Raw genomic sequence first — 118,625 nt, forward strand, 5'->3', positions numbered from 1 at the left:
TGCCTGTGAATTCCAAATCAATCTGTGTTGTGGTGTCATGGTGGAGGTAATTTGAAGGCACTCATGCAAGGCCAGGGAAAGCTGGGACTGCCAGGGTGTGAAAAAAGGAGGAAGGAAACAAAGCTCATTCTTTCTGCTGGTCATCCCATGTTCCTCTGTGCTGCCCTAGGGCTGAAATCTGGCTGCAGTGGAAGCAGCAAATGGAGGCTTTGGGGATTAGGAAACCATGCATGTTTTCCCTGGAGAAAGGGGAGAAGAAGGTATATTGCTAGACTGCTAGGTGGAAGATGCTGGCTCTTACACGTAGCTTTTACTGCAGCTTTCTGATGCCATTTGATGTAATTTACTCCTCTTTTTTGGTTTTTAAGGTGCCTGGGGGAGGCTGGGAGAGGGTATCCAGGCAGGAATCCCTGGTTGCTTATAGGGTGAGCCCATTATTATTGCACTATAAAGACTTAGATGAGGCATTGCTGGGGTGGGCTCCAGCTCCATCCTGCCCGAATTCAGCCCCAGGCAGTGGCCAGTGGGACAGATGTTATTTACTTGAGCTGTGGCTGAGTCTGGATTAAACCAACAACTCAGCCAGCAGCCTTTATTATAATTTAGGAAGTGTGAGGATACATAGAGGAGGATACTTACAGCATTAAAAAACACAGGAGAAATATGTGGGTGTTTTTGAGCTGTTGGGAGCTGTGTGCTCCATCTCCTGGGTGACGAGAGACACAACTGATGGGGAGGGTGACCCTTAGGGATGCAAATAGCCATGCAAATGCCCCACGAGCAGGGCCAGTGGGTCGGTGTGTGCTGGAGGAGCGGAGGCTGCCCTTTGCCCGTAGCCCATGTGGCAGTGGACTTTGGCAGCAGTGCATGGGGAGCGGAAGGAGGGCCCCAGCGGCACCCGATCAGGTGTGTTTGGCTGCTGCCGGGGGGTGGACAGCAGTGGGAACCCCTAGCTGGAAATTAGGGGGGGGCCTCTATGGGACCAAAATGATGGGTGCCAGGATGCTTGTGCATGGGGATGTTTAGAGCAACGATTTAACCCTGCTTTCACCTGAAAGGGGTAAAAACTCAGCTGCCTCTGTTTAGACCCGAGTGTCTTCCCCAGCCCTGAAATTATCCCGAAGTACCTTAAACTTTGCATGTGATGGGGTGACAAAGTGGTCCAGATGGCCTCTGCCTGTGCTGGGGAGGTTTGTGAGCCTTTGTGGTGGGGGTGGTTTGTGTGCCAATGTTGCAAGAGGACACATGGGGAGCTTGAGGGGTGGCATGCTTCCCTGGTGGCTGGGGCTTCACCCATGTATTGCCCTGGGTTGTCATTAGGGTTTCCTCTTTTGGGTTCTCATTAGGGTTTCCTCTTTTGCATGGGACCATTACAAGTGAATCTATCATCCTCTTGAACTTTTATATTCTTGCTGGAGCTGAAAGGCAGGAGGAAACCCCTGTTTCCACCCCACCTCATAGCACACGTGAACAAAGCTCCATTTCTCCCTTCCTCTGTCCCTACTTATTTATGTGAGAATAATTCTCCCTGTCCTGTTTGTGTCTTACCAATATCTCTTTCCCTGCCACACATAATGCGGGGTTTCGCTGCCTTGTCACAGAGGTAAAGCTGATTTCTCACCTCCTTGGGGAGGCTGTGAGTGGTGGTGCTTTGCAAGGGCTGGCTGGGGATGCACGAGGGTGCTACCTCTCACTCTGGGAACAGCTGGATGCCTCTTGCTTTCAGAATGGACCATTTCATCCTGGCGTTTCAAGGGGCGCTTCAAGTTTAGGCAGATGTGGAGATGGCTTTTCCTTGCCTCTGGGAATTTTGGGAAGGATGCTGGGTTTCCAGCAGGCTCCCAGAAGCAGAGTAGGTGGTGAGCTTCATGGGGGGGCCTACAGGGGAGGTGAAACGCTGTTTATCAGCTGCGCTGTGACTTCATTGTTTGCAGGCCACTAAAGACATTTCGGACCTAACCTCTGCTTCCACCCCAAAACTGGAGAGGATCCCCCCGGCAAGATTGTGATGGACCCCCAGGCCCCTGCTCGGCTGCCCCAGCCCTGGGAGAGGCAGGCAGCCCGGGGGCCATGGGGAGAGGTGCACCATGGCCCCCCACTGCAGCCCAGGAGGGGGAGTCTCCACACAGGGCCCCGGCCTCGTCCCGGCTCCTGGGATGGGGGTCACCCCCCAGGCCACCCTCCCCGCAGGGATGCTGGCAGGCTGGCTGCCCTGGCTGAGCGCTATGAAAGCAGCTACCCCAGCAGGCCCTACTCCAGGTGAGAGCTGCACAACGCAGCGGTGCTCCTGCTGAGCCCCCTTCCTGTTCTAAACCTTCTTACAATGAGATGTGGCCATTTCACCACTGAAGCATGGGGGCTTGTGATATGGGTCCTGCCCTTGGAACTGCACAGGCAGCATAGAGAGCAGCCTTGGGGAGGCAGTGTGTGAATAGGTGATGTCCAGCTATTAAGTAGCTGGTGACTTTTATATTTAAGCCTGGATAGTAGTTGCAGCTCTGATTTCTTCCTACAGCTGTGACTTCTGAGGTTGCAGTTTTACAGGCTTCATCTCAGTCCCGAGCTGCATTTTTCTTGAAGGTTTGATTAAATAAATTTCATTTTTACGAAGCACAAGGTGAACAATAAAAATATAAATGGTATATAGGAGCTAAAGGCAGCTTGCAAGCTCAGCTGCTGAAACAGCGGAGGATGGAAGGATAAAATGTGGGTTAGATGATGCTCTCAGCGCTGAGAAATGTCTTTGAGTGCTCCAGCAAATTTGGGATGATTTGCCTGAGTTATTGCCCTCAGAGCGTTATGGTGCGGATATGCAGGGTTTTGCACTGAGGCTGTATGATACTCACGCTGGGAAGGGGGGTGTTGCATGGAGCTCACCAGATCACTGTCAGTTGTGAAAGACCTAAGGTATGTGAGAGCTGAGTGGCTTTCCTGGGCTCCAGCACAGAGGGAGTCCTGCTGGGCTGTGCAGTCCCTCTGGGCTGGTGGCTCCAGAGCTTGGCAGAGAAGGTGCTTTTGGGAGATGTCTCCTAAAATATGGGTGAGAGCTGATCTCCATGACAGGTCCACACCACTGAGCTGAAAGTGGGCATCACCTGAAGCTGCAGTGCACAGCTTTCTTATGGAGCAGGATGGGAGAGTATCTAAACCTTCTGCTGCTCCTTCCAGGAAGGATGCTTGACCAGTTTCTGCTGCTGATCAGGGTACCTGGGCAGGGTACCTTGCTGTATTTCCATCACATTTTCTGCCTCCAAAAGTCTAGTTCTAATCCTAAATGTTTTCTAGAGCCTGCAGTGGTGCCCTTTCTTTCTCAGAGTAAGTATGCTGTGTTGTGTTTCAGGCAAGGATATGAAGACCCCCACTGGCAGTACCCAGCAGCCAGCTATGGGGATGATTACACCTACCAAAGCTACCAGTGGCAGCCAGTGGCCTGGCAGGGTGACAGAGGTAGGGACTTATCCTTTGGGTCTGCAGATGGAGGCAGCTTGTTGCAGGAGAAGAGGCAATGCTTTATCCAAAATGGGTGGTTCTTCCAGGGCTTGCACCTCTCCAGGGCTTTGCTCTGCCCACGCTACTGGGTCATCGGTGCTGTTCTCCCCATGCAGCACTGCCCTCAGTTTGCATTTGGGAAATGTGAGCAGGAACTGGATGCACTCAAGGGGGTGTTTGATCTTGATCTTCATGGTTAAAACCCTGTGTCATTCCCGGTTCCATGCTGAACTCAGTGCTCATGGTGCTTTGTGATCATGGTGTCTGAGGCCTCATTTTTGCTCTTTCTGGAGTTTCTGGGCTGAAGAAAAGGGAAGGGAAGAAAGAGGAAAGGACATCCATGCTGTGTTGGCAAATGCGTACGAGGCTTTATCATACCTCCAATGTGTTGGGCTAATTTGGAAGCAAATGGGGTGTGCATGGCAAATTGCCTGACTCATCACTTTTCTTTTGCAACTTCATTATGGCTTGCAGCTCTGGATGGGCAATGCTAAATCTTGATTCCCTCCCTAGACCTGAGACAGGGGGAGCATTACAGCAAGAGTACCAACTACCAGGACCAGCACTACTACAAGGGTTACCACCCCAACCTGGCTGCAAGCTCCCCGGCGCCAGATAGGTAAGGGTGGGCAGTCTGGGCATCTCCTGGCACAACAATCTGCTGCAAAATCAGCAGGTCTGTGACTGGTCACACATCCTCTGACCTTCAGGGTGTCTCCTTTTGCCTGCCTGCAGGAAGCAGACCTGCGACCCCTATGACGACAGCTACACCTTGGCTGCCAGAAAGGAGAGGGCAGGGGGGGAAACCCACAGCGGTGATCTGGGGGAGGCTGGTGGCCAGCCCCAAGAGGTAACCTCAAGACGGGTAGGGGTGGATGGCAAAGCACTTGGGGATCTCAAAGGGATTTTTGGGAGCAATCTGTGTATCTCTCCTTCAGCTGGGAAAGAAGCTGAGGAGGAAAGGGCTGCTCTGCTATGTTGCACTCATTGCCTAACAATCTCTGGGGATTATTATCATGGATTATTGGCATTTGTGAACTCTCCATATGCTGGGCTGTTGCTCCACCAGGCATGGCATTGTACACCACTCCTGCACATGTCCAAGAGCAGGACAGAAATCCAGGCTTGGTGGGATGCTCTTCTGCATCATTCCCAGGTAGCTGCAAGCTGTGTATCATTGCTGGCTCTGTCCACCAAGTCCTGCTCCATCACACTTATGGCCTGATCACTGTTTTGCCAAGAGTAAATGAAGAGGCCAAATCAGAGCTGCTGTGGTTTTGCTCCTGGGCAATACTATGTGAGTTCCCAAGCCGCATCTGCTGGCTGTCTAGGAGTCTATGCTATGGCTAGGAAAGCTATTGGTGGCTCATGTCAGTTATTATAAAAGCCATTGGGTATGATAAAAATATGATGTGCTATGATGAAAGCGCTATGATGAACCTCAGATGCTGAAGGGTGTGACCTGCTCAGATGGGAACTGGCTGTGCCGTGCTTCCTCTGCTGGGCACTTCCATGGGGCAGCAGAGCCTGTCCCACTGCTCTGGGAGCAGAAAAGCAGCGGTGTCCCCAGTTTCTCAGCCAGGTTTGTGTTTTCTCCTTCCCTTGCAGCCATCAGACCAGCCCAGCCTGCTCCTGCAGTACCGCGAGTCAGGGCTCAGCTCCAGCGGCTATGAGCTCAGCCAGTACATCCGTGAAGGTGCTGACCACTATGACCCTGCTCTTTCAGGGACCTGGGGCCTGGCACAAGCAGGTGAGGTGTGATGGGGCCCTGGCCCCCTCTGACAATGGGGGAGCAAAGAAATAAATGGCTGGCATTAGGTAGCTTGGTCCTTTTCTGGAGGATGTTATGCAGGCACAAGTCATGACTTTAGGGCTGCAGGGCAGGTCCCTTGTCCAGTGGCACTTCTATGGTAGGTGCAGGAGCTGCCATGCATGCCTCCTGCTTTAGAGGACAGTTCTAGCATGGGGGTAGTCAGTGGAGGGTCACTTAAGTTGGGGGACTAGGTTGGGACCTGGATATGTCCTTCATAGTGGAGGTGGTGTGGGGTCAGGGTGAGGGGACTCACAGTGGCCTGTGTGTCATTGCAGGGAGGCCCTTGGTGTCCACCCCAGCCCCAGTGGTACCCCTCAAGTTCTCAGTGCCACACACGGTGGTGTGCTTTGGAGCCAGAGGCCAGCTGGTGCTGGTGTGTCCCCGCCACCCTGCCAAGGGGCAGCTAGCCCTTGTTGAGCTACACAGCCTGGAGGTATGTCACAGCCTGCCACCCCAAACTGTCCTCTGTCCCCTTGCTGGAGTGACTCCATTCATCTTGAGGGATGCAAACACTGTTCTCACCCAAACAGCCTCCTTAGCAACCTTCTCATCCCCTGCAGTCATCTTGTCTCCAGCCCACATGAAGGCCCTGCATTGTGTCAGCCTGTGCAGGAGCATTGCTTTCAGCATTTGGGTCCTGCATCCTGCTCTTTCAGTTCTGTAACCCTTGTCATCTGTGAGCTGTTCACAGTGAGGTACAGATGTGGTCCATACCTCTTTGAAGGATAATTCTACTCGTCTTTCTGAGATGCTTAAATACAGAAGCCATATCCATACCCTCAGTCTCCTATTTTGCCTCCCAAAGCAGACAGATGCCATCCAATAGGCATTTTTTTCCTGGACCTTAGCACTGGTGTCCATGTGATGGTTTAGGGTCTATGCTCTGGGGTTATCTTAGAACAGCACAGAGAGTGGGTTCACCAGCACTGTTGAATCTTGGTGCAAGCATTGACTTTCAGCTAGCCCAGCTGTGGCTGGTCAGATTGCTGAAGTCCAGCTGCTGAATTTGCTCTTGTGTTATAGGTTGTCCTTCATGGCACAAAAGAGCTGGAGGAACTACAGGCCTTCCCAGGGCCCCTGGCCAGGTATGCTGCATAGGCAAGTCCAGGAGCTGTGGCTTCCAGGCTGTGCTGGCATGGCTGGCCTGGGAGCATCTCTCCTTTGTGAGGAGACAGGAGCTCAAGTCAGGCTTTAAGGTCCCCATGATACCGAGATATCTGCAAAGGCCAAGACTAGGTTCATACTGGGAGCCCAGCCCCTTTGCTGTGGTGTAGGTTGGTTTGTATTGTGGGAGATGGGGGTAGTTTTGAATATTCAGAGTGTGGGCTCAAGTGTGGTTTGTATGTCTGACCTTATTTTGTACTCATGTCCCAGAAAACTGATTTTTGGGAGATTTCTTTGGATGTCTAAAGCGCTGGGTCAGCCTGTGATTTAGCTTTTCCTAAAGTTTTTGTCCCCCAGGACTGTTGAACACAGCAAGGGCAGACTCAGTATGCCTCTTCATCCAGTGTGAGCCTGGGGATGAATCATGGTGTGTTCCATCAGGTTTTCTCTGTACTATACTGGTCACACCAGTGTGTCTTCTGGCCACTCAACCAAAGAAGGGAGAGAAAAGGATTGTGCAGAAGGAAGAAAGCCATTTACTGAGCTAAAAAGCTGCTTATGCCCAGCAGCTGGGTACAAGACCTAGAGGCTAACGTTTGTGCCAAATGGGATTTGGGGAATCTCTATATGATATGTTGGTGTGATTGAGTCAGGATCAGCATCTCAATCCCCAGCCCGTCCACCCTGGCTGATCTCAGCCACCCTTTCTTTCCAATGGTCTGTTTATTTTATTGTAAGAGAGCGGTTCTGTCTGGCTTGCACATAGCTTAAAGGTTTCTGCTTCTGTTTCATACCCAAAGGGATTATATGGTCACAAGCGTGTCTTTCTCTCTGCACTATGCAAGTTAAATAAAAGATACTGCTTGTATGCGTGCCTGCTCCTGCAGCCTTGAGCATCCACGGCTGTAACAGCAACACAGCAAAGCAAAACTGGGGTTCTTTGTAGATGAATGGATGAAAATATCAGGAGGGCAGAGAGAGGGTTTGAGATGCACTCTGAGTCCCTGAAACAGAAGTCTACAGAGTCATAATTATTATAACATTTAAGCATTTTTGAGCTTGGTGTGGCCAATGTGTTGTGTGGTCATTGGCACTGGAGATCTCCATCTGTCACTTTGAATCTTTGGCAGCCCCATTAGTGAACCTGGGGACATGTTGAGTCTCATGTCCTAGATTGCTATGCCTTGGGTTTCTGTTGATGCCTCTCTTTGCTGCTGTAGGGAAGATCTGCACAAGGTGGATGTGATGGCATTTTGCCAGCAGAAGATAGCCACAAGCTGTGATCTCTCAACACAGAGAGGCAGAGATTCATGTCTTCTCTGGAAACTCCTGGTCCTTCTCTGCCGGCAGAATGGGGTAGGTGTCCTGTGGAAGGGGCTGACACTTTTGATCTTAGAGGTGAGACAAGTTATACCCCCAAGATACCTCTTGATCCAGTTGCTATTTTTAGGGGGGATGTACCTTAAAACCCACCCAATCCCATAGTACAGTCAATCAGTTTGATGCTGCCTGGATAGTTGGAGCAAACCCTTCTCTGTGATGATTGCTTTTCATCCTTGAGAACTACCAACGACCCAATGCTATAGTAGCTGTGAGAAGGACTGGTGCTACCTTCGTTGAGGAGCCAGTGTTTATGCTTGAAAGGGGATTATTCCCTTAACTCAATGAAATCCACCCAATCTAATTTGTGGCTTCAGAGCAAGTCTTGTGAAGGTTTTGCTAGTTGTGCTGAATCTTTTGCCCTCCAAAAGTGTGTGCTGGTGGCCAGTGCTGGTCTTGTTAGGGAAATGTCCTAGGATGAGGGTGTTGGACTGGAAGTGCCATCAGCCTTTACTTGTGGGGCAGTCTCACTCCTCCCCTTCCCTTTTGCAGTCCATGGTGGGCTCAGACACAGCTGAGCTGCTGATGGAAGACTGCAGGCGCCAGAAGTACAAGAGGCAAAACCCTGCGGCAAACCTGATAGGCCTGACAGATGACGAATGGATGTTGCATCAGACAGGGACACTGGACCTCATCACAGGGGACATCCCTCCCGTTGTGGAGACACAGGCACAGATAGTGGAGAAGTTCACCAAGCTCCTCTACTATGGCAGGAAGAAAGTAAGTGGTGAGTGGGATCCAGGACAAAAGGCTTTTATTCTTGGTCTTTTTGGCCTCATCAGACAGGTTTTAAAAGGAAGGCTGGTGAAGAGGTGCCTTGTGGCTGGGGGATCAACCCTTCAAGCTGTTTGTACAACACGGCTTATGGCAGTGATTTCCCTACCATTGGGAATCGGGATGGGGCCTTAAATGAAGACAAGATGTAGAGACTTCTACCAGCACTGTGGGTTTTGTTGCAGCTATGTGATCTCAAGGGGTATCAAAGGCCACAGAGAAAGAGGGGGGATGGATGCATCATTATCAGTAATGACACTGACAGTTAACAGGGAGCACAGACCTGGAAATCCAGTAAAGACAATACTGCTATGAAGGTCCCAGTTCTTACTGTGGTAGAAAGATAAAGGGTCTTTTGGGAACTCAGAAGAGTTTTTTGGAGGGTACTAGTTAAAGCCAGAGCAGTTATGAGAGCTCTTTTCTGAGCTGGGTGAGCAGCAGAGGAAGGCAGGGGAGCAGAGTTAGTGCAATCCCCTTTTTTGTTTCTACCTTTTCTGCAGGATGCTCTAGTCTGGGCCATGAGAAACCATCTTTGGGGACATGCCCTCTTCCTCTCCAGCAAGATGGACCCTCGAACCTACAGCTGGGTGCTCTCTGGGTAAGTTGGAGGAGCTAAAGTAAGGTGCAATGCTCTGTGACTCGCTTTGCCAAACCTGTTATCCCTCTGGGTACCTTCAGCCTCAGCACACTGAATTAAAAAAGTCACTGATTTCAGTTGACCATTTCAGAGGGGGCAAAGTGGGGACAGGGCATCCATTTTGATGGGCTTCCTAATGGATGGGAGAAACCAAGTGGGAGCTTGGTTCTGGAAAGCAGAAGGAAAGGCATTTCCTGGAGATGTAGGGTGTATTTATTCTGAGTCTTTGGCTTTGCCCTTGCTGCTCTAGTAAAAGCCATTGGGATAGGGAGAGCTGAGCCATCTTCACCATGATCCAGCCTAGTCTGAGCTGTTCGTCCCACTTGTATGAATGTTTTCTGGTGGAATTAATGTACTTAGTCTGGATTGGGTTGATCCCTTCAGGGAGAGTAAAGCAGGTATTTTATGTCTTGTGCAAACCAAATCCTTATATGGAGGTTTTATCCAGTGTTGCCCTGAGGACTTGCCTGCTCTGAAGGTAATGCAGATAATCAGCTTGGTGGGCTGTTGATCCTTTCCCCCTTCTCCAGGAAGCCTCTCAGGACACTGCTTTCCTGGGGCATTTGGGACATGCTCTTGAAGGTGAATGAGGGTTTCGGGTCCCAGCACAGCAGCCCTATCTCTGTTGTCTCCTCACAGGTTCACCAGCACACTGGTCACCAATGACCCCCTGCAGACCCTCTTCCAGCTCATGTCAGGAAGAATCCCTCAGGCAGCGCTGGTCTGTGAGCAAAAGGCTGGCCCCAGCCTGTGTACCCTGTGTACCCTATGCTGACCTGCCTGTGACATCCACCTTGTGGTGACCATCTCTGTTCACCTTCGCTTGCCTCTTGTTTCCCTCCAGTGCTGTGGAGATGGCACGTGGGGAGACTGGAGGCCCCACCTGGCTGTGCTGTTGTCCAACAAGGTTGGAGACACGGAGCTGAACCACCGAGCCATCGTCACCATGGGAGACACTTTGGGTGAGCCCAGGCTGTTGTGAGCAGTTATGTTCCTGCTGTTCCTGCTCTTTTGTGATAGTGGGTGGGCACCTGCGATGTTGCTGTGCATGTCCATGCTGGCATGGATGTGCATTGGTGCCAAGATGAAGTATGTGTGCCTGTACCTGTGCAGTAGCAGGGATGAGGTGTTGATGGATCCCACTGCCCTTTGTGCTGGCAGATAAGTCAGGTTCATGTATACCCATTAACTGCTCTTTTGGAGATGAATGACTGGAATCGCTGGATCTGGGGAGGGCATATGTAACTGCAGGGACTGAGATGTACTCCTGGTGGTGGGAGCTCTCAAGGATTTCATGCTAATAATGACACCCTACAGATTTGAAGCTGGAGCTAGTGCCTGGTCAGGCTTCCCCGGTTCTGCCACTGAAATGAAACTCCTCCTAGGTGCAGAAACCAGCAATTGGGGAATACAGATGAAAAGCAGGGAGAAGGGAGGGATCCAGGTCTGTCTGAACAGCGAGGAAAAGTGGGGTGATTGGGATTGCGTTTTCAGTGAGCTTGGGGGCCTGAAAGCAATGCTGACCACAAGGTGACCTCTTAGGACTAAGTGTTTGTCTTTTATCTCCCATCCAGCTGGCAAGGGATCAGTTGAAGCAGCTCATTTCTGCTACCTGATGGCAGATATCCCCTTTGGTTACTTCGGGGTGAAGGCAGATCGCATGGCTCTGCTGGGCAGCAGCCACCGGTGAGTGAGCCAGGAGGCAGTGCTTTCACCTGAGGGACATGTCCCACCTTCTCCTTATCCCCAGGATCTCACTTTTATGCAAAAACAATCACTGGTTTGGGGCTTACTGCTCTTAATGTGAACTTTGCTCTGGGCTTCTCCAGCTGCAGGCTGGCACAAATGGAGGAGCTGTGAATCTGTTTGTGGGGCTGCCTGGGAAGAGAGCTCTGCTCCTGCTTGTTGAACCTGTCTCTCTCCTCTGCAGGCAGGGGTTTGCCCAGTTTGCCAGAATGGAGGCCATCCAGCGGACGGAAATCTTTGAGTACTGCCAGCGGCTACGGCAGCCTGAATCCTTCCTGCTCCCCTTCCAGGTAGTGGAGATTCACAAATACATCTGGTGCAGCAGCTCAGGCCTGCCCCAAAACATGCATCCATCCCTCTGAAGCCAGGGATTCAGGCTGCTTTTCAAGGCTTGTCTCCTTGCTGATGCCCTGGCCAAGGGGTTCCTCCAGAATTTGGGTCATGATGTGTTTGATCAGTGCTTGCTCAGGTCTTGCTGCTTTCCTGCTCTCTGGGGTAATGGATAGGCTTTTCGTATTGCAAATAGGTCTGCTGCTATCTCAGGCACTGCACATATCGGGTGAGTAAATGAAGACTGTGGGCTGGTGTCTTTCCCCCACTGCTGGTTTGCTGGTTCTGGGCTGGGCTGGCCTTGTGACAGTGCTGTGGTTTGGGGAGCTGGATGAAGCTGGATGGCCCCATGGGGATGCCAAGTTGCAGATGACCTCTGGGTGATGAGAACTGTGATGCTGAGTCATGCTGGGATGATGTGCCATAGCAGAGGGTGCCCATGCCTGTGAGCATCTCCTACCCTCATATATCCGTTCTGTTTCCCTCTCGCAAGATATACAAGCTCCTCTATGCCTCTCTCTTGGTTGACTATGGACTCCCAGCCCAGGCCCTGCAATACTGTGAGCAGATTGCCACCGTGCTCCTAAGCCAGGATCCATCCAGCCATCCTGTCCTGGCCCAGCAAGTGATGAAGGTGAGTCTTGTACCCCTCTGCATTCTTGGCAGGATATGATACATATTCAGGACCTGGTGTGGTGGGAAGCATCCTTGGAGTTTCCCATGGTTGGGGGTGCTTGGCAGCTCTGAGCAGCTCCCCAGGGTTTGCTGTGTATGGAACACAGCAAGGCCAACACCTCCATGGTGTCTCTCATACCTATGGATCTGGGATAGAAACAAAGGAGTTGTGTTGACTGCCAAGTAGGAGCAGAGTTATTTGGAAGCAAAGGAAGTTTTGTATTCTGGAGAGGCTTTTTGAACTTATAAATGGCACAGACTTGAGAAGCTGAAGTGTGAGTGCTTCACATTTCCCCTCCAGCATCATCCCACAATTCCATTTACCTGCCAGGGGCTCTTTTGGGTTCACAGTGAATAGAAGCATGTCCCAGCTTGTAGCACTGAGCCCAGCTCTTCTGCTTCATGAGCAGGGTGCTGGGGCAGGGAGGGGTGAAGCAAAGTGTCCCAGCTTTCCCTGAGCAGGTTGGGCTCTTGGGAGAGCAGGTCTGCCTGCTCCATGCACATCACCAGGGCAGTGCTGAGGCTGCTTGGAGCCTTCCTCTGTCAGGAACGGGACAAAAGCCACGGTGCTGTGAGATAAGGGCAGCAAGGATGCCCTTCTGAAGCAGGTGCTGCAGAAATTGCCCAAAGCTTGCCTCACACAGCCCCCTTATCACTGAAACCTATTTACTGCCTAACAGCCTCTCGGATCTGCTGTTCTGCTGGGGATAATGCTTCTCCTGGGAGAAAACACTTTCATCTGAAAAACTAGTGCATTCGTAGATGCTCTTGTCTTTGATGTTTTAGGCTGTGTTACAAATTATGCTACACATTAGTGTTTGATTAAGACTTCCCCTCTTTTGAAGCTGGGGACGATATACAACCAGGTGCTGGTTCATTAATATTGGATCAAAGTGCACATTAGCTTTTGGATTAAACATTCCCCCCGTTTAGGAGTAATCATGCTTATAATTTCCTCTTTCCTGCAATTGATTTAGGATGAATGCATGTGTGTTTGCAAAGAGATGGGACAGTGGATTTCTAGGTAGTGCAAGCTCCGGGCTGTGCGCTGGGTTACTCTGTTTTCTGTGGCCAGTCTCTGTCTCAAGCTGGGCTCTGACTGCGTGGGTCATGTCTTGCTGTAACCTCCTGGAATTGGGAAGTGTTTTGTGCTGGTTTGGAGTTTGTTTTAAAAACTTTGGGAATAGGAACATGTGGCCGCCTTAAATCATAGAAGCATAGAAGGTAAATGAGTGTGAGGGAGCTTGATAAACACCAAAGAAGTGAGTTGATACCAGTAAGAGAAAATTCAGTAAAGGCTCAGATGAAGAGCAGTGCTTTAAGTGTCATATCCCCCCATCCAGCTGTCTTAAACTGCATCCTTATCTAAGCAATTTCTCCAGACTGGGATTTAGCTCTGCAGGGAGCCCTCCATTTCACCCTGGGCTGGTGGGATGGGTCACCCCAGAAGAGCTTCTTGCTGTGTTGACAGTAGCTGCTGGAGCCCCATGTCATTGAGTTGGCTGAAGCCACGGCAGCACGGACCCCTCTCTTGCAGGAGAAATTAGACTTGCTGCAGCAATACTGCAGAGAGGAACATGGGGGAGATAGTGGAGCATGGAAAAAATACTGAGCAGCAACATAACAGGATGCTGTTGCAAAAAAGGAAACAAACCCAATCTTATAATGTTGTTTTGGGCTATGAGAACAAGAACGGCATGTGTGAGACACCGACGTGATAACCCCCCCATGCTCAGGTCTCAGGGGTCTTGGCTGAGCACAGTGGCCCAGCTGGGATGCTGCACTGGGAGACAGGGCCAAACTGGAGCAAGTGTAGAAGAGAAGAGCAGGGGTGGTAAGAGGTTGAGGGGAAAATGACCCCTGAAGAGGCCATGAGGTTGTTTTTTCTAGGCAAGATCTGCTGGGGGAGGATGGGCAATGTGATGACAGCCCTCTGGCACGCAGGAGGCTGTTTTTCAGGGGGTGGTGCCTGAGTGTCCCCACAGCTTCCACGGGAGCAGGAATAGGAAGGCTTAATTTGCAGCAGGGAAGATTTCACGTAGATACTAAGAAGAAACACCTTTAGCTGTAAGGATGTTAAGCATCAGGACAGTCCTGGGAGGCTGTGAAATCTTCCCCTTGGAGATCTGCAAGTGCAAATCAGCCAAACACGGGCACGCGGGATTTTCTTGTGCGTTGGCAGACGGATGAGGTAACCTCAGGTGTCTCCTGTCCCTGCATTTGTGTCTCCTGTGTGGTTGCTAGTGATGGTAATGCCTGTTGCAAAGTTGGGAGAGGAAACAGGCAGGTGAGCCCTTGCTGAAACCTTACCAGCTCCCATCCATGCTCGCAGGGTGGGTAAGGGGTTGATGAGAGCCCTGGGAGCTGGTCTGTTTCCAAGGCTGATGGTGGGGATACCCTGCAAGCCTGTGTGGACTCAAGCTGGCTGTCAGGGGTCTGAAAGGTGGTCCTTTCCCTTGGAGGAGAAACGGATGGTAACAGTAACCTGCCTCTGTGATGTGATGTGAAGTGCATCTTTGGCATTCTGACATCTTTGTGGAGGTGTCTGAGGTAGCCCTGCTGGAAGGTTTATCTGCTACAGCAGCTCTCTGTAGCAATGTGGGAGAGGGAATAAATCTTGCACAAGAGGCTAGTGTTACTTTTACCCCCATATTATGAAGTGTGCCTCTGGTGCTGTTTTTCCCCGGGCCTGTGTGTTCAACCATGTGCAATTGCTGCAAGGGTCGGACTCCTCCCTGTGGAGCTGAAATGTGTGACGAGTGTTATTGCCCTCCTGGCTCTGCAGCTGGCCGAGCGGCTGAAACTCTCTGACCCTCTGCTCCTGGAGATGCCAGAGCAGGACCAGATGCTGGAGCCTGACTGGCTGGTACAGCTCCAAGGCTGCTGCCGGGAGTGGGAGGTAAGGAGGAGCGGGGATGCTGTGGGGCAGCCAGTCTGTGTTGTAGTTTGTCTGCAGGAGCATCCTCCTCCTCAGCCCTGAATCAAGGGGATGGGTGTGGAAGTTTGATATCTGTTGCTGCCCAGGTGCCTTTCTCCTTGGCTTGTGAGCTCAGAGATGTGGCCTCTGCTGTGGGACCTGCAACTTCAGCAGGACCATGGGGTTGCAGCACCTGAGGGTGTGGGCAGTGAGGGCTGCAGAGTTTTCATGGGGCAGAGCACACCTTTTCTTGGCTCAGGAATGGCAGTTGGGTTGGGCTGGTGGGTGAATGATGGGATCCTTGTAGTGAGGATTTTGCAGATGACACTGGTGGGGCACCCCCTTGCAGGTGTGTTTTCTTTGGTCTGGTTCTTGGATTAATGCTCTTAGTTCAGGTTTCTTGCTTGCTTTTGGTTTTTTGCCCTTTTCTGTCTCCAGTTTCTCTCCTGTCAGCTCTCAGCAGGGTAACAGTGCAGCCCCCTTCACTTGCTGGGAAAGATCTGTGACCATGCTGGTATGGGTCTCACCTGTAACCTGGGCTCCTGCAGCCTGGGGTGGATCATAAGCCCCAGACCCACAACCATCATGCTTTCCTTTATATTGGCTTTGTGGTTTCCTTAGTCTGACCTGCGCCATCTTTTTTTTCTGTCTGTTTTATCATGTTTTCCCTCTGACTCCTTGCAGGTGGAAGATGACCTCCCACTGGATGTGTCACTCACTCAGCCAGGGCTCTCCTGTGCTGCTGCAGTGATGGCAGGTAAAGAAAATGAAACAGCAGGTTGCAGTCACCACACTATACTTCTGTACATGTGGAGCTGTGCTGCCATGGCCTGGGAGGCAGCTCCCTGCTCCCTGGAGCACTTCTCAGCAGCTACTCCTTACATCCCCCCAGGGCTCCAAATTTTGCTCCTGCCTGGATGCATCCTTGCAGTGTGGGGCTGCCAGGGATGGGCTGCAAATAGAGGGGTTGATGCGTGTGCCCTCCCTACAAAGTCTGTGTAATTGGGGATGATTCCTGCAGCTTCAGGAGTCCCTGCTGATGCCGTGAGAGGAGAAGGGGGGCTGGAGGTGGGCAGCATTCAGCATGTGTCTGCTGGCTGAGCCCTGGGGGAGGCAGCCTTTTTCCCAGGCAGTCCTCTCAGGGTGCAAACTGGAGCTGAGCTAAGGGGATTTCACACTTGCAGAGTGAAAGATTTGGGAAGGAGCTCATCCTTCTGTGTGCTGGGCTGCAGCATGCCTGTTGGTGAAGCTGCTGCATTTCCCCTTCCATTTTCATCCCTTTGCCTTGCCTCTTGGTTGACCCCAAGAGTACACTCCAACCACAGTCCACCCAGAGGGTCAAGAGACATCAAGATCAAGGACATGAACTTCCCCTAGGTGACTATCAAGGAAAGGGCTGGAGAGCTTTCCTTTCCTAGCTGGGCAGGCAGCACATCCATGGGATTGTCCCATCAAGGAGAAGTTCAGGGGCTCGTGACCCATCAGTGTTGCTTCACAGTCATTTCTATCAGCAGGACACCCCAGCACAGCCCCACTGCTCCTCACTGCTGCTCAGATACAGCTTTCTGCTGGGAACACTGGCACCGATGGGTGAAGAAAGGCTGTTGAAGACAGGATAAAACATGACAAAAATCCCCCAAGCCATTTCTTCCTATCAGCTTTGCCTGCTGCTTCCAGATTCCCCTTCAAAGAGGTCTCCCAGGCAGTAAAAGGGATCATCAATCCTGATTGCCTTCTGCTGCTATCAAAGGCTGAGGCTATGATCATCCTCCCCTGGAAGAAAGTCACAGATAGGATGGGATGGCTTCTCTGAGGGACCAGATCTGCTCTATGTGGTCTCTGCAGCTTGCTCTCCCAATATTTTGTGCCTTTGTTCATAGAAAATGCCATCCAGAGTCACCATCTGAGGGAACTGCATGCAGAGAAAGCTGACTTGGTACTGAATTCGTCCATCTTGGAAAGACAAAGCCCAAAACAAGGTGCCAAGCTGAGATCTGTGTGGTCACAGTAACCTCCCCATCCATCATTACAGACTGGGTTGGCCTCTGGCTTTCTCTGGTTGAGCTTGCCAGGTAGTGTGCAGTTCAGAATCCATCCTCCTCCCTGTGGATCTCGAGCATCTCCAGACTGTGAGAGAGCAGCTCACGGGTGTGAAGCCAATCCTGAGCAGGCTGGAGGCAATGCTGGCAGGCAAAGCAAAGGGTTTTATAGCACCACATCCAAGAGGTGTCATTAGTCTGTCTCCAGGCTCAGACCTACGGGATCTGGGTCCTGCCTGGCCATATTCCATGGTGATAAAAAGAAACTTTGCAGTGCCCAGCAGGTTCCTGGCTGGAGGCTGAAGAGCTGGAACAAGCAGGGCACAAACCTGGGACCAACAGCAGTGTGCTGCCTGAACCGTGACTAACACCAGGCAGAGTAATGTGTTAAATAAAACAAGCCCCACTTGCTCAACCTACCTTTCAAACAAAAAAAAAACCCAACCAACCCAACTCTGAATAAATCTGCCCAAAGCAAGGAACTCATTCGTGGTTGCTCCTGTGGAGCAGGAATGAAGGCTTCCTGATGAATTTTCTTTTCTACTTGGGGTGTGCAGCAGGAGTGGACAAAAAGGCTTGGAGGCTCCTTTGAAGTTCTGGCAGATGCTGCTTGTGCTTAGTTTCTTTGCTTCCATAACATTTCACTTCTAAATTCATTTGCAACCTCAGGCATGTTCCCAGGAGGTCACAGCTCTCTGCCCCAGCCCTGTCTTTCACAGCCCCCCTTACATGAAGCCTCTGAAGGGTCCCTGCTGCTGTGTTGTGCCCTACCTCATCCCTCACCCTCTTACGGTCCCCGTGGTCCCTCCTCAGCTCCCTGACTCCCGCTGATGTGTAAAGGAAAAGGGGAGAATTCTGTGCAATGATCCAATGACATTATAAACTCTGGAGTAAACACTTTTTGCAGATGAAGAGCCTGGCCATGAGCTTCCCCAGAGTGAAGGCTACCAGCATGACCAGTATCAGCCTGTGCCACCCCAGGGATCCAGCTCCCAACAGGATGTGTCCTTCTGCTCTTTGGCACCTGTTCAGGACACAGCATCACCACTGCTCAGCATTGGGCAGGAGCTGCAGCCCCCAGTGCTAGACCCAGGGACAACCACCCCTCTGGGAGTGGATTTTGCTGAGCCCCCTCTACAGCCACTGCCACCAGCAGGTAAGTGCTCCAGCCTTATTTCTCTGCACAAATGTCTGCCCCAGTTAGCAGCAGGGGCATGGTGTGTCCCTCAGGGATGCGTGATCCCTTATGGCACGTGTGCCACTTCAGCTGCTGCTCCCTGCTAGCACTGCCTTCACCCAGCACCTCATTTCCTTCCAACCTTGTCTCAGATGGGAAGCCATGTTTGCCCCAGTGCTGTGCATGCAAACCAAGTCCAGCAGTGCTGGCCACCCTGGGCAGGTGGGCCTTCATTTTTAGGACATCTTGCCCAAAGCAGCAAGGAGGACACCTGTGGGTTGTTGGCAGTGTTGCTGCTTTTCTGCTAGATGGAAAACCAGCTTCGCATCCAGCAGCGCAAGCCAGGTTTGAGATGCACTGGTGCACCCTTGTGACTTCCTCCCTGGGGCTGACAGGGACCAGAAAGGCCTTTTTCATCTCCTGCCCAGGGGGAGCATCTTGGCCACACAGCCTTGTTCTAGGGTGGGATGATTACAGCACTGAAAATGCGTCTGATAGACATGGCAGGAGCTCTTCTGGTCAAACTGTGTCCTTCCCTCTGTTCCACAGGAGAAGCTGGGGAGCCCTGGGGTGCCCTGTTGTCCCCTGAGGGGATGCAGCCATCCCTCCCAAAAGAGCAGGTAAGTCAGAGGAATCAAGGAGACCATCCCACTGGGAACTCTGAGGGGATTTGGGACTTGCTAACTTATCCTTCCACTCACTTAACTCTCAAAACTGCCCATCATGGTGCCAGCTGTGTTGCCTGATGGATTAGGGTAGTCCTCCGCAGCCTCCTACCTCCTACCTCCTGCCTGCTGTGGGTGTTACTTCTCCCCATCTGCTGTGTAAGGGATGCGGAGGTCCCTAGGGATGCTATCTAAGTCTGGCATGGTGGAATTCTGGCAGCAATCTAATAGTGCTTTGGGGTAGCTTCTCTGGGAACACCACATGGCAGCTGCATCTCCAATGCCAGGAGGGGTTAAAGGCTCAGACTGTCTCGGAGACCTCCACTGTTTCCTTGGAAGATGACAGCCGGCCTTCCTCAGAGAGCGTGGCTGAGGATACTGCTGAAGAGCTGGCATCAGCAGAGGCACTGAAGCTGGATGAGGACAAGGTGAGCATGCCAGAGCTGATGTGAAGCCTCATGCTGTGAGCTTGTCTGCCTCTGATGCTTGGTGTCTGCCCTGCCTCTGGTAGAATAGAGCCTGCTACCGGCAGGTATCTGGGTGGCCATGGCATCCTCCCCTTCTCATGCATTTCCACTATTTTCCTTTGTGACTACCTCCATTTCCCAGAACTCTGGATTCAGGTGGTTTGGCTGGTTTCGGTCGAAGCCCACCAAGGAAACCTCTCCCAGAGATGTGTCTGAGACTTCACCAGACTCCCCCACACCGGAACTGCAGGTAGGAGACAGAAGGCTGTCCGGTCCCTAAGTAACAGGGTACAGCCATGAGGATGGGTGACAAGGCTCCACCATTACCCACTTTGTCCTTGTGCAGGTGGCTGGGCTGTGCCATCGCACTCCTCTTCATGGCCATTGCTGCTCTATGTGGGAACAGAGCAGGACCAGGAGCCCTTTTACCCTGGAAGTCAATCATTGGTTAATAACAATTGTAAATTTATTAAACCCTTTTTGATCTGGGAGGTCCTCTGAGCACTTGGCAAACTCTGTGGAGATTGCTTGCCCTCCGCTGAAGCAGAAAGCAGCAGCTGCGAGAGGCATGGCTTGGGCAGGTTTTAGGAGCTGAAGGGAAGGAAAACCTCTTTAATTGGAAGCACAGCAGAGAGGGGGAAGCAGCCATGCACGGTTATCCCAGTCCTGGCTGAGTCCTCAGGGTGACATCCCTGACTGCAGTCCCAGAGCAGAAAATTTTGTGATATTCTTCCAAAACCAGAAGGAGATGAGGAGAAGAGTATGGCCCATGGACACTGATGGCCCCTTGCACTGTACACAGGCTTGGTGTCCAGCCTCCTGCCTAATTTTCACCTCTCCAGGTGGTTTAGGTTGTGACAGGGGTTGCTTGCCCTGACCCTGTAGCCCCTCCTTAGCTTGGTTGCCTGTAGCTCTTGGGGTACCCCATCCTGCTGAGTGGTACCCTGAAAATGTGGTGTGGTATTTGGTGCAGAAGTCTTCTCAGCATGCGAGGAACTTCTGCTTTACATGGGTGGCTGTGCTTTCAGGAACAGACATCACCATTCCCATCTGACACCCCTCTTGCAGCTCGGAGAGCCCCTTCGGCTCAGCCTCCCTCCAGAAACCCTGGTAAATGCCACATGGGTCCCCTTGTCCCTGTCCCTGTCAGCTTTTTAGAAGCTGCTCTTCTTAAGTATTGTAATTGTTGCATACCCCAGCAGGCTTGCAAGGGGAAAATGCTTTTGCTATTACTCCGCTGTCCATTGAGATGAAAGGATCATGGGAGTCAGCAGGAGAGCAGGTGAGGAGAAGAAAGAGGTATTTGTGTGTGTTAGGGGGGAGGAAAAGAGGTGTCCAGGACCCCTCTGTCTGTTAATTTTCTTTCCCTTCACCCTTTCCAGACTGGGTTCCATGAACATCCACCACCAGTGGGGGCAATCCCCCTGTTCAACCCTCTCCAGGTCTCCCAGGTGAGAGCATCCTTCCAAGGTGTTGCTGGATAGGGTTGAGGGTGACTCTTGGCTTTTTGGATGGTGCAGATTGCAAGCAGCCTGCAATGGGATGGGGATGCAGCGGGGACCAGCCCTGGGTAAGAGTTTGATTTATAAGACAATGAAGCAGGGGAGGACAGTGACAGGGAGGTGTGTGATGGAGAAGGAAAAGGTGGGGGTGATGCTGGTGGCTACATCCTGAGGACAACAGCTCCACGTTTTTGGGTATACCCCTCCCTAACACCATATCTCTCTCTTCCCAGCTCATTACTGCCTCTCGACCCACCCAACCCAGGCTGCTTTCCCAGTGGCGCTACCCCAACCCTCTCTGAAGCAGAAATCAATAGCAGTGACCATTGTGAACCAAAATGGTGTTTGTGATTATTTTTGAAGCAGGTCTTAGCTGGGCACAGTGGCCCAGCTGGGATGCTGCACTGGGAGACAGGGCCAAACTGGAGCAAGTGTGGAAGAGAAGAGCAGGGGTGGTAAGAGGTTGAGGGGAAAATGACCCCTGAAGAGGCCATGAGGTTGTTTTTTCTAGGCAAGATCTGCTGGGGGAGGATGGGCAATGTGATGACAGCCCTCTGGCACGCAGGAGGCTGTTTTTCAGGGGGTGGTGCCTGAGTGTCCCCACAGCTTCCACGGGAGCAGGAATAGGAAGGCTTAATTTGCAGCAGGGAAGATTTCACGTAGATACTAAGAAGAAACACCTTTAGCTGTAAGGATGTTAAGCATCAGGACAGTCCTGGGAGGCTGTGAAATCTTCCCCTTGGAGATCTGCAAGTGCAAATCAGCCAAACACGGGCACGCGGGATTTTCTTGTGCGTTGGCAGACGGATGAGGTAACCTCAGGTGTCTCCTGTCCCTGCATTTGTGTCTCCTGTGTGGTTGCTAGTGATGGTAATGCCTGTTGCAAAGTTGGGAGAGGAAACAGGCGGGTGAGCCCTTGCTGAAACCTTACCAGCTCCCATCCATGCTCGCCGGGTGGGTAAGGGATTGATGAGAGCCCTGGGAGCTGGTCTGTTTCCAAGGCTGATGGTGGGGATACCCTGTAAACCTGCGTGGGACTCAAGCTGGCTGTCAGGGGGCTGAAATGTCGTCCTTTTCCTTGGAGAAGGATGGTAATAGCAACCTCTTTTCTGATGTGAGGAGCATTTTTGACGTTGGCACTCTAACATGTGTGTGGAGGTTTCTGAGCTATCAAGAGGCTGTGTTGCACGGCATGGGCCACCACCTCTCTGTGGCAGCGCAGGAGATGGAATAAATCCCACACAATGTCGTCTGGTTGTTTGCCCAGGCTCTGCCGCCAGTGTGTTGGGCGGGTTAAAGGGTACGTGAGGCAGAAAAGGGTGTCCGGGGGAGAGTAGTCTGAATTGGGTTGTAGGGCGATGCCCCACCTCACCCATTGGACTCAGCAATCGCCGGCCGTGAGTCTGTCTCAAAGCACCGCGGGGCCATCGAGCATCCACCGGAGGTTCCGTGGGGGGCAGGACCCGCCCCGGACCCTGCTCGGCTTCTCCTGCCCAGGCCGGCCCTCCCGGCGCCCCCCCTTTCTGGTGGCTCACCCGCCCGTCGCGGGCGGGGCTCTGCTGGAGCCGCGGGCGGCCCTTCCCTCAGACCTTCCCCGAGGCGGGGCGGGGTGACGCGCACCCAGTGCGTGGCCTCGGCGGTGAGCTTCCCCCGGACGCTCCACGTTTTTCCCGGCAGCACTATATATGCGCGGGCAGCGCCTCTGCTTCTAGCTCAGGGTGAGCACCGCGGTACCCAGCGCGCACCGCGTTGCATGTTAATGTACACCCGCCCCGTCCTCGGAGGCGGAGCCGGGGGTTGTTCCCTCACCGCTTCCCCGTGTGGGCAGAAAGCGGTGGCCTTGCGGGGGGGCGCGGCTGTCGCAGGGCTGCGGGACCGGACTCACCCGTGACAGACGATGGGGCTCGGCCCTCCTTGTGATAACGGGTGGGGCCGAGACCTGCTTGCCGCAGGCTGTGGGCCCCGGCCCCCTTGTGATGGGCTGTAGGGCTAAGACCTGCTTGTGACAATGTGAGCTTTGGGCCCACTTTTGATGGGCTTTGGGGCCAAGACCTGCTTGTGGCAGGCTGTATGGCTGGGACCTGCTGATTGTGGTGCTGTGTCCCCATCGTGACAGGCTCGGAGGCCAAGGCCCGTTTGCAGCAGACTGTAGGGCCAGAGCCCATTCCTCACGGGCTGTGGGGCCAAGACCTGCGCACAGCAGGCTGTGGGCCCAGGTCCAGGCTGCCTGGGGTGGGGAGGGGGGGTGTATGTGCTATGAGCACTGGGGCAGTGAGCAAGCATGTAGGTATCTGACTTTAAAATGCATCCAGAAGTATGAGCATCTGTAGTGCTGGGGCTGTTTGCTTTTTAACAAAGGCTGCTGAGGGCAGTGCAAACTCAGGGCTTCTGGCTGGGCAGACGCTGCAAACACACCCTGAGAGCTGCTCACCATGCTCTCCCTCCATCCAGGGCTGTTTGGCTCACAGGGATACACAGGTGGAAGTGACCGGTCAAGCCTGGGATGCTGCGCAGGGTAAGTCTGGCTGACTGCAGCACACAATTCCAGTGGGTTTCCTGGGGATGGAGCTTTTAGTCCTGGGATCGTTCTGCCTCTGGGTGTGGGTAGGAGGGCCACCCGGCTGCACTGGGGCTGTAGTGTGTCCTCACAGCTCTGTTTGCTGTAGCTCTGTGCCCATACACCCTTATGTCCCTTAGTCCCAGCCGTAGGACGATTTGGGCAGCAGTGCTTGTGGGGTGACCTTCTGTGAGGGTGAACATGTTGCCATCTTGGCTTTATGCTTTTTGCTGTCCTCTGGTCTTTTGAGTTAGTTTAAAGGGGGTGAGCTGTATGTACCTCTCACCTTGGGCATTAAACATTTATGCGATTGAACATGGTCTCTCCTGTTCCTCAGGCAACCTCTTTTTTGGAGGGAAATGATAAGCACAGATGAGTTTCTGCTGGTATAAGTTTGCAGATCTGGCAAATGCTTTTAGAAATCTTGTGATTTTGGGATCACCCTGCATATCCTTAATTACTGACTCCATTCTTGATCCCCCAGAAGTTACAAGGAAACATGAAGCAAAGTTTTTCTGAAATAGCATGCTGCAAAGCCCCTTATAGGCAGCTCAGTGTGCAGCCATGGATGTGGGGGTACAGGAGTTTCCTTGCTTGCATGTGGCCTGTTGCACTATTCAGTCTCAGTATCATGGGGTTATGGAGATCCAGAGTCATAGAAGAATGAAGAGGCTGAATCAACCTTATCTTGTGCACATATAATGTGTGTGAGTTGGATATCAGTCTTCAGTGGAGGAGCAAAAAAAAAGAGGAGAGACTATGGGTGATGGTGACTTCTCACAGCAGGGAGGGCATCTTGGTTTTGGTGAGATGTGGTCTTCTATTAGCTTATTTCTGTGGAAATGTAGAGGTGGGATGGTTGGCTGCTCAGACTGGGATGGTTGGCTGCTCAGACTGGGATGGTTGGCTGCTCGGACTAGGAAGGTTGGAGGAGCTTTTTTCTGTGTGGCTTTGGTTGTTTCAGAGGTGGTAAATATCCTGGGTAATGGGTGCCTGCGAAGTTTGTCTGAGTTTCTTGTGGCCTCCCAGTGAACTCGAAGTAAACTGGGGCTGAGGCTCTCTTTTCCTTCTGCATCCTCTCCTGAGAAAACTGGAAATGCATAAACCTGATGCTAATTGTTACTCTGACTGATAACAGCAATTAGGGTCTGTAATTCGAGATCAAGTCTCTGCTATGTGGAGTGTTGTAACTGCTGCCTGGGGGAGCTCTCTGCGAAATACTCTGAGCTGGCATGCTTCAAGGATGCTCTGGGATGCTCCTAAATGCTACCAGCTTGTAAAGGGAGGTGTGCGTGTTTCCACTGAGCTGGACTAACTGTGCCCTAACGCCATGATTTATTTCAGAATCACACACCTAATCTGCTGGTGAGATCTTTGCTCCCTCACTTCCCACTGCATGGCACAACTGGCGGCACAACGGGCTGCCCTGCCTCTCAGGAAGGGCTGCTGCAAGAAGGCACTGCCTTTCCTGGCTCTGCAGTTCAGGCATCCACTTCCCAGATGCTTTCGGTCTCACGTGGGTCCCGCTGGGCATGGCAAGGCCATGCTCATTTAGAACTGTTATTTATTAGAAGAAGTGCTGGGTGATGACCTTGTCTCTGTCCCTTCAGCTCCTGGTGATATCTGTGACGCAGCTGGTCTTGGAAGGTCACTTGTTTCACCTCGCTTAATGATAACACTGTAGAAAGCAAGCTTTCATTGCTTGCTTGAGTGTCAATGGTACATGAATATTAATGAAACCTTGGTGGTCCTGTGGTGCTGTCATGGCTGCGGAGAGCTCATTTGGAGCTGCTGGGCAGTGCGCGGAACTCCGTGATGGAGTGATAATAAAGTGTTCATGAACTCTGCTCTGAGGTGCTGCTCAGGACTTTGAGCTTGCAGGCTCCTGGTGCAGCAGTATGAGACTGGCTTTTCTGAAGCTGGCTCTGCACAACAACATGAGCATCAGCAGGGGAGGGATGTTTTGAATGCTGCAGGTATGGGGGAGTTTGTTGGTTGCAACTTCAGCTGGCACATGGTCTGGTTAATGGAACCTAATGTTCTAAGGTGCTGAGCTGGGATTGGGGCAAGGGCAGATGCAATGCAACATCAATTAAAATGGTCTCTTTGGGCTGCTGGTAGTGGGTGGGAATTGCCATAAGGAATGTGATGGTGGTTGTTATATGCACAAGAGTAGAGCATAAATTGGAGTCTGCAGGAAGCGAGCTTTTGCTGAATTAATCCAGGCAAGTCCCTCCCAGATTCTGCTACCCTGTGTGGAAAAGTCAGGATTACAACTGAGATCTTGTAAATAAAACAGTTGGGTTTGGAAAAATGAGGCTTTTTACATACTAATCCGGAATATATTAAACAGTGCATGCTGCCTTTAATCAGTATATATTTAATATCCGGGCTTGAATGGCAGCAGAGTTGTTCCTCAAAAGATTAACATGGAGAGAGGACCCCAGATCTTGCTCTGAGTCCTTATGTGGCTCCTGAAAGGAGAACCCAGGGTTAAGCTGTATGTGGTAGATAGTTGTTAGCTCTTATTTTCTTACCTCTGGAGAATAATCTGCTTCTCTCCTCGAGTAGAACAGACTTCACTTGCTCTGCTTGTGCTTAAAGCAGTATCTTCTTCCCTTCCTACCTTGGGTGTTCCCTTGCCACAGAGGTTGAAGGAAGATCCTTCTGCATGGATTTCTGTTGGATCAGGGCCATAGGAATTTGGCAGTGTCTGATTATATAATGGCCGTTAAAATACATACATCCTTCCTAAAAACCTTTGTATACCGGTGCCTGTAGGAATTGTGCCTTGACCGGGTTTTCGCATCATGCTATATTGCTGTGCAGACTTTTGCTACACAGAGGGACCATTCCAAAATCCTCTGATCAAGAGGAGCACTGCCTTTCCTGCAGGTCCTGCCAGATGTGGCACAGCTGAGCTCACTTAGATCTAAAAGAGCACACGTGTTGGCTTGTGTCCTCTCCAAGCTTATGGCCGCTGCAGTCAGCTGTGTCTTAGCAGTGTAGAAAGCCTTCAGGGCCTGAAATCTACCTGCATTCTACAAAGTTGATCACCTCCTTCATTTAACTGTTAAGGACGAAATCCAAAGGTGGGAGCCAATGGCTGTGTGTTAATTCTTATCACCATGTCTGGCAGCCTGGTCAAACTGGCTTCCTTTTACAGTAAGCAAGGTATGAACAGATCAGAAAGCTGATCCTTCCCTCCAGTTACCCAAAAACTCACAGAAGAGCATGGCTGGTGTAGGAGTATCATGTGCCCAGGGAACTGGCTAATCGGTTCTGCAATTGGTTAGCATGGCCTTGGGAGGGTTGTGGCAGAAGTAGGAGGAAAAGGCACATTCACCAGGCAGGAAGACTAGGGCTGCCTTTGGGAAAGGTGCAGAATGGTTTCACAATTCCTCATCTTTGCTCCGACACACTGGAGATCCTTAGCCCTCTGATGGGTAGGAAAGACAAACCTACAAAGTGTTCTCTGAGCCTGTGCCCATGCACCAGTGTGTCAGAGAATAATCCATGTGAGTGAAAAACAAGAGGGGCTGCTGTACCTGTGAGCCCTGAGGGACATATGCCACTGCTCTTGGAGATTTAAAGCTCTGAATATTACCTTGAGGATGTGGATTATATTTGCAGAGGGGATAAAAAGAAAAAACTCCAACTGTTAGAAGGTTTTGGCAGTGTAGAGTGATGTGTCACCTTTCTTGACATGTTTGTCTTCAGTGGAGATTGTATCTAGTGGTAGGATGAAGAGATGTTACATACTGTATGGTGTTAATTATGAAGGGAAGATCACATGAAAATCGAATGAAATTGAAACCTTCTGCATTTGATATTCCCAGAGTTGAAGTCCTCGGTACATCTCATTAGTTTAAAAACCCTGATGGAGAGAGCTCAGCTTCGAACAGGAAATTGATATGACATTGAGACCTGGGAGAGGATTAGCTGCCTGCCTCTGAACTTGTCCAAAGGAGTTGAACATGTAAATGTTCCTATAGAACAGCTCCCTGCAAGAATACATGCTGGTTAATTAAGGCCCCTGGGACCACACAGCTGCAGTGAGGGAGGGGTAAAATCAGTCCGTGAAGTCTTGCTGCTGTGTTCTCTCTGCGGTGAAAATGCTGCATGAGCTATATAGGCAAGTTCAAAGCTTTGAGTGTGCAGGCTCTACTTAGGTGCTGGTGAAAGAGATGCTTTGTTTGTTATACTTCTCTGTGAGCTTTGCCGGCACTGGATTAGGATTGAAGTAAACAGGGTATGGTGTTCTGGGGCTAATGTGTTATCCCATCTGGTGGAGGTGTCTGCAGAGGGTGCGTGGCTGGGAAGTGAACCTGGGTTTCACTCACAAGTGACGTTAGGACTGTCTTTTGTGGCAAAGTGTTGGGTTCTGTTTTGGGCCTCTGCAGAGATGCTGAGGGCCTAAAGCTCAATACCAAAACACATCTGGTTTCTGTGGCCCATCATCTTTGTTCTAATGGTATGAAAATTGTGACACCAAGACAACACCCTTGCTGTATACAGAAAGCTGCAACTGGTCTTTTTTTAGGTTTGCCAGGGAATGAAGGCCATCAGATATACCATGCCTGTCAGTTCTTACCTGTGAGCCTATCTGCTTTGGGCCCTGCTGGGTTTACCATTCTGATGAAGCGCTTTTTGTAACAGCTATATGTGGAGAGAGGATATTTCCCATTTTTTCTTGCAAACACCAGCCGGTGCTGTGTGCACTCTGAAGGTGAGGTGCTGATGATGAAGAATCCATGACTTGGCAGCACACCACGTTTTCAGCAGTATTTTGCTCCTTTTGAAAACAAAATGTGTTTGGAACAACTGTGATCTCTGTGGCGGGTGCAGTTTGCAGACTACATATTTCTTGTGTGTTCAGAGGGCACTTACTAGTTGGGACACTGCAGTCGCTGGGCAGGATTACTGGAAGGAGAGCTAGTGGGACCCTTTACTTCCAGTGGAGTGACAGAGGCTGTGGAAGCCTACTGGGATCTGTCTGTCAGCGTGATGCCTCTGCTTTGAACAGAAACCCCTGACCAAGTAGCCAGGAGGTGACAGTCTGTGCATCCCTCCAGCATGGCCCTCCTCTTGTCTCTTGTTGAGGCAGTGGCCTGTGACAGGCTGTGTGGTCATGTGGAGGCAGGGAACCTCTTCACTCATCCTCTGCCTGTGCATCTCTCAAGCCTTGCTTAAAATAAACAGACCTTCAGGTTCTCCATTGGAAGAACAGCTCCAGTGAGGAGCCCCAGAGGAGAACCCTTGTCCCAGCACAGTGCATCACTCACGCTGACGCTGCTGGAGATGATGTTGATTGGAGCAGGGAGCTGTGCTTTATGTAAATTGATGGTGTTGCAGCTTCCATCTGAGGATAGTCTAGATGGGGACTCACCAGCTTGAAAAAGACATGAATGAGGAGGACTTGAGACACACCTATAAAATCACCCAAGAAGCTGATTAGGAGGCAGTTGTTTGTTGTTTCCTGCAGGGCAAGAAGCTGGGCCTCCCCACCAAAAACAGTGGGCTGCAGGTTTAAACCAAACAGCACTACATGCTGGGAGTGGGGGGGTAGGGACTCATTCAGCCCTGTAAACTTTCCTGGGATGCTGTGGAGGCCAAAAAAATATCATGAACATTTACAACGGAATTTGGTAATTTCATGGCAGATAACTCTTGATGATGGGTTTAAACACAGCCCTGGAGTGATTTATAGCTTGAGAGTTTCTAAGTGCTGGGCTGCTAGGAGCTGGAGAAATGTCCTGGGAAAACACCTCCATGTTCCACCTTCTGTTCAGTTCTTTCCATTAGCATCAAGCTTGGTTGTTGTTGGAGACAGGAGGCTGAATTACAGGTCTCCTGGCTGGTGCTGTCATGAGTGGACAAAGGTGGGTAAATGACCCTCGCATGCATCATCTAAAGTAAGATCCTCCTTTCTGGGGGGCTGCAATCAAAAGAGCCATTTCAGGTCTAACACTGGTGACACATGTTCCTTGGTACAGGCAGATGCTCGAGTGACTTCTCCAGTGCCCAAGCCTGCCTGTGCAGAAGTTGAGGCTATGTTTAGGGAGTTGCTTGGTGACAGTTCTGTGCAGTTTTAGAGAATTAAACAGTAAGTAGGATTAATAAAAATGTATCAAAATATGTAAACATACATATCACATCTCTTTGATAATGAGGGAGCAGTTAATAAGTATTTGCAATCAGTGTTCTTACCTGAAAGATTTCTCTGAAAGCATTTCCGAGGCTGCTCAAACAACTCATTTATTTCCATCATTTTAACAACCTGTTTGCTCAAGGCAATTGAAATGACTTGCTTAAAGAGCTGTCTCTGCTCCTTCCCACTGACAGCACACTCCATTTTACTAAGCCTTTGCTTGGTTTCTGGCTTCTGACTGTGTCCTGAGCAGCTGGGATAGATCCTGGACCAAGTACTGGCTGGGTTCCTGCCCTGATGGAGATGTTGGCAGGGCAGGTGGGCAGCCTTTCGTGACAGTGACTGACTGGTTTATAATCATGCACGTGGACATCCCTACCCAAAAGCCAGCATATACAAGAGCTGCCTTGATGCACAGCCTGGGTGTATGTGTGTCACATGGAAACACGTGTACTGGTTGGAGGAGCACTGTTTTGGCAGCTTTGGGAGCAGAGCACTTCTTTGTTATTCTGCTGAAGCAGCTCTTCCCACTGATGTGTCTTGAGGGCTAGTAGGACGTTGTTTTTCTTAGTCACCCAACTGCTGTGCCTGGTGCTTTCAGTGCTTTGGTGAGCCATTGTATGCATCCTGGTTCTGCTGTGGTGTAGAGATGCAGGTCCCTACCTGCTGCTTCCAGGACATGTGGGCATCACATAGGTATGGATGACTTCTTTCTTTGGGCTGTTGGAGTAATATTTCTTCCTCTTTCTAGAAAGCCACGTGTGGGTAGCTGGCTGGTTGCCAGAGCAATGCACCTCTTGAAGACTGTATGATTAATTGAGGGTGGTGCAGGGATAGTCTAGATCTCCATGACACCAGTCCAGCAAATTTGTCTTGGTCCACCAATTTGTCTTGGTCCTAGCACAAATGAGTGTTGGGCCTGTGTCTCTTCCTGAAAGAGCTCTGGAGCTGGAGCATGAGCCTTAAAATGTTGCTGTCCTACCTCCCAGCTTGGGCACAGCCCAGGATAAAGCTTTGAAAGGTTAGTGCAAAAACTGGGGATAATCCCTGCCCACTAGCAATCACAACTTACCTATGGAAAGTTGGCTAAGGAAAGATGTCAGATGAGTCGAAGCTTCAGCTTTCAGAGTTTTTTTTCCATGTATTTCTAGCAAAGATTTCAGTGTTCAGGCTGTGCTGCTGCTTTGCCTTCCTCTGAGGCCTGGGGAGTTGGGAGGCATGTGGCTTGTGGTGTTCCCCTGTTCCCTGGGGTTATTTTCTGTCCTCTCTGAGGATGTGTTCGGGCTCTGCTTTGTGGGATAACTAATAAGGCTGTCAGACCCCTTGTCCCAACAACCTGAGAAGATGAATAGTCTAACATGTGCAGCTACCTTCACAGGTCCTGAGGCCCCAGCAGGAACCAGCCCCATGACAGATGAGCTGACAAGCAGGGCTGACACAATTGGGTCAGTGCAAATGGTGAAGAGATGGAAGCCGTGACTCTTTCTCCCTTCCACTTGGTACCCCAATGCCTCTGGGCCAGACAGTGGCCACTTATCACCACCTCCTCCGGTGACTGCTGTAAGCTGCAGCATGAGAGCCTCATCTAGAGGAAAGACACCAGTCATGGTTGTAACGCTGCTCTGTGGAGCTGCCATCTGTCCTCTCCTTGGATGTCACTGCAAGGGCAGCCTGGGAACATAACCCAGCACTGATGGTCTGTCAGATAAGCATCTGGTTAGACTGTGTTCTACATTTCTACCTTCCCAGCACACTGTGGTGCTGCCTTTCTCCAAAAAGGTGATCCTCATGTACCTGCACATACAGATGTGTGTGTGTATATATATATATATATATATATATATATATATATATATATATATATAATTTTTTTAAAGAGCTCAAACGTTGTGCTTTGTGGCTTGGGGCCTCTTCCCCTGTCTGGCCTCCTGCAGCCTCTCACCATTCTGTGCCTCTTCTCTCTCAGCTGGAGCCTGTTTGTGTGCTGAGGGAATGGTTAGCTGTTTGGAGAGGACTGTGCAAATAATTGCATGAGTTTCTTCTTTTGTGGATGGGTGAGGAAAAATTGACAAGGCAGCTGCAAATGAGTCTTGTGAGTGTCCTGGAGTAGTGAGCTGAGAGCTCTGAGCCAGTCTTAGTGTGCAAAATCCATTAGCCACAAGCAGAGCTGCTTCTGGGCTCAGCATTCAGTACCTGTTACGGGCTGAATTAGTCCCTAATTTCTGTCCCTTACAGTTAAAATGACTTGGACATTTCTTTTTGAGATGGGGTATTGCTTCTGACTAAGGACCCTACAGCCATGGCTCTAGTGACTATTAAATTGTTCTCAGAAATGCAGTAATTGCCTTGCCTCTGGGTCACTGTAGGCTGGTGCTGTCACCTGTGCTGTGGGGCTGGAAGAGGTGCTTTGCTTTGCTTTAGGAAAGCAAATGCTGAGACACATCTGAAGACTCAATGGCTGGAGTTTAATAAGATCAATATCACCTCTGCAAAAGATTACATGGTATACTAGGCAGCAAATAGACCACTTCTGCTGGATTTGGAAACCATTTATAGAGTCTATTAGGGATAGTAAGGTAGAAGGGACGTATCCAGAGTGAATTGAACAGACACAGTAGTTGGGACTCCCATTAAGAGTTTTGCAGTCTATTAAATAATGGAATTAAAAGCAAAATAAATGAGGAGGTTTTGTTCAAGAAGCTTTACCTGCAGCCACATCATCAGCTGACATGACGGAGCTGGGCTCTGGCACCCTTCTGGCTGTTTCTGCTGCCTGTAGAACAGCTGAGCCAAGGTGGTGGCTTGACTCTGCCTTAAAACTGAAGCTTCACCCTTGCAGAAAGAACAGAGGAGAAAAGAACTGCCAAGATGACAAATGCTTGCTCCTGTATCTATTGGCCAGTGCTGCCACCCTGAAGCCTTGAAAGGTGTTGTGAGGAGATGTCTATCAGGCTTCTGTCGTGATAGAGAAGAGCCAGTCAAGGGGCAAGCTTGGAGATCCTCGCTGCTCCCACCTAGCAGCTTGTTGAGTCTTCCACTGCACAGTTGGGAAGTCAAAAGGTGCCTTGTGCTCAGGAACATCCCCATTTCTCCTGTTCCCATCCCTTGTGCCACACCACGTGCTCTGCAGCCAGTGTTAATGCTGCTGCTGTATGTGTCCCATGGTGGGCTGACTTGAAGAGCATCTTTCGAAACAGCCTCTCTGGGCCTGAGCCACTCTGTCAGCCTTGTTTGAGCTGCCCTTGTGCTGCCATCACCTCCTGCGGTGTGCCCTCAGAATAATTAACTCTAATAACAGATGAGCGATAGCCTGCTCATAGGAGCCTGCTCAGCCCCTATCATTTCTCCAGTGCTCTGTCCAGTCTCATTTGAAATACTTTGCAGGATGAATTACAGTGCTCTGAGGGAATCTGCAAAATAGGATCACAGGCCAATTGAATCCATCTGCAAAGTGCGGGAGGATAATATATCACCTTATGGATGGATTCCACTCCCCCTTTTGTTGTTTTAAAACTCCTGAAGCTAGTAAGAACAATAGGCACTTTAAGGAAGAAGCTCTGTGATGTATTGAGGAGCTGGATCAGCCTGTGCTAACTGAAAGTGGGTGATGCAGAAGGAAAGTCAATGCTGATGATGTGCATGGCAGCAATGGGTAGGGAAGTCAGCCGGGGATTTATACTGTGGTGCTGCCTGGCACGGTCACTCCGAGAGCAGAGTAACAGTATGTGAGGCTGTGGGAGTGTGCCATGGGGTAAAGTGTGCTGGGGGAGGCAGAAGTGGAGAATGTTTACCAGCCCTGGGAGGCCTCAGGGACAAATATACCCTGCTTAAGTCAGTCAAAGCAGTCTCAGTAGGAGCCATGCGGGTTCTGTGACCCACGTGGAAGTCTTCAGTATCCCAGACCATCTCAAACAGCTCTGTGAGCTGACATGAGGGCTCGTGAAATGAGCACAGCCCTCAGGGTTTGTATTAGCAATTCCTGGCTGGCTGTCCTGGCCCTGCTCCCCAGGGAGAGCTGCTGAGGGCACTCACCTCAGCTCTTGGCCCTGGTGTGGTTGGATTGGCAAGAAAGAAGTTAACCCCTTTGCACTTCAGGTGGGTTGAGGTTGGCCTAGGGTTAGCTACCAAGCCTCCCTTCCTCTCCAGCTGGGATGCTCTAGCCGTTGCCCGAGGGGGAAGGGAAATGAGTTAAACCCATCTTCAGACACGTTTGTATTGATTCTGTCACTTTCTTGCTGCTTGCTGACAGGTGATGGATGGCTCATAATGCGACCGGCACAGTACATTACGTTTCCCATCCAGGGACTCCTAAATCATTTCAAATTTTCAAATTCCCTAATCAATATTTTATCAGTAGCAGAAGAAAGCGGAACAGACCCATTTCTCAAGAGGTAGAAGAGTGAGTGTGTGTGGATGTGTGCCTGCACATACATAGGCATGTGAGTTTGTGTATTTATAATCACAACTAAAGCACTGTTAGTACAACAATTATAATGCCTGCAACCATAAAAGTAAATACAGAAGTAGGACCAGGAGCAATGCTTATATTTAAGTGACTTCAGTGTGAAGTAAATTAGAGGTTTGGGTTTCTGATTTGAATGTGCAGGATTAACACTTAGAGGGGTTTGAACTGATTTTTCAAGCCAGTCACTCCATCCTTAGGCAAGGTGTGGGGGGGGTCAAGGCAGATGGAAACATGCCTAGTTTTTGGGGGAAGGCAACTGTATTTGCAACCACCTCTAGTTCAGTGAGGCTCAGATCTGTCACCTGCTGTTGAAGCAGTAATAGGGAAATGTTCCTAGCAAGCCTGTCTGGAGTTGGATTAGGTGGCCCAAGTGGTTGGTTGTGTGGAATTTTAACTGAACATGGTGTTACTTTCTTGGGACCAGAGTGTAGAGGACAGGGGAGGATCCTATTGCTGCTGTGGTGTGCCAGGTCCTAGAATGCTGGAAGACTAGGTGGGAATGTGCTCGCAAACGTGTGCTTGAGCTGGTCCTGAGCAAACTGTGTGCCTTTCTACTCCTCTGATGGTACTTGCTGTTGCAGTAGGTGGTCCAGGACCAGCTGTGGTGGGACCTGGTGTGGTGGGGCTGAATGAGGCTAGAGAAGGAAATACTGGTTCTTTTTGTAGAAGGCTACAGGTGGGATCTGTGATGTTAGGCTACTGTATGAAGTGGCTAGTTCCAGATTGAGACCCAGATCCAGTGGCTTTGCATATTCTCCACACTGGGCTACCTTCACCATTAGCTCCTAGTTCTTGTCTGGCATCTGGGTTTCTGTTGGGTTTTGGGATGGAAAAGCTCAGGGAAGAATGGAGCTAGTTCCCTCTGCTGTAGGAGGGAGGCTGTGAAAAGTGGAGGCAGAACAGGGCTTCCTCCCTTCCCCTGCAAGATGATCCTGGTGTGACAGCCAGGCCAGGGGAGCAGGAACTTACTTGTTGGGCCCAGAGATGAAAGCTTTCCTTAGATTTTCCCTTTGCTGGTGGTCCTGCATGTGTGCTACCCGAATCACTGACCTCTTTTGTTCAACAGCCTGTCTCCACTGAATTACCTGTTCTCTTAGAGTGTTTTTATTTATTTATTTTTATTCCCAGGCTGGATGTTTTCCAAGTAAAAAATTTATTCTTAAGATGTTGTTTTCCCTCCTCTGAAGAGAGCCTCCAAACAGCACAGATGTGAGGCTAAACATAACCCTTCTTGTTACTGTCACCTCTCCTCAGCATTTGCCTGAGTGATCTGGTGTTGTCTTTTGCTTCTGAGTGTTGTTTCACAGCTTGGTTGTGGCTTGCTGCTGGAGCATGCAGCATGGTGTAGCTTGCAAGAGACAGCAGGGTTGCAGGGTTACTGGTCTTGGGCACATGTGGCTGGAGTTCAGGTGTGGCACTTAGCAAAATCTGTGCTTTCTGACCTTGTCCTAGGCTATGTGGGGACCCTTAGCTCTTTTGGCTAGTGTGATGGTATAGGTTGTGTAATAGGAGAGTTAGACTCTGTTTGGTAGAGGTAATGTCAGTGAAAAGATGTCATTTGTAGAAAAACTTCCTGTCTTTCCATGGCAGGCTCTGCACAGCCTCTCTTAGGAGGAGAAATGCATGCTCTTTTCCCAGGGCAGTAGCTGCCTCACCACCAGTGAGGAGCTATTATACTACTACATTTTTGTACCAATATTTTTCTATGTATTCAGAGATACCTATGGGCTTGCTCCAGAGACTGGATCACAGCTTTGGGTCCCTATTTAGGTGAAGTATGCCATCATCCCATGCTCTGGTTTGGTAAGGATGGGAAAGGGCTTTGGTTTGTGTTGTATATAGGGCTCCCTTCCCCTAGAGGGTGTGTGTGTAGCTGGAGCTATCCCTTGGGTCTTAGGTTGATCATTGACAAGAGACACATGGAAATAACTGATTTTCCTTTTCTGAAAGCCAGGGCATGATCTGCTAGAGCAGGAATTCTTCTGAAGGGCTCCTGCATACTTCATGCCCATCTGTATACAGGAGGCAGGTTGTAAAAGGCTGCTTTTCCAGTTAAAGAATGGAAGACTTTAACTGGGTGACAGACTTAATTGAACCAGGGACAAGTTACTGTTTGCTGTGTCATTTAATGGTCTCATGGCCATTTGGAGTTGGGTCTGAGAGCCCTGTGGTGAAGTGGAGCTCGTTCAGCCGTGCTATGCTGGGCAGTGTGTGTCTGTGATTCCTGGAGCAGAGCAGGAGAGAGGAAAGAAGGTACTAAGGTGCCTCCCAGAGAAACAAGGTATTTATCATGTAGCTGCCACCATCCACTCTTCAAAGTAAACTTGGTCACCCAGACTACCTGCTGCCTTCTCTTTCATGTGCAATAGCATGAATTGCCTTTATTTCCTTTGCTTTGGTGTTAACATCTTCTTGTTCTGATGCTTTCTGAGGATGTCATGTATTTCACTGTGAGTGGACAAGAGTCGGACTCGGACCCAGACCTTGGTGCTTCACGGTTGCCATCTCTGTCGCACATGTGTGAGTCCCTGTCAATAGCTGATCTAAGCAACTGCTGCATTCAGATGATAAACTCAAGTCCTTCAGCAAAAGAGGTGAAGCCCATTGCTGGGCCACAGCTGACTTTAAATATTGTCTCCCAGGTGAGAGATGTTCTGAAAAACCTGAGATAAAAAATGGGCTCTTAGAATTTGAAAAAGTTAGCTATGGAATTCTGTGTTGCAGTTTGCATCTTTATGGTTGCTGTGCCTGGGAAGAGGGGAGAAGCTGGGAAACTCTCTGCAAGCAACATAGCTCAAACAGGAGGAGATGGGATGACAAAGGGCAGTGCTTAACCCCTATTTGTCCTTAGGATAAGGAAGGTGTTCAACCCTGAATCTCCACACACAGCTTTACCCTATATCTTGCATGCTTTAAAACATGCTTAAGGGTCTTGAAGGGATTTCAGGTTAGGAGTGGGATTTTTATCTTCTGGGATAAAACCCTGTGGCAAAGAGATCTCAGCTTGGCTCACCATCTTCCTCAACTGCCAGGGCTAGGGTATCTTGTGCCTTGTGCTGTGGAACAGAGCTGCATGTGGTGGTACAGCTGCTGCAAGGACAGAGGCCTGTTTTTTTCAGTTAGCCCGCTCTTTGCTGCACTTGGGCAAGGAGAACATGGGTTGAAGTTACCGAGAGAGTTCATGACAGAACTGGCAGTTGCCAGACTGCCCAGAATATCTTGGAAGGAAACAAATGTTGAGTAGCTCAGAAGTGCAACACAATGGCTCTGCATGGCTTTCACATGAACTGGGGTGGTATGAAAAGGGAGTGCACAGCTGGTTTTAATAGCTGGCTTAAAGGAAGTCCCTTTGTTCATGTAGTCTTTGTTTCAAGTGGTCTGGGGAGGTGAAATCCTCTTGTCTCATCTGGGTCTAAACTGGGTACTGATAAGCAAAGAGCTGTTCTTCTCTGCCAGCCACTTCTGCCAAGCCAGAAATAGCCTGCTGGAGTAAGCTCACCATAGCAGCATTTCTCATTCAAAAGTTAATAAGCTTTGAAATTGGATTTTAATCAACTAATCTTTGATCCTAAGCACTAAGCTTGATTAGGAGGGTCCAGTAAACCAAGCTTCATCTTTCTTCAGTGCTTTTTTTCGCTCCAATCTAGCAAGTAGGGGCTTAGAAATGTTTTAGCATTTGAGGACTTGCATGTTTTAGGGTTGCCCTGGCTCTTTTGATGCAATCCATCCCATGAATAAATGGAAAAACTGATCTCTGGTGGACATCTGCTCTTCCAGGGCTGAAGCTTCTAAATGTTTTTTAATGCTCCTTTTGAGGAAAGTGCTAGAGCTTTTTGAATCCAACCCTTTGTCAGAAATTAGATGAGGTGGGACATGGGATAGAAGATCTGCTGTGGCCCTAACAATATTCCTCGTGTTCCCTGCATCAGAATAGGGTACCATGAATCCAACAGAATCATAAGGTTGGAGGAGTGTCTTGCAATTGATTAGTCCAACTTGCCTGCTCAAAGTAGGGTCAACTAAAGCAGGCTGCCTGGGACCACATCCAGTGAGTGAATACCTCCAAGGGTGGATGCCTCTCTGGGCAACCTGTTAAAGTGTTAGATTACCCTTACAGTAAAAAAAGGTCTTGTGTTTAAATAGAATTTCTTGTCTTTCGATTTATGCCTGTTACCACTGAGAATAATATGTCTCTGGTCTCTTTACTCCTTCCTGTGAAGTATTTATGCACATGAATAAGATTCCCCTGAGCTTTGTCTTCTCTGGAGTAAACAGTCTCAGCTCTCTCAGCCTCTCCTTGTATGTTGGATGCTATCACCTCTCCTTCCCTGTTTGGTGTCATCTGCAGACTTGCTGAGTGTGCTGTGTCATGTCATCCAAGTCACTGATGAAGGTCATTAAGGGCCCTTTCTTCCTTTCTTTGTGGATTTTGCCAGGCAGCAAGGGAAACTATAGTGGACTCCAAGGTTATGTAGTTAAACTTCCACACAAGGGATAGATTCAGTTCAGTCAGACCTCTCCAACTTGCTATTCAGCCTCCCCATAATTCTGACCAAACACTCCTGTCTTAGTTTACCTTCCAAAGGCTTTTTTCTCAATCAGATGGAGTAGAGGCTGATTTTAGTTTTTTTAAAGGTGCATTTAGATTCTGCTGCACAGGCACCTATTTCCTACAGAAATACTGGCTTAGTGAGCCAAACACAGCTCTTTCCTGTGCTTATCTATTGGTCAAATCTAATGGGAGACATTTCTTCTGGCAGCAGAGGCACATGGCTTGCCTACTGTACTCTAGTTATCTGGAGAGCCAACCCATGCGCTACTGTTCTATTCAGGGTTGGGGCTAATGAGCACCTCTTTCATTAACATGTTGGCACCTGGGCTGCTGGGAGAGTGGTGCAAAGGTCAGGACTTACCAGAGGTGGTTTGGATTTGATAGTGTGGTGGCACAGCGCTTGGCAAGCTAGATGTGCTGTCTCTGTGCAGAGTCCCTGTGTGTGTCTGCTCCCCAGTACTTCTGCTGGCTGCTATGGAGGATGTTGTATTTCCCTTGCCCTGGGCTATGAACCACTGGCTAGACATTTCTCTTCTTTCCTCTAAGGAAGGACAACAGAGGGAGTATAATGGTCCTTCCAAACACATTTTACAATGTAGAATATGTCTGTCCAATATAAAACTGCCCTGATGGCCAGCTTTTACTATTTCCAATACTTTTCAGGGAAGTTAAGCTCTGTGATGGTACTTGCTAGGAATATGAACTGTGGTATGGTAGCTTTAGGGGGGCTGTCAAGCTTGTACTAAGTTGGCAGGTAGTTTGAAGGGAAGCTGCTCTACTGAACAATACTTAGCTGGCCCTATGGAAAACAGTGTGCTTAGGGTGAGTCAGCTACCTCTGAAGGTGATGTTTCCAGCCTGCCACAGCCACGTGATAAATTACAAATGACATTAATCTATGTCAGGCCAGCCAGGCCAACACAGTTAATATAGCTGATCATACCAAGTCATGAAGAGGAATCAAGTTAGCCTGATGAGCATCTTCTAAAAGCTCTGAATCGTACAGATCCATGGGGTGACCCCAAAGTTCCCCAAGCTGCAAGTGGATTTTAGACGCTCTCAGCTGGGATGATCCTTAGAGGGGGTTCAGAGCAGGTTTGATGCCCCACAGAGTGGTAGACAGGGTCCCAAAAGCCTTTCCCAGGACATGCTCAAAATAGAGGTATCTTGCCTTATGTAGTCCCAGCAGTGAAGAGAGGATGCCTTTGCACAAGCCAATCTGCAGAGCCTTTCTTAGGTTTCCTCCTCATTTGTTTTTCTTTCTTACTTGCTGTTTCTACCGAGGGCTAGTTTTCTGCTTCTTAAGTTCAGATAAAGATTCCCCCTGACAAACCTCAGTCCCCTCATGTGTTGCCAAAGAGGTCTCACTGTGGTGGCATTTGGTGGTCAGTTATTTTGCAAAGCTTTTTTGGAGTGAAATTGCTCAATCCCATAACAGAGGAGCAGGAAGTCTAGTATGTCTAAACAGTGTCACAGGATTCAACTTGTCCAGCAAAAGCTCAAGATCTTTCCTCCTTGTTACTGCCAGCCACTGGAAGGACTAGAATCACTGGAAATGTCCATTGCATATAGAAGAGGCACTGGCTTTAGGGGAAGCTGTGGAGTTTACCTGTCCTAGCTGGCTAAACTTCCTGCTCTTTATAAACCATATACAGCCACAGTGTAAACCAGAGGGGTGGTATTTCATGTGTGCCATTATGATGAGCAAGGTGATCTAGGAGCAAGAGCTTGCTGACACAAGCAGCTGCTCTCTTCTGGAGAGTGACCCAAGCTAGAGCTCTATGGTGAGCTACTTTCAAGGGTTCCAAATGTTTCAGATGGTGTTTGGAGCAGGTAGAAGTAAGCAGCTGATGATGGCCATGGAAGTTAGAGGTCACTGGGATCTGAGACATGAGTTCAGAATACAGGAGACCTAACACTGAGTCCTTGCTCCGCTTGATTCAGAGCAAACTTTAGCTTTTTTTAATTTTTTTTTCTCCTCAAAGCCTAGAAAACATCTGATTTGATCAGTGCTGTCAGTCCCCTAATCTTCCTCACCTAACTTTATGGATACATCTCCTTAGGAAAGGTTGGCAATATTGAAATAGCACTTTTAACTGTCTTTTTCATGGTTGTGTTATATTGTGACAGGTTTGCATATGATTATGGGAACTAGTAGGAGGATGCTATAGAAATGTTATATGCTGTGATCATGCAAGTCGGGGGGGGGGGAAGAAGGATGGAAAGCCATTGTAAAACTTGCTCCACTGGGAGAGTAGGGTGTTTGCCGGGTGCTCTTCTGAAGGGCTAGTGCTCAGTGTGCTGACAGAAGTCAGTCTGTCCTTTGTGGCAGTCTTGGGGTGGGTCCCAAGGTTCCAACTGTGATGAGCCACTTGAAAGATTTGATTATGCTCAGAAGTTTAAACTGAGGACCCACCAGGGACAGGAGTTGCCTTTTTTTTCTTACACTTTACATTTCCTTTCAATGAAGGCAGAATTTGTTGTCTGTATCATTGGAAGGATGAGACCCTAGATGTACTTGTGTACAGTTAGCAGTCCCCACCTCCTCTCTGGAGGGCTGGGGCTGGCCTGGGCATGCAGCTACATCAGAGGGTGATGTGGTCCAGCCAGGAAGTTGCCTTCTGTTCCCAGAGTTGTGCTGCTTTTGCCGACACAACTCTTGCAGGGCACTCACTGTGTGTTGGTCAGGAGCCAGATGAGCTATTAATTGCCTGCCCTTCTCCATATCCTAGCAGTGTCACCAGCAGCCTAGCCCAGGGCATGTGGCTCATCTCTGGTGAAGGACACAGTCTCATCAGAAGAAAATCATGTCCAGGTGACAGTCCCCAGGGACTGCTTTGCAAAGACGTGCCAGAGCTGCGGGGGCTACAGACTCACTTAAATTCCAGCAACGAGCTCGTTGGTGCCAAATCCCGTTTGTATCACTGAGAAAAATGGTAAAATCATCATTAGGTGTTCACTAAAATACTTTAAATTTTGCAGAACATGAGGCATGAGTCAGGCATTGAAACCAGCATCCAAAGGAGGGAGGGAGTGGGGAGAAACGGCAGGAGTGCTTATGAAATATTTTGTTTCACTGGCAAGAGGACAAGAAATAATTGGGCCCTAAATCAAGGAAATGGAAGAAAAGGAACAGCAAATCAAGGGAAATGGTGGAAAATTAGGTCTTAGAGTAGAGAAATGTGTACATATGATCACCTGGTGGTTCTGCCAGAGATATATGCCCCTAAATCTTACCTTTTAACCATTTTCCTGCTGCTTTAAGGGGAATAACGTCAGCTGACCCTGTCTGTCTTGTCTAGAGACTACTGTTTTTGGCTTCAACTTGCCTGGTGCTGAGCACCCAGCTGAGTGGCCTGAACCCCCTTCAGAGCTGGAGAGGGAGCTCCCAGGATGCCTTGATTCCCTGGGGGCAGCCTGGAGACTTATCCCCAAGAGAGGGTCTATCATGCAGACCCATCCTATGTCTGGGATGGGGTTGGGTGAATGGGGTGAGCTACAGAGCAATCTTCTCTAGGGCTGTAGTGGGTGTATGTGAATACCGTGGTGTCGGCTGGAATGGCTGGTGCGGTCTGCTCCTCAGCACCCTGCAAACTGGTGCAGGTCTTGATTTCTAGAAGGTGAGGTGGTCCTTAAGCAGCTGGCCCTTACTGCAGGTGGTCAGAGGTTTCCCTGCCTGACCATGACTGCAGCTGTATTCCCAACAAGACTCACTAGTACGGCATGAGGGATATCTCTCTTCCGGACCTTCTTGTGACCTGGAAGAGCAATGTGACCTGTGAGGTCCTGCATGGGCACCCAGGCACCTCCCTTCAATTTACCTCTGGCCACAGGACATCCCAGCAGACCCTGTAATTATGCTTCTTAAAAGAAAGAAAGAAAAAAATCTTTATGCTCCCCTTAAGGTCCCTGTCATATTTTTCTTATACAAATAATGAAACACAGAAATGAAGCTTCCCTGTTTGCTTTCTCCCAGCCTCCCTCCTGCTGCACAGTGCTCATTAACTCCCCTAACGCTCAAGTCAGATGTGGCCTCTGGTTAAAAACAGCAACCACCCTCGTGCCGTGCCTGTTTCCCAGGAGCTGGCAGCCAGACAATAACACTAGTGGGATCATCTTCACCAGGAGATGTCAGCCCCCCTGTGAGATTTCAGTAACTTGAACTTGGAGTCTGTGTGTGTGGGCCCAAAGATTAGAAAACCCCAAAAAAGAATGCTGGAAAAAGAAGGAGAAAGAGGAAAGCTGCTGTTTGGGAGAGGCTGCTGGAGAAGCTGCATCGCTGCCTATCCATGCTGGGGTCTGCTTTGGGCAGATAGGAGTTTCTGCTAGGATTGCAGGTCATATGAGCTGTGTTGCTGCATTGCAACTCCCTCCCCCTGGTTTGTAAAATCAGCATAGCCTTTCTGAGCTGCTTTGATATCTGGGTGTGAAAGTGCTCTGCAAGAGTGAGGTGTTAAATTATTCTGTTGGAAACAAGAGTCTCAGTGGAACATTGTTTTAAAATAGCCAGCCTAGGCCACGTGGTTGTGCGTGGTTTGAAGAGCTCTATTAAGCAGATAAAAAACATTGTCTCCTTGCTTGATACTTGAGTATAGTGGGGCTTTCCAGAAATGTCTAACACAAACGGTGCTCCCACAAAGCCTTCAATCTGATTTTGTTTTGCTGTTGGGTCCATCCGGTCCATTCCCTGGTGGGAATCTGGTGTCAGCCCACCTCAGGCTGCCCTAGCACAGCCACCCAAGGAAGGCAAGCCCAAGCCCTGCATGCAAGGACTGAGAGAGTGCTGTGAGTTTGAGTGAGGGTGTCACTGCAGATCCCTGATTCCCATTTGAAATGGCTGCATGCCCAGTGCCAGGCTTCCCTTCCCCATGGCACTCTGGGGTGTCTCTGTAGGGGAGGAAAGCTATCACCCACTGCTTTGGTGTGCGAGGACTAGCATCCTCTTTGGGGACCTGGGATGAGGGTCCTGAGCCTGGAAGAAGCTCCTTTACTGTTGGTTGTCAGGGGAGCTTTGTCTGGTGTTTTGTGGCCCTGGGGCTCAGAGCTCTTAATGCTGTTGTGGGTTCCCTTTCAAAACCTGTGCATTGTTTTGTTTTGTTTTTAAGTTATCATAGCTCCTCAGACTGCAATGGAGCTAACGTTTATGCTAGCAGCAGCTGAGGCTATCGGTAGCTGTCTGGGGTCATTATGTAGAAGCTCAAGTCCTGGCCAGCATGCTGCCGTAATGATCCCTGGCTGAAGGCATGTCCAGGAGATGTCAGACAAAACTTAGTCTTCAGTGTTTTCTGCCCTTTAAAATGTGAAAGGCGATGGAAGACGCTGCTGTTTGGGATGTGTGTCCAGGCACAACAGTGTAGTTTTTTCTGCCAGCTTTTCTGGCACCTCAGTGTCTGCTTGCTTGTTTGCTGCTGTTGCGTCTGTACTCTCCTCCCCACTCCGTTTTGCTTCTAGCATAAGAAGTTATTTAGCCCACAAGTGTGCAGGAGCCTTTCGTGCATGGAGAGCTGCAGCACAAAGGATTCCAGAGGCAATCTTATTTCCTCTTGCCAGCACAAGCTGCCCAGCCAGATGATTCAGAAACACAACATCTGCAAGTCTTAGAAGGGAGTTATGCTCTGTTTGATTGCAGCTTAAAGCATGGGGAATAGGGGAGGGAGAAGCCATTTGGGAGATGGGTGGGTTTTATCAGGCCACTTATGGTCCTGTGTCGTAGCTGCAGTCCACCCCATGCAGATACATTAGTTAGATGCCTGTGTTCAAGCTGGGGCTTTAATTTGTAGCTGGTCTGTAGATGAGCAATGAACAGACTTTCCCCATGGGAAGCCCTGGTTTATGGGGCACGGAGATGCCTCTTGGGTAGGCTGCAACATTAGCACCAGAATGGCTGCCCTGGTGTTATGTTGGCACTTGTTAGTCCTGATGTTCAGCAGGGCTCAGTATCTGGATGCAGACCTCCTTACTGAAGTGGTTTTGCTTTCCCACAGTGGCAGCTCTGACCAGCATTGTGCTGTAGGGATGGACCTGCTTTCTTGGCAGTAGCTTCACGTATTCCAAATGCTGACATTTCCCAGAGTCGTGCACAGGTCCTCTTGAGATTGCCTCTGCTGGGACCCTGAAAAGCATGTTTCCAGCCCAGACACATGGTCGCTGTCAGGGGGTGAAGCATGTGAGGTGAGTTCAGGAAACTGTTGTGTCCCTGTATTTCTCAGTGCCCGTCCAGGTAAGCCTACTTGAATGCTGTCTTGTCACTTGGATTTCCCTGGCCTCTATAGCAACTCTGAGCTTAGGTTCAACAGATTAGTTTGGTTAGTGTGGTGTCTGAGAGGTTTACTCTCTTCCTGAGTACAGCCCTGGCCCAACTGGGGCATAGCAGGTATTTCTGACCAGGAAAATGCCTTTCAGATCTTGTGTCTGGATCTACAGAGATAGAAGGGTTGGTTAAGCCCACACTGCAAGCCATTCCTTCCAGTCTTGTGAAATAAAACATTTTCAAGTGCATGGGTCAACCTCTCAGCTGAGACGTCCTCTGTGATATCTCAGGATTTGGGTGACCTCTTCCATCTTTCCTTGGGTGCTGCTGGAGTTTAGTACTGCACCTGGGTGGGAGAAGAGGAAGCTTTCAGGCAAATGGCAGGGACGAACATCTCTAAAAAAAGAACTTGTGTTTGTAGACTGCTCTTTCTTTTAACCTTTAAATCTCTGCTTTGCTTCCTTTCAAAGCCTCCTGCTTTGATTTCCTGTTCACAGTTGTCATTCTGGCAGCCCCTGGAAGAAAGGAGACGTGAACAAGGGTTAAAGAACAGCTGCGGGAACATAATTAATGCTTTGCAACAGTTCTGAAGGCCTTTAGCACCTTGCCGTGACCCAGCCTGTAACATCTGTGCATTGGCAGCAGCCAAGCTTTGAAACTTCCCTCCAAGTCCTGCACAGAGCAACTGTAGCCTGCCTGAGGTGTGCTATCAGGGCAGAAACTGAACAAATCAGTACAAAACGCAGGCTGCAGTGCAGATGGCAGGTCTTTGGGTGCTGAGATTGGCAGTGTTAAGGGGTTTCCAGCTGCTGATCCTTATAGATGTCCAAGGGGGGGGAGGTGGAAAACTGTTGCTTTTGCAGAGATTTGATAGGAGAAATAGGACACATCCAAATCTGAATGTAACACCAATCTCCCTGCTTGTTCATGTTCTTACCCATGGAATGGATCTGGGCAGAAGGCAGTGCCCAAACCCTGCCTGGTGCTGTCAGGATAATTGCGCAGCTATCACATACTCCAAGGAATGCTGAATGTGTCCCCATTTGGTTCATGTTTTATCAAGGTCTTTCTTTTGCAGCACTTTTCCCTTTATGTGGCTAAAGGGCACTTTTGGGGGTTGGTGCCCTCATTTTTATGTGAGCTGTAACTCGGTAGAAAGAAGATGCTCCAATTCCTGAGAGCTCCAGCTAGTGTTTTCCTTTCAGTCCCAGAACGCAAGTCACTGCTGGAGCTACCTTGGTGACCAAAGAGAAGATGGATGAAAACACATTGGTTTTGAAGAGTTAACTTTTCTTCGTCTTCCATATCTCAGTTTTCTTCCCTATTTCACTGTAGCCAACCCCACTGAGTTTCCAACCTTTAAAGTCCATCGTTTCCAGCTGTCTGGGAGAGAGCTTGCCAAAGGGAAGTGTTTGTCCTTTGCACTTATTTTTTTGAGAGGTCTGTGGCTGTAATGGATGCCAAACAGGCCTGACCTTCACCTGACTGGAGTTCTTAGCTGCTGCTGTGTTATTACAGCATTTTTGCCAGATAGAAATTCAACTTGGTTCCTCATACCTGGAAATTTTACATGACAAATGTGTCTCATTTCTGATTCTAGTCTCCTTTTGATGGACCAGACTGTCTGCTACCTGGGAGAGGTTTGTAGATGTGAAAGGCCGGAAGGAAGCATTATATTTCTCTCCTTTGCCTCCTATTAAGTGTGCCATAGACACTAATCCAGCATTTGAACTTCAGCCAGGTAACTGGAAGGGACTGTATTCAGCACCCTCCTCTGATGGACTATTCAGTATTGCTTCTCTCCACTTCTTCCTGTACTTCTCTCACCTTTGGGCAGGAGAGAGGTGACACTGGAGAGAAGAACTTTCTTTAAAGAAATCTCTTGCTTCAGAAGTCAGATGAAGATGTGTTGCTGCATCTCTAATAAAATTTCTCCCCCTCAGAAGGTAAAGTGGTTAGGTTTACAATTGGCTCCCTCCTAGTAGTAAAAAGGATGGGATTATTTCAGGGACGGCATCTGGGGACTTAGGGATGAGTAACAGTATATTATAACATCTCAGACATCTTTGTTTATGCAGCTTGAACAAAGTGTGAGCCATAATGTCCCCGTGTGCTTGGTGAGACATCTCGGGTACCTCTGAAACATCTCTGGTATTGCAGCATGGTGTGTTTGACTCGGTGTCTGTTGCGAAATGCTTATGTGCTACTTCCCTCAATGAAGAGGAATACAAATCACTGTCTTGCTGATATGCAGCTTGACTTCTGCTGCTGAATTATTTCTCCTTTGGAAGCATTGTTTTTTTTGTTTTTTGTTTTGTTTTGTTTTTTCTGGTGGGTGGTGCCTTAGGGTCTTAATTCATGACCAGTTCCTTTTGCTGGATGTTACAGTCTCTTCTTCTTCACCCTGCCATCAGCATTTCTAAGGGAACTGAAGGAAGCAATAGGGTATTATTTTAGTTTTGGAATTGCAGCTGAAATGTAGTGCCTTGCTCTGATGGTCATTCCAGTATCAGGTCTGACCAAGCTATGCTGTTTGGGAAATGGTAAGCAAGTTGCTGCAGACTGCATGAAGAGAGCATAATCTTGAGAAAGTGAAAACTGAGGTGACTCTGAAGATCTGGTATCAACAGTCAGGAGTGTGAGGAGCTGTGGGCTGAGGGCCCAAGCCAGACCTGTTTGCCAGCTCTTGGCAAGCTCCTATGTCTTGTGACTGCAAATGCAATGAAAGTTTAGGTATGCACATCTGGGCATGGGCTGTGATGCCTGGGCTGGCAACCAACTGTGCCACAGGGCTTCTGCACCATTTAGTTCTCCCCTCAAGTCTTGCTGGGCACAGAAGGCCTTTGGAGGGCCCAGTCTCCCAAATGCTGAAGCAGCCACAGAAGCATGAGCACAGAAGAGACATGGTACCCTGCTGAGGGGCCAGTGGAAGGAATAACCAGGCCCAAAATGGCTCTTTTCCAGCTGTGTATTTGTCAAGGATTTGGATTATAGAAGGCTACTCTCTTGTGTGTGAGCAAAGCTCCTCTCACAGATGGGTGGCTTTTTCTGCATGAGCTGTTCTCCATGATGAGCAGGAACAAGGTATGGTGTCCAGAGAAGGAAGCTCTGAAGGGAGGTTGCCGGTCTGGGAGATACGGTGCATGAGAGCTGCTTGAGGCTCCCTGCTCCTGGCAGCCTGCACAGTCTGCTGCCTCTGTTGGCTGCCTGGGATAGGAGGGAGAAGCACCCAGTATATATACCATTGCAGTGGGAGACAGCATGTGGTCTAGGAGTGCAAGAGGTCCCCAGCCAGCCAGGCTGGGCCTGCAGCATCCAAGCAAGGAAGGGTCTTGAATGAGGAAAGAAATGGGTTGCAAGAGAGAAAAGGGGAGTAGATTAATAAATTGTACAAATTGGATTGTCATGGCTCCTGTTTGTCTTGGTCTTCTGCCTGTCAATTGCAAGACAGTGATTTTTAAAAGAAAATGAATGCCAAGACTGTGTGTGTAACATACAAAAAATCCCAAGTGTTTTGTGAGGAAGCTTCTTTTTCTCCCAGTAGTATTTTTTTCTCTCTGTGAAAATGTATATGATCTGGGTAATTCCCCTCATTTTGTGATGAAGGCCATTGAATGCTGGTATTTGAAGAACATATTTCCTATTTGCACTGGAATTTCTGATTGTATGTGGAGAAAACCCCATGTGTCCATCTAATTCTCCTGAAGGAAGGAAGTGTGACATTCCATTTCTTTGCCTCCTGTTACAGGGTTTCTAGAGGTGCTGAGGTCCTGTGGTTCCCACTGATGTAAGCAGGGCAAAGCAACTCTGAAAACTGTATGTGAGAGCTCTCCAAAGGGCCCAGCCCTCTGCTGCTTTGCTATTCCAGTGTATCCTGCAACACCCCACACATGAGACCTGATGTGTTTGCTACTTCCCAGCTTGCCTTAGGATCTCCCATCTGCTCTATAGCCATGTGGGATAGGATACTCAAAGGAGGGAGTTGCTGATCAGGCTAGATGATGGGGACCTGACCTGAGCATGTTTGCTTTTGGATGGTGGTCACCTCCCTTTTATTGCTGGACATAAATCTCCCAGGGCTTGCAGAGATAAATACATCAGTGAGACCTTGGCTGTGGAGTCAGAGCAAGTGTCTGAGGCATTGTTTGTGTGTTTGTTCACAGTCCTGTTGATGTGGCAGGGTGCAAAGGACTAGTTAATCAAACTGGAGAAATTAGGTGCCACTTGGTCGTTTTTCAATTGTCACCTGGTGATCAGACGGAGCAGCTGCTCCAACAGCCCAAACATTCAGACTGTGGTGTTTGACAGTGAATTAAATAGCAAGACCATGTTCTCTGGTTCTTTGCTCTTACAAATTGGGACTGAGTTCTCAAAACCACCATTTACCTGCATGAGGGAGGAGGAAAAACCAGGTTTGTAAAATAAAATGAAACAGAGCAGTCAAGTAATTTAATTCTTAAATCTTGTCTCCCTTGGGCTAATCTCCTCCAAGCCATTCTTTGCTCAGGTCAACTGCTTTTAATTAGCAAGCTTCGTTGATCAGGGCAGGAGTGGGAGCTGCTGTCCAGGTCTTTTTAATTAGAGGCTTTTCTTTCTTGCTGGAGGGATGGTATTACCCAGAGAGGAACCTGGCAAGAAGACCCTGGAATTGTTTGAAGGAGGCTGACCTGCGATCACCTTTCCTGCGTCTCTTCTGGCGGCATCAGGGGTTGGCTAATTTCCAAGTGGAGAAAGGAAGGGGGAACAGAGAATTAGCTTGAAAGCAGGTTGTGGTAACTGGCAATTACTGTATGGCTATAGTTGCAAGCAGGGTGTGTGTGCTTTGTTCATCCTGGGGAAAGGCAGAAAACATTTTTGGATTGGTCATTGCACACCCTTCTCCCCAGCTCAGGAAGATGCTCTTCTCCACTCTGCTTTCTCAAATGTGGCTGCCCAGCAACATGAGGAGTACCTTCATGGGAAGGAGAGTGACTGGTATCTGCTCCCTGCCTTGAGGAGTTATTTCCTACAGTCTGCCATGGCCTTTCAACCTCTTACAGTGGTTCTCTGCAGTGTTGAGGGATGGGGCTCACAACGTAGCTGTGCCTTTAGATGGGGGGTGGTGATGGTAGTGCTGATGGGCTTCTCTAGTTGGTGTTTCTTTAGGGTACAAGTCTAACCAATGTACCCCTGGGCTCTTCCACTTTCCTGAAGGAAGACATTTTACTCTACTTACCTGTAAAAAGAAAACTACGTATCTGGTACTAGTCCTTCTTTACTCCATTACCAGAAGTGGTTGGACCCTTCTGTATTAAGTGTAGATGCGCCCATAAATTATGTGGACGCACTGGCATCTCTGTTCTCTGCCAGGTCCCCTCATGGTACAGTTGTCCTGCATTTAAAATGAATTCCGGCATCTTTAGTTGGTTGTGTGATTACTGTAGTTGCAAATCTATGGGCTGTCATTATATGTCACAGGGTAATAGGGCTCTCTGCCTGTGGGCCTCTTGCAATTCATAGTTAAGGAACATCTGATTAATTAGCACAAATTTGCTATTTTATGTATTTGATCAACTAAGCCGTGAAAATTCTGAAATGCAGTTAAATCAAACAGAAAGGAAGTGGCTTTGTATCAAACTATTGAATTAACAGAATTATTTTATTGATTAAATCATCAAATAAACATACAGCTCCTTTATCTGCTTCACTAAGCCATCTGAGAAGGCCTTATTCAGCTCTCAATCCCTGATGCGCCAGTCTCAGTGCCAACAGCTGCCTTTATGTTCCGGTCAGATAGCTGATCCTGCGGAGGTGATCTCTGGCTGAATCTCCCGTGGAGAGCAAGGGTCAGATGTCCATTATAGCTGTCAGACAAAATTATATATGTTTGGGTAAGAGGCGATCTTTTGCATATGCACTCCAAATGCTGGTATTGCACTGGTTGTTACGTTTCCAATTACAAGAGGAAAATGGTGGTGAGTCATGACTTTTCAGGGTTAAATGTGCCACAGGAACGTGGGCACCTGTCTTCCAGGCCAAGGGCTACATCAGATTCTGCTTTTCGAGCTGGGAAGGTGCTCTTGAAATGTCTTCTCCAATATGTTAGGTGGCTCTTTCTCTGCTATGGGATTTCCATTTTTGTAGCTTGAGGGGGAAGTGTGCAAGTGGAAAGGTATTAATATTGGTGTTATTAGGTGTTAGTATTAATCAAGACTAACAGGGCCAGGCTTAGGGAGACCTTCCCAAAGGACTGATATTCTGCTCTAAGTAACAGTGGTTTTAGCAGCTCAGGTAGTCAATGTATCAGACTGGTTAGCTGGCTGGAAGTTGCTTTCTTAGACCTGTCAATAATGAGGCCCTGCCAGCAGTCCTGCTTTCTGGTTTGTAGAAAGAGGGAGAGGAAACAGCTATGTCAAAAAGAAGGCACATAAGGTAGAGCCTAGTAGCTACAATATGAAGCTGTAAAATGTGGGCTTTGCTTTAAATTGGGATCAGCTTTCCACTGGAGTAATCCTTCAACTAGGCTGCCAGCCAAGAGCTGTGTGTTATTAGTCAGAGCCATAATGATCTGTGAGTCCATGTCCACTGACCCTGTAGGACTCCGGGCTTGAAAACAGCACGGTTTGGTACTAAAATTGTCATCGAGCCCCCCCAAAGTTTTCTCCTCCATGGGCAGGTGCAAGAGGCAGTTGCTGTCTCTGCAAGCAAATATTTAACTTGGGTTTAGCCTTTGAAGGAATGCTGAGCTTGTGTCAGAATTGGGCAAAAGGTTGGGGCTTTTGAGAATGTCCCTGTTTTGGTCTGTTTCCTAATGCAAGCCTCATGCATTCTGCAGCCACCTCCCTGCTGGCACATTGCTGATAAGCGATGCAATTTCATCCTTATCATTCCAGCTGACAGCAGTGAAGATGACTCATCCACAGCACTCTTATTGGAGTGTGGGTTTAGCCTCCAATTGTGCTGTGAAAAGAATAAGCAGGACGGGTTCATGAAGAGGGCTGTATTGTTCCTTCCAGCTTAGGGTTGCTGTCTTGTGGCTCAGACACAATATTGCTGGTCTCTGAATCTCGCTCCTAACATGCCTCAGTGGGGGAGAAGTGGTGAAAAGCAAGAGGCACAATCCAGATTTGGCTTTGTGCTGGGCTCAAACTTCTCCACTGTTCCTCCATCTTCAGGAAATAGTTGCTTCACAGGTGAGGCATGAAATGAGTCCATTGAACAAATTGAGACTGTCTCAGCAGGGGAGGGAGATTCAAATTCTGTCAGTTGGGGGGGGGGGGGGGGGGAGAGATTTCCAATGTTCTTTGGATGCAGATTTCCCAGGGGCAGTGCTTTACACCCTGCATATGATTTTTGCTTTTGGCAAGCTGCTCTTGGTGCTGTGTGTTGCTTCAGATGAAAAGCTGGTCTGAAGCATGTTGTTAACACTTAAGAATGCACCTGTGTCATCAGATTCACCTTGAGATGCTGGCAAACAGCTTTGCAGGGGCCAGCACCCGTGTCACCCTGCTTTGGATACAGTCTGTAGAGGTGTGGAAGACTACAGCCTCCTTTACTGATGGAGACAGCAGCAGGAGAGAATTATTGGCTGAAGACACAAAGGAGGAACAGTTTGGTTCCAGCCTAGTTTCTGGAAGTCTGGTTTAGCATCTGATATTGCACCCTGTGCTAATGTCCCCTCTGTGATGTGCCAGTTATACCTTGACTGTCCCTGAGAAACACCATTTCTGTTGTCTGTCTCTTGCAGAGCTGTCGTCACCTGTTGGTGGCAGCTGGTGGGATCTTCCTGTTGTGTGTCAGGATTTGCCTTCCTCTGATGATGATGTGATGTGCTGGACACCTCCTTGGGCCCTTCAGTAGGGGGAAGTAGGCTAGTTTCTAGGTACAGGTGCATGGGAATGGCTGAAGAAGCATCTTTTAAATGTGTGTGCAGGTCAGGCACTGTCAGAGCATCTTTGAGCTGTGTCTTAAGGTATTAAGGCCAGAATTTCTGGTTCTGTACCAGCAAAGTGATCATGGGTTTTTTATTCCAAGCATCTATAGGGTGAGGGAGACCTTTCTGATAGAGAAGGTCTCTCTACAGCAGGTGTACGTCATTAGGATGGTGCCCGGTATAGGCCGTATGATCAGTCTGGTGCCAGCTCTTTGATTTGTAACCCTGATGGTGCTACAGTACCCATGCTGCAGTGTCGTGGGACCTCCCGTTCTCCTCTGATACTTTGCTTATTTTGTGCTGGGAAATTTTAGGAGCCACTCCTGTAGATTCATGCCTCTTCTTCCTCCTTGGAGTATGCCTGAACAGTGTGCATCTGATGGGTTGACCTGCTCCAGGAAGGTCTCCTGTCTGTTCCCTATTGGACATCAAAATCCTTCCCTCTTTGCTCATATCAACCAGTCAAGGTATGCAACAGGAATGCTGTGACCACTGGAGCGTGTTGGTGCTTGAGCATTGCTGGGCTATGCCCGAGTTACAGGCAGGAAGGTGCCCCATAGTGCTGGATGCCTTGACTTTCCCTGCACGTCCAATGTGGCATCTCAGGAGGATGCAATAAGACTGCTTCCTTCTTCATCTGTGTTGTCTCACCTGAAAGCAGATGCTCCAGCCCAGCATTTGGTGTCTGCTGGCATTGCTTGTGATACTGAACATGGTAGCAGCTTTGAACTGCTCCAGGCCTGCAGTGTCTTCCTCTTCCTTCCCTTCTAGTCCTTCTTGGGCTGCCCACTTGCCTGTATGGGGCCATGTCCATTTGCCCTGCAGAGGACGCTGAGGCTGGACAAGACTTTTCTAGCAAACAGCAATCTGTGCTTAGGTCAGCTGTAATTTAATTGAGTGGTAGAAAGGATTTAGTACACCTTGCAGATAGAAACACACCTTGCCTTGGGCTGGGCAAAAGAAATACGTGTGCTGTTCCTTTTATCTTCTTCTGCAACAGTTTATTCTGTAGTTGTTTTTTTTTTCCCCTTCCTCTCTCTACTCCATCACATGCAACTCAAAGGCAGTTTGCATCTCACTGTCTCTCAAATCGTTATGAGGCTTCTTCTCTAGCAATGATGAATTCAGTGTATACAGTCCAGAACCATGATTTCCCTCAGGATCCCTTGTAATAATAATTTCTGTAAATAAAGGCTGGGATCAGGATCTCCATTGTAATAGGATTTTGTTTGTGCAAGGGCTGGTAACCCAGTCTCCCTGACACTGCCCTGTAATAGGATTGTGGGCTGTATCACAGCACTGCAAGCGGGCTGGGAAGGGCTGGGCTGGTACAGGGCACCCTTGCAGGGAGAGACCTGGAGGACTTGCATTTGGGAGATGCTGGGAAGTTTGCAGGCCATGAACACAGAGCTGACATACGCCTTCAATTGCTGCATCTTGCTAGGCTGGTGAAATATCTGGTTTGTATTCCTCACAGGATGCAGGGCTCTCTGCAAAGACCCCATGGCTGAGGTAAAGCTGCCATTCCCAATAAGGTGCCAGAGGCTTTGAGCCTTGGAGAAGGAGGAAGAGCCTAGGAAGTTGAGGTCTGAACTGGCTATGCTGTGCTCTTGCTGCTGCTGTAACTGCATTGATCTGTGCAGAGAAATGCTGCAACCTCTTAGTTATCTGTGGACTCACAGAACTTACAATTCTGTGTGCTGGCTACCGCAGCGACCCGCACCTCGAAACAGCTGCCTTCCTGAGAAGCTCATGTCTGTAAAACATGTGCCATTGCTGAGAGCAATTTGGCAGCCTCCTTGAATGAAGGGTGCAAGAAAATGGTGCACTTAATTACGCCTACTTGGGAGGGAGGCATGTGGGATCGCAAGCCTTTGGGGCTGTTAGGTTTGATTTTTTTTCTCACCTGTTCTAGCAGTAGGGAGCACATGGGGGAAGCACGCATGTGTTCTCACATTCACACTGCTACCCCTGCCGGGTGCAATAATTCTTCCTCTGCTGGTGAACGGATGCTGACAGGAAGTTTTCTTCAGCAGGAGGACTGGTAGTTGTGCTGGAAGTGGTGGGGATCTGTGTGTCTAGGCTGCTGCAGTGCTTCAGAGCGTCATTGCTGCAGAACCCTAAGTGACTGTGGGTGACTGCAGCATGTTTTGGCCATACACACCTAAGATACACTGGTGATTTAAGATATCTGATCTTGCACTGGCAGCATCTCATACCAAAAGACTCACATCCTGAATTGGTCCTATATTCAGATTAGGTGGGTTCAGTATCACCTAGTGATGTGAAATAAAGCCTAACTGTTTCTGCACTATGGATGTGACATGCTTTTCTTGAGATGATCATGATGGCAAGGAGCTGGTGCCATCAAAAAGTTCGGTGTCAGCAGCAGTGAGTTGTGTTGTTCTCAAAAATAACCAGGTGCCAAAACCGTTTGTCACTGCTGCTTTGTGAAAGGTGTGCTGGCACTTCCCATCCCTCCCTGGTGTCATGGGAAAGGCTCAAGTTAGCTCTGACAAAGCCGCACACCATTCACAGTATAATTAGCACCACAAGTCTTGCTAATTGCTGAGGGTTTTTTCTCTCCCCCCTCCTTTTCTCCAGCACAAAATTTCTCTAGTTATCTTGGGTTATCATCATGGTAGACAGCGTGCTAAGCCTGGATGCTCCTTCTGAGGACTGGTGTCAGGAATAATTACTGCTGTAGTAAGCTGATCAGCCCTTCATTATTAGCTGCTGTTGTTGTTACCCGACATTGATTAGTAATTTGTAGCTGCCAGTGCTTTCCTCTGCCCTCAGAGCCGAGTGTTTGCTGGTGCTGTGGTGGTGTTCTGCCAAGGACAAATGAACATATTCCCCCTTGCCACCCACCCGGGGCACTTCCTTATCTACACGTTGGTTTTCAAATACACAGCCTGTGGCTGGGAGAGCAGCACCAGTCCTGTCTGAATGCTGATTTTGCAGCTGAAAATTACTGAGAGTCCCAGCTGGCTGTAGTGATAAAAGATCTTGTGGTGAGTGACTCAGTGGTGGGACAATGTTTGTAATTTCAGGTTGGGAGCCTTGCAGTGATACCCCTCAACCCCTCCTAGGTCCTGCCAGCTCAGGAGGGCAGCAGAGATGCCACCGTAAGTGTTAATTGGCTCCAGAGCAGTTTGTGATGTTTGCAGGTGGCTGCTCATGTATGTTCATGTTTGGGCTGGTGAGCAGTGGCAAAGGTGGGGTTTGGAGGGAAAGAAGGAGAAAACACAGCTGTAGACCCTTTCCCAGGGTCTAACAGGATGTTTAGGGTTGTTTAAAAGTAAGGCCTTTCAGTAATTTGAACTGCAAATGCTGGGAGAGGGGGAGCTTCCCACCCATGACCTGGAATGGTTGGGGCTCCTTGCTCTGTAGAGGTGCCCCGTTTGACTGTAGTGCACTCTCCCTGCAGTTGGGTCTGTCTTTTGTGTGTTTCGGCTGTTCTTCCTTGGCTTTGGAGACATGTGCCGTTGCTTCTTTGTCTGATCTGCTATCTGTGGACCAGCTGGGCCTGTCAAAGCAGGGTCAGAGAGCAGAAGGCAGGCTTACAAGCCTGTGCTGGGGTGGAATGGGAACTTTGGAAAAGGGATGTCAGGAGGCAAGTGTCCTCCATATGACGTGCATCCTGGCTGTGTCTCTTGTGCTGGCATGTTGCTGCCTGTCGCGTTGTCTCAGGATCTCAGCAGTGAACCTTTTGAGCGATTTCAGTTGCCCAGCATGTTCCCTTGCAGAGCGGCATCCCAGGAGATGGTCTCCTGTTACAAACATCTCTTTGCAAATAGTAATCTCCCATGGGCAAGCCTAGCACTGTTGGTGGGGCAAGGGGGGTATTAGCTGTACTCTGTCGGGGGAGGGTGGAGGAGGTCTTTGGCACAGTGCAGACCAGTCATCCTACCCATCTTCATAAGCTGTGCCACCCCTTATGGGAGGCAGCATGTGCAATCACACCAGCATATGTAAATGTCTGTCTGACACAGCAGGTATAAATCATGCGCGGGCAGCCAGAGATGGCAGGGAACGCACCTCCTGTAACCCCTATTCTGACTAGTGTCCCTGTGATGCCAGGGGGGTGGCAAGGGGCAAAGCTTGATGTCACTTCTTGGCACTCCAAGAGGACGTTATTCAAAGAGACAGTGACCTCTCCTGGTGTGCAGAGCGCTGTCGGGGACCTCCAGCCCCATGTCTGCGGCAAATCAAATGATGTGCTGCGGGAGAGGAGGGTTGGGATTCAGCCATCCATCACCAGACGGCTCATGGTAGAGGAGAGGAAGAATAAGCTGCTGAGAAGCTTCCGCTCCGCTGGTCCTTGGAGGCGCCAGTAGCTTTAATCCTGGGGTGCCTCCTTACTCATCCTTTAATGGGTACTAACCATGGCTCCCTGTGCAAGCACCTTAATGGCTGCCTGGCATGCAGCAGCCCTAATTTAGAATGTTTCTTTTAAAACCCATGTTCAAGTATGTTTTTCTAGTGTCTCACCTTCCTTGATGAGATTTCCAGGGCTTAGCATGGGCATTTTTTTCTTTTCTGTAGTAGTTCTGGTTATTCACCCATTTGAAAATGACAGGAGAGCAGGAAAACCAACCAGACATTCTTTATGATCAACGCATTCAGGGGATTTTACTGTCTTTTCTCTTCCACTCCAGACAGCTCAAGCTCCAAGGTAGCTCAGGTAGAAAGCTGCAAACAGCAGAAATTAATCTTTGCTGACAAAATCTTCCCAACTAAGCACTGGTCTGGGTTTGAGGACATGCTTGAAGTTGCAGACCATGTGAGGTCTCCCAGGTGAGCTTGAAGAGGTGGACATAACACCATGTCATGTCATGGTAGATTGCAGTGGGGCATCTACTCACTGTAGAGCAGTTAAGGGTGTCTAGGCCACTTTCTGGAGTGATGACTGCATAGTGGCACAGCCCTTGCTATTACAGAGGATTTTGGAGGGTGAGACCATGTCCTGGGTTCAGCAGTAGCAGTCATGACCCCAGTGACTGCTACTGCTGAACCCAGGACAGACCAGAAGCTAAAATGCCATCCTGCAGAGATCTGTATCTCACTTGGGAGCTGCTCTGTAAGGCTAAGGGTTTTTTTCAGCTTGGAGGTTACATGCTCCAGCTCCTGTTCTTCACTGGTTCAAGCCAATCTATGACCACCAATTTCAGTAAGCCAGGCTCAGTTTACCCAAAATGAAGAAATTACCTTTACCTCAGGGTAATTCAGCTTAATTCTCAAGCTGAATTCCTTGGCACATCATCTACCCAGGCTTCCATTTTCCTTGCCTTGCTGACCTTCAGCTTCATGTCCAGCTTGTCCCTGCTGTTAGGGCCACCATCTCAGATGCAGAAGCAATGCTGGGCCTTGGCTGCTGGTGAATGTGTCATTGGAAAGGATGGAGGCTGCCATGCTCTGCCTCTTCCTTGTGTTTGTTTCAGCTCCCTTTGAGGCTCCAGAGGGAACATCTCTGTGCTTGCATGCTCTTTGCTCTCACAGCCTGCATGACCACCTGCAGACCTTGTTCAGCCTCCTGTGCTGTCCATCACAATTCCTGGGGCTGGGATTCCCAGGGCCTTTGGTGTGATCTCTGCAGCAGTGAATGTGCCAGTGGAGGACACCATGGGCAACCCTGCAGGGAGCACTTGTTTGCCACCTGAACCATACTCCTCGATGGAGGACCTGCTTTTCTGTGCTGACCAGGAGATGGTGGTTGATATTCCACTATGTGGCCTGATGTGCTTCTGGTCTTGTGTGATGAAGACAGAGAAGCTATTGAGGGGCTGTTAACTTGGAGAGGAGAATGTCTCTGCTGTGGAGCAGGAGCCTGGTTCAAAGTGGGGTTTGCTGGATCTGAGCCCAGCTTTACAGAGGACTTTGGGTTGTTGGCACTTCCTTGTGTGAGGAAAGGGCTTGAAATCTATGGCTGAGCCAGGTGCTGTTAAGCCTGTCTCTGTTTAACACACTCTTCAGTTAAGGCTCCACTGGTGTCTCCCCATGGGACAGCTCAGTCACTTCAGGATGGTCTACCCATGGGTGTAGGGAAGACTTCCGAGTTGCTGAGGGCAAAGGCAAGCCTTCGCACACACCAAAGCAGAAGGAACAGTTGCCATAGCTCTAGCCAAGTTACAGAATCACAGAATAGTTAGGGTTGGAAAGGACCTTAAGATCATCTAGTTCCAACCCCCCTGCCATGGGCAGGGACACCTCACACTAAACCATATCACCCAAGGCTTCATCCAACCTGGCCTTGAACACTGCTAGGGATGGAGCATTCACAACTTCCCTGGGCAACCCATTCCAGTGCCTCACCACCCTTACGGTAAAGAACTTCTTCCTTATATCCAATCTAAACTTCCCCTGTTTAAGTTTTAACCTGTTACCCCTTGTCCTGTCACTACAGTCCCTGATGAAGAGTCCCTCCCCAGCATCCTTATAGGCCCCCTTCAGATACTGGAAGGCTGCTATGAGGTCTCCACACAGCCTTCTCTTCTCCAGGCTGAACAGCCCCAACTTTCTCAGCCTGAGTTCTCCCAATGAGGAAAGAAAGACCCAAGTGAGGCTGCATCCCTTATAGCTCTCTATCCAGTGCTGGAGTCTGGCCATGCTGCGTTCCTAAACCTGAGATTCCCTGTCCCTGCTGACAGCTCTCTGTTTCCGCACAGGTGCTTGGGGAGGGTGGGAGCCCCTTTTCCCGAGACCTTTCACACACAAGGCAAGGGGCCTCTAGATGGCAGTGTTTCTGTTCAGGAGGACAGCAGCTGTACAGGCAAGCTGTGCTGTTCCCTTTCATGCCAAGCTTTGGAGAAGCTCCGAGATTAACACGGGGCTGAAGTGGACAGCTTAGTACCCTGCTGTCTCTTATCGCTTCCTCAGTGAAAGTGGCTTGGATTTGGTGACCTCAGGGGACCAGCCATTTTAGCAGTCTGGACAGTAGTTTTCTGGCTGTCCTTCCCCCTGCCATGTGATGAAATCAGTATGGGATTGATTGCCCAGACAACTGCCCATTGGTTGGGGAGGTACCAGGGTTTTTGGATGTGATGGGAGTCCCTTGCTGTGACTGGGAGCTGCTGGTAAAGAGCTCAGCGTCATTGATGCTCGGCTTGTTTCCTATATGTGCTTGAGGATGCAGACTGAGGACTTTGTTCCCTGTGATGCAATCAATGTGCGTGGAGGGTACATGTGTGGAAATAGGGCCATTTTGTTTGGCTGCAGAAGAGCTTGGAGGTTGGTGAAGAAAAGTGTTGCTGGAGAGAGAGCTGTAATTGCTCCTGCACGGAGTTGTCGCTTGCTACCTTATCCCTGCAACTAGCTCTACTCAGTGCCTGAGTGGTGGGGATGCTGGGCTCAATAACCTCTGCCTTTTCCAGGACTTCTGCCATGATGCTGGGTGGAGATCTTGTCTCAGAGGCTGTGCCAGCATATATTGTCTCTCCTGGATGCTAATATGACAGGTATTTTCTTTCTCTGTGAATGTCAAGGGAGAAAGGAGGGAGGGAGGGAGGCTTGGAGGCCTACCAGAAGGCTGTCACTCACCGGCTGCATGGACAGTCTGGGCTCAAGAAAAATCTTAGCACTGCAGGGCTCTCCCAACAGCAGTGTGGGTGATACGCTACCTGAGGAGCCAGCTGCTGTGTGCCTTTGGCCTCTCCTTGAAGTCTTTGCAGCTCCCAGGGGGACCAAGCTCACTTGGCTTCTCCTAACCATGTTTTACTATGTGTTCAACACACTTTTGGTCAAGAAGAAGAGAGAAAGACTTGGAGAGCCAGGGATGTCTTCCTGCCTCCAGGCACTGTGAAATGCAGCACATGTAGACTGAGGTCTGTAGCTCTTCTCTCTTGCCATCCTCATCAGAGCTGGCAAGAAGATACAGGGTAGAAGGCAAGCACCATATCCAGCAAAGGTCCAAGCAAGAAATCAAGCAACCCATTTGTTGTACCTCCTTGGAGTTTTATGAATCCAAGTATACCCTCATCTTGGGAGGTCTGGGTTTGCTTTGTGGGCCAGAAATAGAGGCTAGACCCAGATCTTGCTTGAACTTGTCCAGTATGGTGATAACAACAGCTGACCTGGAATTCAGGACCCCCTCCTCTTCGGCTTTTGGTGGTGGTTTGAGCTAATTCCTGCCACTTCCAGAGAGGGAAGCATTGAGGTGTATGTGATAGCGTTTCCCACCCGTGTGGCAAGGGTGGGAGTAGCAAGCTGTGCTCTTGAAGCTCTCCCCTTGCTCTGTATCCCTTCTCTCTCCCCTCTTCCTGACCTGGCTCTCCCAGCTCTGGCCCCTCACCCGGGGCCATTCTTGCTCCTGTTTCCCAGAGCTGCAGAGGAGCCTGGAGCAAGTCCTGGGCCATGGAATGACTGCAGAACATGGAGTGGGGTGTTGGAGGCTGCAGGAGATGCTGGTCATTTCCAAGCTGTGCTACAGCAGAGGATAAATCATTCCTATTTCCGTGTTCATTGTTTCCTTCTGCATAAAACAGAGACAGTGATCCTTTTCTTGCCTCTTTGATACAAAGGGAAGAGACTGGCACCTCCTTGCTGTTTTTTCTTCTGACATGGATAACAGTCTCTTTGGAGTTAATATGCTTGTGCCTGGGCTCTCCAGTCCACCAAGAGACCTTTAACCCTGGCTTTACAGGGGCATGGCAGCAGGGGTGAGCTGGCTGCCTTGCAGCCTCTCCATATGCTCAAGGCTGTGCGAGAGCTCGCTCTCATCTCCAGCCTATGCAGAAGCTTTCTCTGCCAGTCCTGCACCTACAGCCCTGGGAAGACGGCTATAGTCATGCTGCAGTGGGCATGGACAATTGATTATAAGCGGTCGTAGATTACCTGAAGCAATGCTATTAAATTTAATACAGTTCTCCACTGGCTCTTGGGGCACAGCCTTGGGTTGTGTAACTGACATCTTGTTGCAAAGCATTTTGGGGACATTGCTAGGGGCGTGAGGCAAAGAGATTCAGCTGCAAAGCAGGAGAAGAAGATGAGTTTCTGTTGAGATTTATTTCCTGCCCAATAATTGCCCAGAAAAGCTGTGTAAACCTTCTCTGTTTGTGGAACAAATACTGCAAGAGTTACTGCTCTGACCTTTTTTTCTTTTCCACTGGACAATTGTCTGTGCCCTTGTTATTCAGAAGCCTTGATATGCTCCTGGCGGATTTATGCCATGTTGAAACCCACCTCTTATTGTCTCAGAGTTGATTGGAAGAAAGGAAAGTTGTTCACTGAAAAATAAACCCATTGCCATGCACCCTGCATGTCAAGCTAGGGTTGAAGTTTAGAAGAGCAGTTTGGAGCACTGACCTCTTTTCCTTGTCTGCTGCTTGTCTTCTGTCACTGTGTCATCTATGAAATGTGGGTAAGCAGCTTCAAATGGGATTGACACTGGATTTAGTCAGGAGTGAGATACCTTGTGAGCAACTCATGTTGTAATGGAGTGAGGCCACTGCTTGCTGTGGGCTTGATGCCTTTCAAGGAAAGGGCTGTTCAATGTGCAAGTCTTGCCCTGGCTTAACAAAAGCTTGTGCCAAATCCCCATGTGAACACTCTCACATTGATTTGGCAGCTGTTAAATTTGGGAATAAATCCACCTTCCTTGGCAGCAATAGTAAATCAGATGAAGCATGTCCAGCGAGGGTTTGGAGTCTATTGTAAAAGGCACTTAGTCTGTGTGTGGCTCAAAGCTTGCCCACGCTGAAGAGGAGCTGGTGGAAAAACTCTCTGTAATAAACCTCTGAGTTAAAATCCTGTCCTGGGTAAGATGCCAGCAGTTTGATAGTGCTTTTTGGGATCTTCATCGCTCTGTGAGCCTCTGATAATGGTGGTAAGTGGCCCTCTTCTCTCTGTATCAACACAGAGCTGCTGAGTCAACAGGGTTGTGTAGTAGCCAGACAGCCTTCAGAGGCTGGATTAAGGAGGCCACTTAGAGTCATTGATCCTCCCCTTGGATGCTGGACAAGAGCAGATGCCACTTGCAAACCCAGCCTCAGCTCCTCATACATTGCGCGGCTGTGCAGTCCCTGCATTTTCTGCATGCCATCACTACTGAGACTGTTTGGAGTCTACACCCACCTCCACCCTGCTGGCTCGCTCCCAGAAAACAGCCCTGTCCAAGCAGAGATGGTTCTGCCTGTAAGTTTTATTCTTGGTAATGTAGGATCTGTGGTAGCTGGTAAATGTCAGCCTTCGTTAGGAAATATATCTCGTGGGTATATTTCTTCTTGTATACAAACCTGTTGGAGAGTGCTGGTATTTCACCAAGTGTCTGAGTGGAGAATCAGGCCCAAATGTATGTATATATGTATGTATGCACTTCCTCCTGCAGGTGACAGGAGAGCGGAGGGTATGGGTTTTAATCCATGTATGTGTGGGCAGCTCTGCTGATGCTGTTTGTCAGCTGGAATCCCAGCACAGGGCTCTGCGGCATCAGCTGCAGCTTCCTTTTTGCTTTCTGTCACATTTGGAGGGAGGGAAGATGTAGCTGAGTCTTGCAATTGTAGGTCAAAACATACTGCAGCACTAAAGATCAGAGCAAAAGCTTTCTTGTACAAACACATGGTTTTATTCATCCTGTTATTTTCTTTATCAAATGCTTACTTGCCTTTACAGAGCAGCTTTCAGCCTCAGGGAAAGCAAGTGTCTCACTGGAAGCAAAGCTGGGCTAGCGACTGGAATGGGTCGCTGAAGATGCATGATCTGGACTTTGTTGCATTCCTGGCTCTGTTCTGGCCCCTTGTCCTCCAGATCCCTGTGAAGACCTTACAAATTGAAGAGCAGGGACTGTTGCTGCATGTGTGTATGCAGCATATGGTGTGGTGGCACTCCTGCAGCATCCTGGGCACAGCCAGAAATGCTAGTCGTGATTGTTATGCTACTGAAGTGCAGCTGATTTTGGCTGGGTTAGCAGCCTGGTTAGGGTACAAGCTGGTTATGGTGCTGGAGCGAGCTCTTTTATCTAGACAAAGCTCTGCCTGGGATTCAACGTCCAGACATGCGGACAGGTTATTTTTAAGGTCTCATTTGAAAGATGTCAGCTCCCCCTGCCTACTCTTCCCCAGGCAGTGAGAGCAGAAAACTAAATTTATCTGCATTGGGACAGAGAGCTCGAGTAAACCAGCCAGCCGCTGCTCCAGATATGCTGCGTGGAGCAACTGGCACAGAGATGTCTGTCTGTCCGAGTCTGAAATGCTCGGTTGCTGCTGATGCTGGGGTGGCAGTGACAACTACTCAGTGTCTTCTGTTCCAGCCCCTGGCTTTCAGAATTTACTGGAAAATTTACCTTGTTGAGGTGATGTTTTATCTAATTCAGTCCCTGGATTGATTTATTTATTTTTCATACGTGATGCAAAGCTGTTTCTCTGCTTTCTGGGAGAAAAGTGAGGAGCTACACTCCTTGCCTTCCTTCCCAAGACCTTATGAGGACCCAAGTGTGGAAATGGTGGTGGTAAAGAGTTTGAAACACAGCCTGCAAAGAGTCCTTGTTGTTCAGAGACCTTTTAATATCCTGTAGGTAGTGCATAGGAATGGGAATAGAGAAGAACTCGAATATTTTCAATTTGAGTGTAGCTGCCTGCAGCTCCTTTTTGGGGGTCACTATTGACTGATGTGGATTGGTGAAAGGGAACACATGGCAGATGTTTGAATTGGTATGTGCTACACTGCTCTGTGTCTGAATTAAAGATACTCTTCAATATGGCTCCCTTCCTGGGGCTATCAGGGGGATGCATTGTGGGGCATGGGCAGGTGGGCATAGGGTGGTGGGATCTGTCTTTCCTTTTCACCCCCTAAAACTGGAGCATCTTTCTTCTGTCAAGCAGCTGCTAATGAGTTAGTTCAACAGCATCTTCTTACTGGAAACTCTTTTCAGTCCAATTAAGATCTTGCAACATGTCAGTTGTGATAATAAAAGTGAATTAAATCTCATTTCTCCTTTTTTATGATGTTTATTAGAAGATGGGAATGCTCATTTAGAGGAGCTAATCATGGTTATTTATGTCCATGGTACCAAGAAGCCCCTGCTCAGACCTGTTGTGCCAGATGCTGTGTGTGCTCATGGAACGAAAGGGAGCCAATCCTGGAGAGTGGATTGACCATGCAGGAAGAGCCCAGGCAAGGTAGGCAGACTCTCCTGGCTATTCAGCCCCAGCTGCAGGACTTGCTGCTGCTTGGAGATGCTGCGAGAGCCACTGAAGTCAGTGGAGATCTGTCTCCACCATTTTGGCTGTCAAAGATTGCTCTGAGAAGATGCAGATCTCTCCTCTGAGCGCTTGTCCTCCTTGTTCCAATACCTCTGTCTTCATCAGCTGGTCCCAGAATTGCTGGGGAGCATGTGCTGGGGAAACAGTTGGCAGGCACATTGAATGCCTGTATGAGCCTCTTTTTCGGAGGAAGCCAGGGTATAAGTGAAAACTGAGAACTTTAACTCTGGAGTATGGCTTGATGGGAAGAGTAAATTGTGGCAAGAGAAGTATCTGACAGTCCTGTGGGGTCCCTTCTGTTTCAGATGGCCTCTATTCCTCACTCCTAGACCTTTGTTTGAAGGCAAAGAGGAGAATGCTTAATCCATTTCCCCACTCAAGCTGTTTTGATTCAGTGGTTTGGCCAAGACTTAAAGCAAGCTCTTGCAGGGGCTTGGGCTGCTAGTCAAGATGCTTTCCAGCACATCTAACAGGGCAGAAGAGTTCTTTTACTGCCGTGAGGAACCCAGGCAGAAAGGTGCAATAGAAAAGGCCTGTAGGAAGGGTCACTGCACCAGCTTGTTTTCAAGGTGAGTTTGGTTTGTCATTTTCAAAGCCAGGTAACTCTATCCTTAACTGATAAGCTTAAAGGACCCAGAAACCAGGAGCAGAAACCAAAGGACACAGCAGTACAAGGACTGAGAAGCAGTCCAGGAAAGCGAAGGCCATGTACTAGATTGCTGATGTTCTCCTCTTGTCTGTCCTGCAGAGAGGCAAGACGAGTCAAACCTTAGTGCCTCTCCATGCAAGAGAGACCCCATGCCATTCATTGCTGGAGGAAAGGTTAAGGGTCTGGTTCACCTTGCCCTGAGGTTTGTCAGGGTCATGTAGGGAGGAATGTGCCACAGACAGACTTAACTGAAGGTAAAGGGGAAGCACCGAAGACAGCAAGGCAAATTGTCCTATGGCTCACTGCAGTCCTGTACTGAGATCAGTCGTGACTGAGCTGCTGGTCTGTGTTTTGGACTTCCAGATGTCTGACTTTCAGCCTGTGCTCCTGCCTGACTCACGGGCTCCTTTGTTAGCGCTTTTGCTGTGTGCTGTTGGTGCTTGTGAGTGTTGTTCAGACTCTGGATCCATCCTTGGCTCTAGCCTCATGTAAGCCCAAGTTTGGGTTGACTGCGAAGGCTATCATGTGGAGGGCAGAAGCAGGGTGCTTTGAAGGCCGTACAGGAGGTGAGAATGGAGAAAGCTGGGGCAGGCGAGGCTGCAGTAGGATGTGCTGACTGGCTCCCCAGTTCCTTTGGCAGGATTGCCAAGTTGGGGTGAGCTGGCAGCAGCCAGGGGACTGAGATGTCCAGGCTGGGTTCCTGCTTACTGCTACATGACGGCAGCACACTGGGACTCCTCTCTGTCTACTGACCCACCATGCAGTGGGCTGAATCTCCGTTTATATCAGAGGGAAACCATCATTCTTCTGCTTTTAGTCTCGCAGCTGTTGATGTTTTGAAGCTAAGAAAGCATTCGAATGATTAAAAAGAAACCCCAAAACCTCCCCTTCCTTGGTTTGTCAATGGAGCTTCTAATGAGCAGAAGGGGAGGGGAACAGACACAGGAAGGGCAGCAGGGACTAACATCATGGCAGAGCACTTGTCATCTTGACAACACAGTAAATTTCGAACTGGGCTCACTCTTGACGTTTGCCTGTAGGTATATTTAACTAGTGTGGGAGATGCTGGAGCATAAGAGTGCACCTTTGAGCCCAGGGAAGCCTCAGTGGGGTTTAGCCAGGTTTTGGAAGGGGGAAGATGGGCTTCAGATGGAAAATGTACCTCCTTTCCTTCCTCCCTCTCAGTCTGTGTGTAGCCAGACTGAAAGGCTGTGCTCGCAGCTTGGCGAGAGGATGCTAATGAAGCGTGAACCAGCTGGGCTTAGTGGCAGCTCCCATGCTATCTGCCACCAGCCTGCCTGCCTGCCCACTTTTTCCTTTCGTTCTTGTATTTGCATGTCATGTTTGATGAATGGAAATGTGGGCTTTTCTTTGAAGCAGGAGCGATGGCAAGCAAGCGGGTAGGGTGGGAGCTCAAGTTCTCCTTTCTCTGGTTTCCCCAGACTAGGCTAAATGGTTGGAGGATTCATAAGGCATCTGGCAGGGAGAGGAATTTATAGTCTTTGGGACCTTGAGGCTGATTGGATTTTGCAGGTTTAGTTGGGTGCACAGAAGGGATCTTTGAGTGGCTCCTAACTTTGCCCAGAAATCCTTACTGTTTTGGGGTTCTTTTTCAGTCCCTGATCACAGGCCCTGACTTGGGGTGCTTTGTGCTTCAGGGCTGTTACTGCTCCGTACAGAGTCCCGAGTCCCCAACCAGTCTCACCCCAGAGCTTCCAAAACGCACCTCCCACCTCCCTCAAACCCCCTCCATCTCTCCCTGCTGCAATAAGACCTGCTCCATGTCTCTTATTCCAGGTACCCCTGCTCTTCTCCCCAGAGTCCCTGGCACTTGCTTCCCTCTCTTCTCTGAACTTTCAGTGCTCCACCTAGGCCCTTTTTCATTTTCTGTCCCCATGCCCTGTCCTGTGGGAGTTCAGGAACTGTGACATGAGCTGTGTTTCCAGAAATCCTAACGTTGTGCCTACACACTACAGGCTTGTGTTGCATTTGCATTGCATGCACATAGGAGTGGAAGACATCCTTTCCCCAAAGTCACCTACTACCAAAATAGTCCAGGCAGTCACAGGAGAGCAGGATGCTCTGTCTGGTCCTGTGTCTTGAGAAGTTTCTGTGGCAGAGCTTAAGGCTGATTCTTTGACGTTGGATGCTGCTGAAAATGAACATGTTTGGGATTTGTTGTTTTTGGTTGTTTTTGGGGGTTTCTTTTGGTGGTTGTTGTTGGTGGGTTTCTTCATTTGATTGAGGTTTTTTGTTTGTTTGTTTTTCTCTAGTTTTTGTGAGTGAATTTTTGGCATTTCTGAGAAGCAAACTCCCACCTAGGAGGCAGAACAATCTGGGCATGTGAGATGGGGGTCACACAATGAGCCAGATCATCTGCTGCCTTGGAGTGGTCTGAACTGTCCTCCTGTTGCTTTCGTCACATCCCCAGGCATCTCATGGCATGTCACCTGTGTGCAAAGAAACATCTGGAAGGGTACAAATGCATTTGTGTTGGCCCTGCAGAACAAAGCCAGCTGCCTTCCAACATCAGTTATAGCAAGAGGAGACCGAAAAAGAATGTTAGAAACTGGAGTGGGGGCCCTGTCTAGGAGCCTTGCCTGGAAGTAGGTGTCTGCAGCAGTATGGGGAATGAGTTAAAATCAGGGTTGTTAGTCTATACTCGTCTCTTGAAGCAGTATGGTTTTATCTTCCTTTCCTGATTGGCTTAAAGATATGGGAAAGCATTGACATTCTTCCCACAGGAGATATTTGCTGAGGTCCTTAGCTGGTACAAATCAATCAAGCTCTAACTCACAAAGCACCCTATGGGGACGCAATTTCGATAGGAACCTTCCCTCTGAAGTTTGATGTGATTTCCTTTTCTTCCAGCCACATGTTTGCCTTTTTTCATCATAAAAATAAAAGCTGTGACAAAGGCTGGTGTAGCCCAGGAGCTGGTCATCACCTCCCTCATCCCAGCCTTTGTGTCCTCCATCAGAAAACCAGGAGTCATCACCTCTTGGCTCCACCAGCCTTGTAATTTTGTTCTTTCTCCTCCTCATTCCCCCACCCCAGCTGGGGTGAAGAAGTGAGGAAGCAAATAGGAATAAATACCTCCAGCCATAAAAGTGAAATAAATCAATACCTCTTCTCTGAAGCCAGAGATGCTTAATAGGCAAGGATCACTGCCAGATTGTAAAAAATGTGTTTAGTGTGTGGCTGGGGCAAGTTTAACCCTTGGACATAAACAGCTGAGCAGCCTTTCTCACCTCTGAATTAAATAACTTTAACTGCAGAGCTCTGTGATTAATAGAGGTGCCTCTGGTTGGGATGCATCAGGTACTTTGTGCCTTTGGATCATCTGGGCAATTGTCTAGGAGGCAGAAGTTGTTGCCAGGTCCCTTCCGCAGCCACAGTGATGTTTTTTTTTTCATGAAGGGACAGCTCTATTTGTGGATAAGGTAGCTCTCAGGTGCTGGGCTGAGCTGCTGGGACTTCGCTGCCCTTACCAGGAATGAAGGACCTTTCCAGCTCCCCTTCCTTTCTGTGGCTGGGAAGCAGAGAAGCAAAGCTAGGGTAAGCCAACCCTGTCTAAACAGACTCCATACTGCCCATGCTGGGGAAGAGGTGGGGGAAATTCATGCCCCAGGTGCCTGGGGCTTTCTCGTCATGCAGGTTAGGGTGTCTGAGTGTCAACCATGCAGAAGGAATGAGGTCTGCCCTGGAGGGATAATCTGTTTCAGGGGTTATATAGGAAATTTAGTCTCTCCTTTTTTTTTTTTTTTTTTTTGCAGGGCTACTTTCCTCCAGTCCCTGGAGAGGGTTTGGTTATCCTGCCTAGGTCTCCAGCATGTGTTTCTTCTCTTTGCCTGACCAGTGAAGCCAGAGGACTTAGTCAAGTCCCAGTCTCTGCTGGGACCCTCATAACTTTCAGGTCAGTGTTTTCTCCAAAGAATATGAGGTATCAAAATTATGAGATGCAGCCAAGGCTGAAGGAACAGGGATTGGAGGAAGCCCAGTGAGATGTTCCTGGTGGGCTGGGGGAAGTGTTATCACTGCTGTCAGCTGGTTTGATGGGACCACAACAGGAATAATGGGGTTGCTCTGGCTGCCCTCTCTGAAGACCTTTGAAGTCAGATGGGAAGAGGTGTAAAGGAGTCCACAGAGGGTGTGTGAAGATCCCATCATGCTTGGAGTTTGGCTTCATAAGATCAAGCCTGAGATGTGGTATGCTGTGTGTGTATATTGGAAGAGAAGTAGTCAGTAGGGAGAAAAACTATTTAGAGTAAGCAGATCTTGGCACAAAGACAGCCAGTTATGGACTGTCCATGAACTTGGGAGGCTGGGGACAAGAAGGAGGGTCCTGCATGTTAGAGCTCACAGGTGCTGATCCCTTTCATTGGCCGTAGAGCAGGAAAGCACTGGGCCTGGTTTAAAATGAAGCTGAGCTGGAGTGATTATGATGCAGCTCTCTCACTGCTCAGAGGCTGGACTCAGGGACATACGGTTTCTTGCTAGTGTGATTTGTGATGGTCTATATGTCTTTTGTTGGTCTAGGAGCTCAAAGATAGCCAGGATATTTTAGAAGAGGATTAGGGCTAGTTTCCCACAAAGCCTTCTTTCGTCTCTATAAGCTAGTTTTTCTGCTGAAACACAGACTTGCACTCGGTTAAGTGCTGCCTGGCATGCAAACGCTTTCCTGAACTATGACAGAAGCCTTTTGCTGAGAAGAGCCATGTGATGGAAACAAACTTTGTATTTAGGAGCTGAGGGCATCTGGCACAGCTCTTAAGAAGCGGCTGATTTCCATGCAAAGGGAAGGCAGGCTGTACTGAGAAAGGTGAACCTAGAAAAGTTTTTCCTCATGCACAGAGGAAATGATATCTCTTGCTAACATACTTATGACAAGCAAAGGTTATGGGAGTCATTAAAGTAGTAATGGAAAAGGCTATTCCAAATGGGCACGACGATTTCAGTCTCCTCTGATGGAGAGTATTGCCCTTAGTTGGGACAGGACAAGCACGTTGGCATAAAATGGGCAGGATTTGTCCCATTCACTTGTGATAAGCCTTCTTTATGGGAAAAGGGGAGAAGCCTGTGTCTTAGGCCAAAAAAGGGCTTTTACTGACTCTTGATACGTTGCCTCTACCTTGCTCCGCTGTCTGTCAAGCAGCTTCTACTCCTGTCTGCTAGATTCCAGGCTTGCCAGTTTGGACATGAAAGTCCTTGTAGTCAGAGCAGGTGGAGTCCTTGGTAGTTCTCCACACCTGAATCCACTTCTTCTTCTTGGTTTCTTGATCCCCTCAAACAAGTACAAATTGTGGACAAGATTTCCTGACTGAGGTCTGTAAGAACCTACCACCTCCAAGACCCCATTTTTGGGGGTGAGGTGTTGTCCTGTGGATATTAAACATGTGTGGCTTTGCATGTGTCGTTCCTTCCTTGCACCTTCCTCCCCTTCCAAATGTGAGACAAAATACTCTTGGTGGTGCCTGGAGAGCTGTCTTGTGAAAGTCAGGCCACAGAAGACCTGGTGAATTGCCTTTCTGCCCAAGGCAAGTGAAGTGTTCCTTGTAGGGTAATCAATCTTCCCAAGAGCTCCCCCAGCTGAAGGCGATCACCCTGACTTTATGGAGTGTGTAGTGTCTCCTCTGTAATGGCCACGAGTCCCCCTCGCAGCCAGCAGCACGCAGCAGCTCACCCGTGGGATGGAGAGCTTATGTGTGTGTGTTTAAAGGTTGTAAAATATTTTGTGGAGGAAAGCTCTGGCCATTACATGTGCCAACAGGAATACTTCCAGCACTTCAGCTTCCTTGGCATAAAATTATAGCGGCAGGTAAATCTTGGAGAAATAAAATGAGCCCAATCAAATTAGCCCAGGACTGTGTGCAGGAAGTGGGAAATGTTTCTGAAGTGTTTCATCCTTCCTTGTGGGTACCAAATCATTGTGGGTAATTTTTCAGCTTTCTACAGTTCAAAACAGCAAGGGATCCTAGTTGATTAATCTTAATGAGGGAGAGAGGCCATCTCTTTGGTCTAAACCAGCACCATGTTACTGTTGTGTTTCCTGAAATGGTAAGAAAAGGCACCAGCTGGTAGTTTTGGGGATGCCCTTTTGCTTTCTCTGCAGAATTTCTGATGCTGTGTTTGAAGGCACATACAGTTTGGGGGAAGGCTGCTCCTTAATGTCAGCTGGCATCGGGCTGGGTAGGCTCTGGCTTGATGGCTCCCCCCCGCCCCGGGACAGGAGCTGTCACCCGGACTGGGATTTCTCCAGAGGCTGGGAAGTAGCTGCCAGGCAGGATCTGGGATGGGGGAAGGGAAAGACTGGGTTTCTTTCAGTATCTGAGGGTGGATTAAGTGGAGCGTTCCTTGTTAGCTAATTGAAACAGTCAAAATGTCAAATGAGGCATTTCAATAATAGTGATGTTAGGAGCTTTATGTTTTTATTTCTTTCTCTTTTGTGTTGTGCCTTCAAGACATAGGGACCCAAGTCACTGCCTCTACAGAAACCCTCTTGAGGGGCTTCAATGGGATGGGGCACAGACAGAAGCAGTTTTAATCCCCTCCAATTCCAACATTATTGTGTTTCAGCAAATATTTTGCAAAAGGATTTTCAGGCTGAACTTCAAACAGGCAATGCCTCACTCCAGTGACTGGGGGAGCTTTGCAAATTTAGAAAAGAAAATGAAGATAGTTTTAGGTGACATTTAAACCTCTTCTATTCCCTTTTTCTAGCCTGTCAGGAAGCTTCATACACTTCAGGTCAGACACACTTTCCCTGAAGAAGGAATGGATATTTATAGCTGGGCAGCACCATACCAGGGAAATCTCCAGGCTGCTGTACCTGTCAGATGAGGTTACTTATGGCCTCAATAGTAACAGCCAACTTGGAACCTGCTACAGGGTAGCAAAAAGGTGAGGATCCAGTCCAGCCCTGTGCCACCCAGAGGAGTGTAGTCCAGATACTTTGGCCTGATTGCTTGAGGGTGAAGGTAGGCTTGCCTGGAGCGTGGTGGTTCTTTTTGGCAAATGTTTCGTGATTCACCAAATGGTTTGGGTTAGAAGGGGCCTTAAAGATCATCCAGTTCCGATCCCCCTGCTGTGGGCAGGGACACCTTCCACTAGATCAGGTTGCTACAAGCCCCATCCAACCTGATCTTGAACACTGCCAGGGGTGGGGCAGACAAAGCTTCTCTGGGCAACCCCTGCCAGCGCCTCAGCACCCTTAAAGTGACAAATTTCTTCCTAATGTCTAATCTAAATCTCCCCTCTGTCAGTTAAAGCCATTGCCCTTTGTTTTATCAGTACCCGCCCTTGTAAAAAGTCCCTCTCCAGATTTCTTGTAGGCCTCCTTTAGGTATTAGAAGACTGTTACAGCTCATTGTGCATTGTTGCCCTTCTGAATCTTGGGGAGGGCTGATACAGAGAGATCTTGAAGTGTGGCCTGGATTATTGCTGTCTTTTGAGGAGATAGAGAAGGGGTAAACTAAAGGTGCCAAACCCAAAGAAAAATAGCTTATTGCACAGAGGCTGTGGCTTGCTTGTCCTCAGGGGGTTAGGAGCTCCTGAGGGACTGATGGAGCATCTGGCTCTAGGTCTTGGTTCCTCCTTGCTTCCTCTCAGCCAGATCTGAAGCCAGACCAGTGATGCTGAGCAGTGAGCAGCTGTCTGGGCTGTGGTTGGAGCAGTTTTCTCCCAGGGATTAGAGTGATTGGGGTTTCTTAAGGTAAAAGCTTGCAAAGAAAAAGCAGTGTGTCTGGGGACATCAGAGGTCCACCACAACCTGTTCTTACCTACAGTTTGTTCTACACAAGAGTTTGTATGTCATCTCTGACTACCACTGGTCCAGAAGGAAGGGAAGGGGCTGTGCAGCTGTACTGAAACCTGTGGGGAGCTCATATGTGGGGCTGCGGAATGGGGTTGTGTTTGTCTTGTGTGGTTGCTGGGGCTGCACAGAAAGTTTTGGCATAAGCATTTCTGCAACCTGAGCCCTGGGGCTTGCACTGAGGCCCCAGATATGATGCTAAGGATGTTCTGATGTAGTACAAGGTAGGTGGAAGCCAGCTGAAGGTTGGCATCAGGCTAATGTAGTCTAGGGCCTGTTAATCTGTGCACAGTGTTGGCTCATTTGCCTGTAGTATGAAATCTCTGATGAGTTTAAACTAGACCTGGGAGCATCTCCAGTGGTGTAGGTCCATGCCTTTCTTTGGCTGGCTTGGGCTGATCTCTCTCTGTGTTTTCCCATGTCTCCCTAGATTTGAAGGGAAAGAAATCCAGGTACTGTGCCTGGAGAGGGAGCCATGTTATGGTCTGGTGAAGAGTCCTTGTTTAACTGTAAGGGTATTGGGACCCATTCTCTGGGATGGGGGTGTAGGTACCACACAGGGCTGTGTTGGGGGCTGCACACATACTTGTAGGAAAACCTCCTGAGCTGTTAATTCTGAAGGAATATCAAAATGCCTCTTTACAGACCACATATCACAGAGGTGAGACCCAAGGAGATCTCCCCTGGGGATGTCAGCTGACTCCTCTGAGCTGTGTAGAAGTTGAAGAGCCCAGGGCACTGTGCAGGGTAACGTTCTGGGGACATCAGGCATGCTCTGGCTACACTGCTGGTCTGCTCCCATGTCCCTTCTGATACCAGCCCCAGCAGTGTGGTTCTAGAGCTGAGCTGCCCAGGTTTTCACCATCCCCAGAAAGGAAAGCAACAAATCTTCTCCGCAGCAAGCTCTCCACTGTGGTTTATCTGCCATCCGCCCACCCTGGTTCATGTTAACAAACTAGTAGATCTAGACCTGCTGTGCCTTGATAGAAAGATTTATTTTTAGGACTTTGATATTTAAAATTATCTGTTATAATTTCATGCTTAAATAACACTAAATAATGTTCCTTGTTTGCACAGTGTAATTGGAAGAGGCAAATAAACCAAACAAACCAGCTATGACTGAGCTTCCATAGTATCTTCAAAGTGAAACAAACAGTAAAAAACAAGGGCTTGGCCAATTTAACACTTTGGGGGAATTTTCTAGTTGGCATTTTCTTTTTCATTTTCACAGGCCAAGAAACGCAAGAGCTCTAAAGAGCTGGTGGCTTCTTGCCAAAGAAAACTCAGTTGGTCTTAGATTGAAAACAAAATAAGAAAAAAAATATGAAAGTGAACTTATTGTTTGTGTTTTAGGAACTGGCAGGGCTAATGACTCTGGAAGTGCCATGGGATTTTATGTGAGTGCAGAAGAGACTCAGAAAATATTCAGCAAGTTCATTTAGGCTCCTTTCATGCTTCTTAAATCCTGAGGCTTCTTTATTGCTGCTTTATGTCAATTTGACACTGCTTGATTTCACTGTCGCTCTTGATTTTACTGTGATGGCATTGCCATGCTCAGTGCAGAATAGGTCCTGCACTGATCGCATCTGTAATGTCCCATGTAATCTGTGTGGGCCTTTAGGTGATTGAATTAAAGCTTCTGGATTCAGATAACACTATTTGGGGATAGGAAGTTCAGGCCAAGCTGTCGTTACCTATGTGCAAAGCCACAGGCGTATCATTTAAGTGAAGAGCTTTTGTGATTAGTCATGAATGTGTTGTGTTCCCTTCTGGAAAACTGCCACCAGAAAGGGAATATGGGCTTTTGAAGCTGCTGTACATCAACTCATCAGTGCATCTCTTTAGCTGAAAGGCTCCTTACTCATAGCAGGGTGAGAGTAACTTCTCCTTTTATGTCCCTGTGCTTAGATGCCCCATACAGCAATGTTCCTACAGGATCATACTGTGGTAGTGATGGTGCTGAGACCCCTTAGCAGATCTGCATCCTGCTTTTGCTTCTTCTCTTTCCCTCCAGTGCCCTGTCTTCCCTGCCTGTCCTGGTGGGAGCTGGCTTCCCCCACTGCCTCCCCTCCTTCCAGGCTGGCAAAGTCCTTCTGTCTTCCCCTCCCTCTGCTCCCCCCACCTCTCTGCTCCGCACAAACCTCGGCTCTGTTTGTGCCCACATTAGCATTTCTGCTGACTGCAAGGATTGGTTTAATTTCATGGGTGTCATTTCCTTCAAGAAATCTCTCTCTGAGCAGCAGCCCGAAGAATGCCTGATAAAACATATTTTCCTACGGTAATGATTTTATGGACCCATAAGTCATGAATTTATTATGATCTCAGACCCTGCTGCTGATTGCTGTAAAATGCAAAGTAATTAACAGCAAGCGGTAGCAGCTATTCCCACCTGGTAGTGCGTTCTTGGGTACGCTGATGGGTTTGATTAAAGTAATGGCTAAAGTGTACAGCCCGGCTGTAAAATATTAACATGATTAATGCAGTATCCTAAATAAGAAACAAAACTAATGGACATGGTTTAAGGAATTTTATTTATATATATACATATATATATATATTCCTCTCCCTCCCTCTAGCTATTGTTCTGGCTCATTTATGCTTTCTTTTCTGTTAAATAATGTATGGGTGTGAGGACCAGGGGGCAGGCTAGAGATGCATATTGCAGTTTCATAACATCTTAAGTGCTTGTGTTAATTTTTCACTCCTCCGTTCTCTTTCCCCTCAACTTGCCATCTCCCATCGGATAGGGGGAGAAAGATAATCAAGTTTCCTGAACTTGGCCTGAAGTCAGGTGTGATTTGATTTAGATTGCAGACAGCCTGGGGAAGTGGCTCAGAGGCAACTTGGAGAGTTGCACTCAGTTTCTGGCTTCACAGAAGAGAAACCCTGGTGCTGTGTTTGCATTCCCATGGCTGGGGGTGATCTCTGGTCTGTCTAAGCAGCCTGAAGCCTGCAAGCTTTTCGCACATGAAGAATAACCATGTCTGTGCAGAAGCTGCAGTGATTCTGCTGAGAAAAGAATGCTTATTCTTTTCCTTTTTTTCTGAAGCAGTGACTGGATTTGTGTGAAAAATTGATGAAAATAAGACTTGAGACAAAACAACTCATGTCAGATTTCTCCCTTCCCATCCCCCAAACTCATGGTAAGTTTGTTTTCTGCCTTTTTTTAATGGGAAAGATCAGAAATTCCTTGGATTTGGGGATGAGAAAAATACAAAATAGTTTGGGGGGGGTGTTTGTTTGCATTTTTTTCAAACCCCATGTCCAATACCTAGAAAAATGTATTTGGAAATGGGGAAAATACCTGATTGAAAAAAAAAAACCAAAAAAAACAAAACAACCAAAACAAACCTAAACAAACAAACCAACCCAAAATCAAAAAACCCCAAAACCCAAAAGGCTTTTTGACCTACACATTTTGATCAGCTCTTCTGATTTCTAAAGATGTCTACACCAATGACATCTAATTCCCTCTGATCTGCCTCTAACTTTTCAGGTGTATTGATCTGCTTTAGTTTATGAAGCTACTGACTATTGGAAAGGAGAGTTTATAAATAACTACAGAGAAACGGATTTCCTATCACAGGAGTTCCAGCTGTGTGTGTGTGATAAACAAAAGCAGCACATTTTAGGGGAATTTTTCTTAACCAGGAGATTGCGAAAGGGAGCTCAGCATGCCAATGTCACTGAGTATTGTTGTGTTGTACTTTGCAAATGTTATTTTCTCCCTCTTGGGGTGGAGAGGTTTCTGGGTTTGTTTTTGTAGATAAGGTATAGACTTGGTAGTGGTTATTCTAGTAAATACAAGTAGCCCCAAGCTCCAGAATATGTTTTGTTGCTCTCTCCAGTAATTTGGCAAAGTGTCCTTCCAGCAACTTCCTGAAAGTGCAACATCAACAAGTCTGTTGCTCCTTCAGTATCTGGAATAGTCATGGCAAGGGGATGCTGGGCTCCACCAGTAGCTCTGCATGGTGGCCAGCTCTCTGCCAACATTGGCATAGGTTTTAGATGTCTCACCCATGTTCAGCGGTGGTCAAACCCAGGCATTAAATGTGTTACCGGGGGATGAGAATGAAGGTCTCTTAAATTGCCATCATTGGAGTCGTGACTACGTTCTCTTGGAAAGGGCATAGGAAACCTCAAATTGATATAAAGGTACAGAAGAGCTTCCACACAAGGAGAGTTTAATCAGGCTGGGATGTGTCAGTTGAGTGAAGAGGCAGCTGGTAGAGGGGTATGATCAAGCCACATACAGTCCAGAGTGGAGTAAAAGAGATGACACAGGTTCTTGTTAGCAGTCTTTTGTGATTCAGCTCCTGAGGGTTAGTTGGTGAACTTATTAAGCTGAAGGTTTAAAGAAAAGGAAGGGAAGACCATTTTTCTGATGGGCATAATTATGCAGGTATTTCATTGCCACATGCTGCTGTGGAGTCCAAAAGAGGAGAATAGATGTGAAGTGGGACTAAATTGTCATGAAAGGCAGATCCCTGGAGATGCTGAACATAAAAAAAGGGTTTGCAGCAAGAAAAAGGCCATGGATACCTCATCACTCACTTGCTTCCTTCCTTCTTCCGTTGGCATGGCCGTGTTCTTATGCCTGCTATGTTCCCTAGTCTTGAAATGGGGGCTCAGAGTGCTGGAGGCTGTAGCTGCTGTGATTTGACTGACAGCACTTTCTTTACTCGGGGATGAATCTCCCCAGAGTCTTCTCCCACCATGTGAGGCCTTGTATACTGGATGAGGAAGCATAGAGCAGGTGATAAAGGAAGAACGATGATGCTGGTCTACATCATGGTTCTCACCAGAAACATCTCTTCTCAGAGATGTGGAAGACACCACAAGCCAGTGAGGCTGAAACCCAGCAGTAGCCTTGAGAGGTAAAAGCCAAACATGGGAGTCTCATACGAGCTATGAGATGTGACAGTGCCGCAACAAACACCAGTGTGTGATGCTTGGGCAAGGGAAGGCAGATCCTCTTTGTCTCGTTTAGGTACTGTTTGTGTCGGCTCCCACAGTCAGGCAGCGTGGCTGCAGGGTCATATTTGGAAGGCTTTCTCAGCAGTGCACACATGTTAATGATGTTTGAGGAGTAGTTTCTGTGGGAGACCTGGGAGCCAGGCAGCTCTGCAAATCAGCCCATTAGTATTTTTAAAAGAAAACCTCCATCCTGTAGGAGCTGCTTTGGCCTCTGGAGACATGCCAGAACTATATCCCAGACTGCACTGCATCCGCTTCTCCTATTAGATCTTTTTCTCTCTCCTTTTAACCACCCCTTTTTCTTGCCTCCTGGCTAGAGCTTTCTATTGCTATTCTATCCAAAACACACTTTAGCTGTTGCCTTCTGTGCTTCTCTTGCCTGGAAGTTTGCACAAGGGTAGGCTGGCATTTATATATATTACTTTTTTTCTCCTTTTGGTGCTAATCACCCTGATGAAATGGAGCTATAATGCAGTTGGCAGTGGTCAGATTGAGCTGAACATGTGTGCTCCAGCACATACCCAGATTCTTGCATTAATAAAAATGAACAGAGACAGCTGCAAAGCAAAAGAGATATCGCATGGCCTTGTTTAAACCACACTCATGCAAAAGCATGAGCAACCTGAACAAAAGCTGCCTGTCTCCTCTTTTGAGGTGGGTGAAAGAAGAAGTTATTGGCCTTGATGTGCACAGCGAGAGAGGGAGACCACGTTTCCCTACCTCCTCCCCCTGCCATCTGCAGCCGTGCAGCAGGTAGAGGAGACTGTGTTTGGTGGGGAGGATTTATAGCTGTCGTGAGTCAGTCAGAGCGTCAGGGTAAATCAAGCCTGACGTTTTTAACATCTTCCCCACACAAAGGGGGGGCAAGGGGGAATGGAAGAAGCGATTGTAATTTTATGTCTATATCCTGCTCAGCTAATCAAGGTGAGCAAGAGACCTGCCAGCCAGAGATTTTCCTCTTGTTAGCTTGATAATTTCTTTGCTTTGGCTTTTCCCTTCCTTTCCTGGACTACTATACTAATCTCTTCTGTGGGGGAAGAAAGATCCAGCTGATCAGTGCTGGATGCTTGTAAACAAATGGTTCTTGCTCTTCCAGACTGTCTTTTGCAGTATGTTTCTAATCAGGTATGTGAAAACTCATGGGAAAACACATTTTGGCAGAGGTTTGACTACTTTTGGCTCTTTCTCGTCTTCCCATTCCCATTCAGATCCCAGATCAACTGCTAACCCTGAGATGGCAGTCATGTGGTGTACCATATCCTCTTGTGGTTTCCTTCTGCTCCTCTCAGGAGCACCTTGCTCAGGTTGGACAGGCCTACAGGTGAGCTATAGAGAGAAGGAATACCTGCATCATGAGGGGAAGCTTAATTCCAGGGGATTTCCAGCAGCAGCATGGCTTAGGAGTTGTGCTTGGTATGCCTTTTGCCTTGCCTCAGGCATGTGCTGCTGTAAAGCCTCTCTGTCTCTTTTACCTTGCTGCCAATACAAGCTGCCTCCTCTTGGCCTAGGTGAGTTAATTCCCTCTGGTGAGTAAGGAGAGACAAGGAGGCAAAATAGATACATAAGCAGTTGCCCATTCCTTACCATACCTGTACCACACTCCAGAGTATTGGTGAGCATCCTGATTTGAATACGGGGATTAGCAGCGTGCTTACCTTTTGCTAGAAGTAAAGCTCCAGTAGACTGTGATACCTTATGGCAGTGGAAAGGCTTGTACCCCAGGGAAGGGGTACAAACACTGTATTCTATGTACCCCATGGCACGGGGTGTCCTGAAAGCGAATGAGGTGGAGCTGTTGAGCAGCATTAAAAGCTGCGTGCTGTCTCCATGTGACAGCAACGCCAGACAGCATCATTAAAATTCCTTATAGGTACAGAAGTGGGGTAAGTCATCAGCAGAGGGCAGGGAGCCTCTGAGCTCCGTGGGCTCATGCTGATTTACACCAGCTGGGGAACTGGGCCAAATCCGTCTCATTCAATGAATGATCATTCAATTTTTCTCTCTGCTATCAAGGCCTTAAACAAAAGCCAATTGAAATCAATGGGAGACTTTCATCATTTTCAGGGTTATAGGCCTAAAAAATTGGATGCTTGGGGAAAAAGCAGGCAGGGGAAGAGAAAGGGAAAAAGGAATAAATGCTGCTGTAACATTATGGCTTACAACATAAACAGATGCGAGTGAGAAATACTTTAGTTACAATTCTCCAGCAGCCACAGTTCAGTAAAGCTGTACATGGAAGTGTATACATTGAAGAGCATCATTCGTTATGTAAACTGCTCTATGGGTGTAACGGGAGCCTGTTCCTCTGTGAATCCTTTCTCCGCATGTCCTATTTCTATATGTGATTAAGTCCTCTGCTCTTCCATTGCAGTTAGGGTTCTTATTAGTCGTAAGCACATGCTCCACAGGGTGGCTGTTAGGCACAGAAATGCAGGAAGAAGCACTGCCTTCTGCTCCCAGAAACCAGCAGGACTTTTTTGCAATAGCTGAAAGAGGGAGAAGTTAATATCTCATCCAGCCTCTGGCTGAATTTTGATAAAATCCTTTGTCCAATGACTGCAAAGTATTTTGCAAGTATGACAGGGTAAATCCCCTTCAGACAGGTATTATCTGGCCTATTTTTACAGCTGAGAATCTGCAGCCTTCAGAGCCGTCTAGGCAAGGGCACTCTCTTCACCTTGTGGTCTCCTCGGCTGAATGAATATGTCAGGATCAGTCCTTTCAAATCCAGACCCAGTTCGAGCACATCCCTCCACGTCTGGGTAGTTAGATCCTTCCTACCTCAGCCTCCCCATCCGTATAACAGGTATGACAATCATCCTTTCCCCTGGGTAAACATTTCATTATGCGATGCTGCTGAAGTACCTTGGAGGGGAGAAGACCTACAGATAAGTCTGCATTCTCATTTTGGCTGTATTTGTGTGCGTGTTTTCCGCTTTAACTGCTGTTCTCTTGCTTTGCCTGCTCATTAGTTCTGCCTGAGTGCAGGACCTCTCCAAAAAATGCAGTGTTGGCAGTGGGCATGAATTCTTAACGACTCCTGTCTCTAATGACAGAATCCGGGGCCAGGCAGTTTGCTTGCTGAGAGAAGGAGAGGGAGACTAGGCTGTAGCTCATTGCCGGTTTCCTTGTGGGGTGAGTTTGCAAAATCACAGGAGGATCTGCAAAACACGCTTAGGTGTTGGCCTGCTTCTCGTGCTGCGAGCAGAATTGCTTGGGATGACAGATGGAAAGAGATGCCCTGTGGAAGGTGTTGAATTTGTTTTTAAAGCTCACTCTGGCCTCTCTCTGCTGTTCTACCCAAGCAGTCAGCAACAGATTTTGGCTTTTGAGCCAAAGCTGGAAATCCCGAGCCTTGCTTGCTCAGTGCCCTGTTGTGCTGTCCAGCTTAATAGAGAGGGAAGATGTTAAACCAGCAAAAACCCCTGAAAAAAACAATATAGCAGTCAATGTGAAGAAGAAAATGCCAAGGGTTCCATTGTACCAAACAGAAACTTCTCTTGATGGGAAGCTTAAAGCTTGTTTTTAGTAATATTTTTGTAGTCTTTCTATTCTGTACTCATATTTAAAGATTCCTTGACTTTTTGCGAATACAATTTTTAACAGAAGTTAGCTTTTCATTTCACAGACTCTTTATATTTTGCTTAAAAAAGGATGTGTTGGCAAGTTAGAATAGGTGGGAAGGGAAAGGCAGGTGAATCCTGCCTGGGTACCATTCTTTCTGTTGCATTTAATGGCAAGAATAAGAACAAAGAAAGAAGAAAAAAAAAAATCAAAATCTTGACAGTTCTTTGAATTTTGACCAGATAAAATGACAGTTTTTGGTGGGGGTGGTAAAATCCTGATTTCATTTTGGTGTATTCCTGCTGAAATGTCATTTGGTTGAATTGCTTTGTTTCTGATGAAATTTCAGTATGTGCTGAGAAAATTTTGAGTTGATTCTGGGTTGTCTACTCCCTCTTAGAGCTCTGGTTATTTCTTTCGATTTGTCCTTGTTTCTCCTTTCCACCTCCGTCCTTGCTGATGCCTTTTCCTACTCCTACTCCTGTTTCTCTGAAATTGCCACCTCCAAGGCAGTTAAAATGGTCATGAGGCATTTCCTTCCTGGATGGGCTAGTTGGGATTGAGAACATCGTGATTCCTAGAGCTATTGTGTTGGGCTGAGTTGTCTCCAGTTCATGCATTGTTGCTGGAAAGTTTTCATTGTTAGCTCAGGGTATCTTCCTCTGCTTATATATTGAGAGGCAGATTCTGCCACTGGGATATTCCTTATGGCCCACAGAAGTCAGTCAGGTAAGGCTGGATCTGTACCTTTGTTGACTGGAGAGTCATTCTGGCTTTGCAATGACTGAAGTTCTGCTTCCTTGCTAACTTTCTGTTCCTCTGTAGCTCAGATCAGTTAGGTAAGTACATAAATAAAAATGGTGAAAGCCATTTGGGGAACCTTTGGAACTACAGGTTGATCTTTGATTTGGAGAAAAGAGAAAGCTGGGAGGTGTCCTGGCCAGGGGTGCCCACTTAGGGCTTTGTTTTCTATCTCAGTCCCTTCTGTATCTATGGGCCCAGGAAAATGAACTGGCATTCAGCCTACTTCTAATAGACAAGCACATGCTGAAACACCAGCGTTTTGCACCTCTGGTGATGGTTTTGGCACAGTAGTCTGAAAATCACAGGGTCTCTGGAGTCTGGGATTCTCTTCAGAACTCTGGAGGGGAACTCCTTCTACAGGAAGCCAGTGACATGACCTTGGAGACATGGCCTGCCCATCCATGGACCAAAACCTTCCACAGAAATGTGGAGACACACCACCTTTTGTGGCACCCTGGTGCTCTAGGCCGTGGCTGAGGAATGTGATGCCTAGCAGTGTGCTTCTGTTGTGTTTGTGACTTTTCTTTCACTTTGTGGGGCTGAGCCACAGATGAAAGTACCTGGCTGTGTGTGTTCCTGGAGCCAGAGACTGGTCTTGGCAGTGTGCCACCCAAGCATGTGAGGTATGACTCTAGCTCCCAGTGGCATTTCCAGAACTCAGACCATAAACCTTATGACTCCTTTAGGCTTAGGCTGAAGTTCACTTAGAACAACTCCACTCTGTGTCTAATAAATATCAAGCTGCCCTGTCCATTGAGCAGCAAAGAGGACATCTGCTGGGATGGGAACAAGGAGGCAAAAGGCCTTAGACACGATGCTCAGCCACCGCTGGCTGAAATGTTCAAGATTGCCCTGAAAGTGGCTGTGGTCTGGTGAAGGTGTAGTGCATCCCTGACACAAGCCACAGTCCCAGCTCTGGGATGAAATATCCAGTTTGTATCTGTTTTTAATGAGGTCTTTGGGGCCCTCTGCACTGTGTCTTGCTGGCAGGCAGTTCCTTTCGTGTCTGTGTACTTCCAGCCGCGTGAGAAGGCATGTTGATTCCACATTCCACTTGTTCTTGAGGGCGGCTTTTGAAATCCTGGTGTAATTATTCACGAGCCGTGATTGGAGCCCACGCTCAGAAACACTATTTGCATCCAGGGAGGATCTGATTATAATTGTCGCAGGGAAGTTTGTTTGAGATTGATTCTGTGTTGGTTTGAAATGTCTTGATGATGCTCCTTGGGCAGGGGAACTGTGCAGGCACAAGGTCCAAAGAGGGGTAATGAAAGGGATAGGGGGTGTCAGGCTTGGGCGTGTAAGTTGCTTTTTTCTTCAGAGAAGATGAATATGATATGACCCCTTAGCTGGAGAAAGAGCGGAGCAATAGAAACTAGAATTATCTGACTCATCTGTAGGGTACCACTGTCTTCTCCTGCGAAAGTACCCTCAAGACTTGAGAAAGATGTGTATTTTGTTCAGGATGGTTGATTTAAATCACCCATTTTAATCATGATTTAAATCAACAAGCAGGAAATCTTGATTTAAGAAACACGTTTTAATCTTGTATTTTAAAGTTCATTTCCTAATGAAACATAGTTTCTCATTGGTTGGCATAATTTGGTACTATTTTTGGCAAAGCAAAAGGGGATGCGACACCCATACATATTTATTGGCACAACTGTATAGCTTAACATATATCTATTCCGATTTGGAACTTTTACATCTTTTTATTACACTGGAAAAATGGAAAGCATGTAATTTCTGATTTATTAGATACAGCTTTTTTTTTATACTTGTCTCAAGCTATATGAGGGCAAAAATTAAAATGCAATTAAAAATGCATGAAGAAATCATTTTGAAAGTTTGTTGTTGGTATCACAGAGGAGAGGGTTGGAATGAGCCTCTGCAGATAATCTACTCCTGATGTTGGCATTGAGGCAAGATCAATTACACCTTTCCTTACTACACAGGTGTTTGTTTAACCTTTCCATAGATGTCTCCAGTGAAAAATTCTGCAACTTCCCTCGTATCTGTTCTAGTGAGAAAGATAGTGATGGGAGTGTTTTGGGGTTTTTCTTCGTGTGATTTTTTTTTTTTTTTTTTTTTTATGTCTAAACTTCAAGTTTTCTTTGCTCCAAGTTAAATTATTTCTTCTTCTGCCACTGAACACAGAGAACAATCCACTGCTGTCTTAATAACCTGCTAGCTACTGGAAGATTGTTATGCCTCTGTGCCTTAGTCTTCTCCTTTTATTTTTTCCTTTCTTTTTTTTTTTCCCTAAGCTGGATGAACCTAGTTCATTTAACCTTTCTCCTTGCCAGTTCTTCTTCCTAAAGCTGTGATGGTTTTATTTCTTCTCCTCCAGACTGCCTCCTGCTTTTTCATCTCATTCTGCATCTGCAGTGAAATGACTTTGTGGATGCTTGAAAAGGAGAAATTGCTTGCCACAACATGCCTGCAAACTGCAGAACTCATTGCTACAGGATACTGTGGATGCTAAAGATTAAACGGGTTTGGAAAGCGTTTAAACAAAGCAATGAAAGATACTAATGAGCTATGTGTTGCTGGAAGGTCTTGTGAAATTGGGGTAAGTGAGATGCAGAGGAAGGAGAGGTACAGTGCTGTTGCTCAGCCCTATGGTTTCATTGCTGGTTTTGAGGTGCTGCTAGCACTAAGGGGGCCATACTGCTACCAGTGCACTGCTCTGCATCTATGCCATGCTGCTGTGAAGTACTGGGAGCCCATTCCACTGCTGTCTTTCAGAGAAGTACAGGGATATGCCTATGTCTTCCTGCTGTGAGCTCCCCTTTACAGCCTTTCCAGCTTCTGCCCTTCAACTATCTGTGGAAATAGGGCTGGCTCTGACTGAAATGCACTGGGAGTCAGCGCCTTAGAAAACCTGGATGGCAGCAGGGGGTGTATGAATTTGCTGGGATTTTCTTGTTAACCAGGTGCTGTTTGAGTAATGTTCTTTCCTATGACAAAAGTGAGTGTGGGGAGGTGATGGTAACTTTGCCAGAGCACAAAGGTGGTTAATGTGATCCTAGCCAGGCTCTGCTAGTGCTGTAAACAGCTGTTGGGAAGCAAAATTTCTCTCTTCCCCAGAATGTACTGGATTCAACAGCTCTCCTTTTATCTGTTCAGAAAGTGCTGAAGTGTTTCTAGCTGCTCTTCAAAAGCAATTCTGCACTGCCCAGAGGGGGCTGTAATTCACGTGGGGAGCTAGGAGAAAATGATACTACTCATCTCAGCAGAAGTGTTTAAACCACATAACTTCTGGCTTCAGCTCCTGAGTGAGATTTAAATGTAAGGTTGGGAATGTGGTGACAAGGACTCTGTGGTTCACTAGCAGGGTAAAGGTAAACTGGGAAGCCATCACTTTTGGAAAGGGAAGAGCACCACTCAGACCTGTAGCATCTTCAAGTGTGTTCAAAAAGGTAACTGCAGTCTTTCGCTTTCCTGTTTGCTGCGACTGTGGTTTTCATGAGAATGCCTTGTTACTGAAGGTCTCTAGAGAGCACTCCCTCTTTGTTCCTATCTGTTCTTGAGCTTCCAAGTCAATTTTTCCTTTTCAGTTCACCCTGTGGAGTGGAGCACTCTCTTTAAAGACCCTGCCTGGGTTTAACTCTGCTGAGGCCACTGGAGCACAGCATGGATGGTGTAGGTCTGTTGTTCCTTGGGTGAGAATGAGGCCACTTCACCATCCATGGGGAAAGCTGGGATGTGACTGCCGGTGGGCTGAGTATGGATGGGCAAAGCAAAAAGTTGCTCATCAAGTCCCAAATGATGCTCCCAAGAGGAGGATGGATCCAAAAGTGGCTCATCATGGGTACTGTATCCTTTGCACCTCTTGAAAGTTATTTGCACTGGGTGATGTCTGTGTTTCAAGAAATAGTAAGGCTGGGCAGCTTGCAAGGCTTGGGCTTGTGCTTGCCTTATCCCTGGTGTTCATGTGCTTGTCAGTGTCTTTGCTTTTGCTGAGGAAGTGTGGATTTGTTCTTAACTCTTGTTACTCTGTGAAAGTAGAGAGCATGCAGAGAAAGAATAGGTTTGAGTTTTGCAGGTAGGCAGGGGGTGGGCACTCAAATCCACTCATCCTTTTTAATCTTGGGTGCTGAAGGTGATCAGAGTCTTTTATATAGACCTTTATCTGCTGGCAGCTTAATTAACTAATGGTCCCAGAAAGCTTTTACAGAACAATTGATTTTATCCACTTCAGTATTGTTATTTCTGTCCTATTGCACCCAGGCGCTTCTGCTGCCAGTTCTTGGGTGGTGAAAGTTGCACGTGGCTTGCTTTCTTAACTCTGTTTTTTATCCATAGGTTTTTGGATTAGAGGTTAAGCTTTCGTGAGAATAAAATCCTCTCTGTCTGTAGCTGTGTGCAGAACACGTGGTTGCAGCTGTAACAGCCTTAGAGTATGAAATGCATAGGAGAAGGAAAGCATGATCAGCATTGTTTCGTTGCTGCCTTGCCACACTGTCTCTGCTCCACACCTGACCTGAGGACACATGTGAGAGCAATACAAGATGTTCAGCCCCTTGTCATGTTGTGTCTTTTCTTTGCCTCTAGCCTGAACCTAGGTCTTTTTGTTGCTACTTCCTGCAATTTTACTGGTAGCCCCCCTGGTGATACATGTCATATCGAACTCCTGTGTTGTAGGAGCATCTGACAGAGAGAATCACAGCCCTTATTTTAATAAAACTTAATTCCCCTGCCTCTATAAAAATATCTATGTAAGAAGACACAACTGAGCCCTCAGGTCTAGATTGGATAAGGTAGAGGGAAGATCAGCTCTTGGGGTGTATGTGTATTTAAGCGCTTTCCTGGTGCAGGGATGGGGCTCCTGGCGTTGTTGGATTTGCTGAGGGGATTGCTAGGGTGAGCTCAGGTTTGAAGAAAATTGAAGCTGGCTGTGGGGAAAAAAACAAACAAACAAACAAAACACCAGCCAAAAAATACTGAGTTGTCCTCCAATTTTACACTAGGTTGGGTTTTGTATCTTCTTTGCCAAGGGTAGAAGAAATTCATAATGGCAACTAGGGCCAGAGCAAACAGTTTTAAAACGTAATGCAGGCCCTCCTCCTCTCCCATCCCTCCAGCTTCCCTGGCTGATTCCCCCTTCCACCACCCAGCACAGAGCCCATTGTTAACCTAGCAGCTCATCATCTGTCTAGTTAAGCACATCCACTTCTGGTGCCTCTGTCTGTCCCCATGCCCTTCCTACAGCATCCCCATCCCTGTATAGGCATTGTGGCAGACTCCTTTCTGGAACTAAGGGCAGTTGGGTCGGTCCCTTCTGCATGTGGTGCTCTATATCAGAAGGAACTACTTCTGTTTTTATTAAAAAGTGATAAAAAAGGCCAGCACACATGGTCAGATGAGTCAGTGGTCCCTCAAGCCTGCAAGTGAGCTGAACCATCCCTTCTGCTCCAAGTCCTGGGCCAAAGTTGACTTTCTCGCATGTTTTACACTGACTTAGTACCTTAGTAGGTCCTTCTGGATCCTTAGGGGGATGATATTGCTTTATTTGAAACCCAGAAGGGAGTCAATAAGTCAACCAGCTTGGCTTCCTGCATGGCTAAGTGAGAGCAACCCAGAAATGTAATGGGCTGCTCTCATGGGCAACAGCTCATGCTTGGTATTTATAGAGAAATGGTGCTTTGAAAAGACCCCATTTTGTGGTCTCTCCTGCTGTTCTCTAGCTAGGGTTGAGCCTTGCTGTTAATAAGGGAAATGTAGACATCTCTTCACAGAAAAAGCAAAAAATAAAACCCTTTACTTTCCTTTCCATCTAGTCAGGAGCACCCTGCTGTTCCCCTTCACTTTCTTCCCACCTTGCAAAGGCAGCGGATTCTCTCAGTTATGCTCCTCACTAGAGATCTGGTGCTAAGCATGTCCATGCAGCCATACTGTATCCCTTCAGCTGGCTTTTAATAGCAAGAAGAAAGGAAAGCACAGTGGTCTAGGAAAAAAAGGAGAGTTTGGAAGATCTGGGGTTAAGTCTCTGTTGTTCTTTTCTGCGTAGCCTTGGAAAAATCACTTCTGTGTATCTGCTGTCTACCTGTAAGCATAGCCTCTGTCTGCATCAATGTGGTCTGGTCAATTTCTTTAGTATTAAATGGTTAGTCATGTGTTGCTTTCAACCATATTCCATCCACAGAGGAAACTGTGGGTGTTGAAACAAAGGTCATTTTGAAGCTGAGCCTCAGACATTTGTGTTTCTCAGGTGCTTTCAGTAATAGCGCCCATGCTTTATGTTACAGGCTGGAAATAACTGCAAAAGGCTATTTTGAGGCCTGCCGGCTTTAACTGAGATCCAGGCACCTACCAGTCCCTGCAAAATGAGCCTGACACCCTGCACTGTGGAGTTCTAGTGAAAATGTGTTTAAGCTTTTTGACTGTGCTTTGGATAGATATTTGTGGTCTGAGGTGTGTGTAATCTCTGTCACCAAACGAGTGGAGGCTCTGGCTCTGCAGGACTTGTTGGGTATGTGTTGGAATTATGCTTTCATTTTCTGCTCAGGGAAGTCACTGGACATGAGAAAATGCTTAGTTAAGAAGTTACATGGACATTTCATGGTGAACCCATAGGAGAATCCATTTCCCAAGTCTCCATCTTTCTGCAGCGGCTAATAGGAAATTAATTTAGTCTACTCAGCACTTGCAGCCAACCATGGGCTCTCTTCTTCAGCTGAATTGAAAGGAACAACTTCCATTTGATTTCCTTTAGGACTGGAATTGGCTGGCTCTACTCCTCAGTTCAGGACTGTAGCAGTGAGGAAGAGAGAGGAGGGTGGAAAGCCAGGAGGACACCAAGAGTGTCTTTCTTTGTGCTAGACTAGGAAAGCTTCCATCATGGCAAGGATAGGTAGGAAATGTGATTGCCTGCCCAGTAAAACTTATGCTGCTGCAGCAGTTTTTCCTTTCCTGCCAGAAGGATTATCCCCATTAGAGCTCTTGCTGCAGAATGCCTGATATAGGTGGGTGGATGAGGAAGGGGCTGAGGACATGATTTGGCTCTTAGGCTTAGGCTGAACTACTTGGCTGTGGAAGGTGGGAGCAAGGGGCAGTTTTTTCCTGGGCTGGTGCAGCGTTCAGAACATGCTCTCATTTCTGGTGCCTCCAGTTGTCACCAATATGTTGAAGGTGGCTTTGGGCTCATGACTGAGAGATGATATCACAAGGAAGTCCATAGTGTCTTAGATTTTGAAGAGCTCATTGCAGAGCTGAGGCTGGAGAAAAGAGGTGGGCTGGCTTCTTTGTCCGTGTTTTTTTTCCTATGCCATGCTCGGGAGGATTCAAATACTTCTGGGACATGTCCAGATCTGAGGCTTCTCGGTCGCTCAGTAGATAGTGGGGTCACTTTCACCTTGCTGAATGGATTGAAAGGCTTTTCACTAGAGCTCCTCACCCTCCTGCACAGGGATCGAGGGGTTGTGCTCCTTGGCTTATGAGACAGAATGACTGCAGTTGCTGTGAGAGAGCACGAAATCATCTCTGTAAAGCTGTCCAGAAAGCCTTGAATTCAGGTACAAGCCTCTTATTTATAGGAACATAAAAGGAACCATGGAAACTAAATATGGGTCAGAGCACCTGCAAGTAGAAAAATGGGAGGGATTGCAGAGTTGCCTTAATTTCTCTGCCTTCGGATTTGCAGTGGTGGTTTCAAACTTGCTTGGGATCCTAGGCTCTGAAGGAGTCTTTGGGATCCACATATGGAGGGAATTTTCTGGGGAATGCAGCAGGCAAAAGACCTCATCTAAATGTCTGTTATACGAGAGTCAGTGCTGCTTAGTAATATGTGAGACGCTGCTGGCTGTGGTGTTCCTGTTGAGCCTCAAGGGAAGTCAGGCACCTGTAGAGGAATAAAGAGCTTTACATGCATTGTTGACATGGAACTTAACCTTTGCTTCCATCTTCTCCCTTATTTAGAGGATTAGCCTGTGTGGCTTTGCATGCCTTCCTGGGCCCTTAGTAAGGATTCAGTTGCTGTGCAGTCCTCAGCTTCATGACAGGGTAACTTCTTCACCTAGCTGCTGCCAGCATGCTTTTGGCGACCCTGGGTGTCCTGTCAGCTGTTACAGGCCATTAAAGGATTTGTTTCTCTGTGTATGAAAGAGCTTAATTCAATTCTCATTCTCTCCTGGCATTCCTCAGAGGTGAGTTCGTCCCCTCGGCATGAATCCTCCAATGCCGCTAATTGACTTGAAAGTAGCTTGTGTCTCCTTGGAAATGTCACCCAGCCCTTTTCAAGTGCAATTCCAGGCAATCAGGATCAATATGTTTCTTTAGCTAAGGGTATTAGCACATGACTGACAGCCCTGCGGTATTAGCTTATTCATATGGACTTCCAGATGCTCATTTTTCTCCCCTGTCTCAGCTCCAGTCCCAGCAAGGGGAGACAGAGGCAGAGTGGAGCCATCCCCTGAGCTGTTCACAGAGCACTGGTGGGTACAGTGTTGGCTGTCCCATGCATGCCCTAAACCTATAGGATGCTCTCATCCCCTGTCTCCCAGGCAAAACCAAACTGCATTGCCTCAACCACTTGGTCATCACATAATGGCCTCAAGATGTGTTGAAAAGGCAGGGGCTGATTTTTTCTGCCTGTGTTAATCAGTGTGGCACTTCCTTTGATATAAGGAAAGATGCTGGCATGTTTTTTTAGGACCTTTGCACAGAGAATACTGTCAGTGAATTATGTCTCCTCAGATCCTACCCCATTGTGTTCCTGGGGAGGCTGTGGTCCATAGCAGAGAGCTTCCCTTGCTTTCCTTGTCATGCTGGGATGGTCCTGGTGCCCAAAAGATTTGGGTTGTCATTAAATCTTTCATGAAGTGTACATTCTCCTACTCTCTTGCCTCAGAAAAGTTTGTGAATTTTTCTTCCCAGCAGCCCTCTGAGGAAAGGGAATGTTCTTCTCTCTGCTTAGAGGTTGGGGCGTGAAAGCACTGGAGAATGAATTTAGAGGAGCTTACAAAAGCACTTGAGGTAGTACTTCTGTGAGTGAATTTGATCCAAGCCCAGGTGCCCTCTGCTATTCTTGCCTCCCTCTCTAATAAGTTTGCTGTGGCTGAGGCACCCAAACGGCTCCTGTGGAGCGATCTCACATCCTTTCTGCACCCCAGATGTGCCCCTTTCCTTGGGAAACAAAGGGGACCTCACTTCCCAGTTCGGGAAATAGTAACTCAGGAGACTTAGGAAAATCAGTTCAGAAGCAGATTAAAGACTATTTCAGGTTTTCAAAGGAAGAAACTGGGATGCTGAGAGATCAAGAGCCATGTCCTAAGTGAGACAATGTTTCTCAGAGACAATTCTTCTCGTGCCTGCCACCCCTTGCCCTGCAGCTAGTGGTGCTTCCAGCTCTCACGGAAAGCTTCTCCCTGGCATTGGTACATGTTAGAGTCACAAGGGAAAAAAAAAAGCCCTGAAGTTAGGTCCCAAGTGGCAGACATTAACATGCATTGTGGTACTGGGAAAACTTTGAGGGCTTCTCTGCCGTGCTGTGAATTTGAGTGTCTCCTTTGCGGGGCTGGTGAAGGCATGTCATCTTTCATTGCCTAGGATTTGTAACTGCAGCTGAGGCAGAGGTGGGCAGTCTGTGTCAGGGAGCTGCTTAGATCATGTTCCCAAAAGGCACATCAGTAGGTAAGCAAGAAAGCCTGGAAGTTTTAATCCATGAGGTTGCCTGGATGCCTGCAGGTGCCTCTGACTGAATTTTGTGTCCTCTGAAGTTAGTCAGGAAGGAGTTAATGTGCGTGCCCTATGAGACAGCCAGAACAAGTGAATCCGAAACTCAGGCAATTGGAGGCAAGCAACAATTATTAACGCCTCGGCATTTAATGTGGCAGATCGCTTACGCCCCCAGTTATATTGTGTGTTCAATTCCAGAGCACTCGGAATTGTCAGTCAAGCAGGTCCATAGATCATGGCGACCTTAGCATCATGTCAAGGGGCTTCATTCCATCAGGGATAATGAACATCTCCCACTGTTTCTTCCCATAGTTCATCTGAGATCCAGAAGTTCATCATGCAAATGACAAACAATGTTAATTTTCTGGAAATAATTCCTCCAGATGTCCACGGGATTCTAACACTCCTTGCCCAGAACAGTAAAATATGTTTGTCTTTTTTCCTATAATTCATCACCAGGCCCACAAATCTCCCCAGAGTCTCTATAAACAAAGCAGGAGGCAGAGCACAGAGCATAATAGTTCACTGCAAACGTGTCTTGTGGTCTGTCTCTGATGCACCTGGGAAAAGGAGTGGTGGAAGAGGTCAGGAAGTTTCTTCTTAGGTGAGTAGACTTTGACTACACTAAGTCTACTAAGTCTTTCAAATACAGTGAGCATGATGATCTGAACCAAGCCTCACACAAACACAAGTCAACATGGGAGAAGACACTCGGGGAATATTTCTGGGCTTAAAGTCTAGGTCTGGCATGCAGGAATGCCTAGATCTGGAATGAAACCTGCTGCAAAACTTGCCTGCATCACTAGGGGACTCTGCATCGAACAGGCTTTATCATGGTTGTGCATCGAGCTATGTTTTCCAATGAGTACTGAGGCAATTAGGCAGAGTTTGGTTTCTCCAAGCATCTCTCAGCTCCCTGAAATCCAGATCCAGCCAAATATACATGAAGAGCTCAAATCCAGGGAGGTTTGGGCCTCAGAGCACAAGAACAAATTTTGGCTTGGACAAATTTGAAGATATGATGCAGGAATTAGCTCCAGCCAATGTATTGGGAATGGGGCAGGTCCATAATGAGGCAGCCAACAAAACTGCTGTATTTTTTACTCACACAAGAGGTCAGCAGGCAGCCAGGACACAAATCCAAGGGGGATGGTGTGAATCCTGGACTCCTGCCCAATTTCTAAGAAAAGTAAGACTCAGGAGAGCTTGGGGCACCCAGGTTTGCCTCAGACTTGAAAAGCTTCTCTAATTGTAATTTGTTTGGTTGGATATACAAAAATACATAAGTTGGTTAGACATATGTATTGTTTTACATGGTCAGACATGGACAAAAACATGGACATCCCCAAACTCTTTCTTCTCTGTCAACTGAGAGCACCCAGCAACATGCTCCTGCCTTGCATTGGCACCCGTGAAATACTGAAGTCGGCCAGGGGGCTCAGTCCTGAGTTTCCGCATGGAAGTGGCCTGGCTATTTCTCCTGCTGCTGGAGATAGCACCAAGAGCAAGGCTTGCATGTGCTGGAGGAGAGAGCACTCAGGACTCCATGGAAGGTTCTGCAAGGGCACAAGGACCCTCTTGCTGATGGCACATCTGAGCAGTGTGTGGTGGGTGAGTCACTTAACCTAGTACAGCTTTGCATGTGCTCAGAGCACCCTCTTGACTTCAACAGGGGTTTCCTTTGACAGGTGGCTATTGCTGCTTGCTCTTTTTGGTTTGTTTGCCACAACCCTGGCAGACTCAGCTTTGCTTTGGCCTTTTCCTCTTCATTCCCCCTGCTCCTGCCAGACCTCAAAGCCTGCACCCTCTGCCTCCTCTGCTGGCCTTTTCAGACTGGAAGGGTTTTTAAAAGTCCCTCTAAGCAGCAGCTGCTTTGTGGCTTTGGGGGTTTTTTTGGTGTTTTTTGTGATGAGCTGGAAATTAATTTCTTTTTCATTGGTGTTGGACTATCCATTCCCCATGTCACAGCGCAGAATGAGCTCGTAACTCTGACTGTCTTGCAGCTGAGTTACAGGGTCTTCTGTAACATAGCCCAAAGGGTTTAATTTAACTGTGGATGTTTTGAAGAAAGCAGTGGAGATCTGACAACTGTCTAGTGCTTTTGCTGTCTGCACATTTAGAAGGTCTTCCTTAATGTTTGACTGAAAGGTTCCTTGTTTTATATTAAGCTTAGGATTTCTTGTCTTTTCCACAGGTGGGGAAAGGTGGGGGTGTCCCCCCCTTTCCTTTTTACTTGTCTGAAGAATGTAACCATGTCTCCATCCTCTCTAGACTAAGCATCACAAATGCTTGCCATCTCTCTTTGCCAACCATCTCCTATAGATTTCCTGTCACTGCTGTCTGTCTCCTTTGGACTGTCTCCAGTTGTTCATACCATCTTGGAGATCAGCATCCCAAACTGGACAACATGTTCCAGCTGAGATCCTAACAGTGCAGAAGTCGTGCGAGGATAATTTGGACTGCTTATGCATGTTATCTTTCTTGTGCTTTGATCCTGGTTGCCCTTGGCATGATCTTGAACAGGTTTTGGGGCAAGTAGGGTGAAGTGTTTCAGTTAATGTCTAGGCCACCTGTTGTTGTCTCCTTGTCACTACACATATACACTAATAAGACCATCTGTTGTAGGAACCTGTGTTTCTAATCAGGGATGCTTGGGTGAGCTAATATGAAAGGACAAAAGATGCAGTCTGCTCGTGGGAACTGAAGCTTGTTACCCCTCCTGCAGATGCACCTCCATATAGGCTCCTTCATGAGACTGTTTACAGGGTTTAATATGTCCATTAATATGCAACCTGTGTTGAGTCTCACCTCAGCTGATTTGCCGTAGCTTTCCCAAGTGTTTGCTTGCAGCTGGATTGATGGCATGTGGGTTGCTTGTCTGGCAAGTCTAGAGAATGGAGGAGCCACCAGTGATTTTCATTTAAATCCCCTGCAGGATTTGGGGTCAGTCCCAGGGCATGACACCAGGGCCTTTGCTGCCTGCTTAGCCTTCCTTCCATATAGGAAGAAATTGGTGGGGTTGTGTCCTCTGGAGCCCTCTTCTACTCACAGAGCTGTGGAGCAGCCACAGGGAAACAAAGTCCTTGCTCTTTTCTCATCAATAGCTCTGCCTTTTTGTAATTTCTCCTTACAACCATCAGCTGACTCATGGGGTTTTTTTTTAATGCCCATCTTGGTTTTAGTCCCCTTAATGATTAATAACATCTAATGACACTGTCCCCCTGGCTTTGCCCCTAGTAGGGCAGCATCTAATACTGTGGTGCTTGCTCACTTGAACAGGCCCCTGGTTTTAATGGACTTACATGAATGACATGATATGGATGCAGGTGCAGTTCAGGGGCTGGGCTATGTCTTGGATTCTTTTAAGAAGGTGATTATATTTCTTCCAGCTTGATTTTTGGGCATGGAGAGGGAGAGCAAAACTGAGACATCTAGTTGTGAAGCAGGATGACAGTAACAGTCATGAGCAGGAAAGCTTTGACCCCTGCCTGCTTGTAAGCTAACCCAGCTGGAGGCAGAATAAAGGGCAGGTCCAGTCAACAGCTGGAAAGGATGAATAGGAAACCTCAACCTCCTAAGGGGAGCAGAGACTGAGATCCTGAAGTTGTTCTCCTCCTGTTCAGGAGGTCTAAACTGTTCAGGTGTGTCTAAACTAGAGCGTGGTTTTGACAAACCCTCAAGACCTTATGATGTTCTAGCAGTAATAATAGAAATGCAGATTTGTGTGTGTAAGCACAAGATTGTCTTTGATACAACCTCTGTCTTAGTGGAAATGACCAAAGAGAACTTGCAAAATCCCAAGTGTTTCTCAGTTTACCCCCAAAGGTGAAAGTAAATCAGTGTAACTGGCTTCTCTTGTTTTTACCAGAGTGTTTTAGGTAATCCTCTATTTCTGTTTTCACTTGGATGCTGTTTGCAGTCCAAATACTGACAAGTGCTGTACCCCCATCTCCTCCTCAAACTTGTCTCCTGGAGTCAGGCAATTAGATTAGACTCTCTTTCATCTAAGTGCTTTTTTTATCTTTCTGATCTGTGGAGGAAAGCTGGCAGATATCATCTTTAAAGGTAAGGAAAGTGGAGTCAACATTTTGTATTCTAGAAATCTCATTATTTTCCAACTAATATGCTGATTTTGTATGCTGGGGTTTGGCAGTGACACAAGGGTCATTGCTGAACAAAGCAGAAGCAGGTCCATCCTGGAGAAGCCTGCGTGGGTAAAATATGCATTTTCTACGGGTGGAAAATATGAATTCTCTGACTCATGTCAAGGAGTGAGGCATTGTGGGTAATTTGCCTTTGACTCTCACTTCATGGCACCTTTCACAAGAGGAAAAAGTGTGTTATAAGAAGTTACCTGATATTGCACTGTCCAGAGTGCTTTTCTCTGGCTGGATCTGGGGAGGGATTATCTCAGATTTTCATTTAGTTCTGAAATCCTGGGTATTGGTTTTATAAACTAAACCCCCTTCGCGGCAGGTTGCTTATTCTGTCTTGTTGTTTTAGCTTGATGCATAGGAAGGAATTTCAATTTTCTGAACGGATGGGGTGCGTGCCTTCCTGGGGTAAACCGGCGTCGTTCAAATATTTAAAGGCAGATGCATCAATAGTGGCAGCTGAGGATCTGGCTTACTTTGATTAAAATCTGATGAAGATTACTCAGCCTTACCAAGGGACTTGGATTACCAGTCTATAAAAAGAAAAGTAGGAGAGGACATTAAATATAAAAATAATCCAATGAAGGATGTGAAGCTAAACTCACTGAAAATTGAACAATAATGAAAACATCCTCCTTAAACAGGTGGAGGGCAGCAGGGCTTGCAAGCGAACATTGCTCTTGGAGCTAGGTCTGAGGCAGAAATACTGCTCTTGGGTTTCTCATGGCCATGGCCTCATCTTTTAAAGGCAGAATTTTTTCAGAGAGGGCCTTGATCATTAGCAAATCCCCAAGGGAGTGTTGCGGGAGGAGACGTGGGTGACAAATCCTTTGGAAAATCCTTGCCTCTGCTTCCTCAGGAGACCTGGGCTAGTGCCAAATCTCACTAGCAAAGAGGTGATTGAAGCTGAGGAACAGAAAATCAACTCTTACAGACTTCAAAATGTGAAATGTGCATTTGTCTTACAGTGGATGAACTTCAACTCTCCCTTTTCATCACAGCATTTTTCCCCCTTCGTTCTTTTTAAAATGTATTTATGGAATGTTACTATTATGCCATGTGATTAGGCTTGATGGCCAGTGACTGATAGGTACATTGAACCAAGCTTGCTGGGCAGTCAGGAGAGGTGGCCTTTTTCAGGAGTCTGTCAAGCCACTCAGCATGTGTCTAGGTTCCCCTGGATTTCTTAGGCACATGGTCCCTAAACTGTATAAAATCTGTTTTTTCCTGTGTTCCTGTGAAATAGCAGTGCAGCTACTGGTAGGGCAAGCACACTTGGGTGCTAAGCTAGATGGCTTTTGAAGTCTCCAAATTCTACTGAGGGCAGCAGAATGATCTATTGAGCATGCTGGCTTGCTCAATGGGCTTGCTTGGGTGGGAAGCATTTCCTTTACTGATCTTTGTTGAAGACATCTGGAAGGAGATTTACAGGGGTTCCAGGATTTGTGACTAGACTCTTCTTTTATATCCAAGGCAGGCAATAGTGAGTGCATGGTGAGCTAGCTGGTCTGGGTTGACTGGAAGATGCTTTGACTATGTCCGAGGACTCTGGGAGCCTGGAGACTGGGGCTGAGTGGCCTTAAAAATACTGATAAGTTAACCTGATGCACTGGTATTGCTGGAGGAAAGGCAAGGAGTGGTTGTAGGGTCTCCTGGGCAGTTATATGCATGGGTGGTCAGCAATATTGCCTTAATGCAGCAGCAGCAATGCCAGTCTCTCCAGTATTCTTTAGTCGGAATTAGGGTCAGATAAGGATAACATTGTGTTTTAATAAGTATTTGTTAGCAAGTGCTTTCCCTTTCCCCCTCCCCTCTAATATTGTTAATTTTCCTTGCAGTAACACATGCATCGTTCAGCTTCTGTTCCTCCATGTGTCATGCTCTGTTACTCCGTCTCACTTAACAGCCGCAGAGCAGGGGGAATGCTGCCAAGGCTTTTTCTGGGAATTTGCTCCAGTCCTGCTACTTCCCTGGGAGTGCTCAAGTGATGTGTTTTGTTTGCAGGGGGAATAAAATGCTCAGCTGTCAGCTCCTCAATGGACAGAGACCAGGGCAAAGACGAGCTGCTCCTTTGTCTCTGTGCACAGGTGCCCGCATAGACATAGCCACGGTAAGTTTTGGCCGATGACTTTTTGGCAGAGAAAAGTTGATAAACAGTGGATGTGACCTTTTTGCCCTATTTTAAAAGACATGAGACTTTGCTTAAGGCAGCCTTAGGTTAAAAGTGCATCTCCCCCTAGTCCTTTCCTATGTGCAGAAATGGGGGCTACAAGTGCCTGTGATACCCCATGGAAGGGTATCCATCTGTCTGAGATGCAGTTGTATTTTTCACTTGGGCTGGGTGTGAAACAGTGTTTAAAGGCATTGTTAATTGCAATGCATTGGTGAACACATTTTTAAAACACCTGCTTCCTTGTTGGAGACACGATTATACTTACCCAGACTAAACTGCTGCGGGGAAGGTGGAGACGCAGTGCTCTCTGTGGCTGTCTGGGCCATTCATTTGTTAGTATAGGGTTGAATTTCTGATGACTCAGAAGGAGCTTATCTGCCCCTCAGCTATTTGCAGATCTGAGCATCAGTGGTACTGTTGCTCAGAACCTTAGTTCATAACAGAGTTGGGACCAAAAGCCACCTCAGTCTCAAGGTGCATGTAAAAACAAGCAACTGAGGTTTCCCAAGTGTCAAGTTTGCACAGGGCACTCACAGGCAAGTCCCAGAAAAATAAGGAGGATGCAAGGTATAGGATTCTTTCTGCTTGCCTCAGTTTCTTTCAGGGTATGGGAGCGAGCAGAGGGAATTAAATATTTCAAGCCTCTGTTTGAACCATCTGAAGTAGATTAGGAATGAGAGATGAATGTTGTGCAACAACAGGGGCTTTACTACTGCAGGAGCTGGTGATATTGAGCATCTTACACTTTCTGATTTATAATTCCTTCCTTATCTGGAGTCTTGTATCAAATATCTTTGTACACAAAGCCTGAGGAACATTTGTTAGGAAAGCCCCTTTTGGGACATGCCTGTGAGCCTTCTTTTATAAGCTATAAAAGCAACTGCAGAGCTCTTGAACACCAGAGTGGGCCAGAATTATGCAGGCACAGGACTGGTAAGCAGTGGTCCCTAGCTTGTATGGCTCCATGACCCACACCTGCAGCACCCTGGGTTGCGGAGCTTGTGTGCTCACTCAGGGTGTTTTAACCTGAGCTGTGGGTGCAGGCCGTGCTCTGAGCTCCTGGGCTATGCTTGACCCTCTGTTCTACCTGGGTTTCCTCTTTCTGAAGTGTCTTAAGAGTTGGACAGGTCAGCTCCATACACCCAGCTGTAACAGCCTTCATTCTTGCCTTTCATTTACTTCTCTGCAAAAACAGGGTTAATGTGTTTTGGGCTCCTTTTTGTCCACCCCTAATAACTTTCCAGCCTGATGGCTGAGTGCAGCTGTGTGTGCCAGAGATCTTAAAGATAACAAATTCCTACCAGCTTGATATAAATATATAACCCGGGAGAAGACTCTATCTTTGCCCCTCTCTGCCAAGGGAGTTCAGTCCTTATCAGTTCAGGAGCATCTGTGTGTGAGAGAGAACGAAGAAAAAATATGTTATGAATGCCTATGGGGAAAATTGCATTTGGAGCTGGTATCCTACTGCATCCTGAAGAATACCCCCATGATGTGTAACTCCATGGAAAATGGAAGTATTGCTGGCCCTGCTATGGGCTAAGTACTGTATGAAGTTTTCTGTTGCTTGCTTTCATTGCAGCCTTTCATCATTGGAGCTCAGGGACAGGAGCCTAGCACTGGAGCAGAGGGTTGCAGCCTGCTTCCCAGGGGGATGAGGCTGGTCTATGGGGCAGCTTTCCCTTGCAACAGGCTTTGCTTTCCCTGGGCAATAGCCACTATTTCTAGGCTGGTCCTCTGGCTTGTCACCCAGCTCCTTTTATGCCCTCTGCCTTCTGCAGAAAGCTGTTTAATCAAGAGTGTATCAAAATCCATCTGTCTACACTAGTGTCAACAACTTAGCTTCAGGGACATTTTAAATAATTTTCTTTCCACACTCTGTAATGGATTTCATTGCTGAGGGGAGAGAGAGCAGGACAGCAAAGGTATTTTAATTACATCTGATTGTGGCATCTTGCAAGCTTGCCCTCTCAGTTATTCTGGCGCAGCACCGTTTAGAGCCCACTTTTGTAAGCACAGGCATGTTAGCTGGGGGTTTATTGATTGCAGAGAAAAATATTGATATTTTGCTCCCAACATCATCTTGGGGCTGTGTCTTCTTTCTCTATCTATGTTTTGTGGCATCAGCTTCTTTCACATTAGAGGATTCCAGTCATTCTATATCATGTCCTTAGAAGCAGTAAAAACCAGTCACTACTCCTATAAGTGTGGGCATCATATCTGGGCAGAGCAGAGGTACTTCGCTTGCTCTTAAGAGAACCTGCCTTACTTGAAAGGGAAATGTCCATTTGAACCCTTTCTCCAGTTCATATCTGGGTTTCACAGCCTGTTAACCTAAAAAAGGCTTCCCTTTTCCTCAGTGAAGTCAGGAAAGATTGAAATACTATCTCCAGCAAGACTGTCTTGGGGGGAAGGAGCAGGGAATGAGACAGGGAAAACTGCTGGTCTTGCTGAAGCATCCTGATCAGACCCATGGAGCTGAGTCAGTGAGCAGAGTAAGTCCTGGAACAGGCAAGAGTGTGGCAGGTGCAATAGAGCACACTTTCTGAAGCGCCTGCTCACCAAACAAGAGGAACTCCAGTTGGGTGCATGTTGAAATGCCAATAACTATTGTATCTTTTCATGGCTTTAGGTGTATTTTCACTAGCACTTGAGGCTAGTGTTAGCTGCAATGCTGCCTTTATGTTTTCTGGAGCATTCAGGAGGTAGCAGGTCCCTGTGCCCATACTTAGACCTGCCTTTTCAAACTATTTAGCAGAAATAAAGCTAGAAACTGAAAAGCCAGAAACTGAATCCAACCAGGGGTTTGGAGGAAGCAAAGTTTGTTGAGGAGGAAAGTAGAGAGTTAAGGTCTTTAATTTATTTCTTTTTTAATGGTTGCTAGTATGCCTTTCCATTCTTGCCAAAGCTTTTGGTTCTAATTTAATAAGAAACTTAGTCCTCAATATCAACAATTTTCCAATGTTGGAATGTGTTTGTGTTCCTAACAGCACTTATCTGTGTAATTTCCTCCTCTTACTAGATACAACCTCAGCTGCAGATTAGTAAAGTGTTTTGTTTGTGATTCCTAGGTACTCTACACTTGATGCATTATCTTGCTACAGACGCAAGGCAAACTCTGCTCCTCCCTTCTGGCCTAGAGTGCAATGATGGATTAAGTAGGTAAGTAATAGAGTGGTAATGAGATAACCACTGACACTGAGCATTAATGTGGGAATAAATGAAGTTACCATCCAGAGCTAATGGTCTGAACTATCACTGGTTTGTAATTAATGAACGTTGTGGCTGAGATTTACAAGGATATTTTAGGATGCTGCTTGCATGCAGCTTTGGGTTTTATGGCTTGATTGGAGAGAAATCAGTTAATGCCAAGAACTTAATGAATGGGTAAAAGCTGTTTTTTGTCAGTCTGTAGTGCTCCTTTTGTGGAAGAGGCTAGACTGGTACATCTGCCTTTACTTCAGGTGGAAGTAGGTAGGATGCCGTGGCCTTTGAGTCACTCACTCTAGTGTCTAGTAGAGATGCTGTAAGGCATCTCGGGGGTCTTGTTTCTCCTGTTTTATTAGGGCAGAGCAGAAGGAGCCTTGGTGGAAACAGTACATTTGAAATGAACCTATGCTGCAGACTGACTCGGATTCTCCAGCCAAGACTGAGAATTGAGCAATGACAAGCTGCCCTATTTTTTTCCCTTGAAGGGAAGACATCTAGTTCCTTCTTCAGGTCTTCTCCTTCCTGCAGCTGTGGCTCTGTTTCCTGAATGTTACTCCCTTCCTTGCCCTGTGATCTCGCTCTGGTGTCCTGTGTGATCCAGTGACTGCCCGCGCCTAATGCGTGAGCCTCCTGGAGCAGGAGTTGAGGTGCCCAAGATGCATACATACGGTGTGCCTGTGCTGGGGAGGCCTTGTCTGGAGAGCTGTCCCTCCCTGTTTGCATAGCTTACTAGGCATGTAACCCTGCTAAATGCTTTTCAGATGTGTGAATAACGCTTTTGAGGTGGTTGCTAGGCTCTTGCAGAAGATACAGCAAAGCAGTCAAAATTCTTCATGTTAATTGGTAGGAATACTCCAGCCATCTCGCTGCTGCCTGCCTCATCTTTCCATGGCAACACTCTCTACAGCAGCCCAGGTGCTTGTGGTTGGATATAGTGGGATTTTTTGAGCCCTCTGTCTTCCAAATTGCCCCTTGGAGCATGGAGGGAACATCTGTACTTTTAAAGTATGGGTATCATGTGATACATCAAATAGCTTCCCTTGGTCTAACCATATCCCTTTTTCATGCTGTCAGACGAAAAACTTTGGAAACATGCCTGCATTTCTTTGGTGGAAAGAGCGGTTGTCCTGTTTGTTTTTTTAACAGGGAGAGAATGGTGCTGAAAGAGTCTTGAGTGTTTTCCTTCCCATGGCCTGAGCTGTCACACCTTTCTGTGAGCTGGAGAAAGGAGGGACCACAGCTCATGGCATCTGGTGGGCAAAGGGAAGGGCAATCTTTTTCTCTCCAGCAGAGCTCAGCCTGGATTGAGTTCTGATGTCTCCTTCAGGAAGCCGGGATGGTGGCTGGAAGGAGCCAGAGGTGAGAAGAGGGTGAGTGAACAGGAGGGAGAAATCTCAGGTATTGCATCATCCTCACTTCCACTCCCTGCTGTAAATGTATGTGGGACAATGAGACAGTACAAACAGGGGCACTGCCTGTTTGGCAATGCCCAGCTCTGCCAGCGTGGGCAGAGTTGGGTGTCGCATTGCAGAGGGCTGGTGCAAAGAGCAAGGTGTCCTCTCTTCCTGCTTCCCACCTCTCTGAAACATTCTCCATGTGTATTCCAGCACCGTCATCTCTCTTTCAGGGCATATTTCACAGGCATGTTCAATGATTCCAGGTAAAATGAGACTCAGTGATGAAGCCAGCCCAAAGCTTCCCAGACTTGGGGAGGTTGCCACTTTGCCTGTAAGCATTACGTTTCCTTGGTGCAGGCTCAGTAGTTCCATGCTGAGCAGGAGGAAGAAATTTCCACCTGCTGGACCAGCACAAGCCAAGACTCAAACTTAATAAAGAACAGGTAGTGTATTCAGGGATGTGTAAATCCTCCTTCTGCAGCCTTGGGAAGTTTATTGCCCTCAACAAAGTACACAGTAAGGCTGTAGTTCCTGAGGATCCCCGACAGACTGTTATATGATGAGGGAAAATTACCCAGACTGTTCTCCAGAAGGCAAGTGAGCAGGAATCTTTCTCCAACTGGTTCAAGACAACGTTAATGTAGGGAAAGCCATTAAAAATAATGCTAGTAAACAAGGATAAAAACCAGCAGGGTTGTAACAAAATCTGGACCAGAGTGGGTTTCCCAGCTGTCATGATACTGGGAAATAAAGGGTTAACATTGTGCCTGCTTGCTTAAGCAGTTGCTGTGGTTGGTGTATCAGTCATGCTGCATGCTGTCTTAAAGGAAGCAAGCAGAGGGATGGGGTAAGCTGAGCTCAGAAAGTCTGTGAGGGTTGGTTTGGGGGCATCTGGGTTCCAGTGGCACCTCCTTTGTTCATGGCCCAGTACTTTACTTTAACCCACTCGGGGCCCACCGTGTTTCTGAGAAGCAGTGATGCTGTTTTATCTGATGGTCATTACATCTTGCATCTATTTATGTAATGGTTATATGCTCTCCTCCAGAGGTTGCCTTCAGAATCCAAGCCCTGCTGTAGGGCGCTGAGAACATGCTCACATGTGCTTGCTGGGTGCAAGTGTTTTGTGTGAGCATGTCTGGGAGCAGATCTCCAAGAAGCTGATCCCAAGTTCATCTGGGGAAGGTGCAAAAAGGCATGATGAATGGTGATTCCCTTCTCCATTTCATCTGCTCCAATGTGAATGGGAGCATGTTCAGCCTGGCCACAGTGAGGATTACTGTGAACATATGTCCACTGTACTGGGAAGAAGGCTCAGATTTGATGCCTTTTCTCATACTGGTGGTGGGTACAGGCTAAACAGGGCCCAGAGCATCCCGGGGAAAATACCCTGGCATAGAAGCTGTGTTACTGCGCTCTTTTTTCCAACCCCACACAATACTAACATAAGCCAGACAAGTTCTCCAAAACTCCTGGCACTAGACTTGATGCTTTGCAATAGGTCAAATCTGTTACAACCAAGCCAAAATTTCTAGCCCCAGAACTAATTGTCTTCAATTGTCTGTGTGTTCAAGTGAGCACTTTAGTGGCCAGTGGTGAGTGGTGAGGTACAAAACCACTTAGCTGCTTTCTTACAATGCCTGAGAGACTTGAATAGTATGTTTGAAAAGAAAGAAGGCAACAGTCTCATCTCTGAACACAGCTGTTTCAGCATAGATGAAAAATATAGATGCCAGCAGCCATGGAAAAATTCCCCAGTCCATCAGTCAGTGCAAATAGCAGCAGAAGGATCCTTCGGTTCCCCAAGAGGCGTCATATACCTTGTATGTCCCTAGTGAAGTGGTGTTTGCTCAGATTTCAATGATTTTGATGGCCCTGTTGTGGATGGTCAGGTTTTGCAGGATGGGTTGGGTTCTGGCGGAGTCTTCATGCAGCAGAGTGAAGTGAAGCTGCTGAGATAAAGTGCTGCAGTGCCTCCAGCCGAGTGTGGGGAACTATGGTTGGATGTCTAAAGTCATCTTCATCAAAGAGGTGAAGGAAAGTCTGGGCAGATCAAGACTGATGCTGGAGTGGAAAGCAGCGTGCAGAGAGGGCCAACACACAAGTCCTTTGGAGCTCTCATCCCTGGAGGATCCACAGGCTGCCTTTACGGGGAGACATCAGCCCCTTTTACTCCAGTCAAACTTCCAGCAGGTTCTGGTTTCAGAGGTGAAGTGGGCAGAGGTGGAGAGCTTGCTTTTGTTTTTCATGAGACATCGCCAAGGAATCAGGGTGTGTCGTGGTTTAAACCCAGTCAGGTAATTCGTTCGCTCACTTCCCCCCCTTTCTTGCCCTCCCCCTGCTCTCGGAGGGACGGAGAGGAGAATCAAAAGAATGCAACTCCCACGGGTTGAGATAAGAACAGTTTAGTAACTAAGGTATAACACAGATCACTACTGCTACCACCAATGATAATAATGATAAAGGAAATAACAAGGGAACAGAATACAACACCTCACCACCCGCTGACCGATAACTCGCCCCCCAAGCCCGACCAAGCTCCAACCGATACCTCCTCCAACCCTGCAGTCTCCCAGCCCTTCCGGCTAACTCCCAGTTACATCCTGGGCATGACGTGCTGTGGTATGGAATAGCTCTTTGGTCAGTTTGGGTCAGGTGTCCTGTCTCTGCTTCCTCCCAGCTTCCCCTCCTCCCTGGCAGAGCATGAGGCTCACAAAGTCCTTGGCCAAACCAAAACATCTCTATCAGCTCTGTTCCCGAGCCGAAAGTCAAAACACTGCACTGCACCAGCTACCAAGGAGGAGAAACATGACTGCTACTGCTGAACCCAGGACATTATCCACCCCTTATTCCATACCATTCACGTCATGCTCAGATCCCACATTTTCAATATACCATCACTCTTATCTCGGTGCACTCTTATCTTAGTGCATGGACCAGTCCCTATAAAGCTGCTGCGTCCATCTGGTCCATGTCAGGCTCCATCTCTTGTAACAGTCTTCCAGAGCAGGAGAGACTGTGTGCAGTGTTCACACTCGTGAATAACCTGGGCAATAGTGTCCATTGCTAAGTCCACCCCTCGATCATGAGTCCATCTCTGTGTTGCATCTCTGCTCTGATGGCCTGAAGTGCCATGGGCGCACCAGGCTTAAAATAATTCACTGTTCCCTTCAGCAGTTTCTGCAGCTTGTTGCTGGGGACTCCATACAGCTGCCTTCCATCTCCGACGCTTCCAAAGCACTGGAGGGGCCCAGTGGACTAGATACTTGCCCATACTGTCCCACACACCCTGCCACTCATGACTCTCCAGCCTTGGGGAAAATCTCTTGGTCCCCCTATATTGTTGTCTAACCCCAGACAAGACCCAAACCTGACTCTGCTTAACTTTTGAGATCAGACAAAATGGTTGTGGGTAGAACACAGCCTGTGTGTGTGCCAACATGCTGATCCCCATCACAATCAGCAGGCAGGTCCCAAGGATACCCAAAGGCCATTCAAAACCTTCAGAACTCTCAGTTGATGCTGCTGTACTTGTCACTGGGGCTGGTGTAGCTGCTGTGCTTGCCGGCTCTCCCACCACCAGCTTCTCTTTTCCTGAGTCCAGCTCTTCCTCCTCTGCCTTGCTGGGAAGTGCTGCGTGGTCTCCTGCATCCTCCTGAGGCTCGGCGGGTGGCTGCCGGGGAATGCTCTCGGCCGTCGCGGGGCTCGGCTCTTCCGCGGGGCTCGGCTCCTCCGCCGCCTTATCCCGCTGCTCGGCAGCCGCTTCCTTCTGCTCCTCGACCGCCCCGGCCTCCTCCACCGGCAGCCGTCCCCTGGCGGCCTCCGGCCCCGCTCCCGCCGCCGCTTGGTCCCCGGGGCCGCTCTCCCGGGCCGCTTCAGCAGCCGCCGGCTCCCGGGGCCGCTCCCCCTCAGCTCCCCGCAGCCTCACGAAGATGGAGAGTAGGGTGAGGGCCAGGACGGTGAAGAGCAGCCGGACGGCCAGGTACAAGTCCACGGCCACGTCCGTCCCGCCCTGCTGCTGGAGCCCACCCGTATTACAAGCCATTGCCATAAAGCACAGTGAGACAAGAACCTTAGCCCAGGCCCCACACTTGATAAACACTAACACAGCAAATACCGGCTCTACATAAGTTACAACGGTCTGAAGCTGTGAGATCAAGAAGAACAACTCTGATACCCAATAAATCAGCATTGTGACGAATGACTATTAATCCAGTCAAATCTGTCGTTATCTCAACCCTTCGTGCCCCACGTTGGGCGCCAAAAAGAACTGTCGTGGTTTAAACCCAGTCAGGTAATTCATTCGCTCACTTCCCCCCCTTTCTTGCCCTCCCCCTGCTCTCGGAGGGACGGAGAGGAGAATCAAAAGAATGCAACTCCCACGGGTTGAGATAAGAACAGTTTAGTAACTAAGGTATAACACAAATCACTACTGCTACCACCAGTAATAGTAATGATAAAGGAAATAACAAGGGAAGAGAATACAACACCTCACCACCCGCTGACCGATAACTCGCCCCCCAAGCCCGACCAAGCTCCAACCGATACCTCCTCCAACCCTGCAGTCTCCCAGCCCTTCCGACTAACTCCCAGTTACATCCTGGGCATGACGTGCTGTGGTATGGAATAGCTCTTTGGTCAGTTTGGGTCAGGTGTCCTGTCTCTGCTTCCTCCCAGCTTCCCCTCCTCCCTGGCAGAGCATGAGGCTCACAAAGTCCTTGGCCAAACCAAAACATCTCTATCAGCTCTGTTCCCGAGCCGAAAGTCAAAACACTGCACTGCACCAGCTACCAAGGAGGAGAAACATGACTGCTACTGCTGAACCCAGGACAGGGTGACAGAATTATTTTTGTGGAAATAAGTATGTGAAATACTTTTTCATTTTGATTATTTGAAAACTAAAACTCTTCATGGCTTTTAAAATTCATGTCCCCTCCAGGTTGTTTTGTTTTGTATTCCCTCTCCCTTATTCCTCAGAGAAACCATCCAAACCTACATAGTGTGTTATTTTTTTAGGAAATAAAATCATTTTCCAGTCAAACCTAGGCTGGAAATGCTTCTGGTGATTCCTTTGTCTGAGAAATTTGGAAAAGCCTGGATGGAGCAGAAACCAGGCTGGTTCAGGGAGAGCTTTCTTACATTTGAAGACCCACCTGAGCAAGGGAGTTGTTTCAAAAGCTTTTTATTTGAAAAATAAAATTTTAATAGGCTTTGTTTGGGAGAGTTGGGCTTCAGCCATTCTTCTGTTGCAGATCTTGTATGCTACCAGGATCTGGAGCCTGGCCCTTCTGGTCCCAGCTTCCCCTGATTGCTTCATTGCTGATCTGTGCCATCTCTCTCTGAGTCCTGTATCTTGAGTGCTTTGCTCTCTAGGGACACCACTTCTGCAGGGTGTAATAGAGGTGATGCCATGTTTGCTTTGACTATACTTCGTACTGAAAGTTTTTCTTAAGAATGAGGATCATATGCATGAAAAGCTGTGTCTTGAGTGCAGTGGGGACCTCTTGCTGTCGCACAGTGAGGGGTCCAGGTCCTACATTCTCTGTTTAACTCTGCTCAAGCTCCTCTCCACCAAGAACCTCTTTCTGAGGTTCAGAGCCAGGCACCGGAAAAGCAGATTCAGTGGTAGCGACCACCGAAGTCCCCTGCAGAGTGCCTTTCCTTGGCCTTCTGTTTCCCTGCCTATAAATCAAGGCTGTTTTAATGGTTCTTTGAGACACATCTTTCTGTTCCCTCATGCAACAAAGGAATGAAAGGAAAACCACCAGGCAATGGCTGAAATGAGATGAGTTGCTCTGTCACAACCCTTAGTAATCGTGGGTTTCAAGGACTGTTTTTATCATCTCCAAGTGATGGCCCAGAGCTAGCTTGTTTGGAGGCAAGGTACATCAAGGGTAGAGGATTGTGCTGGAGAGCCTTTACATATGACAGGAGTGGTGGCAAGTGCCTATGTGTCTGGAAATAAGGCAGTAAGTGGGCTGGATAGTGGAGACCACCAGCTCCTGTTGCTGGCTGCTCTGCGAGCTGCCAGCTCTGCTGTCTAGCACTGTCCAGATCCACAGTGTAACCGCTCATTTCCAGTCCCTGTCTTGTCTGTCCCACATACTGCTTCTTCTATAAATAGCCTGGTGGGAAGTGGAGTAAAGAGCCACTGCAGATGGCCCCCAGTTCCCCATGCAGTCGTGTGTGAGATCCCAGATACAGGCTGTCAATTCTTTGCCTCGAGCCACCCGTGAAACCTCATTAAAAATGGTGTCCTCTTCCTTAACCCCCATCACCCCCTCCCTTCCCACTTCAACTTGCCTACATTGAAGCACCCTTATTAAACATGCACTTCTAAGCAAGGAGCGCTGACTTTCCCTTAATTGAGGCATAATAATTAGAGCATTAACACATTAGGAGGGTGAGACAGCATGTTTAGCTTTTGTGATTAATTATCTGAGGATTGTAATAAGTTGTTAAGACATTAATTACTCTGGCATGTTTATTGCTCTTTATTGCAGAACAGACACTTGGTAGCAGCAAGTGCTGGTTCATCTTGAAATACAGTGAGAAACAGGCTGGATGGAGGAGACCACCTATTCATCCACAAAACAGTGAGCTGCTGCTGTTGCTGTGGTCAGGGTGAAGGCATCCTCCTGGTCGGACCTTGATTAGCAAATAAGTTTATTTCTCTTCCATCTCCAGGAGGCCACAGATGGTATCTGAGTCCCTTAGGACAATCTAGGACCTAGAAGGTCCTTTCTGATCTTTTCATTTGTATTTTTCTCCTCTTTCAAATGAAGCGTTTCCTTTCCTGATGGTTTGAGTTCCCCTCATTTGGATCTTTGTGTTTCCAGGGATCTTACCTGGTTCAGAGTGTCAGCAGTGGTGAAGGAATGAACCGCAATTCTGGTGCCTTGTTTCACACCTCCAGTGGATGAATTTTCTTCTGGGGAACTGGGAAGGGTGTTTCTCCAGCAGCAGGAGAGGTTTGGACTAACATAGCCTGCTCTTTACACAGCAAGCTGCTCTGTAGTCCCTAGACAACTCCACGCTGGTTTGTCAAATTGGGTCTAATGGCAAAGTTCAAGCCTGTAGGATGAGTAGGTCTTGTACGCTCCTGAAAGTCGAAGAGAAAAGGCAGATGAATCAGCAGGAAGTTATGGTGGGCCTATTCCCAGCTCTGCTCTTCCCAAGAAATATGCATGATGCCACACTCTCCCCACCTCAACCTCCCTCTGCTGTTACGTGGACTGGGGAATCACAATGGCAGTCCCAGCAACAGTCATGGATAAAGATATTTGGGAAGATGATAAAGACAAGAAGGTGGGGAAGCTGTGGGTGTGATGCATTGATACAGATTTCCCTTGGGACCCCTGGACTTGATGTTTCTGATTTCTGGTCTATTGCTGTGTCCTCATGTTACTGCAACGCAAGCTTGGGAAAGCAACTGGTGGGTGCAGTGTTACTGCAGTGGCTTGGGGCAGCAACTGGTGGATGCAAGGGGCAGGAAGGGGGGGTCTTCCCCTGTTGCCTCGTGTTAGAGATGAGATGAGCCTGACCAGTCTTTGTCCCCCTAGGACTGACCCAGCAGTCTCTTTCCATATGGCTTCCACGAGCTCAAGTTAGTGTCACTGTCAGTCAGTTGTCTCGGTGGCTGGGGAGGAAAAATCCCTTCCCTGTGTACAAGGTGGGATTTGTCTTGTGTCAGCTGAATGCAATCTGCAGACTTCAGCTCCTTGGAGCCCCTGCCTGCCTCTCACTAGCCCAGCCTGGTTTCGGCATTCACTGTCAGGTACCTGCTTTCTGCATTCAGAGTATAGAAAGTGTCAGCCTGGCATTCCCCACTCAGCTCCTAGGGACAAGGCAGGTCCTGACTCATGTGTTTTATCATTAAAAAGATAATTTCCTCTAGATGTGTGCAATAAGACAATGGGTGCTGACCTGTGATCCTGGCATTGTGCAGCGTTAATGATTTCCCTCTGCAGATAATAAGCAATGAATGTATATATTTGGGGGAGATCTGATTTTTTTCCCCCCTTTTAAGACTGCTGTCTTCCTAGGCCAGACTTAATTAGCAGACCTCATTATTTCCTCAAATGTAACTTGACTTCCATTGAATGAAAATTGTTCAGTGGATGGGGAGCAGCAGAGCAGTGCTGCAATATTCATATTGTTTTAATTGCAACATTAACATTTCATGCCACTCTTGGCATACTTTCAGGTGCAGCCCTTTAGCTCAATGCAACACTGTGAAAGGTTGGATCAGAACAATTAAGGCAGAGTGACTGGATTTCTGGATTTTCTCTTTTTTTTTTGTTTTTTTTTTTTTGTTTTTAATGAACGCAAGCCTGGATTCAATCCCCATCACTCCTTTTGTTGGGTGAAACAGGGAGTCAAGCAGCCCTGAAGTGTAAATCCTTGGTTTGGAATAAAGGATGTGCTGTAGTGTATGCTTAAATACTCTTTCTGTGGAACTGAAGCCCTGCAAGGACAAGTGATACGTGATCCACCAGGCTGACAGCACATCCTGGGACTTGGCCTTTACCAGGTGATTCAGAGAAGCCCCAGAATGCATCTGGCCAGCTGGGCCAGTGTCACATAGGAGCTGGAGGGAAAAGGGCTATTTTCCACTTCTTGATTACTTCCAGGACTCTGGAATGAGCGAGGCTGGAAATGACACCATGAACAGATGACAACTGGGGCAGTACAGATCCTAAATGAGCACAGGGATTGCCCCACTCTGTCCCCAAATTGCATGTAAGGTTTGGCTTCTTTGCAATGGGGTCAGCCTCCGCAAGCTCCAGTCATCTTTGCTGCCTTGCCATGTACCATGTGCTTCTTGCTAATTCTTCCTATGCTAGAGAGTGGTGACGAGTGATGTGAGGTCCCAGCAAAACCAGCTCCAGGTTCTCACTGAAACAGCCTAATGAGGGTCTCCTAATTGGGTCACTGAAAGGAGGTGAGCAAGGAAAGCCAGCCGGCAGGTCTACTAAATAGCTTCTTGGTGTTGCTCTCCCAAGGCTGTATCACACTGTGTAATGTGCAGACTGTTTAACTGACTTTAAAGGAGAACCAAGAGACTGTTGTGTCCCCTTCATCCTTTAGAAGGAAGAGGAAGGGTCGCTAGGACTTACTCTGTCCTGCCAGGGGAAGGCTGAGCTTTGCACCCATGCTGCTGCCTGCCAGCTCTGTGCTGGCACTGGCTTGCAGATTTGTACTTGGGGTTGGTGAGTTGATCTGGTCTGCAGAAAGGACCTATATGTAGAGGAACAGGCACCCTCTTACACAATAACAAATGCCACTAATCAGTCAACGTGCTAATGGGTAGTTTGATGTGTGATACTGTTGTGAGTTCCCTGGGTGGCTGCTTTGACTTGGGGCTGCCTTCCCACTTGCTGGCACTTGCTGGCACTTGCTGGAAGTGGATGAAACATCTTGGTGGAAGGTGAAATCTCTCTCTGTGTGGCAGAGACGCGATGAGAGGGTTGCAGGAACAGAGCCCATCAGTGCTCCCCCTTTGACCTGGGCATGTCTCTTCCATTTCAGGGAGCATCTGAACTAATCCATAAGTCTGGGGTGGCAATTCAAGCTGGAAATGCAGCAGGACCTCAGCTTGCACACTGGCCCCCAGCAAGGAAAAAGCACACGGCCTGGTTCCAGAGTCTTTGAAAAGCCTTTGAAAAGGCTAACATGCCATCTTAGCTGGCTGTCTCTCCTGTCAGCTGAGCAGGCTTGAAACCTTCACCCGTTAGTACTGTGTGCAGTGGGATCCATGAAGTCTCATTTCTTGTGGATATATCACTTGAGTTTGGATTCTCTAGTGTCTAGTAAGCTGCTTGTGCTGAATGGAGCATCTCCCCTTACTGGGGTATTTATAGCATCACTCCTTCTCCCACACAGATTGTCTGATGTCTAATAAGGGATGATACACTACAGTTTGGAAGGTGCTAATAATGTCTCTTCTCTCTTTAACAGTCTGTTCCCATGAAATTTATAGACTCTGACTGTCTCTCAGACCTCTGTCTCTGTCAGATCAGGTTGAAATCTGTTTGCTGTGTCAGAAGTTGCGGGGAGTGGGCAGAGGACAGACTGATGCAGCAGGAGTGCGTATGCTTTGCACTTCTTGGGAAATTAGGCTGAAAACGTGCCCAGCTCTGTTTCCTGCAGATCTGGAGGGGCAGCTGTGGTTCAGATCACTAAATTGTGAGTTTGGGAAAGCAAGCTGGTTGGGTGGGAGGAAGGCGCTGAGCTCAAAACGTACCCAGGAGAAGAGCTGCTCTGCCCCCAGCCGTCTTGCATGCCATGCTGAGGGCTCCTCAGGCACGCTTGAGCTGCCTGGGGCGATGAGTGCAAGTACAGAGCTTGGCCTCTTGCGAAAGACAGCCCCTGAGGACAATAAACGAGCAAGCCCAGGGCTCTTGGCTGGTGTGAAGAATTGCCAGGCTAAAGGATAATGAATGCCACAGCAGGAAATAGAGCATTTCTCTGAGGCCATTCATCCCCTTTATCACTCTGCTAACAAGCCCCAGAGTGACTTCAGAGAGACTTCTCTGGAGCAGCACCATCCCTCAGCCCTGCTTATGGCTGGGTGCTGGGGGTGAGGAATACATTGCATGGCAGGAGTGCTCAGTGGAAAACTGCCGACCAATCCCAAATAACAGCTCCAAGTCTGGGTGTCTGCAGTAGGGACTGTGCAGTGGCTCTGGCTTGGCGTGGAGACCATGCCCTTCTTCGGGCCATGTGCGGTGCCACCTGAGAGATCTGTATGAAAAAGCCAAGCATCGATCTTTCTTAAAGAACTCTGGGGCAGCAAGTGCCCTGCAGCACCTTAGGAGGATTGCTCTATCCTAACTCCCACCTTGTCTAAGATTTAAAATTCATAAGATTTATACAGGACCCAAGAGGAGTTTGGGACTGCTGGCACAGAGGTAAGTTGGTTCTGCTTCACTTGCTGCACAGCTGAGTCTTGCACAAGGTGGAAAGGGCAGGAGTGATGTGCTTTTCGAAAGAGCTAATAAAAGCTAATTCATCCCTTTGCTCCAAGACAGTAGGAAGCATTAGTGGCTGGCTGAGTGCCTCCTCTGCTGTGGCAGTGTGCTGGGTGCCTCCACTTTCCCTCTGGCTGGGAGCGAAGCATGTCCTCCGGTGGAGGAGAAGGTGTCTGTCAGCAAGGGCTGTTCCCTCTGCAACTGCATCAACAGGCATCCCATAGCGCTGTCTGTAGCTGATATCGGAAGAAAAACAGCCAGATAACCCAGACAGGTGGGTCTGGGCATGAGGATGGACATCTCTCAGACAATTTCATGTGCTGGGCTTCAGCTCTCAGCAAGTGCCTTTGTCTTTGCTTGGACCACAGCTCATGGGAGCAGAGAAAAGTACCATCCACAATTAGACTGGGCTATAGGAGGCCCCCAAAAGGGCTGCAGCCATTGGTGACCAAATGGGTTGGAATACTTTCAGCAAGCACCCTGAGTGTACTGTGTGTGCAGGTATGTTATGTGCTACCCTGTGTGCTCACCTACCAGAGTGATTTGTGTCTGGGGCATGGTGTGCAGTGGCTAAGCACTGAGTAGAGCTAATTGCCAGTAATTGGAAGTTTTTTTCTTTTTCTTCCTGATTTCTTAGTTTCTCCTTCTCCTCCAGATTTAGCTGTTGGAGGACACATTTTGTGTGGTCTGTGGTAAGCATCCCACATCCAGTGCCAGTGGCAGGCAGAGCGGGGAAAAGATACGAAAAGGGGGAGGAGGAGAAAGGAAAGCAAACAGGAGAGGTTGTATTGTGTTTCGGTGTCCTCAACAAACATTGGTGGTTTTGTAGGGGCAAGAAAGGAGTAGAAAAGCTGCAAAGATTTGCAGGTAGAAGGTCCTATGATGGGTAATTGGTTTGTTCCAGCAAGGGCAGACACAGCAGGAGAGCAACAGTTGGTGGGGATGATCTGGAGCTGTGGCTCTGGAGCAGAGGGGAAAGATTGGTGTGTCTTGGAGCCGGGCTTCTCCTTGAGTGTGAGCAACACACCAGCAAAAGGATTGTAATCTTGATTTTTTTCTCTCCGTTTTTTATGGGTAGGTCTCTCAGCATTTTAAAAGAAAGCTAACACCGCAGATTGGAAAACTCACATCTTGAGGCTTCAAAGACTAGTTCAAAGCCAGCCAGAGGAGCCAAGGCCACTGCCTGTGAGTACCAAGCCCCTGCTACGTGCTCTCCTCCCTCACCCCAAATAGCCTGCACTCCAGACCTTGTCCTTTTTCCCAGCCACTGCACTGACCAGACTGATGATGGGGAGCTCATTGGAGGCCTGTCATGACCCACAGAGTGGCTACAGGACATGTTGCCTCTTGTGGCCACGTGTAATCAGCTGGACTGCTTCTTGGAGGGAGTCACACTGGCACATGAAATAGCCCTTTGAAGAGGGGTTGAATTTATAGGGGTGCACTGTGATCCCAGTCCGTGAGACCCCTGTTCCTGCCTTGCCCTCTCTCTGTGTTACAGGAAGAGATCACTTACAATCTATAAACATCTGGTGCTTTTTCTTCTTTTTCCAGCACCATTAAATGTCGAGTTGAAGTGAAACACAATACATCACCTTCCTCATGGGCTGCCATTCAGCCAACAGGAACCAAGATTAGCCTTCAATCACACAGGGGCTGGAGCTGTAGGAAACCTTCCTGAGGACACACTAGCGGAACATTTTCATTAGCGGAGGAGAACCTGATGGAGATGAAGTGCCCCTTCACCTCGACTGCCAGACCTCTCCCCTGCCTGGCATTAACAGGATTAGGAGATGCTGAGGAGCTGGTGCCAGCTGCAACACTTTAAGTGCTGTCTCATCCAGATGTGAGAAACTGCTGTGACACACTGAAGCAGCACTTTTGTAGCATGGTGGGGGTGGCTTTGGTTTTTCTCTTGCCTATGGATGAGCACTCATTGCTAGAAGCGAACTGGTTCTCTCCGTGCTATTAGCGGAATGGAGGAAGAGGGTGCTAGGTTGCAAGCCACGTACCTGAATGGGTATCCTAGCATGGGCCAGAAAAAGGTGTCCTTGGATGATAAGGTCCATAGGTCCAGAAGGTATCATGGGCTCTGCCTCCTGCAACAAGTTTTGCAAATATAACAGGACTGCCTTAGCAGTAGTGGAGTTTTTCTCTGCTCCATGGAAAGCTGTTCCACAGCCCACTTTTGCAGGCATCTGCTCTTGGCCTGCGTCCCCTCAGGACAGTTAAGATAACCAGCATTCACTTCTGCTATTGATGTCTCTTTTGTATTGGAGAAACATACCCTACACCCTAGCTGGAAGGCTGGGACAGACCTGTCTCTCCTGGTTACCAGGATTAGCCAGCAGGGTCCCTGCAGTTGGTATCTGCCATCCTCCACCTCACCTCCCTGGGGCTGGTGTGCTCCCGACAAAGACAGGATCTGTCTCTTTCACTCACAGCTGAAGGATGCTTTGCCTGGTCCTGTCTTGCAGGTTGGAAGGAAATAATTCTAATTTATGTGGCATATTCCTTTGGGGGGATGAGGGGAAGAAAAGAGAAAAAAGCCCAGACACAACAGAAACTCTGGCTATTCTGGGTATTTTTAGCTCTTTGCAAAGAGCCGTTAACATTAACCTCTCTCTTACTCTCTTCTCCCCCTGTGCCCCCCATTTCTGTATTTGGGGCTGCCTGCAATACTGCATTAACGTCATATCTCTGTGAAGACAAGCCAGTGCTCAGCACTCCCCAAGACTATGACTCACAGGGAGCTTCATCCTCTCTCCTTGCTGTCTGGGTACCCTCCACATGCACAGCCCTCAGAAGAGGCTGGGAGGGTGACAGGCACAGAGATGTTCATGTCTTCTGAGATGAGTTTTATGTGACTTGAGCTTCCTGAGAATGAGGTGATACAGCCTAGCAGCTACAGCATTGGTTTGGGACACAAAATCAGGTGGCTTCTGGTTTGGGAGCATTCTCATGTTAGGGTACTTCTCGCTTCCCCCTCCTCCCTTTCAGAACTGAGAGCAGCCAAAATTAGAGGAAAACCTGGCTCCGAGCATTTTCTGCCCCCCAGTCCCTTCACCTGGATTTTTTAGTTTTTCCCTTACAGTCTCAGCTGGCTGAGTTTCAATGCCAGCCTATTGAAAGGAAAGGCACGTGCTGGCTTACGGAGGGAGAGAGACCTGAGACAGGATAAATCTGGAGGCAATGAGGTTGGGGGGAGGCAAGTTGCCTGCTCTGACACTTTTATTATGGAGCCTGGCTGCTTGGGAATGAATCTTTTTTGAAGCATATGTTGCTGGATGACATTTTTACCAGGTCTCAGCAGTAACCTTCGCCACACCTCGCTGCCCAGCCCTGTCCTTGCCTGTTCCTGGGACAAGGGGAGGGAATGTCAGCTGGAAATGCCACAGGCAGTAGGGCTCAATGGTGCTTAATGCACCTCCAATGAGTCTGAAAGCACCCGGACTTTGGCACTAGAAACTCTTCAGGCTTTGGTGACTTCAGCTTATGGATGCATGTGTTGTTTTGCAAAGGAGGTTTTGGCTTCTACATACGTTTCTTTATTTCAGAAATGGAAGAGGATACAACAGAGACCAAAATGAAATCCTCCACAGAGTTGCCCAGAAGGAGGGATAACTTCAAGGAAAGATTATTCCTTGGCTCTAGAAAAGGAAGATCTACTTGTTCAGTAACCTGGTGATGAGCTACTGGTTCTTGCTTTGTGCAGAGGCCTTGTGCAGGGGTGTGCAGAGACTGCTGCCCTCTCTACTCCTCCCCTGTATCACTGTCAACTTAGATTTCACATTGAGAGGGTGATGTTGTGGCTGGCAGTGACAATAGCAGGATGTCACTGGTCGAGGTGAAATCTTTCCCTTCGTGAGGTTACTTCTTCCTTTCCGTCCCCTTGGCTTACATCAAGAACCGCTGGCTTTTAGTAACAAGCAGGGCATGCATACGAGCTGCTGAAAGGGTGATGTATACTGTGCTGATCACCACTTTTCTTGCTGTGTTGGTAAGCAGCACTGTGTCACTGATGTCTCTTTGCTGTGCGGTGGCCTGGGACAGAGGGAAAGCCCTTGTCACTGTCTGAGATAAATCAGGGCCATTGGGAGTTGCCGTGTTTGCTGTCATGGGAGCATTGCACAGCATGGTCCTTTGCCATGCTGGCAGTCTTATATCAACAGGAAGTCTGCTAGGGATGTCTATTCAGAGTCCTGGGGGCCATCTGTGCTCTTTGGGGGCCAGGCCTGAACTAAATCAGGGTCTGAGGGGCAAACATGTTAATGTTCTCCGCAGGCTGTCTCTCACCTCCTCTGAAATGGGAGCTAATCTTGTAGAAGAGTGCTTGGGCCCAGAAGAGTTCCAGCAGCCTCTCTGACAGCTTTCTGTCCTCAGGGACCAGTTCAGCAAAGCTATAGTGCTGTTCTGGGTGCAGCTTTCATTTTCCACCTGA

The 118,625-nt window shown here is 48.1% G+C and overlaps 1 protein-coding gene and 1 long non-coding RNA gene across 5 annotated transcripts; both read left to right on the forward strand.

The window, feature by feature from the left end:
• Nucleotides 1-854: 854 nt before the first annotated feature.
• On the forward strand, nt 855-21,054 carry SEC16B (SEC16 homolog B, endoplasmic reticulum export factor). 2 transcript variants are annotated; one of them, XM_061452039.1, is made up of 26 exons: nt 855-906; nt 1,935-2,259; nt 3,341-3,447; nt 4,003-4,108; nt 4,225-4,339; nt 5,098-5,239; nt 5,578-5,735; nt 6,326-6,387; nt 7,627-7,762; nt 8,279-8,506; nt 9,061-9,158; nt 9,837-9,918; nt 10,042-10,159; nt 10,772-10,883; nt 11,128-11,233; nt 11,767-11,907; nt 14,734-14,847; nt 15,550-15,622; nt 17,812-18,060; nt 18,631-18,701; nt 19,034-19,174; nt 19,356-19,463; nt 20,242-20,323; nt 20,413-20,495; nt 20,596-20,664; nt 20,949-21,054. In XM_061452039.1, exons 2-26 carry the CDS (start codon nt 2,009-2,011, stop codon nt 21,015-21,017), a joined length of 3,021 nt encoding a protein of 1,006 aa, XP_061308023.1. In that variant the 5' UTR covers nt 855-906; nt 1,935-2,008; the 3' UTR covers nt 21,018-21,054. The 2 variants fall into 2 exon arrangements, with proteins under 2 accessions (XP_061308023.1, XP_061308024.1); XM_061452040.1 differs by having other exon boundaries at nt 20,416-20,495.
• Nucleotides 21,055-23,170: 2,116 nt separating this feature from the next.
• On the forward strand, nt 23,171-116,886 carry LOC133268640 (uncharacterized). 3 transcript variants are annotated; one of them, XR_009743122.1, is made up of 9 exons: nt 23,171-23,230; nt 98,439-98,544; nt 101,679-101,769; nt 102,174-103,176; nt 109,715-110,519; nt 111,544-112,155; nt 112,743-114,124; nt 115,263-115,369; nt 115,739-116,886. It is a non-coding gene; the product is annotated as an uncharacterized LOC133268640 (long non-coding RNA). The 3 variants fall into 3 exon arrangements; XR_009743120.1 differs by lacking the exons at nt 111,544-112,155; nt 112,743-114,124; XR_009743121.1 differs by lacking the exons at nt 109,715-110,519; nt 111,544-112,155; nt 112,743-114,124.
• The last annotated feature ends 1,739 nt before the right edge of the window (nt 116,887-118,625 follow it).

This window comes from Pezoporus flaviventris, unplaced genomic scaffold (genome assembly GCF_033815535.1).
Source record: "Pezoporus flaviventris isolate CSIRO_AGI_PZ_B2104156 unplaced genomic scaffold, CSIRO_AGI_Pfla_v1 ptg000013l, whole genome shotgun sequence".
NCBI classification, from domain to species: Eukaryota; Metazoa; Chordata; class Aves; order Psittaciformes; family Psittacidae; genus Pezoporus; species Pezoporus flaviventris.

Coding starts and splice junctions, on each gene's coding strand:
- SEC16B (XM_061452039.1), top strand. CDS start 2,009: ATGGACCCCCAGGCCCCTGCTCGGCTGCCCCAGCCCTGGGAGAGGCAG. Junction 6,388..7,626: donor TTCCCAGGGCCCCTGGCCAG/GTATGCTGCATA, acceptor TTGCTGCTGTAG/GGAAGATCTGCACAAGGTGG. Junction 8,507..9,060: donor TCTACTATGGCAGGAAGAAA/GTAAGTGGTGAG, acceptor CCTTTTCTGCAG/GATGCTCTAGTCTGGGCCAT.